The 136,710-nt window shown below is 34.2% G+C and overlaps 12 protein-coding genes and 2 pseudogenes across 17 annotated transcripts; 4 read left to right on the forward strand and 10 right to left on the reverse strand.

Moving 5' to 3' along the window:
• Nucleotides 1–2,838: 2,838 nt before the first annotated feature.
• Nucleotides 2,839–23,460, forward strand: LOC133705454 (anaphase-promoting complex subunit 1). 2 transcript variants are annotated; one of them, XM_062130667.1, is made up of 39 exons: nt 2,839–3,175; nt 3,486–3,549; nt 3,651–3,735; nt 4,262–4,545; nt 4,679–4,784; nt 4,881–5,041; nt 5,388–5,575; nt 5,684–5,753; nt 6,517–6,687; nt 7,243–7,745; nt 7,966–8,425; nt 8,676–9,014; nt 9,347–9,430; nt 9,748–9,840; nt 9,938–9,997; nt 10,298–10,396; nt 10,834–10,974; nt 11,321–11,401; nt 11,909–11,980; nt 12,426–12,497; nt 14,110–14,203; nt 14,285–14,367; nt 14,531–14,587; nt 14,679–14,756; nt 14,882–15,003; nt 15,092–15,252; nt 16,427–16,503; nt 16,583–16,696; nt 16,792–16,893; nt 17,583–17,723; nt 18,088–18,261; nt 18,544–18,607; nt 18,690–18,829; nt 18,921–19,078; nt 20,313–20,391; nt 21,120–21,218; nt 21,972–22,358; nt 22,678–22,750; nt 23,249–23,460. In XM_062130667.1, the coding sequence occupies exons 1-39, from the start codon at nt 2,949–2,951 to the stop codon at nt 23,326–23,328; spliced, it is 5,643 nt and encodes a 1,880-aa protein (XP_061986651.1). In that variant the 5' UTR covers nt 2,839–2,948; the 3' UTR covers nt 23,329–23,460. The 2 variants fall into 2 exon arrangements, with proteins under 2 accessions (XP_061986651.1, XP_061986650.1); XM_062130666.1 differs by lacking the exon at nt 23,249–23,460 and having other exon boundaries at nt 21,972–23,016.
• A 998-nt stretch (nt 23,461–24,458) lies between these two features.
• LOC133704859 (xylan O-acetyltransferase 1-like) lies at nt 24,459–29,250 on the reverse strand. Its single transcript, XM_062129876.1, has 5 exons — nt 28,776–29,250; nt 28,429–28,600; nt 28,006–28,211; nt 27,712–27,870; nt 24,459–24,995 (listed from the first exon to the last, which is right to left on the reverse strand). The coding sequence occupies exons 1-5, from the start codon at nt 29,180–29,182 to the stop codon at nt 24,659–24,661; spliced, it is 1,281 nt and encodes a 426-aa protein (XP_061985860.1). The 5' UTR covers nt 29,183–29,250; the 3' UTR covers nt 24,459–24,658.
• Nucleotides 29,251–31,797: 2,547 nt separating this feature from the next.
• LOC133704270 (protein trichome birefringence-like 30) lies at nt 31,798–34,235 on the reverse strand (annotated as a pseudogene).
• Nucleotides 34,236–34,456: 221 nt separating this feature from the next.
• On the reverse strand, nt 34,457–36,811 carry LOC133704269 (xylan O-acetyltransferase 1-like). The gene is made up of 5 exons (XM_062129051.1): nt 36,075–36,811; nt 35,798–35,972; nt 35,400–35,602; nt 35,128–35,289; nt 34,457–34,903 (listed from the first exon to the last, which is right to left on the reverse strand). The coding sequence occupies exons 1-5, from the start codon at nt 36,524–36,526 to the stop codon at nt 34,555–34,557; spliced, it is 1,341 nt and encodes a 446-aa protein (XP_061985035.1). The 5' UTR covers nt 36,527–36,811; the 3' UTR covers nt 34,457–34,554.
• A 1,115-nt stretch (nt 36,812–37,926) lies between these two features.
• Nucleotides 37,927–40,201, reverse strand: LOC133705715 (xylan O-acetyltransferase 1-like; annotated as a pseudogene).
• A 100-nt stretch (nt 40,202–40,301) lies between these two features.
• Nucleotides 40,302–44,445, reverse strand: LOC133705714 (xylan O-acetyltransferase 1-like). The gene is made up of 5 exons (XM_062131072.1): nt 43,593–44,445; nt 43,323–43,494; nt 41,709–41,908; nt 41,448–41,606; nt 40,302–41,000 (listed from the first exon to the last, which is right to left on the reverse strand). Exons 1-5 carry the CDS (start codon nt 44,183–44,185, stop codon nt 40,652–40,654), a joined length of 1,473 nt encoding a protein of 490 aa, XP_061987056.1. The 5' UTR covers nt 44,186–44,445; the 3' UTR covers nt 40,302–40,651.
• A 3,260-nt stretch (nt 44,446–47,705) lies between these two features.
• LOC133704513 (gibberellin 2-beta-dioxygenase 1) lies at nt 47,706–49,956 on the reverse strand. Its single transcript, XM_062129352.1, has 2 exons — nt 49,131–49,956; nt 47,706–48,154 (listed from the first exon to the last, which is right to left on the reverse strand). The coding sequence occupies exons 1-2, from the start codon at nt 49,920–49,922 to the stop codon at nt 47,831–47,833; spliced, it is 1,116 nt and encodes a 371-aa protein (XP_061985336.1). The 5' UTR covers nt 49,923–49,956; the 3' UTR covers nt 47,706–47,830.
• A 2,396-nt stretch (nt 49,957–52,352) lies between these two features.
• Nucleotides 52,353–64,063, forward strand: LOC133705464 (uncharacterized). Of its 5 annotated transcripts, none has more exons than XM_062130693.1 (25): nt 52,353–52,630; nt 52,820–52,950; nt 53,233–53,317; nt 53,588–53,641; nt 53,740–53,831; nt 53,944–54,047; nt 54,342–54,423; nt 54,918–55,377; nt 55,856–56,185; nt 56,432–56,635; nt 56,744–56,842; nt 57,015–57,087; nt 57,830–57,957; nt 58,059–58,347; nt 58,430–58,659; nt 58,735–58,859; nt 58,982–59,099; nt 60,845–60,900; nt 61,016–61,115; nt 61,191–61,380; nt 61,458–61,526; nt 61,600–61,700; nt 61,778–61,840; nt 62,663–62,854; nt 63,778–64,063. In XM_062130693.1, the coding sequence occupies exons 1-24, from the start codon at nt 52,529–52,531 to the stop codon at nt 62,768–62,770; spliced, it is 3,393 nt and encodes a 1,130-aa protein (XP_061986677.1). In that variant the 5' UTR covers nt 52,353–52,528; the 3' UTR covers nt 62,771–62,854; nt 63,778–64,063. The 5 variants fall into 5 exon arrangements, with proteins under 5 accessions (XP_061986677.1, XP_061986680.1, XP_061986681.1 ...); XM_062130696.1 differs by having other exon boundaries at nt 61,016–61,109; XM_062130697.1 differs by having other exon boundaries at nt 54,348–54,423.
• Nucleotides 64,064–64,952: 889 nt separating this feature from the next.
• Nucleotides 64,953–67,719, forward strand: LOC133704228 (omega-3 fatty acid desaturase, chloroplastic). Its single transcript, XM_062129005.1, has 8 exons — nt 64,953–65,724; nt 65,910–65,999; nt 66,129–66,195; nt 66,293–66,385; nt 66,495–66,680; nt 66,793–66,873; nt 67,033–67,170; nt 67,269–67,719. Exons 1-8 carry the CDS (start codon nt 65,210–65,212, stop codon nt 67,452–67,454), a joined length of 1,356 nt encoding a protein of 451 aa, XP_061984989.1. The 5' UTR covers nt 64,953–65,209; the 3' UTR covers nt 67,455–67,719.
• Nucleotides 67,720–68,968: 1,249 nt separating this feature from the next.
• On the reverse strand, nt 68,969–71,286 carry LOC133704908 (N-(5'-phosphoribosyl)anthranilate isomerase 1, chloroplastic-like). Its single transcript, XM_062129966.1, has 5 exons — nt 71,088–71,286; nt 70,652–70,714; nt 70,064–70,428; nt 69,823–69,986; nt 68,969–69,460 (listed from the first exon to the last, which is right to left on the reverse strand). The coding sequence occupies exons 1-5, from the start codon at nt 71,095–71,097 to the stop codon at nt 69,235–69,237; spliced, it is 828 nt and encodes a 275-aa protein (XP_061985950.1). The 5' UTR covers nt 71,098–71,286; the 3' UTR covers nt 68,969–69,234.
• A 5,580-nt stretch (nt 71,287–76,866) lies between these two features.
• On the reverse strand, nt 76,867–79,995 carry LOC133704819 (zinc finger CCCH domain-containing protein 29-like). Its single transcript, XM_062129830.1, has 2 exons — nt 79,722–79,995; nt 76,867–79,194 (listed from the first exon to the last, which is right to left on the reverse strand). Exon 2 carries the CDS (start codon nt 79,183–79,185, stop codon nt 77,146–77,148), a length of 2,040 nt encoding a protein of 679 aa, XP_061985814.1. The 5' UTR covers nt 79,186–79,194; nt 79,722–79,995; the 3' UTR covers nt 76,867–77,145.
• A 12,803-nt stretch (nt 79,996–92,798) lies between these two features.
• On the forward strand, nt 92,799–97,144 carry LOC133705116 (jasmonate-induced oxygenase 2-like). The gene is made up of 3 exons (XM_062130223.1): nt 92,799–94,795; nt 95,116–95,446; nt 96,685–97,144. Exons 1-3 carry the CDS (start codon nt 94,299–94,301, stop codon nt 96,928–96,930), a joined length of 1,074 nt encoding a protein of 357 aa, XP_061986207.1. The 5' UTR covers nt 92,799–94,298; the 3' UTR covers nt 96,931–97,144.
• A 17,414-nt stretch (nt 97,145–114,558) lies between these two features.
• LOC133705857 (PHD finger protein ALFIN-LIKE 2-like) lies at nt 114,559–119,047 on the reverse strand. The gene is made up of 5 exons (XM_062131262.1): nt 118,805–119,047; nt 118,650–118,682; nt 118,225–118,447; nt 115,136–115,256; nt 114,559–115,030 (listed from the first exon to the last, which is right to left on the reverse strand). Exons 1-5 carry the CDS (start codon nt 118,896–118,898, stop codon nt 114,788–114,790), a joined length of 714 nt encoding a protein of 237 aa, XP_061987246.1. The 5' UTR covers nt 118,899–119,047; the 3' UTR covers nt 114,559–114,787.
• Nucleotides 119,048–120,853: 1,806 nt separating this feature from the next.
• LOC133705577 (protein SMAX1-LIKE 8) lies at nt 120,854–126,007 on the reverse strand. Its single transcript, XM_062130862.1, has 3 exons — nt 124,345–126,007; nt 123,464–123,707; nt 120,854–122,983 (listed from the first exon to the last, which is right to left on the reverse strand). The coding sequence occupies exons 1-3, from the start codon at nt 125,610–125,612 to the stop codon at nt 121,070–121,072; spliced, it is 3,426 nt and encodes a 1,141-aa protein (XP_061986846.1). The 5' UTR covers nt 125,613–126,007; the 3' UTR covers nt 120,854–121,069.
• Nucleotides 126,008–136,710: the final 10,703 nt, after the last annotated feature.

Here is a 136,710-nt window from a genome sequence, read left to right on the forward strand (position 1 = left end):
CAGTCAAACTCACTTAAACTTGAATCATGCAAGTTTAATGTTATTATTAATATTATAAATATTACTTTTAGGTCGGGCGTTGCAGCTAGACCTAAAATTCTTGGTTATAATTTTACAAAAAAAACCCAAGATTTTTAAATCTTTGTTTTTTTTATATTTTTTATGTCAAAAAAATGACACGCGGCATCGCGCGAATCATATAATTAGTAACAATACTAGAAAAAGTAGGGGTAGTAGTAATAATAACAACAACAACGGTAGGATCAATAAATTGTTTTATATTAAATAAAAAGTGTGGATCAACACAATTATTCATTTATGCACAGAAAATGGATGAATGTTTGGTCCACAAAATATTTTGGAGTGATCTGCAAAAGTCGTTTAGATATTTAACAGGTAGATGTGAATAAATTGACTTTTAGAAAGTAGCATTTCATTGTTTTTTTTTTAGGGAATTTAGATACATTTGCAAGCTTGTTGTTATATATGTTTGAAATAATTTTTAACTTAAAAAAATATTTTTAAAATACTTTTTATTATTTTGATATTTGGATCTAATAGTTAAGCCAAATTTAATAGCTCTAAGTTTTATGGCCATGTCTGATTATTTTTTTTTTAATTTTTTTTACTTGTTATGAAAATACATTTAAATTATTTTTAAAATATCATAAACAGAAATTCAGATTGATTTTTTTATTAAAAAAACATTCAAACTCCTTAAAGTATCATAAACATAAATCTTGACTAATTTTTTTATAAAAAACATTTAAATCATCATAGAAATATCATAAATAAAAATTCTAGTTATTTTTTTTTAAATTCCATTTTTTGATAAAAAAATATTTAAACTACTCTTAAAGTATCATAAATATAAATCTTGATTAAGTTTTTTTATACATATTTTTTATTGTTTCTATAAAAAATATTTAAACTAACGTAAGTGTTCCAAATAAAAATTCTAATTAATTTTTTATTTTTTTATATAAAAAATAAATTATCATTTAAGCAATCTAAATAAAAAGCCTAATTTATTTTTATTTTTTTATAAAAAACATTTAAAATCCTAAACAAAAATTCAAATTATTTTTTTATAAAAAAACTATCATTACAGTAATCTAAACAGAAATGATATTTTTTATAAATTATTTTTAATTGTTATAAAAAAAGCATTTAAAACTACTATTGAAGTATTATAAGTAAAAATCCTAATTAATCTTGTTTTTATTTTTTATAAAAAACTTTTAAACTAGTTTTAAAATAACCTAAATATAAAATCCTAATATATATATATATATATATATATATATATATATATATATATTAAAATGAGTTTTCTGGTTTGACATTTTATTGATACAAAATTATCCCAGTGGATTTTCCACTGAGAAGATTTTGATAACTTGAAAAAATAAAAGATTAACTCAAATTGTTTATTTAGAAAGTGTTTTAGAATGTGATAGCATTTATTTTTAAAAATTATATTTTATAATAGTATATTAAAATAACATGAAAATATATAAAAAAATCATTTTTTTTTGAAGTTGAACCGCCCTACGAAACTTACCCTTGATAAAAAAAATTTTTGCGATCCACTGCGACGACTAATCAATTAAAATTTATTGAAACACTACGCCAACATTCTAGAATTACAATATTTAATCTGGCATTTAGCCCCCTTTAACCAGGAGGAGGGCAAGTTAAGGGAAGCAGCGAAAACTTTGAAGGATGATTTTCGATGTTCGTGCTTCTATTTTTTTCTTTCAATTTCAAAACTTCTCTCTCTTTCAAAGCTTGTAATTGTGTAGTTGTTATGGTTTAAAGTATTTTTTAATTAAAAATATATTAAAATAATATTTTTTTATTTTTAAAATTAGTACAAAAAAATAATTTAAATATATATATATAAATAATTTTTAGCAATATATTTTAAAACATTTAAAAGAGTTCCCAAATAATTTTTTATATTCAAGCAAATGGACCACACTATCCTATATTATTTTTATTATATTTGTTTGATTATTGATTTAGAAACTATTCGATCGTACAGTTATTTTTCTCACCTCTCCCCTGTCAAATATCATTAATACTTTATCTTCTAATAGTTTTCTTGCATCATTGTATGATATATAGTATTTTTTTAAATAATATTTTATTTAAAAATATATTAAAATAATTTTTTTAATATAAAAACATTAAAAAACACTAAAAACAATCAATTTAATATTTTTTTTAAGTAAAAAACATATTCGAAAAGCACCTAGAAGCATAAGCAAAAGCTGTGTTAAACACCCTCTTAGTGAATATATGGTATTGTAGTGTAAAATATTTTTTAAAAGTATTTTTCATCTAAAAATATATTTAAATAATATATTTTTATATTTTTGACATAAGCATAACAAAATTATTTAAAAAAATAAAAAAAATAATTCAATATTTTTTAAAGATAAACACATATTTAAAATATATTTAAATACAGTGGAAAACACACTATAAAACATATTGTTAACCTCTCAAAGCTTGTTTAATATTGTAGTAACGATCGTTTTTTAAAGTATTTTTTATTTGGAAATGTATTAAAATTATATATATATATATTTTTTTAATTTTTTTTGATATTAATACATTAAAAATAATTTAAAAATAAAAAATTAATTTGAAGTAAATTTTTTCTTCAAACATAAAACGAACATACTATTAATATTTAACCTCAATTTTTTACTCCCAGCAAACACAAAACATACTGGACCGGGTCATGCGAGTTCGGCTCGTAATTTTGGGGTCGGGTTATCATAATCTAGTTCGCTAGGGTTTAAGGCTTTAAAAGAACAATCACACCATTTGCTAAAAAGTAAAAACACGAAAAAGAGCGGGAGTGAGAAACTAAACGTTTAATGATCCAAAATTTCCATCACTCGCTCAACTAACTCAGTCACAACTCGATTTTCTAAATGGCCGTTAGGGTTTGTGAACTCACAGTTCTTGGAGAGTTCAAGCCATTTGGCCTGATTGCTGAAGCTCTGGACGGTAAACCTCCAGACACCGACCCTGATGACTACGACTATTTCCTCTTCGATCCCGAAATCGCCCGAGACCGCAACGAAATCGACGAAACCGATACATGCGGCTCCGCGCTCAGAGATCGCAGCGACCACGAGCTCTTCATTAGAGGAAACAAGTACATCATACTGATACTGCCTTTTTTTTTCCTAAAAATTTCTTTTTTGGAATGAGATTACCGTTAATTTTAGGTCAATTTGTTTAATTATACGACTCCTATTTTCTTGAGTTATCATATCTGATCGAAGTTTGATGTCTAATTCTGTTCATCCTACTTAGCCACAAATTGATTCCATTTACAGTAATGTTGTAACTAACTAAATTAAATTTAATAACTTTTTTTCCCCGAATATCATCCACTGCTTTTATTGCTAACATTTTTTTTATAGAATTCCCATTTATCTCCTCTCTCTCCGGTGGTTTAATAGGATTATATGGTCTACTGGTGCAAGAGTTTTCAAGAGATTCACGTTGCCCTCCCCGGTTATCATGGTACAAAGTGATCCTACATTTGGCTCGTTATCAGATTATGTTTGTTATAATACCCTTTTACAGTATTTGATCTCTACCACGACTTCTTTATAATTTTACAGGCGTGCTGGTGTCATCTGGGTGATCTCTCTGAAGCTCTGCTTTGCATATTGCTTACTGATTCCTTAACAATATATAACATATCAGGTAAGAAGACTGAGATGTTTTTTTTAATATGATATTTTCTTTCAACGAACATTTTATTTTTTCCTGAAATAGTCATTCCTGTTTAGCATGCTATTGCAAAACTGGGTGCATATCATCTAATTCTCAGGCGTCCCAGGGCATCAACATAATCAATAGGCAATCACTCCAGTTGTTTCAATTACAAAAAAAATGCAGCATATTGTACACAGAAGAAAATTAATGTTTGTTAGGATATACATAATCATTGTCATTTTTGTATCGCGTTGTGCTGCTTGGTGGTACACTTTTTTATTTTTGTGTTGACATGGGTATCTCAGAGCCAGTGCCCATGAATACAAAGTCGCATATCTACTAGAGAGGAGCATATTGTACTGCTCAGTTTATACGTATCTGGTTGTACTTTATCCAGGAATTTCAATTTTTTTTTAGCCTAGACATTTCATTGCATCGGTTGAGCTGATATTTGTTTTCTGAAATTAAGCTGATATTCTCAATCTCTTACTCTTTCTCTCTCTCACACACACAGGTGAAGTAGTATCCATTCCCCTCCCTTGTACTATCACATCAATATGGCCTCTCCCATTCGGTTTGCTACTCCAGTCAGCCTCTGAGAATTCCCCAATGCAAAATCAATTGTCATCCCCAAGCCCTTTATTTGGTTTGTGTGATATGTCCCGTGCTAAACGAGAGATTGTGCACAGCCCACACCATAACTTTGGTGTTTTGGGGACATTTGATCATGTGATCAAAGGAGATTCAGCTATAATGTCCTCACATCTCATTTTGAAGGACCTGTTGGAAGAGCCACATGTATTTATAGTTGCTTTTGCCGAATGAAAAGAACAATTTGCTTGCCTTGTCATTTTTGAAGTTATGTAGTTAGGTTCCTTTTATTTTTGTATTCTGTGATGATCACAAACTATACTGCTTTGATCTTTCACAGTTGATGCATGTTGAAGAAAGAGGAAAATTGACCATAATGAAGGATTTTGATGAAAGAACAATTTGGACTAGCAATCGAATTCCTCTAATGGCATCATATAATAAAGGTTTCTCGTATTGCCTTTGAGTGGATTATTCCATGTCTCTTTTACTTTTATCTCATTTCTCATGTTATCATGTATAACATTTTGCTTTATATGCAGGGAAGATGCAGCATTCACTGTGGGTTGCTGAAATCATCAATTCTAATTTTGAAGCCGAAAATGCCAGTCTAAGTGGTGCAGCTCTTGATGATGTATTAGATAAAAATTTCTCCTTTCGTAGAATATGGCAGGGGAAGGGTGCCCAGACAGCTGCTAGTAAGGTGCCTTGCATCAGTTCTTGGCACCTAATGGTTCCGGAACTTAGTCTGTACCTAAGTCTAATGAAAAGAAAATAAAACCCTTACAAAACCACGATTATTCTTTTCAACTCATTTTTCTTAACCCCTTCTTTCTTCAAAAATCAAAGTTCGGTTGAAGATATTTCGCCTACCTTGGTTGGAGTTGCTCTTCCAAATAGAGTTTGCCTCCAATTTTTTGCCATTATTCTGAACTGGTGTATCTGACCCGCATTTCATTCAATTGAGTTTGATGTCTATCATACTATTTTCCTTCTGGGAATTTATGATATATGGTGCTTACACAATTTGTTTCTTTTTCATGTTAAAGGTTTTTCTCGCGACTGACGATGATGCTGCTCCTGTTATTTGTTTTCTTCTTCAAGAACAGAAGAAGTTGTTGTCTGTAAAGCTTCAAAGTCTTGAAATTAATAATGAGATTATTTTTGATATCAAACCTGATGTGAGCTGGAGTGTTGCTGCAGTTGCAGCTGCACCCGTGAGTGTTACACACCCAAGGTAGAGTTGGCCTTTCTTTTCTGTCTTTATATGCTTCATCCTGACCAGGTCATCATCTTTTCTTATGAAATCACGCTTTTCCACTTTTGGCTTCTCTTTCTTTTGCAGAGTGAAAGTAGGACTCCTGCCTTATACAGACATTGTTGTTTTGGCTCCTGACAACTCGCTTCTCCTTATTGTAAGCTGCATGCCCTGGTGGCCTGCATTAATCTTGACATCATAATAATCTGTTTAGCTTTTATTTGTTTTTCTATACCTCTTCATGTAAAGAGCAACTTTTTGTCTGTTTGGATGCTTTCTCCCTGTAATTTTCTTGTGTCCAGCATAAGGTGATATCTTTTCCTCTGTATTTCTGGGATTTCTTGCTAACATTTACACAGATATTCAATCAATACTGCCATCATCATCATCATCATCATCATTTCTTGTTATGCCAAAAAGTCAATAAATTTTTACAGGCAGTTTTTAGTTTAAAAATAGGCAGTAGTGTTCCCAACCAGAAGTTTGACTCGCTTTCCCTTGATAATTATATAGCTTCAGAGTTTGTTTATGAAGATTGATAGCCAATTTCAACTGGTTGGGTTTGAATCTTTTCTTTATCCTAGCAGCTCTATTTGTTACGTGTCCAACTTGTGTGTGTGTTTTTCAGCACTTAAATTTTTATAGGAGAAATAATTCCTCTTCACTAACCAAGATTCCTTGCGTATGCTAAATGTTATTTAGTAATCTCATCATTCTTAGTAACAGAAAGCAAATTTAGTTTTCTTTTCTGAGACATTCCGGTACATTGCTTGCTCTATGAACTGCACTATGTGTTGTCTATCAGTCTTTCGATAATATTTTTCGTCAGAGCAGTGATGAGTGATTTGCAAAATTAATTCATGTTCTTCTCCATATGATTTGGCTATATGGGTAATATTAACTCACATGTTATGTTGCAGTCAGGGAAGCAATTATTGTGTAAGTATTTGTTGCCGTCTTTTTTTGGAAAAGGCCATCTTTCACATAATTTGGAATTCTCAGAGACTGCATCTGTTCCGCTTGACTCAAAGATTTTAGGATTGACTGATGCAGTGGAGGGGCGTGTTAATCTAATATTAAATAATGGCCAGGTTTGTTAATATGTACACAGAAAGTTCTTTTTTGAGCCAAATCTGGTACATTTATTACAATTACCATTGTTATTATCACCACTTTTTTTTTTTTGCATGCTCGTCTACTTTAATGTTTGTTGTTTAGCTGTGCTGCTCTGCAACTTTTTTTGTTTTCTTTACTTTTCTCCTACCTATATGCTGCACATTTTGTTCTGGATTATTGTTTCATAATTTACAGTATAGTTTCATACAGTCCCATGCTGGTAGAATGGAGTAAAAAGATTAATGGTCACCCCACATTAGTTTGGGATTAGTTTAATTGAGTTGGTTGTAGCTTCATATTGCTAATAGCATGTTCATGCTTTTAATAACTTGCAATAGTGATTGTATTTGTTAATGAAGTTTTACAATGAGATCTATCTATACAGTAACAGTATTTAATTATGCAGATTAGCTAATTGGCCGACCCTGTTAATTTGTTCTTGCTATCCACCAGAATTTTTAACCTTCTACAATTCTGTCAATCACAGTTACTCTGTTAATAATATTATGCCCTTGATTTTTTGTTTTCAGATGTTTCGATGCACATTACGAAGAAGCCCTTCATCTTCATTAGTTAATGATTGCATCACAGCAATGGCTGAGGGGCTCAGTTCTGGCTTCTATAACCATTTCCTTGCTCTTCTCTGGGGAGATAGTAACTCTGACTATTTGTCTAGGGCCGATTCTAGTGTTGATTCTGAATGGAACTCATTTTGTAATATCATACTTCAAATGTGTAGGAAGCCTAGTGCCACTTCTCAGAAGCATTCGGACTTAGAGAACTTAGAGCAGCATTCATCCTGGGAGTTTCTTGTTAACAGCAAATTTCACAAGAACTACCATAAACTTAATTTTATTTCAAGGGTTTCTTCATCAGAATTGTCCTTTGATCTGGAGAAAATGGATTCCTTTGGATCAAATATGGAAGGTAATCGAAGTTCAGAAAAGTCATTTTACTTTGAGCTATTACAGGAGAGCTTGGATTGTCTACATGCATTATATGAAAGTCTGAAACTGGATAAACTTCGCAAACGGTAAGTCTAGTTTATTATTTAGACTATTGTTAGCAAACATTTTGAGTCTATTTAAATGTTTTTTGAACAAAGACATTCTGGTATAGTTTTCTAAGCTAAATGACTCGCCGAAGTTTAAATTTTATAAGTAATCTAAGGCTCAAGCTTTTCATTTTATTTGTTTGATGTATATAACTCAAAAGTTTCATTAACATCTTATGCCTAAAACGTTTGCTTGTAGGGACTTGGAGCTTGTGGCAGTTCTTTTATGCAATATTGCCAAGTTTCTTGGCGAGGGAAATTATTTGGATCATTATATTCGTGATTTTCCTGGTCTGATTTCGAAAATTGGGACATGTGAGATGCCTTTCTCCCAGAAAACTCCTCCTAGTTTATTCAGATGGCTTGAAAACTGCATGCAACATGGTTGTAGTTCTGCTAACACGGATGATCTTCCACCTTTAATTTGTAAAGATGGAAACTCTGTTGTGAGCTGGGCAAGAAAGATAGTTTCCTTCTACAGTTTATTATGTGGTGGTAAACAAATAGGCAAGAAGCTGTCATCTGGTGTTTACTGTAATATTGCTATGGGTTCATGTTGCACTAGTGAGGAGCTCACGGTTTTGGCAATGGTTGGGGAAAGATTTGGACTGCAGCAGCTTGACTCACTACCTTCTGGTGTATCCCTTCCTCTGCGACATGTAAGTTGATTTTAGTACTTTGCTGGGTATGGGAAGCTCTGCAAGCAAATAGATCCATAGAACTTCGTAAATTCCGGTATTATCTTTTGAAATGGTAAGTTCATATTGTTGCGTAGTGACCTAGCAAGTCAAGTGAAGGTAGTGAAAAGTTGGGATATTATGTTTAGTGGCAGGTTTATCTATGGAATAATTGTTCGGAAAAGGTGATGGTCCTACTTTTATCTACACTAATGATTTTCTTCACCTTTAGGCCCTAGACAAGTGCCGGGAATCCCCTCCAACTGATTGGTCTGCAGCTGCATATGTTCTTCTTGGTAGAGAGGATCTGGCTTTGTCTCGTTCAGCTCTGCCATGCAAATCTGGGGAACTTGAAACTCAACCCAATGTGAATCTGATCTCCATGTCGACACCTTACATGCTACATTTGCATCCGGTGACAATTCCTTCTACAGTTTCTGATACTACTGGACTGGAAAGTGCCAAGTTTGAAGATTCAGATTCTGCCGATGGGTCTATGATGGATGGTATGGAACATATCTTCAACTCCAGCACTCAATTGCAGTATGGTCGAGATCAGCGGTTGAATGAGGTTTGCTCTTGCCCTTAAGCTCACCATCAATATTGAACTGTTCAAATTATAAGTGCAGGGAAATGATTTATGATTCAAGGTTCACCTAAGGTTTGAAATGCTTCCTGATGCAATTTTTGTATGATAAATTCTTTTATCACTTCATTGCTGATAAAAGAAGTTTTACATCAGTTCATGGATGCTATTCAATCATTTTGAATCCGGCAGAGTCTATTAGTTTGTTGCACTAGGTTTTGAATCAGTTTTCTTAAATTGCACTCATGTAATTGTTGCATTATGAAAAGTTCTGTACTCTTCTGTGTTTCCTTACTACCTATTTTCACTTCAACCAGGTTAGACGACTCTTGTGCTCCACTAGACCTGTGGCTATCCAAACATCTGTTAACCCCAGCGCCTCTGACCAGGATATACAGCAGGTATACCTCACTTGCTGTCTATTTGAAAGCTGTAAATTATTTATTTCTAAGTGTTCTAGTAGTTATTAACTTCCTTGTATAGATTGAAATGCTAAATGCTACTACAAGAAAACAATGTGTTTGGATGATTAACGTGTTGTGCTGCACATGGGAATTTTTCAAAGTTATGGTCACTACAATGCACATGGAGAATTTCAGTAATGAGGATGAAAGACCTTAAAAGTTCTGCAGTCTTTTATTATTACTTTGTTCCTGTTTTACTTATGGTTCAGATCCTTATCTTATTGTGTCTTCTTCTCTCCCTTTTGCTTGTGAAGGCTCAACTGTGGCACCTGGCACAAAGGACGACTGCTCTTCCTCTTGGCCGTGGGGCATTTACTCTAGCAACCATATCTACCCTTTTAACAGAGGTATTCTTTCTGTTTTACTGTTTAATTTCTTGGGCTTTTGTAACTAAATTGATTTTTGATGATGCAATTCTGTTTCATATTTAATCTTTTTCTGCAGGCCTTCACAGTGCCAAAGCTTGTTTTAGCAGGTCGGTTGCCGGCTCAACAAAATGCAACTGTATGTTGTTGTTGTTGTATTAAGTAATAAACTTGTAAACTTCTGTTGCCTATGTGTTTCTGTTCTCTTGATTACATGTTACCTGCTATGTTCTCGTAACTAACATTTTGTAATGGTTGGGTAGTTCCATTTCTTATGATGAATCTTGATGAACGAACTTTAACATACTAAATAATAAAAAATAAATTATTCTGTTTTCCTTGAGTTTGCAGTCGGAGCTTTGTCTCTTTATCATTTTTCTTCTGAACATCTTCTCCTTCTTTCTTGTTTTTCTGTCTCGCATGTTCTTTCTTTTGATAGGTAAATCTAGACCCAAATATAAGGAATATACAAGAACTTAAATCTTGGTCAGAGTTTCACAATGCTGTTGCTGCTGGACTAAGGCTGGCTCCCCTTCAGGTTTATATTTGTTATCCTTTTGAGATCATGTTTTTCTCCCCCTAGTTCAAGTTCATCAATTACTTTACCAATTTGTTACCAAGTTTTTCTGCATTATGAAATTCTTATTTCACTTTTTAATGACATTAAAATGTAGCTAATCATTTTGCTTAATGTGACATGCACTTGCTTTAGAAAAAAACAGGTATATATTTATTACTCTTTATTATTGATGTGACATTAAAATGCAGTTTATCATTTTGCTTAATGTGACATGCACTTGCTCTAGTAAAAATGGGCATATATTTATTACTCTTTATTATTGATTTGACTGTTCCAATTTTCTGGTTCCCTTTATTTCTCAGCTGTTTTTCATATTACTTATGTTATATACTATTTTACCTTGAAAAACTTTTTAAAAAAACTTGTTTTGAAGTATTTTTCCCTTTCACATGCAGGGAAAAGTGTCAAGGACATGGATAATATACAACAAACCTGAGGAACCAAATGCGATCCATGCTGGACTCCTCCTTGCATTAGGATTACATGGATATCTGCGTGTTTTAGTGATTAGCGACATATACACTTATTTCACACAGGTTTGACCACCTTTTGCTCTCTTTTTTTGCCTTGTAATTTGCTGTGTTCATGATTTGTAATTAGTGTGCTGATAGCAAATCAAATAATTGTACCAGTTCGAACTTTGGTGTTGAGAGGGGAGTGAGATAGCTTGTATGTTTAAAATCATATTCCCTACACCACTTTCTTCATGAAATGAAGCTGGTCATATCATTGTTCAAAGCTACCCAAGGATCTAGATATTAGTTACTTTATCTTATTATTCTATAGCTTTAACATCATCTATAATCATTTTATTCATATATTTACTGTTAATGTTTGTCCTTTTTTTGCCTAGTTTTGCTTCTTACTGCTTCATATCAACAGGAGCATGAAAGTACAACGGTAGGATTAATGCTTGGTCTGGCAGCTTCTTACAGGAAAACAATGCACCCAGCAATATCAAAGGTAAAAACCATATGTAAACCTCTTCATTTCTTTTTCTTTTATGATGAAAAACCATATGTAAACCTGATATTCTGTTAAGGTTCAATATTCTCTTCTTCATCTATTGAAGTTTTGGTTGCTAAAGTCTTCCTAGCCTTTTGTGTTTTGGATAGAAGGATGCCTTCTGCCCCAAGACAGAATTTCTTTTAATTGATAATTTTTTTATTGAATTGGTATACAATTCTGTAAGCATGAGAATCAATAAACTAGTCTGCAATGGTTTCCTGCAGTGGATGCCAATTGGCATCTTAACATTCAATCTGCATCTTTTGTGTCCTATATTTTAGTGAACTTTTCAGATACTAACTAGGGGCTCCAACTAAAACACTTTTTAGTAGATGTGACTTGTTCGTGTGGAGAATAGAACATTACTTTAAGCATTGCTTTAATATTCTTCTTCTCTATATTCCTTAGTCGCTTACTCACTAGTCTAATTCACAAAACTGACTCAATTGCTCTGTGTGGCAGTCTCTGTATTTTCATATACCTTCTCGGCATTCTTCTTCATTTCCGGATTTGGAGTTACCAACCCTTGTGCAGGTATTTATCACTTTCTCACTTGAATTACATCATAAAATAATTTGCGATTTTTTTTTTACATTTGGAAATGAATATATTTGTTTCTTCTACAAGGAAGGCAAAGTTTAATTGTTTGCTAAAACTTAAAAGGTGTGCATTGATGCATCCATAGATGTGTTCATTAGCATACAAAAATAATTCTTCAGAACACTATTTTCTTTAGAAGCACTTTCCATACTCTGTTCTAAATTGGTATAAGCTTATTTTGTGGACTTCCTTGCTGTAGTTGGTGAATTCCAGTTTCTTCATCATATTGCAGTTGACTCTCTTCTTGGTTACAGTTGTTGCTAAAATTGAGTCTTGAATGATTGATCAATTTGCTAAGGTGTAAAAAATAGTCATGAGATTTATTTGGCAGTAGTTGGAATATTGATTTGACCTCACATTCTATTCTGTTGCATTCCAGTCAGCAGCACTAGTTTCAGCTGGGCTTCTCTATGAGGGATCAGTTCACCCGCCGACAATGCAGATTCTTTTGGTAACTTTTTACTTAATGCTATGGTAGTAGATTCATTTTTTTACTATTAGTTTCATGTATTCCCTTTTCTGCTTAATGTGGTCAACCACAAAATTATTTTTCATGACATTGGAAATTGTGAGTGAAGTTTGTATGGCATGTGTAATTGGACAGCAGAAAATCATCTATTCTTCATTGTACTCTCTCAAGTCTAGTGAGGCTATTATAACTAGATCCTTTCTGTTTGCCTGTGCTTTCTAAACATATCATCACACATTAGCCTTATTGGCTCAATACTCTTACTAGGAGTGTTCACAAGTAGGATAAATTGGTTTTGACCTTATATTTTTTACCTTCTGAAACCTGTGGTAATGAATATTCGAGAAATGGTCCAAACGTTCTAAATTGGTAGGGCCAGGCTAAACAGGATCTGATTTGCTGTTGGCAGTTTGGATGAGTATCTGCATAATTGTTCCTGGCATTGCTAAACTGCATCCCGCAAATTTCTCTCTCTCCTATTTCACAATCCCAAACAAGCCCACTTTGCATTGCTTGTAATGTGGAAATCACCAGTTTTTCACCCGGGTTCCATCATCAAATGCTACTTATGTGAATCACATACAACCCCAATTCTAATCCTAAGTCAACCGCCTGTTACAAATGGATAACCATTAGCACTAATAGAATGAAGAAACAACCACCTCCAGTTTCATATTTCTCTTACCCTACTGCATTACTGAGAAAATGTTCAACCATTAAAGTATAAAACTAGCATCATCAAAACCAGCCACTGATTTCCACTCTCCAGTTCAGCTCATTTCTCCAATACAAACCACATTCATATTACAAAGAAAACAAATGTATGTTAGGGACAGATTACTGAAATGTCATAAGAAGTCGAGAGGAGAAAACCACCAAAGCCAGACAGAAAATAAGATTTTTGTGCTCTCATGACGTGAGAACCAAGATATCTTCAAAGATGAGGAGATTCTTTGAGAGAGACATAGAGATGATGAAAGAACTAAGGAGATGGCAGATGAGATCTTAGATCTGTGGAAATTAGGTTCCTATTTAAGGTGTGGGAATTGGAATTATATAGAAAAAGGAGCCTGAATTTTTTGGAATGTTTAAAAGATCCAATTTTTTGTATTGGTGTTTCAGGTTGGATTGGACAAGTGTTTCAAATTTATAATCTTCAATGACTTGATCAGTTGGGTATCACAAATCTACTGATCAACCTACCCTTTCTCTCAAATAATTGGCGAGGTTGGTTGGGCTGGGATTTGATTGAGTGGGTTGGTGCACTCCCAATTGTTTGATTTTAATAATGTTTTTAATAATATGAACTATTCAATTATGTGGTACTAACTAATTGCTTTGGATTGCAAGACAATGAATGATATAGCCATTAAACCTTCTTCTTGTGAATGAAAAGTACTCTTGTTAATGCCCCATTCAGCTACAAGTGTGGAGTGTTGTGTAGTCTTTTCTTAACTGTCCTCTGATACTCCTCTCTCTCTCTCTCTCTCTCTCTCTCTCTCTCTCTCTCTCTCTCTCTCTCTTGTGGACGCACTCTTGCACACAACACGCACTCGATGCCTTTCAGTTATGATTACATAAATTACTTCTGCAGGGAGAAATAGGCCGTAGAAGTGGAGGTGATAATGTACTTGAAAGAGAGGGTTATGCTGTTTCTGCAGGATTTTCTTTGGGTCTTGTAGCTTTGGGTATGGATAATTTAATACTTTGATCAATTAAATATTGAGAATCTGTACTTCATTTGAATAACTATGTTATGCTAACTGAAGGTCGAGGTGAAGATGCACTTGGTTTCTTGAGCAGCTTGGTTGATCGATTGTTCCAATACATTGGTGGCAAGGAGATGCATAACGTAGGGCTGTTAATTCTCTCTTGATGATTTTACTGCTGTTATGGTTTCCTATAATTGTGTTGTAAATTTGGTGTAACTAAAATGAACACCATGAGCAATTTTACTTTTGGAATGCTTAATTGAGTTTTTGATTTTCTCTCTTTCCTGTTCTATTCTTAATCAGGAAAGACCCCTTTTCTTGACACCATCAATGGATGAACAAAACCACGGTGCTGGACAGGTCATCTCCACTACCTCTGGCACAGCAATGTTTCCAGGACCTTTTTCTTTTCCCTAGTACATCGTTCTTACTGTTTCTCTAATGTGCACAGATGATGGATGGAACTGCAGTCAATGTTGATGTTACTGCACCTGGAGCTATCATTGCTCTTGCATTAATGTTTTTGAAGGTACTTTAGTTTGAAACGTGCAACAAGTGCGTTTTAGGATTAATAAGGATCATAGGATTCTAAAAAGAAATTCCTGCAAATGGCTGTATCATCTATAAAGAATTTTGGTTCTCCTTGTCTTGCAGACCGAGTCAGAGGCAGTTGTATCAAGGCTTTCTATTCCTCAGACCCATTTTGATTTGCAATATGTGAGACCTGACTTCATAATGCTTCGTGTCATAGCTCGGAATCTGATAATGTGGAGCAGGTAGTGCTAGTCATGAAAATTGCTGCATTTAAGCTTAATCTCTATGTGATTAAGACTCTGATTCAAAGCTCACATACCATTTATTCAGGGTGCATCCATCCAATGATTGGATTCAGTCCCAGATTCCTAATATTGTCAAAAGTGGTGTTAATGGCCTTGAAGATCATGTTAATGACATGGATGAAATGGATGCAGAAACCTTTGTCCAGGCATATGTCAATATTGTGGCTGGAGCGTGTATTTCTCTTGGTAAGTAATTGTTGTTTGATCAGATTTGGATGCTTATTCTTCTAAGACTTATTTCCTGAAATGATTTTCATATCAAATGTGATCCTGCATTTTGGGTCACCAAGGTATCTGCTGTATGGACTTGCCCGTGGCTTTATTTTAAGAAATTGAAGAATTTGAAATTATTGAGCATAAAATGACAATGCAGATGCACAGAATTTTGTTTAAAAAAATCAAAATTTAGCAAGTTATGTCGAAGATGAGCTTCCTGTGACAGATAAATAAAACCAACAAAGCCACCTCTTGCAAAGTGCAATTAAAATCTTTGTTTTGGCTAGCCAAGGCAACATTAATTCATTTCCTCAATTTTAAAGGAAATCATTATTTCCAGATCAAAAAATCATACATCCAGAAACTCATGCATGCAGTTTTGTGAGTCAATGCATCCATTGCTTTAGAAATGATTGCCATAATGAATGTACAGAACTTGCATAAGCAATCAATAGAGTCTTTTCAAGCATCTGAGTAGTAGCCTAGACTTATTGGAAAGCTGGGATCAGCTGAAGCTGGGACTTTCTGTGGTGACTTCTTATTTGTGAAAAATGCCTGTTCTTTACATAAAATGAAAATGAAGTTTGATTTTATGACTAGCTGGTGGCAGAACTGCTGTAAACATTCTGTGTTAAATGGTAAAACTTGAAGAATTGTTGTCACATACTGCAATAGATCTTAAGTGGTACTCAATGACTGTGGACTCTAATGCATAGTTAATCTAGCTTTAGTACTGGCCCATATTTAGTTTCATAAGGTTGTCTTGTGCTGACTACATTCAGACTAAATTGTTATTTATATTTGCTTTTGTTGATCAACTTGACGAAAGGAAAATTGTCCAGAAGACACTGGATTGGTGCATATAATCTTTTATCGTCAATAACTTGAAGTTGAGTTCTGGGCACACAAAATTATCGTAAAAGATATATAAATTGAAATTATGGGTGCACATACAATTTTTTTTTAATTATGTGCGTGGACAATGACATAATTGAATGTCTGTCATGATTACTTTCCTTATTGCATTTATCTTTTTTGGCATGTTAATTAATGCCAGTCTGAATTTTTTTTCCCATTGCTTTTCTTGTATTGTCCCCCCCCCCCCCTGTAAATCCTGACCATTATTATCATTAATTATGGGCAGGTTTGAGATTTGCTGGCACAAAGGATGGGAATGCGCAGGAATTACTCTATGAACATGCTGTTTACTTTCTAAATGAGGTCCTACATTCACCATGTGTGATAGTGCTGTACTAATATCTATTAGTTTGTTGATAGAAAAGTTAATGAAATTTTGCAGATCAAGCATGTTTGTGCTACAAGTGGAAATGCCTTTCCAAAGGGATTGTCTCGTTATGTTGACCGTGGCACTTTGGAAATATGCCTTCATCTCATTGTTCTTTCATTGTCTGTGGTATGTGGAATTTGATTATTGATGTTGTTTTCTCACCATCCTCTGTAATATAGGAAAAAGTAATTCTAAGTTTGTCGTGTGTTCTTGGAGAGTAGGTTATGGCTGGTTCTGGACATCTACAAACATTTCGATTATTGAGATTTCTCCGCAGTCGCAACTCTGCAGATGGTCATGCTAATTATGGCACTCAGATGGCTGTAAGTTTCCTGAGATTTCCTTTGGCCTCTATGGATCAATCATATTCCACTTTTCCATCATAATCTATCTGAACTTATTTGTTGGTTAAAAAACATGAGCTTCTCAAACATGCTAAAAACTTACGGTCATGTGAGCCAGCTAAACATGGTCTGGTTGTACAATGTGGGCCATTAATATGTAAATTTATCTAACTTGGTGGATAAGTGCCCTAATTCACTGGTGCTTTTAGTTTTAGCAGTGTATCTGGAATCAGCTTTTCAAACTATATGGATGGAAGTTGCAAAATTGGTTTTAGCTCCCTGCCTTTAAATTTCCTGTACAGCTTAGCATGATATGAAAGTAAATCAATTTGCAATCACTTCTCGATGAAATATTTAAATTATTTCTGTGAGCTGCATTACTATCAAAAGAGTTCCAAAATACTTTAGGCTCTTGACTTCCGGTTCACCAGTCGTGCAAGGTTAATTTGATTATTAAGATTGGTGACTTAAGATAAATTGTGCATTCAAATTCTCCATGTGTGCTTCTTGCTCGAGATAAATGATTTACCATTAAAACTACTCCTCTGTAACAAATTCAATTGAGAGATAAATAAAGCAGTTAGCTTGCTGTATTTTAATTATATATTTTTATAAAAAGTTTAGGAATATCAATGAACTTAATGTTTGCCTTTCTGAATTGCATTTAGGTAAGCTTGGCAATTGGTTTTTTGTTTCTCGGGGGAGGGATGCGGACATTTTCCACAAGCAACAGTTCGATTGCTGCTTTACTTATTACTCTGTATCCACGTTTGCCCACTGTACCAAATGATAATCGTTGCCACCTTCAGGTAACATGATTATATGCTATAAGAAACAATTATTATGGTGAACATCATGAAGGATGGAAACCTCCTAATAACCTGTTGTAAGAGTTTTACTGGCTTCAAACAGTAAATTTAGCAGGTGCCAAATGATGCTGCCTGGTCATGGTTGATCAGTGTGTTTTTGGGATTGTGGTACTAAATGTAAAGCTTTGTCTTTCAGAAAATATTTGAAGAAAAATGGCTTGTCAATTTTATTTAATTGGTAAAAAAATGGCTATTTAGTTTTAGTGTAAAACAAAGATGTTGTGTGATTGGAAGCCCTGAAGTCTGAGTCTGTTGCTCCTCTTTTGTGTCATACCATCTATTTCTCTTATGGTGTGTTTTTCAGGCATTCAGGCATTTATACGTCCTTGCAACAGAGGCTCGATTGCTTCAGACTGTTGATGTTGACAGTGGTCTGCCTGTCTATGCCCCTGTTGAAGTTACTGTCAGGGAAACTGAACATTATTCAGAAACAAGTTTTTGTGAAGTTACCCCTTGTATTTTGCCAGAACGTGCTATTGTAAGTTTTGCAGATTCACTGATGACATTATGATTCTTGCAATATCCTTTTCTATCTTTTACACTGTAGCAAATGCTCTCTCTCTCTCATGAACTGGACATGGATTTTTCTGCTGCTCTTGTGACTGCTCAAACAGATCCACACCTGGAATGGTTTAGGACAAGAACATGAAGTTTTGTTTAGTGATGCAGGGTTATCTACTCCCTGAACACAAGTGATTTTCCTTCCACGAAGCTCCAGAATGGCTTCTTTTCTTAATGTGTTGTTTAATGTTGGTTGCAGTTGAAGAGTGTACGTGTTTGTGGCCCTCGGTATTGGCCTCAAGTAATGGAGCTTGTTCCTGAAGGTTAGAGTATGCCACTGCACAATTTCTGCTATTCAATATTTACTTTAACATGCTTTATATGATCACTGTTACTAATGGACAGATAAACCTTGGTGGAGCATTGGGGAAACGAATGACCCATTTAATTCTGGTGTCATCTACATCAAACGGAAGGTTGGAGCTTGTTCATATGTTGATGATCCCATAGGGTGCCAATCACTGTTATCACGAGCAATGCACAAGGTTGTCTTAACATTGTTTTATCAGCATTCGACACTTACCTCGACTGTGCCTTACTATATGTTAGATATCAAAACAACATGTCCTTTTCCAGGTTTTTGGTTTGACGAATATAAAAGTGGGTGATCCAAGTACCAGTGACCATAGTGGACCAGGTTCTGTTACAGTTGATCAGCTAGTCAGCACCTTCTCTTCTGATCCTAGCTTAATTGCCTTTGCACAGCTCTGCTGTGACCCTTCTTGGAATTGCAAGTAAGCTTGCAGAACTTAAGATCTATGCATCAATGTTGGCTGTGGTATTTTCTTCTTGTCTATACATTAATGCTTCCTTTGATCTACACCTTAATTTTATTTTAGCCATTGTAGCACCACAATCTTGGATCTAGTTGGATACCATAAATGAAATGTCCCAGTGGTGCATCTGGTAGTCGGCATGTCCTTCAAGTTTTGAAACATTGCCCACTTTTATCCCTGTCAAATTTGACCAAGACCTCGGAGTTTGAATTTGGAATTTGAAAATTGAAACTATTGAGGTGTTCCCTGGAAATCACTTGGACTTTTTTTTATACAAATCACATTCTTATACTGGGATGGGCAAATAAGTTGTCATAGAAAAATATGGATGGCCAAGCAAGGGATATATTTTTGGTTGGTTTTTCATTTGGATGCTTTAACCACATGCAATAAGGGTAAAATTGTGTCTAGATTACTCCTCTTGGGACCTTGATTTGGGGGAACAAAAAATAGGAAATGGCCTTTGCTCTTTTAGGTAATGACTTAGAGGCTAAGATGTAGGCTATTGGGACAGCTGAAGAGGCTTTGTTTTATCATGAAAGATTCTTACAATGACTTAGGTTTAGAATTCAATTTAACATTCAGAAGACTGCAAATGTGCTGGAGTGTTTGTACTGTTGGAAATTAAATGGCGTAAGAAGTTAGTTTCTTGCTTGGTTTGGTGCCTAAACCATCCAAGGCTTCTTGTATGTCTAAGGACATGTTAGATAGGCAGGTAAAGGTGGCGAAAACTTACCCTTGTAATTTCTCACCCCATTTACTTATGTTTGGTACAAGTTTGATGGTGAGAGGAATTTTAATGGAGGTTTAAATTTAACCTCAAAAGAGGGGTTAAATGTTCACCTAGTGGGGTGAGAGGTAAAGAAATTTTGAGGGAAAAAGTTTGAGTTCTGTGCTCTTACCTCCTCCTTTTTTTTTTTAATTCAACACTTATATTCCTTTCTTTCATCTTCTACCATTTTAGACTATAGATATAAGATATTTTATTTTTTACAATTATATATATATATATATATATATATATATATATATATATATATATATTATCTTTATAAGGACCTATTATTATCCTTATTTTTTCTACTTTCTAGCAAATATCTTTAACACTTCATCCCTTAATTTCTTTTTACACCTTTATCACTTCGTCCAAAATATCTTACCCCCTTAATATTAGTCATCCATCTATTTGCAGATCTGATGTTGAATTCCAGGAATTTTGCTTGCAAGTATTATTTGAGTGCATTAGCAAAGACAGACCAGCTCTTCTACAGGTAATAATTGCAGGAGAGTGCTTACCTAAGTGTAACATACACATTCTCTCTTATCGATCTATAACTTTTTGCACAAGTTGATTTTTGTTAAACCATCATTGCAAATTCGGGATTGATGCTTCATTCATGTAAATCTTGAATATTTAAAAGTTCATTCATCCAAGTATTTTTACTGATCCATGCAGGGAAAATTTCTTTCACAGTTGTATTAAAATTTTAAGTTTTTTATTCTAGTGTAATTATCTAGATAAAGAATTGTTAGACATCAACTAAATAAAAATTTGGAATGCATGATTTATAGAAGTAGAATATAAAATAAAATGATTTTTTAATGGAAAATTCACCATGTAGAAAATTAAGAGCCAGTAAGAATGCATATTGTACTGATTTCCTCGGTGGATCTGTTCTCTTGTAAATTTCATGGCTTCTTTTTTGTTTCTAGAACTAATTTTAAATCAATTTATTGGACACAACTAGTGCCTGTTAGATACTAGAATAAATAAATAAATAAGGCGCCCCAAGAACAACGAGCGGTGGAACAAAGTCCACCATACTATGGAAAACACTTTTCTGTACCTAAACCATCTTCTACTCTATCTAGGTATGTGTTTGCAAGGTGTCGACAGACAGATTGATTTGAAGTCTTTTTGAATGGAATATTTTGCTGAAACGATCCTGCTTCGATGTATTGTCATTCTAATATGGTTATTTTCCTCAAATTCTTGCAGGTATATTTATCATTATATACTACAATTGGTTCAATGACTGACCAAGTTACAAATGGTACTTTTATTATTGGAGATTCACTCGCTTTGTCTAGTTTAAAGGTAAATTTTTTTGTTACTCCTAGCATCTCACCTACTAATTGAACTAGGTCATTTCTTCCATATAATTGATTGCATACCATTTGCTTCACAAAATAATGCCTTGATTAAACAACAAAGATCTGGCTGTGACCTAGAATATAACTGCAGAATGATGAGGCACAGTATTTAAGAAACTTGTATTTATTGTCATTTGAAAGTGAATGATATGTGAAACTAACATAAATTCCTGCAACGTTGTATAGCATACTGAGTGCGGATGCCATCTAGGTCATGGGGCCAAAGCTGAGCAATGTTTGGGGTTGGTGGGTTAGTGGGCAGATCACATAATTGGAATCACTCAAGTAGAACATGCTAAAGGTTGAATTGATTAATTAGTCATTCAGAATTGTCTCATCAGGTTTCCGAACTTCATGACAATCACCATAAGCTGGTATACATTACAATGGGTTTTTATACCTAACAAACTTATGTTTAACATGATATACTTGACGGCAACACAACAAACAGGCTTGACCTGATAAAATTGGGATGATATGTGGGGCCCCAAGAATAGTGAAATATGAGAGATAACATAGGCCATGATGCCAAACTTTTGTAAGCCAGAAGATGGAGAGATCAGAAATACATAAATGCCATTAAAAAATTATTAGGGGATTCCCTTTGAGAATAGAAAGAAAAACTAATGGAGTTTCTGGAAGCTTCTAGATGGAAGGGTTTGTGCATAACAATACTGAAATAATGTTCTGTTTGCAGCTAGCTTTAACCTATAACGAGGCCCTTCTCAGTGGAAGACTGACTACACCAAGAGGTAGCATTATTCAATCTGTCTTTCTAGGATCACTTAAAAAGCGGGTGGAAGAGCTGCTACATTGTTCAGAGGGATTGAAAATTGATTTTTGCAACTATTTGAATTTTGGGAGATGGCCCAATGATCAAACAGGGGGAGAGAAAAATTCTGTGCTTCTATCTTGGTATCTTCAATGGTTTGCAGTACCATCATCGTCCATAATCAAGACAGCGATGGAGAGAGTTAAGCCCAAGCTTGTGTCAGCATCTTCGGTTCCCTTGCTGCGATTGTTATTGCCAAGAACTCACATCAATGCAATTGGTGAGATAGATAAGTTATTGGTTTCTCCCCAAGTCAGTGGATGAGGTATGGATGCTGTGTTCTTTCAAAGGAAGGTAAGGTAGCGCGTCCACCTCCACAGTTTTGCAACTTCCGAAATCCCACTTTTAAAATTGTTCGACGTTAGGTTTCAGGAAGTGAGAAACGGGACTGTAGTTTGGTTTCTTGTTTCTTTCGCTCTTGAGCTGTTTCAAAATGCAAGGTTTTGTGAAGTTGGAAAAAGGCACGAGTTCATCAAGAAGTTGGAACTGGAAGTCTAACCAAAGTGGAACCTCTATGTCATCCAGCGAAGTGGTTATGGCAGAGAATTGATATCGGCTCATCATGCTTCAGGGAGTAAAGTGGGGAGCAACTGCACCTGCCTCGAAACGGAACCTGCTAGAGGTTCTACTTTTGGCACGCGGAGGTGTTTTTCAATGTGAAATTTGTTTGTAGATTATATTTATCTGCATTAGTCTATTGTATATTTTTTGTCGTTATTAGCAACATTAGAGCATACATGAAAACTCCAATGATGAAATCCTCCCCTCTCCCATCCTATATTTCCTTCATTACCTGGCCCCGCGTTACAAAATTCACTGCTAAATTAACGTTGATCTCCAGTGTTTTGCCTCCACAACATTATTAGCATCCAAATGAATGCATAGATTTCTTTTTATGATTTCAATCAAATAGCTGGATAAACTCGTCGCCTCTATGAAGTTTGTCTTGTTTATCCATTTTGCCAACAGATGGGTTTGAATCTCTCACATCACTAGCAAAACTCTCCAAAGTTTAAGAAGAAAATCACGTAGGATAGGATTTACAACACTTTCATCGTGGGATACTTGAACCACCAGGTATGTGTTAAAGATTAGGTGGTCTTAATCATTCCAGTTACGTCCATGTTTGGACATTGGTTCAGGTATTACAATGGCGTCTGATTTGCCAGCTCTCATGGTTGGAGGGTCTGAATTGGACTCGACTAGAAATGGTGCCCAGTAAAATTTCAGGATAGCATTTTAGTCCTGGAAATTCAAGTAAAACAATAAATTGGCCATGTGGGGCGATCTCAAGCAACTACTTCTCTACCTGTTCAATGTATAGTATTTTAATTAGTAAGTGATGTTTTTCTTTGAATTTGATCATGTTATGAAAATAATGAGTCTCATCTCAGAGATTGTTTCTACTATTATTTATCTGCATTGGACATGCTATCAAGATCATTATGGTTTAGAAAAAACATGAGACTTGTGAACAGCTGAATAGTTTTTGCAGTATGCTCACAATGTTATTCATTCAATTTTATCGTTCTTCTTCTTTCTTTCCGAGTACGCCTAGTATGAAGCAGAGAGAACCCCAATTTTGAAAGCAGTGATATAGCCTGAATAGTCCAAGCACTTCATGCCAGGAGGAATGGCAGATTGAACCATACAAATTGCGTCAGAGGCCCAAATCCAAAAAACCTCGATAAGTTCATGATGAAAGCCCAAAATAAAAAACCCATAGTATTCTCTAATGCTTGGACTCGATGTGTCCCAGACCCAAAAACGAAAAGCTCTCAACGTTCTTGTGCAGGTGAGGCGCTCAGCGCGTCGCAGGCCGAAATTGAAATTAGATAATATGATTTTGGGAGCCCGACTAAAAAATCCCCCTAATTTCAGGGCGTTGTCTTTAACTGCCGAAATTCAAATCAGGTGATAAGATGGTTGGCAGCCCGACTAGAAAATCCCCCTATTTTCAGAGGGCGTCGTCTTTTACTGCCGAAATTCAAATCAGGTGATGTGATGCTTGGCAGCCCGACTAGAAAATCCCCCATTTGCACAGGTATGGAATCTATGAAAACTTTGGCAAACGAAACTTTTCAAGAATATAAACAAAATAAGTATAAAATGAAAGGATATTGATATTAATTATGGCAATAAGTAATAACATCAAAATACTACACATTCTAGATTTTAGATATATTATTATTAAGAGAGGGCCAGAGGGGTGCTGCTAAATTCAACGACAGTTTTGTCATTATCACTGCTTATTCTTTAAAATAGCCAATATACTCTCTCCGTTAATGTTTACAGTATTCCAGATTAATGTTGATATGAAGAGGCCACGCTAGTCCATCTTGAAGAGCAAGCAGTGAAAATATTAAATTTCATAGTGAATTTAGCAATACCCTTAAGAGATACACCGTTCACATTTGCTTCAGCATATTCAAATAAAAGGCAACTTAATTCCTCATTTTAATGAGCTGCCAACTATATAATTAGGTGATGATGATGAAGAACAAGAATTCATTGAAACGCCAATACTAGTATAGAAGAAAACGGCATAGAAATCAATATTGGTTGGTGATGTATGCGTAGAGCAGCTCATTCCATGTATCAGGCAGCCCAGGGACACACCAGTGAACACAGTCGGAATACTTGGCTGGATTTGCTTTCTGCTCCGGTGAGGGCACCTTGTTATAAATGGAAGGATGTGCATCTTTTCTATACTCGGAGAGGGTGGTTATATTGAGAAACTTGATTGGAAATTTCATTGAATGGATCACCTTTTCTGCTATTGCAAAATATCGATTGTCATTGCTACCCTCCAATGGTATGGACATGTTCAGAATTGGAGTAGTCTCTTTCTCACACATAACCGCATCTGCGTTGTTCCAGTCCAAGGCCCTGTAACGCAATGCATTCACTTGTAAGTTGTAATCCGCCATCGCCAATCTTTCTAATTAATCAACTTCAAGAGTTACAGTCCCCATCAAGATATTCCATTTCCAATCCATGTTATTATTATGCTGTTGCTGAAAGGAACAGTAAACTTATCTTTTGCTTTTTCCCTTTCGTTGTGCTGTGGACCACGAAAGCCCGTGCATGTGTGTGTGTGTGTGTGTGTGTGTAAACAATGAATTATAAATCTCTATCAAGGGATATGCTTATACGTTTAGGTGATATGAATCAATTTCAGGCGATAAAAATTGATGTTGTAAGAGTGTGATTGAATTTTAGATGGAAGGGATCCATTCTTAATTAAAGGTTATTAATCAATTTCAGAGGATAATAATTTTCATTGGTGGGTTATCAGAAGAATAAAATCACTAGTGGGACGTCATCGGAAAGATAGAAATTAACGTTTAAAGGGTATGGGTCGATTACAAAGAAGGTAGCAATTCAATTAGAGGGGGTAGAAATCCATATTTAGAGGATGAGATATGATTTTGAAAAGATTGAAATCAATTTTACACCATAATTCATAAGGTAGAATTCAACTTCAATGTAAAAAATTGATATTGAAGGGACTCTAAGTTATTATCAATTAGTATAAATCAATTTTAAATGGTGCTAATACAATTTTCTGAGTCAAATCAAATTTCATAGGCTAGAAATCAATTTTAGATGGTACGTAAAAATTGATATTGAAAGGACTGATATTGGATGAAATCGAACTTCATAGGTTAAAAAGGCTGTCATTAAATTTCTACATTGTTAATCCCTGTGATGGGAATGATCAATTTCATAAGGTGGGAATTCAGATTTTGAGGATATAAGTTGATTTTCAAAGGATAGGAATTAGCAATTGGATGATAGGAGTTGATTTCAAGGTATATTTTAATTGATTTAATGCGGTTGGGATTAAATTTCAAAGGTTAAGAATTGGTTTTCAAGAACAAGACTTGATTTCAGTTTTATCAATATCAGAAATTAGAGTTTAAAACTCAATGGATAATGATACATATTTTGGAAGTACGTAAGAATCAATCTAGAGGTATGAATCGACAGTGAGAGGATTTTAATTAATTTTCAGACAACAGGAATCAAATTTAGAGGATAAGAATTTATTCTATATGACTGGAATTAATTAACACAGAGAAAGAATGCAAATATCTTTAAAATTCACGTTCCAAGAATATCATGAATTGATTATACGCTATAAAGATTATTTGATATGTGTTTCGCCCCAAGTTGAATGATATTTTTTTATAAAAAAAATTAAATATACAAGTTTTTTTTAAAATTATAATTATAAATAAAAAATCATGCATTTAATTAAATATATCAAAAATTATCTGTATCAATAAATGTAAAAAATCAAAGTGTTAATATATCAATTCACCTCACCTCGCTGCAGGTCAAATAATTTTTTTTTTCTAAAGCAAAAAAATTAATATGTAAATGTTATTAACGTGTTTTTTTAACATCGAGTAAAAAATATAACTGTAAATAAAAAAAATTAATACTTACATATAATAAAATATAAAAAAAATTATATGCGTTAATAAAAAAATATGTGAGATCTCAAAATAATTTTAACGCAACAAAAAAATATAACAATATTGCAATTGCTATATTGAAACATCATTTCCTTAGCTCTTGTATAATATTTTTTCAAAAGCAAAAAATGTTAAGAAAAAAAAATTAAAAAACATATTACAAAAGAAAAAAGATAAAAACAAAAAGAATGATATAAATATGTTAAGTGTAGAATGATAAACATTTAAAATGTAGTAATATTTTTTTCCAAAAAAAGTTGTATATTAAAAAAAGAAAATATTAAAAAAAATATTAAAAAAAAATGAAGACAAGAAAAAAAATAGTGATAAATAGACTAAGTATAAAATGATAAAAATACCAAGTATAAAAAAAAAATATAAGAAAAACTTATTTTCTAAAGAAAATTGATAATTACAATTTTTCTATGGCTACAATTAAAAATGATAGAATTTACAATCATACCATTTTTTTTAGTATATCTACAATTATTTTAATTGAAATTTTAATTCCTTCACATGTGGATTAAAAATTATTGACTTTAATGGTGTATTTTTTATTTATTTAGTTAATTGTAAAGGAAGGCTATAATTTTATATTATTCTCGCTGATAAGGTAATATTAAAACAACCGACAGGCAAATTAAAGACACTATTTTTTTAACTAGGCCAAGAGTGGATTATAATTTAATCTTTATTTTATATATTTTTGATGAATTTTTAAGTTAATACTTCTAATTTTAAAAATTTCAAGGTGGGTTATATATTAATCACGTGCGTTGCATGCATGCGTTGAAAGAATTATCATATCTTTTTTATTATTATTAAAGTAATAAAACTATTTTGTATTCATTTAAAATAAATGATATACAAAACAAAATTTCAAAATTCAAAGATAGGTTGGTGATTAAAGAGATTTAATTTCTTTGTTTACTTTTTGAATTTGAACGTAAGGTTCGAGAGAATTTATCCCTTGAATAAACTGGGCTGATATAGAAGTCTTCTTCTTCTTCTTTTTTAAAATAATTTGAGGGAAAAAATTATTAAGATTAATGTTTAAACTAATATAAAATACGTCTAGGTATTGAACCATAAAAAAAAAAAGGGAATTCCTTGTTATTTACCTGACATGTAGAGGAGCCATGCTGTTGAAGAAAACTTCGGTACGACTAGGATCAACATGCTCGTCAACCCACTTGGCCCATGTCCTTAACGATCTTTCATACGCTACATGTGCTTCGATTACATCATACTCCTTGGCCCTCTCGTCAAATGGTCCTCGTCTTTTTCATCGATTACACAGGTAAAGAGTTAGCTTGCTCTCTGTTATGATCGAGATAACTCTTATCTAAAAAATGGAGACTTCAAGAATTAATTATTCTTGAGTACACATACATATAGCATAATATAGTCCTTACATCAGTCTCACAGTGGGATGCTTGATCCACCAGGCGTACGTGTCAAAGATGAGATAGTCTGTTCTCTTCCAAGTCTTCTGTCCCTTCTCTGAAATTGAATCAGAAATTATTGAAATGTTCGATGCTCCGTTCCTCATTTTTGGACGGTCTCCGTTCGACTTTACTAGAAACGGAGCCCAGTAAGATTCAATGGTAGCATTGTACTCCTGATCAAGAAAACAAAAATCATGCTGTAATTGCCAGTAAATCCCTTACTTAATTACTGCCTCATGGAAAAACTTAACACTCCTGAATTCCTTCCCCCCTTGATTTCTATCTCTTATCCTCCTCGTCGTCGTCGTCTTCTTCTTTTTTCGTCCCAAGGCAATGAATATATAGGAAAAAGAAAAGCTTAAGTAGGTCGATAATGCACGAATGTGTTACCTCAATGATGAAACGGTTGCTATAGGTGGAAAAGGCCGTCCTCTTCTTGCCAGGTGAAATGGCGGATTGAACCAAACAAACCAGGGACATCCACTGATTTTGATGTATCGAATCTCCAACAAACATTAGCCTTTTCCCTCTAAGTTTCTCAAGGAACAATTTGGCGTTGAACCTTCATCCCCCGTAAAAAAAATATTATATATTTATTTATTAACAACAGCATTCCTCAAATAGTATCAATTACGAATAACTAATAGCATAAACTACAAACAATTAATGAATTCATGTTGATCATGATACATTGATACTTTATAAGTTATAATTAACAAAGAAATAAATATACTTACTTTGGTAAAGAACAACCTTTTGGCTGCCACCTCCAACTCTGGTACATGGAATCCGGCCTTCCATTCTTTGTGCATGAAATCCATTGTTGGATATAAGGACATTCATCCTCCCTGTACAAAGGATGTGTTTTGTTATCAAAAACCCATTTTCCTGTGAATATATCACAAGAATCCTTCGGTTCCGATCGAAGCTTTTCCACTTGTTTGGTTGACACAAACACTTCTTTGTCTTCTTGTTCAGTTCGATGATGACTCTTGTCACTCTTTAAGTGGGACGGGATTGATCCCGAATCTGTGTGCTCACTGAAAACAAAGCAAGGAAGGAGAGAGATCAAGAATATTGCTACAGTAGTTGATACGAGTTTACAGTGTTGGAGTTTCAGATTGCCAAATTTTCCCTGCTCCATCGTGACTGTTTAGAGGAACTGGGTTTGCCTTGGGGCCAATTATATACGCTACGAATTATGAAAGAGTGCTGAAAAAGAATAATAAAAAAAAGAGCAAAAAAAACTAATGTCGGTATCATTAGTTTTCCTTTTTATTCTTTTTTCAACCATTAGTCTTCCCGTTTATGATAAGTTATTAGTGCTGTGAAGATATGTAGAATTTTTTTATACATAATGGAAATATAGTTATTTGATTAGTAGCAATGCTAGCTAGCATCCACGTTCCTTCAATAATGGCAAGCCTTGCCCATAAAATTGATGCAGCTTTGTCTTTCCACAGTTCCTACAAACCAACGAGCACCATTAAAATTATAAGGGGAAGAAATCGTGTGTTGACTAATTCTAAATATATTTTTGATTGATGAGAGAAAGCAAGGCCTGCCGTGTTCCACTTGAACCTGATTTTAGCAAGTTGTTCAGGTTTTAATATATATAATTAGAAGAAGAAATTATTTCCAGTAAAAAATAATAAAAAAATCATGTGATAGCCTTTGTATTTATATGTTCATGCTTGATATGTTGCAGTTGATTTTGTTTTTTAAATTGTTTTTTATTTTAAAAATATTAAATTGATGTTTTTTTAGATGTTTTTAATGGTTTTAATGGTTTTAATGTTAAAAATAAAAAAATTATTTTTGATTCATTTTAAATTTAAAAACACTTTAAAAAAATACTCTACAATAAATCTCTTGTTTTTTTTCACAAGCTTGTTTCTATCTTTTACTTTTAATGCATGGAATTCACATGTGCCCTCCTGTTAGCTAGAATCTCTTCAGCTTTCTGTAGAACTGCTTTCTCTGACCTGTGATCATTAATTTAAATTCGAGTCCTCCCCTTTTGGCATGCCACTGTACCTAAAGAATCTTGTTAAATACTTTGTAATAGATATAAATAAGAATATCTTGAAATATTGTTAAAATGAAAAATCCTTTGGAAGTTTAAAGTGTTTGGCTACTGCATACGCTGTGATTCTACTAATGATTATATGGTCCATATAAACTCGAGTGCTCACGCGTCAATCTCAATACTTTATGTGTTATGCTCTTTGTATAATGTCAAATCGAACGTCTCCTGTCCTTACCTACCAAAGCTGTGCTCCTAGCAACTCTCGTGATTATTGACTAATGAATATAATTTGCCATGACAGCTACTCGAAGGGCACTACTGACTACTCTAGATTAAAAACCCTTTTCTTCCTTGAAATCATAGAGATGCAACTCCTTGGTGCAGACAAGCTACTTATTTCATTATGGTTTTGTTTTGATGGATATGAGATTTATTAGATTAATTAAAATATTCAGGCCCAGACAGTCTCACTGCTGCCCTTCTAATAACATCCTTTGGAACTAGCACTGGCAACCTCACAGTGAGGCAATTAGCAAATAGCAATCAATTCAAGGCAAGGCAAGCATATTTACCAGAGTGACGACGCAGCAATATCACGTGCCAACGTTATAATTTTGGGCGTAGAGGAAATATTTCCTATCCAATCTTAAAGTCTACGCATGGGAGCGTCATGATTAACTATTTAAAGTTTCGGATTTTTCTCATCCTGCAATATTAAAAGAAAAGAAAAGAAAAGAAAAGACAAACCCGACAGATTCTCCTTGAAGAAAGAATGTGCGGGACATGTGACCATCTGAGAATCTAAAGCTTAAGTAATCTGAGATCAAATCCACTCGTGTTAAGAACGAGGTAGATTAAAGGAGGGATCGATTGTCCTAGATTCGCAGTCCAATAATATATCCAATAAGCCTGCTATCAAGCTAGAAATTTAAGAAAAAACAAGAGCCTCGGACAAACTTGAGATCGAAAACATGAGGTTGGATCAGCCAATGAAGCAGCAAGTTGTCTCGGGCAGCATCTCTATGCCAGCGCTTTAAAGGTTCCAGTTTTCGGAGATTTTTAATAAGATGGTTTTTGATTAGCAGCAGCCTCCGAGAGTGTGCTCTAGTAGAACTTTCGGGAATGTCTAAAGGTTATCGATAAGATCTCTTTTTAGTAGGCCCAATGATCCAAAATGCTTTCAGGTCCATTATAGATGTACTTTGTGAGCCTGCCCATCAACAAATCTACTTTAAAGAAGCCCACATTATTATTATTATTATTATTATTATTATTAAAGATTCCTCAGAACTTTTCTGTCGGATTAAGCTTTCTAAATGGCTCGTTTTACATTTTCCCCATCCTCATAGGTTGCCTTAAGACAAAAGTGTTTTAGGAACGACCATAAAAAATGTTGGGATGATTTTAGAACACTTTTGACTTCTTCTTCTTCAAGCGTTGATTAGATATATACATTTATATCAAAATAAAATCCAATCATGAATGTGATGATGTGAAATGATAAGCCGTCGAGATTTTACTTATAACTGGGATTTTTCATTGTATTTTTTTTACCAGTCTAGAATATGATGACATAATATTACATGCTTGGTTAAATTCAATTTCATTGCGGTTCTATGCTACTTTTTCACATCAATTGCTTACCAAATTTCATGAGTTGGGCAGTTGACAAAATGCCCTCTTTCCTCCGGAAATCAATTGAAAGTTTGCCTCTTTTTAATTGTCAAACAGATCATGAATGTGCTCTTCTAAATTAAATTGTAATAACAAAGTTGATTTCGACAATTTCTAATCTACTTCGCCTAAGAGAACTGAATCCGTAACACACCTTGTACATTACACGAAGATAACAGGAAAAAAAAACTGTAGGAGGAAAAAGGAACTGATGTCGCTCAAGAGAGGAAAGCAATATATGTGTACAACAATTCATTCCATGCGTCACGCACTCCAGGGAGACACCAATGAACACAATCTGCATGCATGGCTGGGTTAGACTTTTGTTCTGGAGAGAGTAACTTGCTCCCACGAGCACCATTAAAAATTGAAGTGAGCTAGGTTTTGTTGTTGGCTACAGTGACAGTGTATCCGTAATTGTTGAAGAGCAGAAACAATTTATTCCATACTTTTTAAAGCTCAATTTTCAACTATTTTTGTAGTATAAAGAAGTTACTGTTGATTGACAGAATATGACTGCACAAGATATCAAGTTAGCTCAATACATAAATTAAATTCCCAGACATGTTGAGGAGCCACGCTGTTGAAGAAGATTTTCATTCGATCAGGATCAATATTTTCCTCAAACCATTTGGCCCATGTCCTCAAAGCTCTCTCAAATGCTATATGACGATCAATTTCATCATAAATATTGTTGGCCCCTTGCCTTTTTCATCAAATCACAAGTGTCAAATTAATTGATGAAAATTACTCTTATCTAAAAGAGAGAGATGGAGAATTAGAAACACGGTTGAACTTGGTACTTACAATACTTTCATAGTGGGATGCCTCATCCACCATATATAAGTACTAAAAATGAGATAGTCTATCTGCTTCCAATTATCACCAGTGCTCTTTGAAATTGATTCAGCCATGATTATGGGGTCCCTTTTCCTGTCCCTTGACATTGGAGGGTCTGAATTGGATTCAACCAGAAATGGAGCCCGGTAAAATTCATTGGATGCATTGTATTCCTGAAAAAAGATAATTAAAACAGCAAATTAATCAGAGTAATTTTAGTAATTCTTGACTTTCTGTCTCAACAAAAGTTATGTTCCTTTGTTTTCCCACTTGAATTGATTTTCTTGTTTTCAGGCTTCTTTGCATGCAAATGAAAAGACTTGCCAATGGAAGTAGGTATTTGCGTTTTAATCATTACCTCTATTATAAAGGCCTGGATATAGTCCGAATATCTGAATCTCTTCTTGGCTGGTGGAATGGCAGATTGGACCAAGCAAGATAGTGATACCCACTGATTTAGATTTATTGAATCTCCAACAAACATAAGCCGCTTTCCTCCAAGTTTTTCCAGCAACAACTCTGCACTGAACCTGGTCAGAGGTGCATAAAAATAATTAGCATCTTTCCCAGGAAAGCGAACATGGGTGGCAATTATGACCGGGAGACAATTCTTGTTAATACCTTTGGAGTCATGATGATGATACATGAACGAGTAACAAAACAAAACAAAAGGCCTCAAAGAATACATGAATACTAGTAAAAAACGATGAGATGATATACAGAAAGAAAAATGTTTCCTTACTTGGGAAAAGAACAATCTCTCGGTTGCCATCTCCAATTCTGGTACGTGGAATCCTGCTTCCCATTTTCATGCAGGTAACCCCCTTGTGAGAAACGCACATTCATCTTCTTCGTATGAAGGACGTGTTATGTTATCAAAAACCCATTCTCCTGTGAAAATGTCACAACTTTCTAATGGTTCTATAGTTTTTTCAGCTTTTCTGTTAGGGACTGATGAATTCACATCTTGATCACTTTCTGCTTCAACTTTATGATCATTGTTGACATTCTTCGGAGTTTCTTCAACTGCTGGCCCTTTCCGCTCGAATGAAAACAAGTTGAAGCATACATGCTCCTTGAACACATAGCAAGCAAGGAAAGAAAATAAAAAAATTACTGAAACGATTAATATGGATATTGAACGGCAATATTTCAGGTTGCCACTGACTTGCTTCATTGCGGCTGTTTCCTATTGGATTTGAAGCCTTGAGTTGTGAATGAATGATATGGAGATGAAACTAAAGAAGTGCAAAAGTAATGTGATCAATGTTTAGTATATCTACTCTAATAGCTGTAATTAACATATATATATATGACTATATGTTATGTATCATACCTTATTAATGGAGAAATGTTTTGCATTTCCAATATTATCCACGTTCATTGAAGTTTCCAAGTTTTCTTAAAAAATGTATGCAATCTGGTATTTCAACAACTGCCTTAATTAGGAAGACTCTAACAGATAATTGTGTATTTTTTAGATGAAATACGAAATTTGCAACGACCCCAAGATTTTGTAGCGTATGAGCTTGTAGATTATCCTGTATTAACATTATCAGTGAACAATTTTTTAGAAATGAATCAAGTACTGAAGCTATTTGTTTTGGAGAGAGAAGGAAATAAGAATTATTTCATACTTCACAAGATGCCTTTATCACCAGCTAAGAGTGGATGGCATGAAATCTTTATATCTCAATAAATTCCATTTAGTTGAGGTGTCACTCATTTTTATTAATCACCTTTTCGATTTCAACTGAAGTTCACGAGGAACGAGAAATGTTTTTAATCGAAGGGTTATTCACACGAGCATATATTGATTGCGCTGTTTCAATTTCATTACATCTTTACCTTTAATAGTAACTCAACATCGACAAATAATCAAACTGCAGAGGTTATATAGCAATTATATGCTTTCATTAAGAATCAATTAAATTAAATTACCAAAGAAAAAACCAGAATGAAATCTTTTGGAGTCAAGTACGAGAGATGATATATGTGTAGAGCAGCTCATTCCATGTATCAGGAAGTCCAGGCAGACACCAGTGCAAACAATCGGCATACTTGAGTGGGTCAGACTTTTCCTCCGGCGAGAGTAACTTGCCTTCAATAGCTGTGTAAACGGACGTGTGTGCATCTTTCCGATATTCAGACAGTGTGGTTACATTGAGGAAGTTGACTGGTACTTTCATTGAACGAGTCACATTCACTGCGATCGCAAAAAGTTGTCGGTTCGTTCCCACATCGAATGGCTTGGACTTGTTTAGGATCGGTTTAGTTTCATTAGAACACTTAATCCCATCAGGATTGTCCCAGTCCAGGTTCCTATTGCATTTTCCGTGCACATTGTCAGCTTAAAACTGAAATCATTCTAGCATATAAAATTTTAGTGCCTAATGCATCCATAAACGCAGTCAAAAAGAAAATTGCAATTGGCAGGGGCAAGATGCATTTTGGATGAGAAAGTAAGAAGAAAGAAAGAACATAAAACGTATGAAATGAACAACAATCTGGTGCTAAAACAAGGACTATGAGTTAGATTGCTGCACCTGGCATGGGTAGGAGACATGCTGCTGAAGAAAACAGAGGAATGCTTGGGATCAACATTTTCCTCCACCCATTTGGCCCACGTCCTCAAAACTCTCTCATATGCTATTGGCAACTCAACTTCATCATACTCTATGGGGCCTTCAACAAATGATCCTCCTCGCCTTTTCCATAACTCCACAAGAAGGGAATCAACCTCTTGGTTATGCTAAAACTATTAATTAAATATGCACAGAAGCTGGATTGAAAGGGAAAAAAAAGACTTGATACTTACAATACTTTTGTATAAATAGACGTCATCCACCAAATATAAGTGTTGAATATAAGGTAATCGACATTCTTCCAGTCATCTCCATGTTTTGAGATTGATTCGGGCATGATAACGCGGTCCGATTGGCCATTCCTATTTGATACAGCATCCGAATTGGACTCGACCAAAAAAGGAGCCCAGTAAAACTCTATGGTAGCGTTGTAGTCCTTCAAATTTACAGATGAATCAAATCATATGATGATGATAAATTCTCCACTTGATTAATAAATGGCATAATTCACCACCTTTACTGTCATTCTACACATTAACTTGAGGGATTACAAAGCAAAAACTAAATCTGTGTCGATGTGATTTATTCTAGGTATGAAAAGTGATCTTAATTTGAGGGAGTAAAGAGATACCTTAATTTTGAAGACACTGAGAAAACTTGAGCTGCTTGACAAACTCTTCTTGTCTGGAGGAATCACAGATTGGACCAGACAAATCATGGATTCCCATTGCTGACGATTCAATGAATCTCCTACAAACATAAGCCTCTTCCCTCTAAGTTTCTCCAGCAACAACGTTGCTTTGAACCTGAGTTAGACCAAAGTAGAAACCATATATATACAATGACTCATATACTAATTAGAAGAGACTAGAAACTGAGCTGATCAGGAAAGTAAAGAGAGTACTTACTTGGGCAAAGAGCAATCTCTTGGCTGCCATCTCCAATTTTGATACATTGAATCCTTCCTTCCATTTTTTATGCAAGTCACTGAATCAGTCAGGAACTCACAGTCTTCTTCTTTATATAGAGGATGAGTCAACTTATCAAGAACCCACTCTCCTAAGAAGATATCACACTCTTTCCGTGGCAACACCACTTCTTCATCTTCATGATCTCCTTCAACAGAAACCAGCTCCATATTTACATTTTCTTTAGTACCCTTTGCTGAGGGCCTGACATCATCAATATTGCTATTTTCTTGAACTGCTGGGTACTCCTCCAAGATCCCTTTGAATCTTGGAAATGGGAGTGCCACAAAATTTTCATTGAAAAGAACACACGCAACGATAGAGAAAGTAAAAAATACCAAGATTGAGGGGTAATTACAGCTCTGGCTTCTAAGGCCACCTCCATCCTTCATGGTGTCTTCTCTGAAAATGATCTCACTTCAGTTCCATAAAAAGACAATCAATGGCGGTGGCCTTAGAAATGACAGTCTTGTTTCCTTTCAAGTTGCTGTGAAGAGTGAAACAATATACTGGCACACGATTCTTTGGTTAATAAACATAAAACTCACTGATTTGTCCAATTTAAGAAGTTGATCTGAGGTTTTCTCACTAAGCTCATCAACACGTGGATTGTTTTTGCTTTTCTGATGACTTTTTCTGTGTTGACTTGAATTTGAGGATGCGATCCCGTGATTGGTGATTCCAAATTTCCAATGTATGAAGCTTAGGGATTTAATAAAATTATATTTTAGCTTACAAAATCACAGGATTTTTCCCCATTAATATAGGAAAATTTCAACAATTCTTTGAGGTCCCCACAAAAGTTACAGGGGATGGGGTCGCATTCAAGAAGTGGTCCACCGACAGGAACCTCTGTCCCCATTTGTCACTTCAGGTTGATGGAGATAAACTACACAGGTAAATCTGTCTTGGAATAATTTTTATATTTTCTATTCGAGTCTTGGCCTTTTTTTAAAAAAATGTAGCCTCGTATGAACATATTCATTATAATAAATAAAATAATATACACACGAGGCTTGTAGCTAAGTGGTCTTGGCAGGCTTTATCCTGCTTGAGTGTCCTGATTCGAGCTCTTGTGTGTACCCAACACTTGAGGGTTTAACTGCTGTGGTCAATTCGTGTGACTTGTTCCGCTCCCATTCCGGGTTCGACCCTCTATGTGTACGTCTGTCACCCCCGCGGTGCCTTACCTGCTCCTGGGCTTGCAGGATGTCCAACGGGCCGTGGGGAATAGTCGTGGTGCGTGTAAGCTGGCCCGGACACCCCACGTAAATCAAAAAAAAAAAAAACAAGATAATGTCTTGAGATGCAATATATATTTTTCTTAATCCTGGCAGTTTAAACAGATTTTTTGAAATGCTGACATAGTGTGTATTTGATAACGTCATTAGTGATATTTTTGTAGAAAAATAATTTTTATTTTAAAAAATATTAAATTGATTAATGATTTTTTTGTATGTTTTAACATTCTCCTATTAAAATTATGAAAAACCACTAAAAACAATGTTGAATTTTTAAAAAGCAATTTTAAAAAATATCTTAAATGGCTGCATCAAAGGGTACCGTATTCAATGGCGTGTGGTGGCAGAATATTTTACTGGTACGTGCTAAACTTAACAAGCGATTCATATATATATATATATATATATATATATATTTCACATGAAAAAGTCTAATTGCTTGCTCCCAAGGCAACAGATTGAATTGTTTTGTATGTGCCGCCAACTGCCAATTTGGCAAAGTGGTCATTAATTTTCTTTCCTCGGAGGTAAGAATAAAAAAAAATGAGACCTATCAAAATTTCATTTGTTTATTATCCGGTTTTTAGACTTTGGAGAAAGCAAAATGCTAAAGGGTCAAGCGTGAGAAATGATGGGTGCGTGTAGGAACTCGTTCCAAGTATCAGGTAAACCAGGGAACACCAATGGATACATCTGCGTACATCTTTGAGTTGGTTTGCTGCTCTTTTGTGAGCAGATGGCCCTGACGAGAGGCCTAGATCGAGGTATGTGCATCTTTTCTGTACTTCGAGAGGGTGCTGATGTTAAGCAAGTAAACAGGCACTTTCATCGATTGAGTCACATTTGCTTCAATCACAATTAGCCTGCGATCGGCACCTACATACAACGGAGTGGTCATGTTGAGAACTGGGATAGTCTCCTAAGAACACTTGATCCCATCAGGGTTGTTCCAATCCAAGCTCCTAATGTTCCATTTGCATGTATCCATCCATATTCAACGTCATTTCAGATCTTTCACTGTATCTAGGTGGTTTAAAAGACTAGAAGACATCAATTTCACTAATATCTACAACCAGGAAAAGAAAAGGAGTAGAAGCCTTAAGAATTTGGCTTACCTGAAATGCATAGGGGACATGCTGATGACGTAGCCTGAAGTTAAATTAGGATCTACATTTTCTTCAACCCAATTAGCCCATGTCCTCAGAACTCTTCCGAAAGCTGCTGTCCGTTCTATCTCATCATATTCTGTGGCACCTTCATTGAATGTTCCTTGCTTTCTTCCAGCATTCCATCAAATTCAAGATAGGAAACATGTCAAACTTCGTTACTTCCTTTCCGCATTTAAGAAGACTAAAAGCCTGATTTACTTACAAAACTTTCATATTATCGGAGTTCACCCACCATATTTACGTATTGAAAATCAGGTAGTCCACACCTTTCCATTTATCTCCACGCTTCTTGATTGATTCTGGCATACTAATGCGGTCTAAAACACTCTGCTTCAATGGATCATCTGAATTCGACGGTGCCCAATAAAACTCCACTGTCGTGTTATATTCCTAAATCAACAAAAGGAGGAACAAACAACCATACCTGAGGGTGTTAATTAACCACAGAAACAAGTGCATGAGACCTGTGTATATTGCATTGTATACATGCAACCTTTGACTTCAATAGACATGGAAGCTGAGGTATCTCTTAATTGATAAGCCTTCACGTGCATATGCAAATGCAACATTGAATATGGATGTGCATATTAATTAGTTGGTGGTACATTATTTAAAGATGAAATTAATTAGCTGCAGGTTCAAAATTATTCACAAAAAAGATAGGCTTAGAGTTGACTAAATTAAATAGGCGAAGTCACTGGAAAGAATGCCATAACTATATCATCCGTTCACTTCTAATCCAGTGAAAGAAAACGCAAGCTTGTTGAAAGAGACAGTTACCTCGATCCTGAAAATAGATACAGAGCCAGAATCGCTCAGGCTCTTCTTTGCCAAAGGGACACCAGATTGAACCAGGCAAAACCAGATTCTCACAATCCCACTGGTTCCTATTTAATGAATCTCCGACGACATAAGCCTCTTTCCACGTACGAAGTTTCTCAAGCAACAATTTTGCTTTGAATCTTGATCCACGAAAACATACTAACAAAAATGACCTCCTTTTGAAAACATACTACATACTAACAAGTTTCTCACATTTTTCCTCTATGTACAAATGATGAGTCACATTATCGAAAACCCATTGCCCTGTGAAAAGATCACAGTCCTTCGGTGGCAATATAACCTCCTCATCTTTCTCTCTGATTCCTTGAAGTTCACTTCTTGATAGCAAAAATGACCCTGCTAATACTGGCTTGATGTTCTCACTGCACATAAAAGATCTTGAAGAGGAGTATCAAGAAAACCACAAGAAGAAAATAGTTGTGTAAGTAACCCATTAAAGTTGGATCTGCACGCGATTAGTGTTACTGAATAGCTGAGCACAGGAACCTATAACTGGCAAGATGGAAGTAAAAAGAGAATGCGATAGGGAAGAGCTTTTATTTTACTTTGATTAGAAGTTACTATTAAACAGTAGGGAAAAACGAGGGACAAGACAAGATTAGAAAAATGACGAAGTTTTATGTGTGAATCATACGCTATACATCATATTGGGGGACCAAGCCTTCTGGCTTACTGTACGTAAAATCATAACAAAAATTTGATTTTTATAAAAAATTAACAATTTTCCTTTCTTTGTTGCTTCTTTTCCACCCGTTCTTTCTTGGAATTGTGGTTTAAACATGAAGACGACTAATTTGTTCTTTTACTGCTCTGAATCCCGTGGAGGCTAATTATTGCTGAATTTCTTATTTTTTTTCAAGAAAGATATGCGAGCAACCAGCGAGAAATCATAAGCCAGCCATAGAAACGGAAGATTAAAAATGTTGCCATGAATGCATTCGAACTTCACATACAATGATACAAGTTTGTATTTTTTCTTTATTCTCTTCCCACGACCCACATGTTCATTATACAATTCAAATGGGTTTATCAAGCTGTCCGTTTTTAAACTTAATTTGGCATGCTTTGCTCTAATTACTCGGGATTTGGCATGCCTAATCATCTCCCTCTCCCACATCTGTCAAATGAAGCAGAACAAATTTCCAGAACAATGTTGATGACGGTCCGGACCTATAATTCAAGCTATGAGAGGCTAAAAAAAAAAGGAAACCAGGAGAAATTACAGAGTAGAAAACAAAACATTGCACGTGTTAATTCCTAGGGGTCACGTGCGAGAAATTATACGTGTGTAAATGAATTCATTCCACGTGTCAGGCAACCCGGGCAGACACCAGTGGATACAGTCGGCATATGTTTCCGGGTCAGCCTGCTGCTCCGGGGTTAGCATTTTGCCCTGACGGATGGTGTGGACTGAAGTATGTGCATCTTTTCTGTACTCGGAAAGTTTAGTAATGTTGAGAAAATGGACAGGCAGTTTCATCGATCCAGTAATATTAGCTGCAACCACAAAGAGCCTACGGTCCGTGCCCACATTCAATGGCATGCTTACATTCAGAATTGGGGTCGTCTCCTTGGCACATTTTATGCCATCCGGGTTCTCCCAGTCCAAGCTCCTGTTCCATGCATTTCCATCGGTGTCGTTATCGCAGAGAGAAAATAAAATGATCAACTAGAAAAACCGAAAAGTAACCATCATGGAATATATGCAGTTTTTTAATTAATTATTAATTAGTCAAATCATGATTAGTGATCATAGGACCCATATCAACCACCGAGAATCACCGAATGCCAAATTAGAGGATTTGGTACAACAATCCACCCACTGGAACTAATCGACAACTAGAGAAAACTTGTAGAGGTTGAACTAAAACGCCTTTTTTATTATTTGCAATAAAAAAAACACAAATTATTTTTTTAATCAAAGCCACGTTGGATTTGAAGTGAAGGCTTGGGAGTTATCAGTCTTCTTGTTTTTTGTCCTCAAAATCAACAGTAATGCCAAGATAAAGGCGAGCAGCAATAAATTTAGTTTGGAACAAAAATTCAGATATGAGCATTACTTGATATGAAGAGGAGACATGCTACTGAAGAAGACGGTGGTACGATTGGGATCCACATTTTTCTCCACCCACTTCGACCACGTATTTAAAACTCTCCTGTACGCTACTGGCCGTTCGATCTCGTCATACTCGGTGGACCCTTCATCAAACGATCCACGTCTGTCCCAATATCATCGAATAACAAATCAACCCGTGCATGATTTTGAGTTGAAACACTAAATCATCAAAGCAAGATCTATAAGGACGTCGGCATAAACTTACAGAACTTTCATGCTGAAAGTGTTCATCCACCAGATGTATGTGTTAAAAATCAGGTAGTCGACGTTCTTCCAGTTGACACCATGCTTATCAATTGATTCAGGCATGATTATTCTGTTCAAGATGCTGTGCATATTTGGATCGTCGGAGTTTGACTCAACCAAAAACGGGGCCCAATAGAACTCCACTGTTGCATTATAGTCCTACGGAGAAGGAGGAATAAAAAAACATCAAAACATTACGAGTATAGTACTGTCATGAGAAGGAAGGATCGAGTTACAGACGTGATTTGTAACAATTATCCCAAAGATGAATTTGACAGACATGAACAGTATATAAAGATGTCCAACAGGCAGTTTTACTCGAAATATTGATAAAAAAAAATTAAATTGTTATATGGAGATTAAATTTTTTTATAAAAAAAATTATATGATCATTTTTTAAAAATTAATTGTTGTTAAATCTGGGAGCTTTGATACGCTATCATTTTCAACTCACCTAGAAATACAGACACGAGACTTTTAAAAGCTTTGCAAATTTACTTTCTTGATATGAAAGCAAGCTGAAAATTTCCGCTGCCAACTGGCAGTATCTTCACTTTTACACGTTCTTTGGTATCTTCGATATCTTTATAGGAAAGCATGCATGATGAGTGCTTCTAATTTTTTTAAAAAATAATTTTTTAAACAGTAAATTATTTTAAATATTTAGTAGAATATTAAAAAATAAATTTTAAAACACTTTCAGTATATTACTATAATATAAAAATTAAACTGAAAAATAATTTATTAATATTTAAAAAAAATATAAAAAGATTAGAAGTCGAATTTGATGGATAAAAAAGTTGAAAAAAGATGGAATTGAAAAGAAAATCTAATTTTATAAATTATTTTAAATAAAAAAATAGCTATACAAAAAATAAAACTAAATCTAATTGATAAAAAAGTTGAAGAAATATAAAATTTAAAAAATAATTTTATAAATTATTTCAAATAAAATAAATAGTGATAAAAAAATTAAAACAAAATCTAAAAAAAATTGAAATATGTTGAAAAAAAAATCATAAATTATTTTAAATAAAATAAATAGCAATAAAAAATAAGAGAAAAAAATTATAAATAAAAAATTTAATTAAAAAATAACAATCAAAAGAATGAAATTTAAATTGATATAGGAATCAAATTAAATCAAATTCTAATAAGGGAAGAAATTAAAAAAAATACATAGCAATCAAAAAATTAAAAATTAAATTTGATATAATTAATAAATTACAAGATATTTTTAAATTTTTTGCAACTTTAAAAAACAATTTAATCAAAAATAAAATAATATTTTTCTAAAAATCAAATCAGATTTTTTAATGAAAAATAATATTTTTTATTGATTAATTTTTTAATAGTAAACAACAAGAAAAATTTTTAAAATTATTTTTCATGAAACAAATATGAATTAATGGATTCATTGTCATGATAAATCATCATTAATAGCAGTAAAAAGGTATTTAAATATTAAATAATTTTTGTCAAAAGATTTAGTGAAGGTGAATATGGACGATGATATAACACCGTATATTTGTTTGATGTCTCTAGATAGAGAACAGGAGCAGGGGAGAGGTACCTCGATTCTGAACACAGCTAAAGATCCAGTCTTGTTCAAACTCTTTCTTCCAGGAGGGATTACGGATTGAACAAAACAAATCATTGATTCCCACTGATTCCTATTCAACGAATCCCCAACAAACATAAGCCTCTTATTCCTTAACTTGTTTAGCAGTAGCCTTGGCTTGAACCTTAAACAGACGAAGACATAAAAACCATCAAACAGATGAGCTAAAATCAAGAAAACACATGTAAAGCAAATTCAGGAATTGATGAAATATGTACTTACTTTGGCAAAGAACAATCTCTAGGTTGCCATTTCCAATTCTGGTACAAAGAATCCTTTCTTCCATTCCTCATGCAAGTCACTTGTGCTGTAAGGAACTCACATTCATCCTCTTTATACAAAGGGCGTGTCTCGTTGTCAAAAACCCATTGTCCTGTGAAAAGATCACACTCTTCTGGTGGCAATTCAACATCTACATCATCTTCTTCAATGATTGGCAATTCAATCTTTTCCTCATATTCTTTTGATCCACCAGACTTCAATTTATCAGATTCTTGATTCTCTTCAAACTCTTGATCAACTTGAGGTTCTTCCAGTGAAGTTCTTGAACCAACCGAAGCTGGGAGTTCTCGGTCCTTCTTGAGGATTTCTTGAACTGGGGTGGTTCCTTTTAATGGCTCTTCTTGGATTTCTTGAGATTTAGGCCATGAAAATGGGAACTCGGCAATTGACTTCACGTCCTCATTGTACATGAAGACTCCGAAGATAAAGATAGAGGATACCACAACAAACACAGAGAGATTGTTGTTCTTCCTGTGTTTCATGGCTATGGTTACTGAAGAGAGGAGAGGCGACTTCCTCCTTGATGTCTGCATGAGTAGAATGGTAAGAGAAGAGAAGGGAGAGACAAGGAAATATAGAGAGGCATTGACTAGATATGACAGAGAAAAACTTATGTTCTATCAGTTTCTTTAATTTGTTTGTTTAATATTGGATTTGGTGAGATGGGTTTTTCTTCAAGTAACCGGTTAGTCTTCTGGTGGATGGAGAGTTGTCTCTCTCAATTCTTTTTCCCCTTCTGAATCCATTTTTCTAACTACTTTGTCCAACTCGTTCCAAAAAATAACATATCAGAGAGAATTAAACGAAAAGGGAGTAGTAGTTTCGAAGTCTCTTAGTTGGTCTTTGTCTAACAAAAATTTTGGTGAGTATGGTCTTATATGGTTAATGACAAGGATTTAAATTATGATGCTGGTGTCGATGCTTCAAGGTAAATTAAGCTCTTCGAGGCCAACACAATTCTAAATTAAGGACCAAGCAGTGGCGTGCAATAGGGTATATCTCAATTTGCTATATGTGCATTAACTCGAGTATAATGTGGAAGTCGGTTATCGTTGGACATCCTGAAGATTAGACCATTAGGCCACAAAAAATGATCAAACTGGATTCAGAATATGATTGAAGTAATAATCGGTGTCCTATCGCCATTCAATTAGATGAGGATAGGACGGTTTAATCTAGTTTTTTTATTTTTTTTTACACCAGCCTGTTGGAACCAAAAGGAGGTTATTATAGTAAATATAAAATGCACAATCTTAATAAATCAATAAAATATGACCAGCCAATTAATTTAATTTTCACCACTAAATTATCCACAACATTACCTACTTTCAATTAATTTTAATTTTCTATCCCGTAGTTTAATAATAAGAGTTTAAAATTAAAAAAATTATTCCCATATAATCTCTCAAGTTCGAGCCGTTAAGCACACATGAATAAAAAAAAATTAATTTCAATATTCTCTTTCTTTCTACCTCCCCGAGATAGAATTGAAAGATGCACCCCAGATATGATGACATTACTAATTTATTCAATACTCGAACTCTTCCCGAAAGTTTCAACTTCATTTTCTCAGTGTAGATTCTGTAGACAACTGTGTGGTCATCCAGGCAAACGGCACCAAATTGTTATTCCAAATGTCAATGTTTAAAGTTGGTGCTGGTTAATTATCTACTATAATTATAAACATTGAGCTTCTACTCTTCACTTTACCCCCGTGATGAGCAGCAGCATGTGATATCTTTCTTTGTCACCAACCACCACCCCAAGTCAGTGGATGAATTATTAAGGCTCTTCACTAACGATGATTTTGTTGCAGGGGCAAGACCAAATCCGTTTTAGTAGTAACTTTATGTGTGAGAAAAGTAAATGCTAAGGAACCTCGCTATAGTAGTAAGTACACCAACATCATAATATTGTGTACTTTCTCACTTTTCCTCTTCTGGGTCGACTTACAACGCTTTCTTTCCAAGTTAAGGCAACAGTACTCAAGGTTTGGCACAGAGCTTCAACAATGGAGTTTCACGGCCTCCGCTGTCAGTTTCTAAGCCACGTGATGCATACTCCAAACGAATTGCTCAGAACTAGCGGGGAGCAACCCCACCGGTGTTGATAATGCTCGCATGAAGATTGAGAGTTTGGAAAAGGTCATAGGAAAACGAATATAAAAATACTAAGATGATTAATTTGTAACAACTATATCACATTTTTTTGTTGACAAACTAATAATTCAATCATTACAGGGAGCTATTATGCTGAGACACTAGCGTTAAATAACACAATTTAAAAAAAATAATGAAATAGCATAGTTTTTAAATGTTACGATTGAAAAACACAATATTCAAACTCGTTACGCATGAGAAAAAAGAAAAAACAATTAAAAATAATCTTTGAAGGTGCATTTTGATTATCATAAAAATATTTTTATGAAATGAATCTAATGACAACAATAAAGGTTATCAACATTCACTTGAGTATGCTACACTTACCTCCAAAAGACAATCAATAACTCAATTGTTTTTTTTTTTTTTTTGCAAATGTGGCCTATTTGGGTCATAATTGATACTTTTTTTGATGTAATTGTATTTATCTCATCAAAATCTTTCTAATGATATAAGTGGTGTCGTAATCGATGCTTTGGTGTCTCCAAAATGAAAAGACATCAAACATAGGTAATATGCCATAAGTTTCGTAAAAAATACACTTTGATCTTTGAACTTTAAAAATTATACAAGTTATGCAATTTCAGTATCTTAATATTTTTTCAAATCATTTTTATTATTTTTTAGTTTCTAGTTAAGAGATGAGAGAAAGAGAGGTTGTCGAATTCCAGTGGTAGAGAGAATAAAATGTTATTGTCACCTATTTAAACCACCAAAACAGACAATATTTATGTTAAATGATTTCATTTGATGAGAAAAGTTTATATTATGTGTTTTTTTACATTTAAAGTTTGTGAAAAAATATATCTGAGCTCAGGTTGATTTTTGAATTCGAGTTGATTTTGGTTTTTGGATGGTTTTTTATGTCATAAATAGGTTTATCACGATTTCTATGGTGTCCTATAGGTGCTTGAGGTAAAAAAAAAAAGTTGAAAAATAGGTTTTTGATTTAACAAAACTTAAATCCGAATATTTTAGCCACCATAGTGGCCGGAATTTGGGCAAATCAAATGATGCGTCGTGTGATATTTTTTCAAAAAACAATTAGAGTGGGCGATGCAAGCAAACAAAAATTAAAGGTCCAATCATGCACGCAAGCTAGGGTAGGCCTGCAAGAGGACCCTGACAAAATGAATCAAGTGGGTTGACTTGACTTGTCAGACTCAACAACATGTGGCCTTTAGGTTTTTTTACCTATTTTTTTCTATTTTTTTTAAATAATGATTTTGTTATGGTTTTTTCTCTAAATTTTTTTATTTTATTTTATTTGAAAAGTCTCTTTTAAATTATAATTATTTTTTTAGTTATGCATTGAAGTTTGAAGAGTTTTATTGATTCGTATATAATTTTTTTTATCTTTTGTATTGATGGGCTTTATTTTTAAAAAAAAAATTTTCAAATAATATTTCTAATATGTGTAGCCTTGCATGATTTTTTTTCCTTTTATTTTATTTGTTTCTCTATTTCTATTATTATTTTCTTAAATAAAATATTATTTTAATATACAAATATAACAAATACAACTGGGTAAATGTCATGTATTTCGAGATTAAATATCTTGATCTACACTTGTCTTTTAATGTTTTGAGTTTTAATTTTAGATATCGTTGATGACTTTTTATGTACTTATTTACACACATAATTCTTGATTTATTTGATTATATGTATGTATAAAAAATTTTATTTGAATTTGAATTTTTTATACTACAGAAATGCATTGAAAAAAATATCTATATACAATTTCTTTTATAAAAAATAAAAATATCTAACCTATAATAGAATACCAGCCACGTAAATAGGTTAAACAAACTACAAGCATGATGATAACGACTCTACAATAAATGGTGTTCAAAAAAAGAATTCATAATGGTTGAGTATCTTGACACGTTTAACATAAAGCAAGGAATTAAAAATAAATCAATATGAGAAAACAACACACAGTATGGGAATACAAAACCATCAATGTAATTCTCTGAATAAAAAGTAAGAAAGAAAAATGAGACCAAAAAAATTATGAATCTAGATGCGATATTTGTCGAGAGGGTCTTTGAAGAGGAGAGGTCCATGATACACTCTCCAAGCATAGTCATCGAAAGGAAACGAGCCAAATCTCCTTCCCGTCTTACATACACTCTGAATATTATCTTGTTCTTCATCTTCTCTGATTTCATCCTCGTTTGCATTAATTCCATCAGTAATCACTTTAGGAAGGAGGGGAGAGACTGTACTCTCCGAGGGAAGAGTAACTAGTAGTGACATCGATATGCATCTCGAGTTTTCACAATCTCCCAAGCATGCCTTTGGTCTTCCTCTTACTTTCTTCAATTTTCCATTGCTCCACACCTACCGTTCGTTCATGCCAAATGGGAAAAAAAACATATACACAACTGACTTCCTCAGATGGGCAGAAGCTGAGTCAATAAAAGATGATATTTTACTCGTAAATGTGTGTCAATTTATTAAAGTACACAGCGCAGATGGACGAGATCATGAGACATGTTCGCTGCATAAAGCGTGAACTGGTATTTTATTCATTAAGATCAGAGTGCCGAAAATAGCTTGCATCAATGGTAAACTCGTTAAGGTCATTAAAGGTCTAACTTAATTAAGCCCCCGGATAGGTTTCGCGTGGTCTGATTAGGTTCCTAGCTCCAAGCCTCCATATATACCCATACAAGCCTAATTGCTGACTTCCATTAGACATGTGTTTGGCATTATAATGGGTTTTACAGTTACAGTTTAGGAAAAAAAAATAGGTTTTAAAAAAATAGGTTTTAAAAAATATATTTAATTAATGTTGTGAAAAATATAAATAAACCATTTATATTTGAATTGAGCGGCCTCTGTAAGGAGCTCAAGCTGGTCCATTCCAACCCATCCCATGGGCCATGACATTTTGTTTTCTGGAGTCGTCGAAGCCTTTAGTAACGTGTTTTTGTCATAAAGTCCTGCCCCACAAGCCAGTCAGCATGTACGTGTAGCTCTGTGCTGCCTCCTAAAATTTATATTTTACATGCATTAAAGTAACATGGAGTAATTGGTCCAAGTAACTCCCATCATTGGCACAGAAATTCAAAATTACATGTTTAATGATGAAAGAGTTACCCAAAAGTTCGAGCCATCTGTTTGTTTTAACTTTGGAGCTTGCTTTAACTTATAAAGTATGGAGCACTTGGACCATTTACTTAGGGCATCCTCAAAGATAACCCGACCCATAATTTGGACCCAAAAACAAATGTAACCAGTAACAAATCACCTAAAATTTCTGAACCACTGCTGCTAATCTAGAATGTATATAAGGAGGTTAATTAAAGCTCACCTGAGCAATGTCGCCGACTGTAACCATAACTGAGTCCACCTGTGGCAGCACAGTAACCCAACCCGAATCCGTCAGCAGGGAATACTTCTGGCACCGAATTTGATACTGCAACCCGACTATGTAAGGATAAGACCCACCCGACAGACCAGGCCTGTCATCGTTTCCATCCAAACCACCATGTAAACATAACAATGAATAATTCCTGGTCGGATCCTCCTTTAGCGGATTCTCGAACCCCGCTCCATTTGAAAGCATTTGAATTACCTCTAACCCCACTTTCTCTAGAGCCCGAGTTAGCTCGCGCAGGGAAGCTAAAACCAACTCAGTTGAAACAGTGGAACACTCAGCGTCCAACCAAAACGACTCGCCGTTTCCATCTTCATCTCCTTCGAAACCCAGAGGCCAGTTTTTAGGAAAGTACGATTCTTTTTTATCTTTAGGGAGATCAAATAGAGAAACAGATTCCAACTCCGCTGAGGTCGCGAGTTTGGAAGGTATGTTGTGGTTTGTGAGTTGAAAGTAACCGCGTTGAGAGGATGCAGAGAATAGAAGGTCTTGAAGGTTTGGGTCAGAGAGAGAGATGAGAGGGAAAGACGTGGCAGGACTGGAACGGCGAGTGGGGAGGGAGAGAGTAGGGGGCAGGCGATGGAGGAGACGAGAGAGGATATCGGCAGATGCTGCTGAAGAGGCAAGTTGGCTGTTCGGCTGTGCTGATGGCGTTGGTGGCGGGGCTGCTGTCGTGCTGTCCATTTTTAACAGATGTTTTGTTTGCTCTTGAGCTGAGGAGGTCATGATATGGAGAACAGAAGATAAATGTTCGAATAATGTGCAGATGTGTTGTTTGCTTATATATGGATGTTGGTTGCATACCACGCCTCAGGTTTTTGTGTTATTTTTTTGAAGTTTGATGGTTGTTATTTTTTATAATATTTTTTATTTGAAAATATATTAAAATAAAATTATTTTATATTAAAACAATCTAAAAATATTAAAAATATATTAATTTAAAATAAAAAAATTAATTTTTTTTAAAAACGATTCTTAAACATAAAATTAAAAAATATCATCAAAACCAGAAAAGACAGCAGATCGATGTTGACATAACATGTTGGATATGGGGCCTATTTATGTTTTTGGTCCGATTAATTAAACAAGGTAGCGTACATATTTGGATGTGCTGCGTTTAATTCGTGATATTGGCAGATGATAATAATAATAATAATAATAATAATAATAATAAGGCTTGCATAAACGTAGCTGCATGAAACTAGTCAAAACTTAGGTTCGATCTTGTGACATACAGCCTTAGCCAACTGTTTAATTTGCCCATCGCACCTCATGTTTGAAAAATGAAACCCAGTCACAATCAAGGTGGGGTGCGAGTTAAGTCTTCAATTGGATTTTCATCGAATCGTTTCAAAGAGAGAGAAAAAATGAAAACCAATCACAGCTCATATCTCTACCCATCACACCTCGTGAAATGACAGTCATCGTTTGATCACTCCAACAAACCCGTGATCTTTTTTTATGGTGGTGGCAGGCTGTTGGCTTGTTGTGCGGAGAGCTGCGGGCCTCTGGTGGTAGCAGGTTCGGGGTACACGGGTACACTAAACTATTCTTTGCTGTTTGTTTATTGAAACGTACCATGTGTGTGTCGTAAATACCATAATATATAGTACTCGTGTGCCTACGACAGAGACATGCTCGTATGTAAAGTTTCATTATTAATAAATCAACTATATAATATCTCCCACCGAATGTCCAGATGAATCGACTGCATTGACATTGCAGAAGAGACACCGAATCATGGGCCGTGGCGTGGCCTTTTCTGCTGTCTCGGCCATGCCCATTTTGACTCCACTATCATTAGTCTGCTTGCTACCGCCATTAAGAAAGAAATTCCCCGAAAACAATGGAAAAGAAAGACCTCTCCCACGTGGAGGGTAAACATAGAACCGCCAAAGAAATTCAAAGCGCACGCGCCAAATAGAATGATCCTTGCAAGGTCCTCGGCTCCTCGCCCAATCCAATATCGATAGATCACAGTAAAAAAAAAAAATGAAATTTTTTTTGGAAGAGAGACTTGGACGTTTTATGGCTCAAGCAATGAAGGCTCGTACCCTGATGGCTTTAACATCAGCAACCATCACAAAGATCATTATCATCGCATCAATATTATTATAAAATAATATAAATTATATTTTAAAATTTTAGTTAATAGTTTAAAATTGTTAAATTAAATGATTTTTTTAATATAATATTAAAATTTTAATAATCAAGTGCTCACAAATTTAAATTTTATCACCCCCTTATTTATTTGATAAAAATCAAGTATAAAATAATATGGGAAATATATTAAACTAATATATTTTTTTAATTTTTTAAAATTATTTTTAATATTAATATATCAAAATAATTTAAAAATATAAAAAATATTTTTAAAATACAAAAATAAATATACTCTTGATGCTATCACGCCATCAAAAGATCCTTAACATCCCTCCTTCTTTTGCTTTCCCCCTTCTAAATGTTCATTTCATAAATATTGGCACTCAACTGGTCATATACATCGCTTGTTTCGTTTCTTGGAACATGCAAGGTGATGTGTCCAAGAAAAAGCTATTTAAATCTATAGATATTTTGTTTCTTGAACGATTTTTAAATATTAACATTAGTCTTAAGTTCAACCATTTATATGATGCTAGGGAGAGAGAAATAATAAATAATTAAATTATTTTTAATTTTAATATTTATTAAAATTATATCCGTTTATTTTAAAATAGTTTTATCGTTCTTCTTTACCACTTTTTGTCATAACTTGCACACAAATCAAGAGTTCAAGGATAGTTCCATCGTCGAAGAATAATTTTTTTCTTATCACATAAGAATTATCCATCGTCGAAGAATAATTCCATTCCACAATTCGTCTTCATTTAACTACTTTCATTCAATTTTACGATTACTTGGTGATGAAAAAAATAATAATTAACTAGTAAGATTATCCTTTGACATTGAATTTTGCTTTTAAAAAATCAGAGCATAATATATAAATTTTTTTAGTTCACGGAGAAATTAAGGTAATATTTAAGATTGTAAAAATTATTTTTTATTTAAAAATATATTAAAATAATATTTTTTTTTAATATTTTTTTAATATTAAAATTTAAAATAATACAAAAATAATTTTTAAACACAAGAAAAAGCACCGTGCAATTTACTACGTGGGAAAACCTCGCTTAACAAACTAGCAAACAAACCAACCAGTCATCAGCTCTGTATGACCGTTCATCTTTTAAAAAAATTCCGATGAAAACCCCCTGATCATCTCCGTCATATCCGTCGGTGCTTGATAATTTGAATTCGAAACGAAGAAAGAACAGCCCCCTCGTCGATCTACCATGTTTTCCAAACTCTTTCAAAAAAACACCGCACAACAACAGCCACCTTCACCACAGCAACAACCACCACCGCAACCGCAACCACCACCACCACGTGCAAAGGTACTGATTTCTTTTTTTACTTTTGCAATAGTTTCGGTTTCTAAACAACATTTTGTCTGATTTATCAAACCAATCCTTCGATTCATATATTAATCTCGTTAATCAAAGGAATGCTCACAAATTCAATTTTGAGCTATTCAGGATAATGGAATCAATGATTCATTTTTATGCTAATTTAATGAAATTCAGGATAATGTGTCAAAGGGAGGGTTGACACTGAAAGATATAAATCCACGGATTGCTCTACACTATGGGATCCCTTCCACTGCGTCTGTTTTAGCTTTTGATCACATTCAAAGCGTTTTAGCAATTGGAACACTGTGAGTCTACATTTTCTTTTTCTAATTCCTAACAAGCTCTGGACTATTTACCAGTTATTGCGCGACTTCCTTGCTTGATTTATTTCTATTAAATAAGTATGTTTATTGCTGTGTTATGAACTGGGAGTTTTGATTTATTGAATGGAATCGCTTGCATTTTCCGTATTTTTGATATCCAGTGATCGGCAGAGAAGCTGTAAAAGTTGAAGTGCAGGCATTAGAAAACATCAATACGAGGTTTCTTGATGATTTTTGTTTTTTTTGGTTCTTTAATTGGTGCAGGGATGGAAGAATAAAAGTGATCGGTGGTGATAACATCGAAGGACTTCTTGTTTCTCCAAAGATATTACCATTCAAATACTTAGAGGTTTGTAAGTTCAGATCTGGAGATGAGTTCGCATCTTTCTGTCCCTTTTCTCTCCTTGTCGTTTCATTTTGTTTGATGTGTTCGTAATTCTTCTTCTTCTTCTGTTTTTTTTTTTTTTTTTTTTTTTTGGGGGGGGGGGGGGTTGCATTTGCTTACTTGATTATTTAAAGCTCAAACCGAATTCCACATTCTATTTGGCATCCTTTTTTATTTTATTTATCAAATGTCAGAACACGTGTGGATTCACTTTTTTTTTTAATCTTTTGATAGTTTCTACAAAATCAAGGTATCCTAGTCAGCGTGTCAAGTGACAATGAGATTCAGGTATGGCTCCTGTAGCTATGCAAGATCTTCTTGTTAAAATCTTCTCTAGTACTAGTAATTATATAGCTTGTGTATTGAAAGGTTATCAATATTGGCAGGTTTGGGATTTAGAGCAAAGACAAATTGCTTCCACTTTACAATGGGACTCCAATATAACTGCATTCTCTGTTATTTTTGCCTCAAGTTACATGTATGAAATAGCGATACTTACTGCATTTCCATTTGGAATTTATTTATTTCCATCAAAGGCGTGTGAAATATTGTGCACTTCATTTAATTGTTGCTACCCATTAACACCGCAGGTATATTGGAGATGAGTATGGGATGGTGTATGTATTAAATTATGATGCCGAAGAAGTTAAACTTGTACCGATGCCATACCATGTTCCTGCAGACGTAGCAGAGGGTAATGATCTTATTCTGTATTGAGTTTGATAAGGTTTAGGCGAATGAATTCTTTTCAAACCTTTTTTGCATTAGTTTTTTAATTTACAGCTACTCTATCTTTTTTGAAGGATCACTTTTTGATTATTTTATTTTTGAATAGATGATTATGGTTTAACACAGCTACAAAGTGACTGGTGTTGAGTTAATTTTTGCCTGATTTTGTTGGCGTGACCTCCCTTCTTTATATCTCCATCTCTCTATACTTTGTGTGCTTTTACCTATTTATTTCTATTCTAACATGTATGCCAATTAGTGCCAGATGCATCTGGTATGTCATCACCTAAGAATCACTCTGTTGTAGGAGTTCTGCCCCAACCTTCTTCTCAAGGAAACAAGTAAGACAAGATTTGCTAGAAGTTCCCTCCCTCTTGTGTGTTTTTTTCCTTTCCTTTCTTTTAAAAATATAGGTTTTCTTCTCTTGAATCTCATTATGTTGAGATGGTCTTATTATTTATCTACCATGCACCAGCAGTTGACTCTTTTCTCGTCATAAATTATAATTATTTGCTTCTAGAGGCATGTGGACTGGACACTGGCCTCTGGACCATCTGTAAGGTTTGGTGACTTGGTAATTATGCTTGTGCTTTTATCAGCATATATGATGGAACATGTTTCTATAAATGTAGAATCAGACACTTGCACCATATGTCATGGAGATGGGTATGCTTTATTAAGATTAAATTAGTCTCCCTCTCTCCTAAGGTTCTGTGCATGTGTCTAATCACATGAGTTTTAGATCTTTATAAAATAAGGGCATAGCTGTATTATAATGCACATCTTATTCTTTGATGCTGTTCTCATGCATTTCAAATAATTTGTTTTGTTTCAGAGTGTTGATTGCATATGAGGATGGGTTGATGATTCTTTGGGATGTCTCTGAAGATAAAGTTGTTCTAGTTAAAGGGAACAAAGATATTGAATTGAAATGTGAAATAACAGCTGATGCTCACAAAGAAATAGGACACAAGCTTTCTGATGATAGATCAGACTATGAGCCATTGGAGAAAGAGATAGCTGCCCTCTGTTGGGCATCTACTGATGGGTCAGTTCTTGCTGTTGGTTATGTTGATGGAGATATATTGTTGTGGAACCTATCAAGCACTGCTTCTGCTACAGATAAGCATGCTGCAAAATCATCAAACGATGTTGTTAAGCTACAGTTATCCACAGGTGACAGAAGACTCCCTGTCATTGTTTTGCATTGGTCTTCACACAGACCGCATAATGAGTGCCGTGGCCAGCTCTTTATCTACGGCGGTGATGCAATTGGATCTGAAGAAGTTCTAACGGTTCGATTTCTAAATTAAGATTAATTTTTTTACAATTTGTTTTTTGTTCTTATATATATTTCTCATACTAATAGATGAAAAACTATCAAGGGGTCCTGTCTCACCCAACTGGGGATTTAAGAAACATTTCATGAATAATCTGAGATGGGAGCTTATTTATTTTATCCATAGAAGGAGAAAAAAATAGTTGCTTATTATATCATCAATACCTGAAGGCATATCTGAGATGAGGAATGCTATTTTTTGAATGAAAGTTAACTCATTGAATCAGAAGCTAAAAGTGGCTTAGCACTTGATACATCCTTTTTCACGAGTATGTTAGATTTTTGTCCAGTCATTATGGCATATCAGAGTTCACAAGAATTTTAGTGACTAAAAATCCAATAATCAGATCAACAATAGATCTGTCAGTCTTTCTTTTCAATGTTTAAGTCTAGATGGTGCACACTTTATAGTAACACATTTCTATGTTCTACAGATTTTGAGCCTTGATTGGTCTTCTGGAATAGAAAGTCTAAAATGCATTGGGCGTGTTGATCTTACTCTGAATGGTTCTTTTGCTGATATGGTTGTTTTACCTAGTGGTGGCTTGATGGGAACTTCAGGCACTTTGGTATTAACTAATCCAGGACAGCTGCACTTTTATAATGACGCTGGCTTGTCTTCCTCAACGTCCCTACAAGAGACAAGGAATTATGTTTCTTCAATGCAGTTCCCCATGGTTATACCTACTATCGAACCACAATTGACTGCAGCAAAATTTGGTCTGGTCTTTAGAGATGGCAAGTTCTCAAAGGCTCTCTCTGAGGTATTTTTTTTTTTAATCACAGCCCAGCAGCTATAAAATAGATTTCATTTGCTTGACAGGAAAAGGAAATGCAAAAACGAATTTAAAATCTTCTACCATTTTCCGTCACTTTTATGTGCGCAGCTGTTGAGAGTATAAATGGTTCCGACCAAAATATAACTTTTCCACAAGAAATGTTTGATTGGAATCCTTGTGCCTTGGGTAAACTAGTTTTTCTTTCTCAATTTTTTCTTCTTTTTTTATTAGGCAATTTCTGCTAGAAAACCTCAAGCAACACATTCTTCTGGAAATACAAATTGGCCTTTGACTGGTGGAGTTCCTAGCCATCTTCATGATGCTGAAAAATATCAGGTCGAGAGATTATATATAGCTGGTTACCAAGATGGAACTGTAAGAATATGGGATGCCACCTATCCAACATTTGCACTCATTTATGTTTTAGGACCGGAGGTTAGTACTTTCACAGTTTTGTGAGTTTCATTTTCAAATTCCATTGACATGCATCCCTTATTGAATTGAAATTGATAGTCAAGGACCCCAAATTTGTGTGATGCACAGGTCAAAGGTATCAATGTTGCTAATGTTAATGCATCAGTATCTGCTTTGGATTTTTGCTCCGCTACCTTATGTTTAGCTATTGGCAATGAGTGTGGTACGGTAAGAGTTGAATTTTTGTCAGTGATTCATTTATGACTACTGAAATTTAATGCTTTGGTAATTCTATTTCTCTTGGTGAGTGATGGTAAGAGTTGAATTTTTGTCAGTGATTCATTTATGACTACTGAAATTTAATGCCTTGGTAATTCTATTTCTCTTGGAGAGTGTGTAGGTTCGTCTATATAAGCTTGTATGTAGTGCTGATGAGATGATTTTGAAGTTTGTGACAGAAACTGAAAAAGAAGGTATCATCCTATATATACCTTTTATCTGCATCTTTCTCTATTTTATTTATTTATTTATTTATAAATTTGGTTTAAAAAATTTCAGAAAGGTCTAAGATGTATGGGTTTTAGAAATTGGTTGAGGTACTACTAATATTTAGATCATTATAGAGAAGCTAGTTTTAGACTCTAGATGGTTCTAAAATGTTTGACCTAATGCTAAAACTTGCAGTTTGACCTGTAAGTCTGGGATTTCCATTCTGAAATAAGCTTTTCACAGTGAAAGCAAGTGTTATTTCCCTGATAGTTGGAAGATAGACTTATTCTTCTTGCTCACTATTCTAAATGTTTATCTGCACTGTCAGCACAGCTTGGTTCATTAGAAGTTGATCCACCCCTGCTACATATTTCTATTTTAAGTCCACTTTTCTTCTTTGAAGAATTCATGGATAATTGTAGGGTTTTTTCTCTGAAGATTGAAACAGAGAATTTTATTTTATAAAGATTCCATTTTACTGACGAGTAACAGGTCTTACAACAAAATGGCACTATGCAGCTAATCCTCATAGAGAAAGATGGCGTGGTTTGAGTTTTTCATTCTCTTTTGATCAGATGCTGGTTTCAGTTTGAATGGATAGTCTAACGAGTAAAAGTGATTATTATTTTACTAATGCTGGAGAAAATGGACAGCATCTTTGTTTTTGCAATGATTGAAGTTCCTTTTTTTTTCAGTCTTTAGTTTAACATATAAGTTTCTGTGCAGTCTACACTCTGGACCAAGAGGATGGACCTCAATGTACAGCTGTATTTTCTTTCCTAAGTTCTCCTATATATGCATTGCAATTTGCAAATTCTGGAACCAGACTTGCTGTGGGATTTCATTGTGCCCGGGTGGGAATCATTTGCTTATTCTTTTCCCTCTTTGTTAATTGAAATGCCAAATTATCAACCTAATTAGTTTCGAGAGTTGATTTCTCAATTGGATGTTTCAGGTAGCAATGCTTGACACTAGTACATCATCTGTTTTATTTCTCACGGACAGTCTATCTGGCTCCAGTTTGCCTGTCAAGTCTCTGGCTGTGTTTTCAAATTGTATTGACTTAATAAATAATTCAGAAGACACTGGATCCACAATTGTGGAAGATCATGTAAGTTTGAAAGTGTTTGCTATGACCAAAGATGCCTGTATTGTTGTCATGGATGGAAACAATGGTGATATTCTCTGCTCCCAATCAATAAAATCTGCAACGGAACTTATGTCACCTTCAATATATATTATAGGCAAGTATTTTTTGCAACTGGGCAGAGAATAGTGTTTTTTGCTTCCAACAAATCGAATGAATTTCTGATTTTTTCTAAGCAGAGGGTGGCAGCTACATCTCTGAAATGTCTAGTGGAAAACATTTATCTGTTTCATCTCAGAAAAGTGACACTAAAAGTGAATCTGCCCCAGCTGCTTCTTGCAGTGAAAGTTCTCCACTTAAAGTTGACCACGAGGCCTCTGCTACAGCAGCCCACTTTAAGCAGAGAGAAGAAAATTTTCTTCTTTTGTTTTGTTGTGAGGATGCATTGCATTTGCATTCTTTGAATGAGGTGCCCTTTTCTGTAAGTCTTTGGTTTCACCATCTGTACCTCCACTTTCCATTTAGTAAAGCCCTCTTATTCTAGGTGGACAGTGATCCTATTCGAAAGGTAAATCTCATGAAACCATGCTGTTGGAGTACACCATTCAAGAAGGACGATAAAGAGTGTGGGATCATTTTACTCTATCAGACCGGAGAGATTGAAATTAGGTAAAGCACTCGTTGTACTTCTCTTGTTTAATTGATGTTGCAAATTTTCATTTGCTTTTTAAGTTTTCTATAACTCTTATTTAGTAAATCTTTCGTGTAGAAGCTAATTTTATGTTAGACAGATCTTTGCCAGATCTTGAAGTGGTTGTAGAAAGCTCTTTAATGTCAATCCTAAGGTGGAACTTCAAGACTAATATGGAGAAGACAATATGTCCATCTGAAAATGCTCAGATTATTCTGGTTAGATTTTTTATTGCATTTTTTATTCGGACGGAGAAAATATTTTCATTGTGTTATATTACCAGCAAAAATTCCTGATTTAGGAACCTTTGAATCACATAGTTTTTTCTTTTGCCATCTTCTGCTAATTTGAAGAATGAAACTCTCACAATTCACTGAGTCATAATTCAAATGTTATCTTTCATAAATCACCAATGACAAAAATACCGATCAATATTTATTCCTATTAATTTAACTTGGAAGTATGTTGGGAAAAAGACGACTCCAAGCAAAAAAAAAAATCCAATGAGGTGTGATGTAGAATCAGCAAGTTAAATGTTACAAAAATTTTACTTATGATTAAAGCAGAATTTTAAAGCAATTTTGTAGCTTTTTTATTCTTGTCAAAAAGATATTTCTAACCAAATATATCTAGGACTTTTATTTGAGTAAAAAGTAAAAAAAATAACCTAAATTCATTTGCAAAAGTTATATACCAAATGGAACCTTAGATTTGGTAGATCTGCTAGTGAAAGTTCGTTGACAACTTGCATGAAACATGCTGATATGATGCACCCTTGCCTATCTGATACATTCTGCAGGAATGAATTGCAAAGTATTCTCTCCTTCTACCTCCTTTTTTTTTGTCAGAGGAGGAGTCGTGTTTGTGAACAATTGGTCTAGAGTGAGAGATCTATACCTAATGTTGGCAACATGGACTCCATGGAAACTATAACTATGAGATAATCCTGGAAAATTAAGTTTAAAATGCAAAATATTCTTCTCTATAGAAGAATCTTAGGTGCTTTGAAATGAGATGTGTATGGTTTAAGTTAACTGAGATAGATCTTGGAATGACTGGTGAAAGGTGCAACAACCACATTAATGGGCAGGGAAGACAAGTTTAGAAGCAGGTATGGTATGGTTTTAATAATTAGCCGAGGACATATTTCATTTTTTGGTTATTTTAATATCTTGGCATGAATAGGTCTTTACCAAACTGGAACATGATTGTGCGTTTCATACTGGCCCAAGAAGAGTTGAGTGACACTTGAGATGAAGCAGAGTATTTCTTTTTAAATGGAATATCATAAACCCCAGAAATTACAGATTCTTCCAGCCTATAATAAAGACAAAATCGACCACAATTCTTTCATTTCATCTCAATATTTTCGTCTCCTTCCATTCAAGATTTCCTTCTTGAAGCCTTGTCTTTATATTGGCAATGAGCAATGCTTATTGGTGTATGGACTGGGAGATAAATTTCGATTAAGTCAATGGAGATAGTTGAGATTGATCAGACTGTTGCTGATGCTCATATAGGTTAAGGAGGAAGGAAACATAGGCTTGAATGATTTAGTGACAAATGATGCATAACATTCAAACGAATTGGAGCAGCTCCTGATAACTAAGATGATGGAAACAAAAAAAAAGCATTCAAACTAATATACTGCAGTTCCATTTCATGTTTTCAGATTTTGGGGCATTATTCGGATCTTGTTTGTTGTTTTTGTTTATTGATCTTATATGACTTGCATCTAGTCTTTACTTTTGACTACTTTGCCATGATTATTGTACTATTATAAATTCACCTATTTAGAACTTTTTAATGATGTAAGCTTAGCGATCCAAAATAAAATTTAGTTCACTTTGTGTTAGATGTCGATATTTTATGCCCCACCAATCTCTTTTCAGCTTCTACCATAGTTTTGGCATTTTATATCTAACTTGGATTGGTGGTTTTCTTCTCTTTTTTTGTTTTATAGGTGAATGGATGTGAATTTGCTGCTATATCGCTTTTGGCCTCTGAAAACCACTTCAGGTCTCTCTCTCTTTTCCACACCCTTATATGTGGATGTGTTATTTCTGTTTACCTATGACCTGGAACCTTGATTGAAAAGACAGTTTACAATTTTACAAAAATCTGGCAATTTTAGGATTCCAGAGTCATTGCCTTGCCTTCATGATAAACTACTTACAGCTGCTGCTGATGCCACAATCAGTTTATCTCCCAATCAGAAGATAACACGGGTTGGAGTTATGTTTCAGGCTTTCTGTATTTTTCCCCAAAAAAACTTTAGGGCATGATGCTAATAACTTTTGTGGCTGCAGGGTGCTTCCTCTGGTATTTTAGGTGGTTTGATTAAGGGTTTCCCAGGGAGCAAGGCAGAGCACCATGTAGATCTTCTTGAAGTTTGTAAGAATGATTTTGCTCATTTAGAGAGCATATTTTCCAGCCCTCCTTTCTTAAAGCCTTCTATCGACCATGTGGATGGCCAAAAAGTTGTGGAGCTTAGCATAGGTTTTGTATCCCCTTGCTCTAAGAATCTCTATTTCCTTACCTGGTCTTTTTCCTGACTCTGCTTCTGTTTGCTGCAGATGACATTGATATTGATGAACCTCTATTTGTCTCACCTTCATCTGAAACGAAGAAGAATGATACTAAAGGCATACCCCAAATCTTCTTATACTTTGGCAGACTTACTAATTCATGCTAACCGTTCTTCTTGTTGCGCTGCAGATAAGGGAACAGAAAGGGAAAGATTATTTGAAGGTGCAAGTACTGATTCACAGCCAAAGCTCAGAACAGCCGATGAAATTAAGGCTAAATATAGGAAGGGGGTAATTCAACATGAAAGGTTAAAATGCTGATGTCTTGTGGATTATCTATTTTTTGACATGGTAGTTTATGTTTGCAGGATGCCTCTGCTGCAGCTGCACATGCAAAGGAGAAGCTCATACAACGCCAGGAAAAACTTGAGGTAGTAATAGAACTAGTTTTGGTTCCCTTTTATGAACTCATTGGATGAATCTCCTGGAAGAATTTTTGTTGCCTTTAAGGCTCAATATTTTGAAATTATGCCCTCGTTATAAGGTTGCAATCTCGACAGCAAGTCATTATATACCAAACTGAGATTAACAATTGGGGACCCCTTGACCTGACAATTTGGGCCCCCTTTTAAGAACTATCCATGAATTGTTATGGCCCCCGTTGCACCTAAACTAATAAAACGATACCTGTAATACAGTTTATTAGTGCCACCCTTTTTGATAACCATCTGGTAGTGGCTGCAATCTTAACCTTACCAAATGGTATCTCCTATTCGAACTAAATTCTTGGAAACTTCATACATCGAGGTCAGCATTTATTTATTTTTTAGTAGTCTCTCATTGAATGTTAAGACAATTGTTATTAAATTGATTTTAGGTACGATAGTGGACTTAAATGCATGCCTTTCTTTTCTTTTTTCCTAACTAATTGTGATGTGGTATTACAGGTAAAATTTCTGGTTAAATTACTTTGTTCTGGGGATATTTAGTCTTAATTTCGAAGTTTAATCTATTGCTTTGACGACATTTAAAGAATTACATCAGGAATAGCACAAACAAGACAATTAGAAACATGCAGTTTGATAACCTAAAAGCATTTATGAACTTGCGGATTTAGTAGCTTAAGGAGGCCTATTATATCAACCACATATTGATCAACTCTCTTCAAATTGTAAGAATACACGCTGGAGAAATTCTTGTAGTGATTAGCTTTAGCCTAACTTTTCTTTTCTCGTTTATATTATTCACAACAGAGGCTCAGTGAGCGTACAGCGGAGCTGCAAAGAGGGGCCGAAAACTTTGCATCAATGGCAAATGAACTTGCCAAGCAAATGGAGAAACGCAAATGGTGGAACATATGATAATGGCTTCCCTGAAAGCGCATCGTTGACCATGCATATCCTGAATCAACTATTAACGTTTTCGGATGGCCCCATCAGTACCAGGTTTCTTCTTTGCATATTTTGATGATTGATTCTTTAATCGTTTAGATGTCCTCCATTCGTGTATATTATGATTAGTCAAAGCAACTCGTTTATATATTTTGTTTTTTTTCTTTTCACATCGTATGTTCTTTTCATCTGCTGGAATGAGCAAGTTGATGACCACGTATTATTATATCACTAACCCTACCCTTGACATTTGAACACGGTTAAAGTCTGCGCCGCGCCTCTTCGACCATTAGGGATCCACGTTTACTCCGAGTATTAAAAGAAGAAATAATGAAGTTGAGAACGTTTCGTTCCATTGGAGTTCCCATATTATATTTGATTAATTACTCGAGTGGTTTTTGGTACTCTTTGGGACCCCTTGCATGTTTTGCCAAAATGGGATTCTGGAGGCAAGCTCATGGGTGGGAAAGGAATGGTAAATTACTTTTGTAGGGTGGTCTGAACCCGTTTAATATTATACTTTACCCTTTAAATTATTGAGGTTGAGGTAAAATAAAGTTCACTGTCAAGTATCCAAAAACAACAAATTAACAAAATTAGAAAGAGACAAGAGAAATATATTGCTTCAAAGTTTGACGTTTAGACATGGGCGGTATTGGGTTTGCGTATCTAATTTGTTTATATATAAACCTGTTTTGGTTAAAATAGAAAGAATGTTATTATATAGGATTTTAATTATAGTCGTTTTTAGAAATGGTGCAGGAGTAACCATTGATATGAAGAAGATAAAATCTATCACCCATTAAAAATTATAAAAATATCTCTATCTAGAATTTATATTTTTTTTAATTGTATTTATTTCTAGTTACTAGACGAGTTTCATTTATGATGGGGTAAGGTATACGTACAACAACGCAACTAGTTCCGAACTTTGAGTTGCTTGAAAAATTAACGATCTTCTCATTTCTTCTTATCAGCTTTCCCTACCTGAGGCATATGCAGCGTGAAAAGTTTACTTGACCCAAGTGGTCGGAGAAGCAAGAACAAACTGAAAAGTGTAATGAACACACACAAGTTATTAGCAAACTCTTTATAATCGAGTAGTGGCCTGCGGGTTCTTTCCCTACACGGGCCGGAGAATAGCCATGGCGTGAAGCAGATGACAGAACGAATCATGGAAAGGACTTCATTAACATTGAAAAGTATCCTAAAACAATTCTCAATTTAATAAATTAAGTTATTTGTTGAGATTTTAAAATATAATTTATATTATTTTTTGATATAATTTTTTCAAATAAAAACTTTTTCAATTTAAAATTTATATAGATTCATATTATCTTGTGCATAATTTTTATCATATAAATAAAAATAACTTGTGATTATTTCATTATTAAAATTATAATATCATATAACAAAAAATAAAAAAACTATGTTAATCTAACAACAAGAAAGGTCTGAAAATGAGAATAGATGAATTGACTTGTAAGATGATGATTGACACAACTAGCTATGTATAATCAACATTTCAGATTTGACCACGTCAGTCTGGTTTCTCCTTTCACGCTAGTGATGTTCCACTCTCCACGGGAAGAAAAGAAAACCACACGGTGGGTCAATGTCCATGTTTCGTTTTCACACACCACTACACATTTCCCAAATACCCAATTAGAGGCAGCTTAGGTAATAGGATATCTCGATTCAAATCTTGCGGGGATGACTCAGAATTCGAAGATGGGGAGGAATGTGTTCCTCGTATAGTCCAAAATCTATTATGGAAAAAAAAAAACAACAACTAAAACCTAACTAGAACGTGCGGTGATTTCTGTTCATATATTTTATATTTTTTATGATTTAAATATATTTATATAAAAAAATTATTGTAAAATATTTTCAATAAAAGATATCTTACACCCATCTTGTATGGTCTATTCTGTATAAAAATATATTTAGAAATATTTTTCAAAATATTTTTTGTTTTAAAATATATTAAAAAATTATTTTTATATTAAAAAATTAAAATAATCTGAAAATATAAAAAAATTAATTTTAAATAAAAAATATAAAAAAATAATTTTAAAAACAAAATACAAAAACATACCGCCCTAAAGCTTTTACCAGAGAAGCACAGGACAGCAACACGGTTACATTCACAAGTGTGTGTGTGTGTGTGTGTGTACACATACATGGACACACCAAAAAAAGAGAGAGGACAAGCAACAAGAAGCACAAGTTGAGAATTTTATTGCTGGCAGTGGAGGAGAGAAGCCCTTGTGTTATCCCTTCATCTACTTTGCAAATTTTGTACCTTTTCTTTTCACTTTTTATATAGGCTTCAATTCTTCTGTTTTCTTACATGAACTGAGATAGCAAGAACTGAATACACTTGCATTCTCTGCTTCTTGGTCTTCAATGGCTAGCTGGGTTTTATCAGAATGTGGCCTAAGACCCCTTCCTAGAATCTATCCTCAAAGCAGAACCGGCTTAACATCAAAAAGTACAAACCTTTTAAAGATTAGACAGTCACCAGATTCCAAAAGTTGCAATCTTGGTTCTCCTTTCAAGGTCTCAAGTTGTTCAAGACAAAGAAACTGGGCGTTAAATGTTGCTGTTCCGGTTAGTGTTCCAGTATGTGAAGAGGAAGACAAAGAAAGAGAAAGCGTTAATGGTGCTAATGAACAGGAAGGTGGATTTTTTGACCCTGGTGCACCACCACCTTTCAAATTATCTGATATAAGAGCTGCTATACCAAAGCATTGTTGGGTTAAAAATCCATGGATATCAATGAGCTATGTTGTGAGAGATGTTGCTGTGGTTTTTGGATTGGCTGCTATTGCTGCTTACTTCAACAATTGGGTTGTTTGGCCACTTTACTGGTTTGCTCAGGGGACCATGTTCTGGGCCCTCTTTGTTCTTGGCCATGATTGGTAAATTCATATGTTTTTTCGTTTATTGAGCTTGAATTTTTATTTCTTTCTATAGGAAATGTTATGGCCATTTTATTTTATTTTTCTAACACTGGATTTGCAGCTTTCCTTGTGTTCTGGTGCTGCATTTGAGGTGCCTATTTATTTGTTTCTAACATTGACTGCGTTTCTCTATAATTATGCAGTGGTCATGGGAGCTTCTCAAATAATCCAAAGCTTAATAGTGTAGTGGGTCATCTCCTTCATTCTTCAATCCTTGTCCCTTATCATGGATGGTATGTTGCTGCGATACCTGCTAAATTTCAAGTATTTTATTTTCCTGTTTAGTTTTTAGCAATTTAGTATTTACCTATTCAATACAATCTGGTATACTCATATACTTGCAATTTTGATAATTATTTCAGGAGAATTAGCCACAGAACCCACCATCAAAACCATGGACATGTTGAGAATGATGAATCTTGGCATCCGGTGAGTTTTTGTGAATATTGACCTCTTAGTTTCAAGTAATATTGTTTCAATTCTTTCAAACTCGGAACTCATTGATGTATACTATTTGTTATTGTAGTTGCCTGAGAAAATTTACAGGAGTTTGGATAATGTCACAAGAAAATTGAGATTCACTTTGCCTTTCCCTATGCTTGCCTACCCTGTCTATCTGGTGAGCCTTTTGCGTCTTGGTTAGCCAAATCCAGTAATTAACTTTAGGAGATAATTTTTTTTAATAGATTGATGACTGTTATGTGATGCGGGTTTCAATGACCATACAGTGGAGTAGAAGTCCAGGAAAGAAGGGCTCTCATTTCCATCCAGACAGTGATTTGTTTGTCCCAAATGAGAGGAAAGATGTCATTACCTCAACCGCCTGTTGGACTGCAATGGCAGCATTGCTTGTTTGTTTATCCTTTGTAATGGGTCCTTTCCAAGTGCTTAAACTCTATGGCATTCCCTACTGGGTAGGTTTAGCTCTTGGGTTTCATGTATCTCGTTGCCATTTGTTAGAATTGCTACAAGTCAATTATTCTTTAGTGCTTATGTTCATACTTTTGAATTTGCCTATAAATGCAGACTTTTGTTATGTGGTTGGACCTGGTCACTTATTTGCATCACCATGGTCATGATGAGAAACTTCCTTGGTATCGTGGAAAGGTAGGAAGACGAGTCTCCTTAGCCTTTGGTCTTACATTTCTTATCAACATCTGGTCATTTTTCTTCTCCTACCAAGTTGTCTATTTTTCCTCGAGATATACAAGTTCAGTGGGGTTAAATTATCTGAGCTAACCTCTAATACTTTCTGGCTGTCAATAGGAATGGAGCTATCTGAGGGGAGGCCTTACAACACTTGACCGTGACTATGGATGGATCAACAACATCCACCATGATATTGGGACCCATGTGATTCACCACCTCTTCCCTCAAATCCCACACTACCACTTAGTTGAAGCAGTAAGTGGCGTTATGGTTTGCACCTTAATTGTTGTTGTGTTTCTTTAGGGGTCCACTTTCTTCTGCTTGTAATGATTGTTCATTTTGATCTTTTACAGACAGAAGCAGCTAAGCCTGTACTCGGGAAGTATTACCGCGAACCAAGGAAATCTGAACCTCTTCCATTTCACTTGTTGGGAACACTTGTAAGAAGCATGAAACAAGATCACTATGTTAGTAATACTGGAGATGTTTTATATTATCGAACAGACCCCGAGCTCCGTGGACCAGAGAAAACAGAGTGAAGAAACCAAAGCTTCTGGGCATCGCAAGGGAAGCCTACCAAGCCAGGATTCTATAATATCAAGTCCTTTAACTTCTGACAATTAGGCAGCATTGTCCTCAGCCATTGGGACATCCATTCATTCTGCCACGCGTTTTTTTTCTTTTCTTCTTTCTTATTTGATAAGAGGTGTCGCAGATGGTAAATCTCAGCCACTGCAACATGGACACAAGAAGTTTACTATATTTGTGACGTCATTGTAATAGAAAATCGACATCTTTGGCTTCTCTCCTCTTATTTTTTATGTTGATAGGTCTATGCGGTTGTGTATGTACTATGTAGTATGCGGGCGTTGTTTTTATATATATTATCAATTTATAATAAAATCTTATAAAAATAAAGGAAAAACACAAAAAAATATAAAATAATAAACATAAATTCAATATATATATATATATATATATATATAAAGTTTGTGTGTTGAATAGATAAAAATATCATTAAATAAAATCGCATGAAAACAAAAAACAATAAATTTATTTTCAACAAATCAATATGTATATTAATTGTCGGAAAATTATGTGTGTTTTTTAGAATGTATGTGAACTACAATATATATGATCATTGTAAAAAAAATCTTATTAAAATGGATGAAAATACCATTAAAAACTATACAAAAACACAGATAATAAATTTAAATTAAAAAGAACTAAAAAAATAATCATAATAATTACCAAAAGATTGTGTTTTTTTATGATAAATATAATAAAATATCACCAAATTTTCAGAAAATATTATTACCTCAAATATCATGACATTTAGGAAAAAAATATATTGTTTGTTATATTTGAAAAAAAAGAACAATTTTCTAAAATAAAATAAAAAATAGGAATCACCCTTGCAACGGGGAAGCATTAGCTATTAAATAAGAAAAGGAGAAGAAAGGAAAAAAAGGCAAAACTCAAGGTCGTAATGACAACCATGAAGAGGTGGGGGCGGCGGCGCTTGTCAAGTGGAAATCAAAGTTTGTGGTATTGAGATTGATGACTCCGTGACAAAAACCACAACGAAACTCTTGGAGGAAACCCTGATGTGCGGCTCAACTTGAGGTTGAGAATGTGGTTACGTTCGGTCGAGAATTTGTAAGGAGTTTAGTGCTATGATTAATTATCTAGTTAATTCCTTTCTGTTTGAAAAGAAAATTTCCATTTTTTTCTCCGTTTTTCTTAGATTTAGTTCGAGTTGTTAATGGGCATGGATGGAAGGACCCTGGATGATCAATAAATGAAAATATAGGGTCTTGTGTGATCAATATTGGGTTTGTGACTGATTTTCAAAACTCGTGGGTCTATGAATGTATTACAAAAAAACCTACATAGTTAAAGTGATGACAACCATTTCCACCGTAATTAAAGAGTTTTAAATTTGATTTTTTTTATTAAAATTTGATTTTTTAAAAAATATATATATTTTTAGTATTTTTAAATTTTAAAAAATAAAAAACATATTATTTTAATTTTTTTAAAATAAAAAATATTTTAAAAAAACAATTTCCCACACTATCTTTATTACCTTGGTAGCATCTTATAGATATTCTGAAATGTTTGGATAATACATTAAAATACACTTCCGAGGAGCTGCCTCGTGGTTTAAAAGCTTGGATTTCCATCTCAGACCCGACCCGTGCTCCATCCATATTCAACTAGATAACTCCATAGAATGAGATGATGGTAATACCGGCATATTGCAGATCAGGTTCCTAGTGACGCGGTCAGGAGTGGTTTCTTTTTCCTTGTGGCCAATCAATAGCGTACAGAATGTACGGCATTCATAAAGGACACTATTCGTGATCGATCCTTATTAATGCCATCCGAGCCGCAGATACCACTACTAACATCAACACCGTGAGGTTTGAGGAGAGAGAGAGCTTCACTAACGTTTTCAGGCTTAATCCCTCCCGCCAAGAGCCATCCGTTCTTGCTTTTGATAGGTGGTAATTCAAACCCCGTCCAGTTAAATCCTTTGCCACTACAAACAGGATCATAAGTTTATTCGAGGAAGAAATCTTAAACAAGATTGGCAATGCCAAAGAAAACGATAGTGGGAGTGTGAGTCACGTATATGCAGGATCTGTAAATAAAAATTTTAGGCAAATTGAGAGGTCTAGATGCAAATTGAGGTTTTATAGATCATCCTGCACACAATCTACTGGGTTTTGCTCATGGTGGACCATGGAAAACTATTCAGTTCCTGAGCGTGGAGTTCATTGAATATAATGCATCAAATGAATTAGTACCAGAATTCTATATTTTTAAACCTCAATATTGATGGGCAACGGAGTATATGGAGATGATGGATGTGCTATACATGAAGGTAAATCATTTTCTTACCTGCCACCTGTTGCGCTATCCACAAGAATCCAATCAACCAAAGAACATTCTTCATCTGAAATTTGATTTAGAAGGTTTCCATTCTCATTTGCATGGAGAACATACACGATTCGATTTTTTCCCATTAAATCATGAAAAGCTGCCCGTGAACCTTTCCCGTGAAGCTGAATAATAGAATATCAAAGTCAGAAACCAAAATGATATACTACACACGAAGTAGTCAAAAGTCCAAAACAAATACCTGCACGAACTCAAGGTCTGCTGCATCCGCGGCTCTCAATATTGTGTCCGCATCATCATCCACAAACACCCCTACCGGTGCTGCTTCATATTCTCTTGCAACTTTCGAAATTTCCTTTGCAACTGAAAGTGAAATGGAGCGTTTTGAGTTGGGCGAAAGAATCATCCCAATAAAATTAGCACCAACTTCAGCTGCCATCGAAGCATCTCGAACTGAGGTAATCCCGCACATTTTAACTAAAGGACACTTATTTTCATGTTCTTCATGAGTAAAGGCCCCTTTCTTTGGTGGGGTGGAAATGCAATTAACCTTACTCCTTGAATGGGATGTAATTATCGAGAAGTTCAGTTCACTCCCAACCAGACCTGCAAATACTCAGCATTCTCGACTCTTTAAATATACAATATCAAAATCTCATCTAGACATTCAAAAAGAACATGCATAAGAGTTATTTATCTTGCATATATAATGCACCGGAGACATGGATTGGGGTTTAATCTTTTGTCTGTTGAGGTAAATGGGGTTCTAATTGGAACGGGCGGAAACAAAGGAATGTTATATTCTAAAATAACAGAGGACGGAAACTACCATGAACATGGCTTCTCTGCAAGTTGACAAATTTTAGCTGCAAGTGACCTCCGGTAGTCAACCCTGTCAATAAAGACCAAAGATCATTGAAAAACCGGAAGACTTCATAATCTTTATTCCAAAAAAAATTGCATTTACAATGCTCAGTTCATTAAAAACCAAACAGAATGTTGTGCTTTAAACTAGTATGATGGATGGATAGTTCAGACTTGCATCATTGTGAAGCACAATGCACAGTGAAATTTTAAATTATGCCTCCAGCCTAACTTCCTTTCCATTTATCAACGAAGTTTAACAACCTAGTTGATGTCATGAAATAGAAAAAGAACTTTCACTTCGTAATGAAACATATCATCTCTCAGAGGAGATTCAGCGAACAGTTAATGTGCATTGTAAGTTAATCACGTGAAAACAAAGACGTATGAGAGACAGAGACCTGCGAGCATGTTTTTGTCAACAATTTCGATTTGTGTTGCGGCGGTGCTAAAAGCTTTTCTGTAATGGAGAGAAAAATCCAAGGCCAGGACGAACAGGTTTTTCCGAATTCAATTGTATTAGGAGCGTGTGTTTGTGACTTTGGGCTAGGTGAGCTTGAAATAGGCCCCCGCTTGAATTTCGGAGATATTTTGATTTTTTTATGGATTAGAAAAGCGAGTTGAATGCCTCTCTTTTTTTTCATGATATTATTGTGTTTTTTATTTAATGTATTTTTTATTTAATTTAATGAATACAATTTTTTTAAATGAAATTATAGTTTTTATAAAAAAAATATGTTATGATTATTAAAATAATTTAAAAAATATTAAAATAATGTATTTATATTTTATATGTGATTGAAAGCTATTACAAATATAAAAAAAAAATCATTTGTAATTGTATTGTTTATATTACCATCTTTATATACTTACCAATTAAATGATTTTTCTTTTCTTTTAATTTTGAAAAAACATACATGTATACTACTGTTTTTCAATGTTTGAGTGTAAAAATTAAAATAGTTTATAATCTATTTTTTTTATTAGATTATCACAATTTTTTCACATGTAAAATAGTTTATAATAATTGTAATCTATTTTTTTCCTTAGATTACTATTATTATAAATCATGATTATATTCAGAATTCAGACTTTCGGTTTCTGTTTTCTCACTTTGTCACGAATGACATCTTTTCCTTTTCCTTTTCCTTTTCCTTTTCCTTTTCCTTTTTCTTTTTTTTTTCTTTTTTGCGCCCCACAATTCTCCAATCCAGTGACGTGGCAATTCTTGAGTGCACTGAAGAGAGAGAGAGAGAGAGAGAGGCACCAACCTTATTTTTCGCAATCTTGATTGTGCATAGCATAAAACTTCCATTTCAGATCGATGGATTAGAAATTAGAGATCCCTTTCCTTTTACGTAAATATTACGTGTTTTGGTTCTTAACTGCAACAGCTGTTCTTTTGGGGCAAATGTGGGCCAGGCGGCGGCCCGCGCACTTGTACCTTCTTTATTTATTTTTTGGTTTATTAAAATTAGAGATCTCCGTCCTTGCACGCGTATCTCAACCACTTGAGTCACCACAAGTAATTATTATAAAATAACAAAACAAAATATACATTAACAAACACCTAAAACACGAGGAGCATTCACTACTCTCGCTTTTTATTATTCACCCATGTATTATAATGACCATTTTGCTCGATCCATAGAAATATACGAGTATTTGAAATAGGGTTGTTTTGGTATTTTTATAGTGTATTGGTTATTGCTGATTTGTCTTTTGGTATTTGAATTATGGAGGCAGGATAATTCATTATAGTCAACGATATTCAGGTATTTCAACCTCGATTCTTTTATTAATTATAATTTAGTTGAGGGTAATAATATAACTTAATATTAAATTAATAATTTTATATTTGAAAAGCTATACGAAAGTGTTGTATGGGTGCAGCATGTGATGGTTAAAAACTTAAAATGTGCTTTTGTCATCTCAGTTTATTCCTCGTTAACTTTTATTTTATTATAAATAGCATGTTCTTCAAATATGACCGATGTGTTATTAATTACTATTTTTTTTTATTTCTCTCACCTATCTCGATAAATGCACGATAATTCTCATTGTTACAATTATTTAATATTTATATCTTTTAGTTTTGATTACTGTTTTTTATTCATTTTACCTTAAGTTGAAGTTTTGTTTATTTTCAATTTAATTCTTGATATTTAATTTGTATATATATATATATATATATATATATGACCTCTCAATTTGGTTCTTATATTTTTTTTATTTCTTATTTTATTTCTTTGTTCTTTTGTTAAAGTATTTCATGGCTTTCAATTTTATTCTTCAAATTAAATTTATGATTTTTGTTTTTTCGATGATAAAAATAATTTTAATATGGTCTTTTTTCTTTTTATTCTTTATTGTTCTTCTCGACCCTTTCATCAAAAATAGTAGTTTCCAATTCTATCATTCAAATTGAATTCATGATTTTTATTTTTTCAATAATAATAGTAGTAGTAACAACAAGAACAATGATTGTAATAGTGCTCGTGGTAATGTTAATAATGATGATGATGCTTAAAAACAACAATAATTATAATTATAATGATAGTTATGGTGATGGTAATAACGGTGATGCTGATATTATAGATGATAATAGTAATAATAATGATATAATGACAATAATTATAAAAATAGTAACAAAATAATAATATCATTAATAACAACAATAATTAAATTAATAATGATAACAGTGATGACGACGACGATGATAATAATATAATTAATGACAGTATTAATTCAAATAATATAATAAAAAAATAAGTGATGATAATAATAATAATTGTAGCGGTGGTAACAATATTATCGCTGTTAACACTACAAATAATAATAATAAAAAAAAAGACGAAGAAGAAGAAGAATAATGATGATAATAAAAATACTAATAATAGTTGTTGTGATAATAGTGATAATAAATTATAACAGTAACAATAATAATGATTATGATAATGACTGTTAAAATAATAATAATATTAATAGGAATTTATTACAACAACAACAACAACAGTGTCGGCAATAGTCATGGTGACGATAATATATAATAATAACAATAAAAATTATAATAATCAATAGAAACAACAACAACAACAATTTTGATGATGATAGTGGTCATGATAATATTAGCAATATCGATGGCATTACTTATTAATAACAGTTGTGATAGTGATTTTGATTTTCATTTCATGAATTGTTATTTTTAAAAATTCTCTTTTATAATTAGAGTTTTTTTTATAATTTCATCATTTAATATTTAATCTTTTTGAGAATTGAACTTATTGATTTTTATAGTTTGGGTGCTTTAAATTTAATAACCAGGATCAACTTTAAAAAGTTAATATATTTTTTTAAAAAAATTATAATTATTTTTTTATTTTTAATTGGGTTATCATGTACTGACTTAATCCTAATTAGTGTTTTTACTTATATATATATATATATATATATATTCATTTTCAGTATCTGAACTTTTTTTTTTCAAAAACTATACTATATCTTTTTCATTGAGGCTTATATATCACAAATCAGTAAAAAAATTAAAACAAGTTGAAAAAATAAAATATCCCGTCACAAAACATGACTCTTTTTTTAAAAAAATTATCTACCACGTGTAGGCCATATGCAAGGCATGACAATAAACTCTGATATGAAAAGTCACTCCATGCCTAACCCAACACCTCCAAAGCTAATTCCTATAAACAAACACCTCCAAAGCTATAAGATTTTATGCGTGGATAACAGGATGATCATCTAGAATTAAATGCTTGAAAGAACAAATTGAGAAGTGCTGGACTAAAAAGGGATTCTTAAACTTTGTCTAGCCTCGATTCGGGAACAAAAAATAAATATATGTAACATTTTATCTTGTTATCTGTCTTCTGACCAACGGTTTCTTTTAAGGAAAAATTCCACCTGGCAACGGACCTCTTTGAGAATGGGAAACAGCCATGCAGATTTTCTCTACATAACTTGGCAGGCTGGCAATAGATTCACACCCAACTTATCAGCCCATACAAGGCCGATGGATGCAAGGGGCTAGAGGGCCCTCGACTCTCGAGCGTGGGCCTTTGTAGTGGTGGGCCCTCTCGATAAACAATATCCATTAGTGGAAGCATCAATGACGTCGCTGGTCGGTCCAATTATTATCACGCCAACGAAGGACGGTCGGAAGCAACTTCAATTTCAGGATCATGGAAAATAATGCTTGGCTGAGAATTAAGTTCGTGGGCGGCTCTGGCTACACAACCCTCGCATAGATTTTTCCATTGCTGGGAGACCAAGAAAGACAGCGGTGAAAGACGTGGGACTCACACGTCATCTCATAGCTTGAATCGAAATTCGAAGCCAGACTTTCATGTACATCCCAGCTCACAAGGATACATTTCCTCAGCACATTTAAGTCCAAAAATTAAAACCAATCACTCCTTCATCTGTATAATTGGTGTCCAAATCAAGCTGTTGAGAGGTTCAGCTCTCTTAATAATTAATTATAAAGATTAATAGAGTTTTTTAATGTTAAAATGGAAATAGAGTGCTGGCCAGTACCAACTACAGATTAAGTTGCATTATCCTCCGCCTTGATGATGATATATAAAATATAAATATAAATATAAATTGTTTGATTGATATGGTGGACGGTGATGATATATAAATATCCATGGCATGGATAGCAAATGACTTACTAGATAACTTAATTACGTCTCGTTACATATGAAATAGTTGATATATCTTATTCTAATTTAAAAAATAAAATAAGCTAGAATAGATTTTATTTCGCCGTCCGATAAATTTCATCCAAAATCCAGTCAAAATGTTCAAGTTTGTTTTGGTCAAATAATATTTTTTTTTTTAAAAATTATTATCTAATTTTACAGTATCAATTGTATCTTTTAATCCTATAATTATATTAGACTGATATTTTATGAGGAGTTTTCTGATATATTTTTATATCTCAAGTTAAAATTTTAGAGTAACTGAAGCTTAGAAAGATTTTGTGAGACTATCAAAAGCATTTTCATAATTTTATCCAAATTTATAATTTTATTTCAAAAGATCATTTTTTTGTGTTCTTTTTTATATTATTTTTTTTAAAATTTTATTATTCAACAATAAATTTATTGATAATTGAGTTTTATAATTTATTTTATTTAAAGTTATTATATTCTCATAACTCAGGTCATAGATTTGTAAAATTAATCCAAGTTGATCCAATATATTATCTTCAATCGGAATAGAATTGATAACCTTAATTTATCTCCCTTGCCATTTTTTTTATTTATTTATTTATTAATAGTTAAAGAAATTATCTTGCCTTGTAAAGGTAATGAGGTTTAACTTGCTTGTTTTAGCTCGTTACCTTATCACAAGACATTTGTTTAACCTATGAGCTCGCCATGTATATCTTTCTCGAGCGAAAATGGGGTATCAACACAAGGATAGCTTGAATAAACCAATTATTTAAGAGAATCATATGCTGTTCAATCACATGGAGGTTTAGGCGGTTCCAGGCATTGTATGGGAGGGACTTCCACGAGAAAAAAGGGGGGAAAACACTATTGAAGCTCTTTGCTCTGCCATGAGAAACAAATAATTAATGATATGGATAGCCTCCAATTCCTTTTTAGCAATCTAAGCCTCTATTTTCCAGCAATCTCCTTGCTACGCGGGAGTCCCAGCAAATCTTGGCATTCAGAACAAGTAATCAGACACTACAGATTGGCCTGCAACAATATTGTTTAGAGCACCTCAGGAGTCAGGAGAGGAATATAATAACACCCATGACATCTTTTTAATGCAAAACTTGCTTGAAATACATGGAAGGGCTCCACATTTGGAAGATTACAAGGATCGTGTAGCAATGGTGCACTGCAATACAAAAAACATTTATTCAAGTTGCTCGCGAGACTGTAACATCAGCAATTACCCGAGTAAAAAACACCGACGGGAAAAATCTCCAAACACAGAATACAAAACAAGAATGAAGGAAACAGATGCAATATCATCATCGTTCACAGGACTGGAAAAGGAAATAAGCATCACTATACCACAAGTCCACAACAATACATGAGAACAATCTTGATTTTTATTGAAAAGATTTTTATTATTCAATAAAGTTTATAATGAAGTCATTCATGAAGGAAAATTGACTCACAGTTTTCCTTCTGAGATCAAGTGTACGAGAAAATAATACGTTAACTGTCTTCATAGTACTGAAATATAAAGTACACTCTCCCAGAGGGGGAGAAAAAGAAATAATGAGGATATCAAATAATTAAAAAAATTTCTCCTTGTTCCACCTAATATTTATCCTAATTCTCACTTGGTCAGTCAATGATGAGCATACTTGCAGCTCGTAATTTTTGCTTTCGATTTGCAGCTTGCTTTAGCATCAACTTTGCTTCTCCTAAACTTAAATACACTTGTGTCAGCATAATAAGCTAAGAGCATTGAGGTCTATGCCACCATCTGCTCCTGTTCTATGTAAATCTGCTCCATCCATGGTGGCAGCGATTCACGAACTCCTTTACCAAGACTGTATTGCTTCTCAGCACCAAAAAATGTGCTTCCAGCAGGGGGGGCATCTTTAACCAACGAATTAACCCAAGAAACATCTGGCTCACCAACATGTGAAGCTGTCACGTTAGCAGCTGTTGTCGCAGCAGGATTATTGTTGCTTCGAAATCCAAAGGAAGCAGACTTCTTGAGCTTGTTCAGTTCATCTCCTTGAATGCCCCAATCCAGTTTCCCATTAGGGGAGCTCCAGTCAGGAAGGTTGGAGGGCATCATGGATATAGTGTTAGCAGCTGCAGTGAAGCCAAGACGGTTGGGTACTGCACCACGGTCAATGAAACTCTGGCTCCTCTTTGCAAATGCAGAGGACCTTGAATTCATTACAGCAGCTGCCACTGCGGCAGATGTATCGAACCCATATGAAATAGGGTTCCTAGCTGGAGAAGATGAGAGACTGGCGGCTGGGTAGCTTGAACGAAGTTGGTTCATGTTCTGGCGGATCTGCATCCCATTAGGAGACTGTAACTGAGTTTGTGCGCTAGCATTTAATGAAACTCCCTGCAGCGGCGACATTAGAGAAGAATCGAGAGATCCAAAAACATCATCACGGTTGGTAGGTTTCAAATCCGCAATCCTATTGCTCCAGTGAGATGGTGAGGAGAGACAAGACATCTCATCCCTTAGTTGCTGTTGCTGTTGCTGGAGTTGGCTTGAGTAACTTTCCAGCCCAAGCAATTCCATCTCCAAATTCAAATCTCTAGCACAGAAAGCAGTCTTTAGCCTACTTCCTGGGAGCTGCAAAGCTGGTGGGGTTTGGCTAACTTTGTTCTGCCACAAGCCTCCGCTCTTGGGAGATGAAGAGGCTACAGCCAAGGGAGACATTGGTGGAGTTGATGTCGCAGGCAACGGCAAAGGTGATGATCCAAGGGCCAACGGGCTCAAAGTTGTCATGTCCACTGCACTAGAATTCGACCTCGGTGAAGGCATTGCTGAACCTGTAGAAGCATACACAGGGCGCAGTTCCTCAGGTTTGTGTGCAAAGAAACAAACTTTTCGTGCGCAACCAGTTTCATCCTTGCAAAGCCGGGTTCGATACTGGGCAGGATGAAGCCATGACTCAAAAACACCATGTGCATATTCACAAGAATCACCCTTCTGGCATGTTCCCTTACGAAATTCAGGGCAAGGGACACAGCTGTAAGGGTACTTCATTGGGTCTCTCCTCCTGGCATTCTCTCCTGGATGGACAAACGGGCACTCAGTCCAATCATGAGAGTATGCCCTGGAGCAAGGCTTGACCTTGAAGGAGTACATTCTAAACTCATCGGTGCCATATATTCCATTGTTTATGTCAGGCAATGTCACATCAAGAGGATACTCTTTCTTTTCAGTTCCTTCTTTTGCCAACTGAGGCATTATGATCAGTTTCTCTTCTTCATCTTCACTTAAGTTTTGGCCTTTTAGCAACAACTCAATCAACTTCTTCCTTGAATTGCACATACACTTGGATGAAGTGGAAAATAGATCACCAGGTTTATTTCCGTTAGCATCAGCACTGTTAGGATCAGCAGACGCGTCAAGCAAGAGCTTGACAATCCCAACTGATGAAGCAGCACAGCCAGCAACAGCGCAGTGAAGGGCAGTGACCTTATCCGAGCCACACCCCCTGTTGACGTTGACCTTGCCAGTATCAATAATATACTTCAAAACATGAGTGCTTCCAAACATGGCAGCAATCATAAGGGGTGTCCTCTCTTCGAAACCCATCTTTTTCGACCCAATTCTTTTACCATACCAATAGTTTGCCCCATCTATATCCAAACCCTTCTGTTCAACCTCAGTTTTGAACCCAGCAAGATCATCAGAGGCAGACAATTCGAGCAAAATTGAGCATTCATGCAAGAAATTGTCTTTCTGGCTGTAAGATTTGTCTTCCATGATCGGATTTGAAGAGAAAGAATCACCCTTTGAACCTTTGCACATACCCAAGTCCTGCATCGTTAAAACAAACATGTTAAGTATATCATAATCAAGAATTTAGACTATTGATTAATCAGACCAGGAAAAAAAAAAAGTAAAAAAAAAGACTAAAAATACCAAGTCTTGGAAAACTATTTGCTAGTTCAGATCAGAGAAGCAAGACTAATTATTGATGACAAAGTAGACAACAATTAAACAGTTTCAAACTTTTCTGCTCAACTTCTAATGCTTTTATCCGCGAATTTCCTCTCCAAAAAAACCAGAAGAAAACACAGGCAGAACAAAATCCACCAAAGAACAAAAAAATGACTTACTCTTCTAAGATCACTGTTACTTGCAACAAAACAAAAACATGGAAAAAAAATCATTAAAGAACAGGTCAGATTAAGCAACGCCGGAAACAAAATTTCAAACTTTAACCAAACCCAGGAAACAAAAACACCCTACAGTTCATCAAGAACCAACATAGCTACATCATCATCAAAAATGAAACTAGAAAGTTATTTTTTTTCTGTCTTTCAGAATAACAAGAAACATACCTATGAGCGGTAGTACTTGTGATGGAAAGAGTAAGGGACAGCTAATGAGTTGAAGTCTTGTTAGTTTCTATCGTTTGGTGAAGAGATGAATATAGAGAAGAGTTTTGTTTAGCTCAAATGAGGAGGAGGTGAGCTGCAAAATAAGACCCAGTTGTGGGTTCTATATATGTGGGTTTTCTTCAGGAGGAAGGAGAGAGGAAAGTCGGACTTTTCTTCCGCTCACCTTCTCTCTCTCTCTCTCTCTCTCTCTCTCTCTCTCTCGGGATTATGGTCAAAGTCAAATCTTCAAAGCAGGGCTACTATTTCTCTCACTATCAGGGTTAACAGTTGCTTAATTCTGCTGTTCGGGTTTTGAAATGAAATTCAAATGAAATGTAGATGAGTATTAAATTTTTCGAGTTGATGTGGGACCCGCGTTTCTCTCCTGTGTCTTACCGACTCAACGGGTAGTCCGTCACGTGTGCGCGTGCATTCCAGTACTTAGCTCACGCACGGGACAGTGAGTGTCTTTTTGTAACAGCACCGAAGAAAAACAAGACACTCATCCTAGAGGTTGACCCGTCGTGTATATTCCTCCAATTTCTTTCAAAAATCAATTGGGTGTGTTTTGTTTTACTAGTTGATTCCCCGTCTTTCGCTGGAAGTTAAATAAATTTTTTAAAATAAAAAAAATATTAAAACCATGAAGAATTTTTTTAATTGTATTATTAAATTTAATTTAATAAATCAATTTTAAAATTTTACAATCTAACTTTTATTTATCTTGAGTTTCAAATTAAATTCAGCAAGAGCTAACCCAAATTAAATTGATTAATTTTATAAATTAAAAACTGATAAAAACATTACTTAACTTTTAACAAAACTTTATAATGATAATTTTTTTCACGAAAACTATTGAGACAATGACAAGTTAAATCAATTTTAGTCCTCAAGAAATCGTGTTGTGGATTCTATTGAGTTTAATTTTTTTATATATATAATTTTTTACTATTATATGATAAAAATATATAGTCATAAAATTGAGCACCAACCTAAAATAAAATTTTTTTTTGAGACAATGATAACCTTGAAGAAAGCAAAAAATAAAAAAATAAATTATGTAGTTTATTTCTCAACCAATCTAGTATTGAATGATAAAATTATGAAAAAAAATATTAAAAAATACTGGATTAAATCTCAGTTTCTAGGTAAACCATATCATGGACTCCATTAAGTTTAATAATTTATTTTTTATAAAAATATTTTTTTTAATTATATGATAAAAATATATGATCACAAAATTAAGCACCAACCTAATAAAATAAAAACTTATTTGAAATAGTGATAGCCCTGAGGAAAGCAAAAAAAAAAAATCATGCATTTTATTTATCAACCAATCAAATATTAAAAAATAAAATCATGAAAAAAATATTAAAAATAATTAATGGACCAAAAGCCAAAAAGCATATCCAATCGGTGGGTGAATTTATCAAATCTATAAACCGGGTAATCTGGACTAACACGTCAAATCTTTGAACCAGGTTATGGACTACAATGGTATTGTAATTGTTTTTTCCAAAAATATTTGTTTCTTAACTACATGGTAAATAAATATATGATCACAAAATAAATAACCAACCTAATATTGAGATGCTGTAAACAATTAAGCTACAAATTAAGATCAAAATATTTAACATTACAACATGGATAATTTATCTTGTTGTGTTTAATGGATTTATCTATTAAAATAAATTTGTAATAGAAAAACACAAAAAAAATTATAATAGAAACTGACACATATATAAAATTTATTGAATAGAACAAAATACAAGATTGCATATATGAAAAGTTTTAAAAAATCATAGATGAATTATATCTGCCTCTTTAAAATTAAACACACTCAATATCATTAAAAAAATCATTAGAAACTAATTAAAACAAACCCATAATTTATTTGAAAAAAAATATCTACTAATAAACTATTTAAAAAAAATCAAAAAAGAATCAGGTCAAGTATTGCTGGGCTTGGTAAGCCAGATTGAGTGCCTGACCAAATCAAGCAACGCCCCGTGCGCGAGCCTATATATTGTTTTGTCTGCCCATGCATTAGAAAAAAAAATTAACACGTCGCCTACATTAACAAACAACGTGTTGTCTATTCATCCCTATAATCTGGCTTTTGTGGTGGCTGAAAAAATAAAATCCCTTGTTTTTTACCCCTAAACCCATTTCCAATCCATTGTAGGCTTAAAAACACTCATAAAATATCTTAGAGGCCTTGTTAAACCAATCAATGACCTTGAAAAATGCAAGAGACAGTCCTAAAACCTGAAATCTATCCAAAATAAAAATAAAACTTTCCAAGCTCATATATGATTTTTAGGTGTTTCCAATGTAAAAAAAAAAAACTAATCTTAGCTTCATTCATCATGTGTAACCATTTGAAACAAAAATATAACTGTTTTGATAGCTAGATTCCTTACCAACAAACATTTTCTTTTTTTAAGTTGAAATTCGATGACCTTCTCAAATCAAAAAATGATTGAAAAATAAGAAATAAAGCTTGGTATCAAAATTAAATTTTGTAAAATTTAAGAGATTGTTCACCTAATAGCTAAAAAAGATAGGAGACTCAAATAAATTGTTGATAGAAATTTTCAATCCGCCACCTATATTACTTGCTCGTTCCGCTTTAATCTCTTTTCTTTTAGTTCAATCCTCCCTTAATATATATATATATATATATATATATATATATATATATATATATATATATATATATATATATATCAATTGAGCTCTAATTTGGCCTCAAAATAACTGAATTAGTTTTTTTTAGCTGAAAGAATATTAAATTAATGATTCTAAAAAACATAAAAACAATTTTCACCTTTTAATTTAAAATTTCACATATCATCGTATCTGAGTCCCATCAAACAGAAGAAGACAGAGAAGATTTAATAGGATTACACACAGAAAAACCATTAATAAGACTTCATTGAAGTCAGTAAAAAATCAAACATAATTTTTTAAAAATATCTATATTATCCGAAAATAAGATTTAAAATTCCCACCGCATGTAAAGTAGAGATTTTTCAATCATCTGTACAGAGACTACGAGGAGCCTTTTAGCTGACTATTGTCATATTAATTTCAACATGAAGTTACAGCAAACCTTAATCAACACAATTGCAAATTTCATGGGCAAAATAACATTACTTGTGTAAATATAAAAATAAAAGCTTAATTGATTAAATCTCGAATTTGTTTTTCAATGATTATGGATTTACATCTTTTTAAAATCACTAAAAATTTATATAATTATTAATTTTAAAACACCTAAAATTAATAAAAATAAGCAAGCTGAGACGAATATCAATATTAATAATAATAAAAAAGATGTGATTTTCTCTGCATTCCACCTCGGCTGGCTGGCAGGCAGGCAGGAAGAGGAAAGGAGAGACGAGGCGAGCACGTTGAAGCAAACAATATTGGATGCGAGTGGGTTTGAGTGATGGAGTCGGGAATCAAAAAAAGTGGACCAAGGGTGACCGGTTGAAGGAAGATTCCAACTTTGGCTAAGGGCGGTCTAGTCCACTACGCATCACGCGTTTCCCTTCCACTTAGGTGGGTGACAGGATATACCTGACTCAGCCTTCCACTACGCCCATGCCCCGTGTCTCCCTCTCTCTCTCCCCCTCTCTCTTGTTTATAATAATAATACTAAAAAATCACAGCACTCCGCGTCTCTCCTTCTCCATTTTAATTTCATAATATTGATTTTCTTGTCTGAGCCCAGCGCATAAGAAATGGCGATGATGCTGGTTGCCCAATCCAAACGGGCTTGACTTCCAAAGTGTTGTTTCTGTACATTCGTCAATAACTTGTGCTAATAACAAACAAACATTATGTTGTGATATAACCTAAGCTCCTGCTCTGAAGGTCGAATCGGTGGGTTATTGTTTACAGCAGAATTGGATTCGGCCTGGCAGAAAATTTCTAGCAGCTCCATAAGTATGCGATGCAACAAAAATCAATTTCGTCTTAATTATTATGGTAGCTGACTAATCTGCCCTTGAATTGAAATTAAAGCATCCAATTTCTTCTTAATTATTATGGTAGCTGGCTAGTCTGCCCTTGAATTAAAATTAAAGCATCTGACCATCCCTTGTGATATTTGTACCTGGATTCGTATTTGACCATTTTGTATGCAATCCGGCTATTACAAGCTTAGTAAGCTACAGAAAACATAAAGCCTGGCTAATTGACGTTGAAGATATCTTTTGAGGGGTTGATATAGACTTGTTTTCGGGGGCATGATGCCGTAAAATGACAGATATTTGGATTTCCTAACCAGGGCGTTTTTGTATTTTTATTTTATATGATAACGTTGATACAGTAGCAATTTAGTACTTCTATAAATATAAATATTATTTTTAAAAAATAATTGACACACATTTTAGCATGTGAGCTGTTCCATGCAATCTGGGTAACGTGTAAAGGAGTGTTAGGCGGTTAATTATTATTTTAATTGTTGTTTTTTTATTATAATTTTTTTTAAATTGATGTATTTTTATTCTTTATCATTAAATTAATTAAAAATTAAAAATTTTAAATGAATTTAGATCTAAAACTTCACGTGTTATGAGTTCAGAAGATTAATCTAAATTTAAAATATTCACTTAAAATTGCTTTATTTTTTTTCAAGTTAATATTTTTTAATTTTATCTTTTAATATTTATTTAAATAAAAACTTTTCTTGTTTTTTTTTAAATTACTAGCATCTTTTTTTTCATTAAAAAAAAACCCAACTTGTCGCATAGCATTGACCAAAACTATCTGGTTTAAATTTTCTTGTTTTTTTTTGAAATACTAGCATCTTTTTTTTCATTAAAAAAAACCCAACTTGTCGCATAGCATTGACCAAAACTATCTGGTTTAAATTAGAACTAAAGCTTAAATTATGACGAGGAAAAAAATGTAAGATTGTAACATGCTCGTTTCTTTTGATTTTTTTTTTAAAATTCGATGAAAATAAAAGTCCAAAGGCCAAAGACCCATGGAGAAGCAATATGATCCAGGCCTTTTTAAGAATTAATTTATATTGGATTTCAATTTGCAAGTTGGGCTATTTTTACTCTTAAATCAATAATTCGATATTTCTGGATCTTCGGATACTTCCGAGGGGAAAAAGGGCACTAGCCAAGACAAAAAAACACGAGCTGCGAAGGGCATTGGTGCTACAAGTTGCATCCCTTTCAGCAAGTTTATTCTTTTTTTATAAATAAAATCACTGCATTTTACTTAACGACTCTCCCTAAGTGAATTAAATCACGAATCAATCCATTAAATTACTCAAGTTTACTTTAGTCAAAGTCAAAACTAGTTCAAAATTTTAAATTAAAACTCAGTCTAGACTATGCTACTAGTTCCAGGTTTACTGGGTCAGGTTAAATGTAGAAATCATACTAAGCATCCACATAAGTAACATGTTTTGTTTATATTGTATCGTGTTACAAGATTAAATGTATTAAACTATGTTTTATTTATGTTCTCGAATTTGATGTGTTGTTTAAATTAAAATTAATATTAAACACATAAATTAAATAAAATATTTTGTATAAGAAATATTTGAACGTGTATGCATTAAGATAAATTATTCTATCCTTAATTGTGTCTAAAAAACATTACCTTTCATGCTTTTGAAGTGAAAATTAGTATATCTTTAACCTGTTTTTTTTTTTACTAGAAAAATTAATCTCACACTTAAAAGTTAAATAATTAACTTTTAAAATCTTTACCAATCAATTTTTTTGTGCTTTTAGTTAGTTTATTTTAAAGTAAAGCAATAAAAAACAGAGAAGCAGTGGAAATAAGCTCAGATACTTTCACCTTTGACCTATCACTTATGAATATAAAACTAAAAAGAGAGAGAAATGGCATGAAGATCTATAGTTTGCACAACAAATGAAGTTCCTTGGTACAGTTGTTAACACAAAACTCTCTATCAGATGTTCAAATTTAACTCAACGAGTTGCCTTGGAGCGATCATTAAGTGTTCCTAAACCAGATGATTTCAAGCAGAAAACAGGTTCTGTGCGTGACCAAGCAGATGCTAAGCTCTATAGACCAAGATCCATGGAATTGGTGGTTATGATCTTTCTTCTTGTTGGCAGTCAGATGGGATAAATATTGCTTAGCCCTAATGTTCTGTGTAGTTTCTGGATCCGCGTCTTAGAACATGCATGTCAAAGGAAAGGGGAGATGCTCCAGGTTTTGTTTCACGGTGTGCTCAGCTAACTTAATGTTTTTTTTTTAATTAACACATATGTCCAGGCTAATTTGTCCAGATCTTAACTATTTTTATAAATTTTAAAGTTAATAATCATATAAATTTTTAATAATTCTAAAAAAATTCAAATTCCTAATTATTAAAATACAAATTCAAAACACGAATAATTAAACTATCTTTTATTAACTAAGCCATATTTAATTCATAAAGCCGGGCGAGGCTTTTCTACGCAAGAAGACGGTCCAATTTGGCTTTGATCAAGCTAGATGTTGGTGTGTTCGTTAAAAATGGGACATGGCAATCTAGGCTCTGGGCTGACCTTTTAAATCGTTAATTTTGTGTTTTATACCACTGAGCAGTGGTAGGCAACTGCTAAAAACGAGGCCCATTTCCTTTTGAAATCATCAATCATCATAATTTTCTCGGTCCTCGTTAAAAGTTTTAACGGTAAACTATTGATAGTTATAACAAAGAAAAGAAATAGAAAAAAATATTATATTTGAATAAAAAATAATAAAAATATTTCAAAAACTTTAATATGTTATTGGTAGTTATAAATTGAACATCTTTTCGGAAAACAAGAAATTTCTTAAATTTAGGGGGTATTTAATTATTATTTTCTTCCTCCACAGAATAGCGCTTTAGTACCGCAAAATCCAATTTCTTGATCCATCCTTTGCGCACGCGTATAAAAACTTTTTTTTATCCAGGAATACTTGTCAGCCTTTCTCCACCACCAAAAGTTTTCTAGCTCCGTCACTTGAGCATCCACCATTTCTCCTTTCGTGTGCTTTGTATTTAACAAAACCCACTTGTAGCGTGACCCCATCAGTTATATTTTGAAGACAGTCCGTTGTCTTTTCATTTCTCAGGCCTGCCCTTCACTGCTTTTGAATCTTTAACACGAAAAGTTTCTAAAAAATATTGAATTCCAAGACCACCGAATCCCTGTTTTATTTTCTTCTTCAAGCTGCCACGGTTGTTAACACCAATACTGTTTCTTGGTTGGTGATCATGGAGGGCGAGAGTAGGATCGAAGTCCGGGTGTGATCCATCCCTCTCTCCGTGGATTATCGGAAAATCACCAGTTTAAGGAAACATTCATGTGATCTGAAAAGCTCACTCCCACCGCACTAATTGAATAATTAAATCAAGTATCTGGTATCCAATATCCAATATTTCTAGTGTTTAACAGTAAACTTTGAAAATATATGCTACCTATAGTACGATGGATGGTTCTTGATTTTATTTGATTTGTCATGCGAAAGCAACTTGCCTAGTCCTCCTGCGTTTTTGGGGGTTGCGGGGGTACTCTAGCTTCGTGTTAAGAACAAGTGGGCAGATGATGAGAACACGAGCTGTAGACCTGACCTATGTTAATTACGCACGGCTGCACTGCTAGTTCCATGTCCCTATCATGGAAGCCTGCGAGAGCTGCAAGATATTATGGCAGACACTATATGTCCTAAGTCAATCAGATTAAGGAACAGAGAAGATGAGAGTGGAAACTACTGGCATATGTTTATCTGGATATATGAAACAACTGCTGCTGAAATCGACAGTGTTGAAACTTCTACCTTGAATTTTATCTGGATTCTTGAATGACAGATTATTACCTACAGGCTACAAGGTTCTTAATTTATAATATCACTTAATGCTTGTAGAATTGTGATTTATATGATTTAGCAATAACGATACTCGATCGTCGATTTCATCCCTCGTACATGAGCAAGAATACTATTGAATTATAAAAAATCATCGGCACAACTATCTTAAATAATTCGATCAAATTCTAATTAAAAGTAAGGTATAAATTACATTTAAGTGTATTATTAAACGAAGCAGATTGTGTGTGCATGTCAAAACTAGCAAGCTACGGAATAATAATAATAATAATAGTGTACTAAAAAAATTTAAATTTTTAATAAATATATCTATATAATACAAATATATATTTTGAGTTAATTACATTCAACCGAATTTTTAAATTTAATTTGCTTTCATTTATGGATGTAATCAACAAGTGAAGGTTGTTGGAAATGAAATGGATTGCATTAAGGAGGAATAAAATTAGCAGCAACTAACACTGAGTGAGTTGCTAATGCCTCATCAAGCACATTCTTTCTACCACGCGCAATGTTTACAACTGGCGTTCCGAAGACCGCACGCTGAAGTTTACAACTTATCAAATGAAAGCTGAAGCAATTCCCCTGTTTTTAGATAATGACCCTGGAAATTATAAATTAAAGCACATGACTTACGTTGGAAATTTATGATTTTAAAACAAAGGGTATTTTGGGGAAAAAAGATACAATTTTCTTTTTAATCAGGAAAGGAAAATAAATATCCGTATAGCTTTTCCTTTTCCTACGATAAAGTAAGATGTTTTTTTTTTGGAGGTGACATAAAGATGGTTTGCTGGGTGTGAACTGTCTGACTAGAGAGGTTGGTGGCTTGATAAGTCGACGTCTTATTTCTGCAAGCACGTGCTCTATATAAGTAAGTGTAATGGCTTTTTGCACATAGAGGATAAGTACGAGTCCACCACGGATTCATAGTGATTGTTTTTAAATTTTATTTTTAATATTAGTATATTAAAATAATTTAAAAATAAAAATTAATTTAAAACAATTATTTTAATTTTTTTTGAAAAGCACCGTGAGTAAACAAATATATCAATGTGACAACCGATTAATTGTACTTGATGCGAAGCCTCTCTTCCACACGTCGTCCGCTAAATAATAGCCATTCCAGAATTATCATTACTTTTTTTAAATGTTCCCTATTTATATAATTACTTTTTTTTTTCTTATATAGCTAAAGAGATTAAATGTTAAATACTGGATTTTACTGTTTAAAAATGAAAGATAAGCACGGGCCGCTCCACGTATGTCCGACTTTAACGTGGCAACTGACTAATGGTCCTTGAAGCAAAGAATGCTCTCTTCCATATGTCTTCTGGTGAGTGGTTGTGCAAGAAAATAATATTTTTATTTTATTTTACACGTTGCATTTGTTTGTCTCGTGATTACATGTGTACGTACGTAGTTACTAATCAAAGAAAATATAGAGTGACACGAAGTCTTGAACTTTAATTCTTAACCTACTTTTATAAAATATTTAGATTTTACTATTTATTTTATATAATTAAGAAAGTTATGTGTTGGGCATTGGGTTTTACGTTTAAAAATGAAAAATTAAATGTTATTATTATATTGTTATATCATAATTAATTTATGTGAAAGAAGGAATATATGAGGATAAAGATGAGTTTTCCAACTTAGATGATTAAAACAAAAGGTTGACCGTGTTATTTTTGTATTTTGATTTTTTTAATATTTTGATTTGATTAATTATTAAAATTATATATGTAAAATTTAGTGTGTTGGGAGTCAGAATAACTCGATTATGATAAAATAATTAATGCATGACTGTTTTTTTTATATTAATATGGTGTTTGAGCCAATTTGCGCGCACCTCGATTAATCTCACGAGCACTGAAGTTAACGATTATATAAGTCTCCAATAGCATTGAGGCTTGTAAAACTCAAACTGATAATTTTTAAAAAATAAATCTAGAACCTGATCAGTTAAGTTACATCCCTTGAAATTATAACTTATTTTTTATATAAGGAGTCTCAAGCTTGATGGTTGAAGTCATGGGTATACGCACTGTTTTTTAGCCACGTGATTGAACATAACGTAACAAGGAATTATAAAATTCTCATTAATAATCCAATGTAGTTTCTCTTAATTTGATTGCATTGAAAAAACAGATTAATTTAATCTTTTATACATGAAAGCTATACTGAAAATGTTAAATCCCACTAGAAAACGACATAAATAACTTATCTAATAGCACGGGTTGTTTTGTTGACGAACTTTAATATTAAGCGACCTCGACATTAATTCCGATAATATCCAATTTCGACCTTCATGAGGACATCTATAGTCATCGTTAAATCAGAACTTTCAGGAGTAAACAAATAAAAATTAGCGAATCAATTAAATTTGTTTTGATTGATAGAAAAACCATCCCGTAATTAATTGAAATATTTATTAAGACCTGGTGAACTTTGTAATAGATAGAAAAACATTGTTACAAACCATAATGCATCTATAATATTTTAGAAATTATATTTTAGTTACTTAAAAAATAATTTATAATACAATGTATATATGACGTACACAAGAAAGTATGATTTTCCATCATATATTTTTTATTTTTTTCATTTTCCTCGTATATATTCATGAATATATTCTAACTTATTAATGATGCACAGGTTTTATACTATCATATCTGTATTGATTTCATTTACAAGGAAAGTCCGCCTGTTAATCTCCCTCTCCCCCTCTCTCTCTCATAAGCCAAGTCCTTGATAAGCATAGTGTGATGGTACAGGATTTAAGATCTGCACAATAGATCTTAAGTTTGAGTCAGAGCGTGGATCTCTTGTAAAAACCTAAAATAATCGAGATTTTACTCACTTATCTAGACCCATAAAATACACTTTTCAAAAAATAGAGTTCTCTCGAATAAAAAAAAGAAAGCTTTGACCCTTTTATACTGTGTTCGTTCTCCAAGCTTCTTCTAGACCTTTTTCTTTATTTTTATTATGTTTGAATAGTGGATTAAGAAGCTACAGAGGTAAGTTCAAGGTATCGCAAACAATCTCCGGTCTTTTATTATGGTAATTGATAAAATGAAGGTAGAAGCTACCTCCCCACCTCCTTAGATAGCTTACAAGTTCAAAAAATGACTATCCATACATTTTTAGCCGACTAAGTTAATCTTGGTCCCTTTCACACACACACACACACACACACACACACACCATTTATTCACGAAGTTCATAAAGGGTCTTTTAAGCTAGTCAAGACTCTAGAATCTCTTATGATGGTATTAATTATTTAATGGTATCCGGTTAATTTCATCTATAATTAATCTTAGAAGTTGCACAAGTCAAGCATCCAGTGCATGTCATAACCTAATTTTTGATTTTTTTTTTTAAAAAAAAATAAAAAAATATATTTGAGAAAGAGGTTAAAACAACACAAATTGAAAGTCTGAGGAAAAAATTATTAAATTTGGAAGTCAATTTAGTCATAAATTTTAAGAATTGATAAATTTAAGGACTTAATTAAACTTTAAATTAGTTTCAGGAGCTTAATTGAATAATTGATAAATTTAGAGACTTAATTAAACTCTGATTTAACTAATTAATAAAATCATGTTCTTAATTAAAAAAATACCAAAGTTTGGGGCTAATTCAAAGCAAAATTACAAGAAATTAAATTTCAGAGACCGAAGTGAAATGGTAGGATTACTTTAGGGAGTTTAATTGATGTTTTCAAGGGTAATTGTGAAAGAATTACAAGATAAAGAGTCAATTAAGGATTAAATTAAATAATCTAGAAACCAAGGACAACTTTGTAAATGACGTTATAATCCAGCGGTCCGATTGGAATTCATCCAGGGGCAAAATTAAAAATTGATTTTCATTAATTAGGGACCCAATTGTTAAATGGCATAAGTGCAGGGGCCAAGTTGAAAACAGTCATTTCCAGGGATACAAACTGCACCGTTTTAAACCACTGTTCATCGTCCTTTTCATCTCCAGACCAGGGACCGATTCAACAGGAAACCAAAACCGTTTGGGGCCACGTCTCCCATGAACGTCTCCTCAGCTGCCCCCTGTTTTTTCTCAAAGAAACAGAGGCGTTCGGGCCTCACGATCGTGGGGCACGAACACATGAACAGGGGCCATCCTTTGGCTTTATAAAAAGTCAGAGAAGGCCACAAACAAAAAAAAACGGACAGAGGAGAGCGAGCAGGAGGACAGACTGAACGAAAACGCAAAGAAAAAAAGAATAGACAAAGAGAGTGTAGAGAGAGTCGAGAAGAGAGAGGAGAAAAAGAAGAAGAACATAGAGACAGAGAGAAAACTGGTGACCAGAACAAGTGAACATAAGAAGAAACAGAAGCAGAGGGGAACATTGGTTAACCAACCCTCCCTCATCAACATCTTCGTCTTCAAGCAGCGGCTCCTGAAGAGAAACACAGAGAAGACCAGGGGATAACATAGATGAAGAGGAAGAAGAGTGCAGACAAGAATTGAACGAAAAGAAGAATCAGAAATGAAAACAGTAGCAGAAGTAGAGAAAGAAACGTTGCCCAACCAGAGCACCAATCGCCCTCAACTTTGTCTTCATCTACAGCCTACAGGAGTAGCAGCCCAGGTAAGTCTCTCTTCTTCTCTTCCCTAGCTTTACAGTTTAATTTATCCTTTGCATTATAATTCACGCTACTGTAGCTGTGAATTATAATTCACGCTACTGTAGCCGTTTCTTCTCTCTTCTTTAAACTTCAAATTGACAGGGCAACAAGGAAGAAGCTTCCTTGAAAAAAGAAACATCCTCTTCCATTATATATATATATATATATATGAAATTCATCGATGTACATGCATGAATTTCATTTTGCTAATTTATTCATCGACGTATATGCATGAATTTTATTTTGCTAGATTAAAAATATTAATTTTTTTTTATGTAACTAGTCCCGTATCATAGAATCTATATTAACCGGTTAGAGTTTCTAGTGACTATAATATTAAATAATAATTTTTTAAACAAGATAATTTTATCATCTAGAAATAAGATTCCAAATCTATTCTTTTCATTAAATTTTTAAGGCAATCGTGGTGATGTATAGTGCAAATTGAAAAAAAGGTAATTGTCGCACAGCTTATTACACTATATAGATATATAATCTTGAATAAAGAGAGTATAATTACATTAATTCTGATAGAAACAAAAAAAAACAAAAATAATACTAGACGACCACTTGGTAATTGTAACGGAATTGGTATTGATTTACACACTACGTCTAGTACCATTGAAAGCCAAGTCATGCTGTAATTAAAAACAAAAAAGGCCATTAATTCATTCTCAGTGAAAACATAATCATATGTAAATTCATAAACAGGAGGGTGATAGAAGTTTGCGTCAACTTGGGAATGGAGTGTTGTCTACTTGACCGATTGAAAAGCCATGGTTATCCACACGATTAATTGTCTAGTTATCTTTCGTTCCTGGAATAGTTTTTGTTTGACGTGCAAGCATCTGATTCAGCGCCTCCTCTGGTCTATAAGAATTTTTTTTATTGATTACATTTAAACTAAATCTATTTTAACAGAACATTTAAATTATATCGACAGATATTTTGTTCACATATATTATAAATAAATAAATAACGTCATATATAACATGTTTTGGTAATCATGTATTATAAATTTAGCTCGCATATTTCGTTCACAGGTTCACACCATTTAATTCATATCACTGTTCTCGTGTTTCTAGCTAAAACAATCGCATTTACATATTTATCAAATATTAAGCTAACCGAGTAACTGACAAGATCTTCTTCTTCTTCTTCTTCTTCTCCTTCTGGTAAAACTTGAATGCCAAATAGAGAGAGAGAGAGAGAGAGTGTGTGTGAGCTTTCAACACTTATCATTATTAATTATTGCTGCCACCCATTCGAGAACACTGCTTTCTCTTGAAGTGGTTCTGTATTGGAGTATGTGGATTACATCTAATGAAAGGGAGAGCAAACAAAAGTGAGCACGGCGCCGAAATTTAGAGTCCCCTTCATACATGTGTGCTCATGACAAGAGTTATGAGAATGGTTTTATTCAATATTGAAAAGAAAATAAAAAATAAATCGCTAAATTTATTTTTCTTTTCTGGTTTCTTTAGAGTCGCTGAAATATTGGAATGGGTCTTTTCGGTTTATAAAATAGATTGGTAATTGGAGTACTATAGTAGAAGATGGGATGATATATGAACTCCTACTTGCCCATCTCTATTTTGGCTCGTCCACAATCACCCAAATAGAAAAATTGAGTGAAGAAGACTGTTGTTTGTCTTGCTCTACATCTCAAACCCAAATTCACACAATATGCATATAATATCTGGATATATATTATCATGCCTCCATTCTTATATTTTAAAACATAATAATTTGCACGTTCTCTTCCACGTCAATTTCATCACTTCCCGAACGCTTGCCACTATCCCCCCCCACCCCTCCATAATCACCGCTCTTTACATTCTTCTCTCATGCCCCTCTCCCTCCCAGCTCCCTCTTTAGTTTTTGGGAACTAAGACCGCTTTCTTTCATCGTCTTACTCTTTCGCTCTCAAAACTGATTGCTAATAAAAGACCATGTCTACTGTTTCACGGTACCTCTTATCATTTATATAGAATCAACCTCGGAGACAAAAAACCTAGCTACAAACGTTATGAATAAGCTCTTAGATTGGCCCGAACCAATAGTTCGTGTACAATCCTTGTCCGACAGCGGCACACCCCTGATTCCTGAGCGATATGTCAAGCCCCCGCTAGAGAGGCCATCCATAAATTCCACTACTTCAATGGATGTGAACATCCCTGTTATTGATCTTGTCGGACTATACGGTGATGATCATGCCCTCCGTGCCGCTATACTTGACCAAATTTCTATAGCATGCCGGGAGTGGGGATTTTTTCAAGTGATTAACCATGGTGTTAGCCCTCAATTGATGGACCGTGCCCGAGAAGCATGGAGGCAGTTCTTTCATTCGCCCATGGAGGTTAAGCAAGCTTATGCAAACACACCCAAGACTTATGAAGGTTATGGTAGCCGGTTAGGGGTTGAAAAAGGTGCCATACTTGATTGGAGTGATTACTACTTCCTCCACTATCTTCCTTCAACATTGAAGGACTGTAACAAATGGCCTACCATTCCAGCTGATTGCAGGTATATATATATTTCAATCCATTTTCATAATATATATATGCGCATATCTTTTTGGTTCTTCATACTTTTTAGCACACTAAAATTACACGAAGGCGTCTCAAGTTGCAAATTCGACGTGTCATATTGATTTCCTATATATGATACATCGTACCTAGTAATTGACCGCACTTTTGCCGGCCACTTATAATTATCATTACATCTAAATGTTGGATATCAACCATATATTTGGATTTTACCTAACTACCATTTGGTTTATTAGTTATCTTTAAAGCCGCAATTTCAATTTAATTAGTTTTAAGTAACCCTTTACTAATTTGTAGGGAAGTGCTTGATGAATATGGCAAGCAATTGGTGAAGCTATGTGGGAGGTTAATGAAGGTTTTATCAATAAACCTTGGATTAGGAGAGGAACGACTTCAAAATGCATTTGGCGGCGAAAATATTGGGGCATGCCTCAGAGTTAATTTTTACCCCAGGTGTCCACAGCCTGACCTGGCCCTTGGTTTATCATCGCATTCGGATCCCGGTGGCATAACCCTTCTCTTGCCAGACAATCATGTCCCTGGTCTTCAGGTTCGTAAAGACGAGAATTGGATTACTGTAAAACCAGCTCCACATGCTTTTATTGTTAATATTGGTGATCAAATTCAGGTAACCTACACTCTCTATTTCTCTCACTAGATTATCTACATACGAAATATCTATCTCTCTATATATATATGCGCGCTTGGTTGAGAATTGAAATTTATTACATGTATAGGGCACATATGTTTTTGATGGATAAGTGGTGAGTATTTATGCAACGGGTGGTCCAAAGGTTTTTTAGTAACTTGTCATTTGGTCCCGTTTTAGAACAGTGACGAATGAGGGAGAGTGGTCTCATCAGTGATGAATAAAAGCTTGAAGTGATTTGAGTGAACAGATCCAACATATAACATGTACCTTAGATAGATCAAGTCCTAGCCAATTTTAATAACTTAATTGGCATGAATACATAGCTTCTTCTCTTAGTTTGAAATTGTGGATTAATCAATGAAGTTTCTCAGATTCCTAGAGAGGGGGGGAAGCATATATATACAGCTTCTCGTTTAGACCTACATAACCAGTATTGTTCTTCCCGCTCTCAGAATTAATTAAGAAGATCATACATAGACCTCCCGCTTTTCTTCTGATTTTCACAAACACAGATGACCTATCCAGTGCCACGTTTGAAACATGTGGAATAGGATACAGAAAACATATATTTAAACAATTGTAACAAAAAAGAAAGCAAATATATAGGTGTAGTGAGTTCTTACAAGGATGCATATAATAATTAATTACAATTTAACTTATCCTAGGATAATAACTACCATCATGGCTTATCCCTTGTTAACTACCATTCCATCAAATTAATTATATGTACCATTTTTCTGCCTAAAACAATATGGAAGCCACCCACCTAATATATTCTCCATTGTAAATGTCTTCGAATATTAATTTCTGGCAATTGTCGTTATTTAACTTACGATGAAGTGGCCGATGAAGTTAATGGAAAGCGTTGATAATAAATAAATAAATTATTACATGAGGAACCTTAATTGAATTATTAAATTATGGAATCTAAATCAAATGATCCCTAGTTGGGGTCGTACTTTTAGACGATTTGTTTAGTTCCCGTAGATTTCATTAGGATTGCAAAGTTCACAAGCAGTCTAGCATCTCGTTCCTTTCATTTGAGCAATTTATTCCTTACATTTCCTGTTTTTTATTTAGTTTTTTGAACGATGCCATGTGATTTAAATAATAAATAACATAATTAATTGACCGTCGCAAACTCAATCTCATTTTGAAGTGATGCACGTAGTAAACGATTTTGTTCTTTGTTTTCTGATATTTCGTTTAAGTAGGTGCTAAGCAATGCAACTTACAAGAGTGTGGAGCATAGAGTGATAGTAAATTCATCGAAAGAGCGTGTCTCTCTTGCTTTCTTCTACAATCCAAAGAGTGATATACCCATAGAGCCATTGAAGGAGCTTGTGGCGCCTGACAGACCTCCACTCTATCCAGCGATGACATTTGATGAATACAGACTCTTCATAAGAATGAGAGGTCCCCGTGGCAAATCCCAAGTGGAGTCTCTAAAATCTCCGTGATGATGGTGACGATAATATTTAGGAAATTTTTTTTCTAGATAGTTTATTACATTATTGTAAATCACAAGCAAACACCCCCTTCATTGGTTAGAATTTGAGCAACTATACATCTTGTAATCATAGAGGAGAATGCCTTGAAAAAAAAATCGTGAATTTATGATATAACTAAGCGGCAAGATAAATAAAAAATGAGAAAAAATATTCTATACTTCCATTTCTTGTTTGAGAAAAATTTGGGCCCAAAAAGATTCCAATTACATCTGTCCCGTCTAGGTACCGTTGATTAAGGCAACAAATCGCTGTTTAAAAAACATGTGTGTTTAACATTTAATTGATTAACGAGGCACGCACGAGGCAACACTAAAATAGCAAAATATTTCATAAATAATTATTGAGTCAATTATAATCTAGTCTTTATGTTTTATCAAAATAAATTAATTAAATTTTGTACTAAACCATACTTAGTTTAATAATTCTTTTTTTTTTTCAAAAAATGCTTTCTTTTCTCCTCAAACTTGTTATCATTTAATTACTTTTTTTTAATCATTTGTATTTTTTAAAAACGAAAAAAATCAAATAAATTGAAGATTAAAGAAACATGAAATAGACAGAAGAGGTGATTTATAAATAAATGCTAAAACATAAGGATTAAATAACAATTATTAAGACCACGAGGATTAATTAATTATTTTTGCTAAACTACTAAGTTATAATTACCCATGATTATTTGTCCTTGTAATTGACAACTAAATTTTTTAACTTCTGCTTCAAGACTTTTCAAAAAGATGAAGCGAGAATAAACATGTGTCACTCTACACAATGGTAGGTGGAGCCATTTATTTTATTTATATCCCGTAGACTGAAGCACTCATACATCACTGATTTATTTCTGATTGAATGAAGTCAAAGATCAAAGAATGCCATTGTTTATGACAACTTATATTCGCATTATCCAATTTTAAATCATTTAAATTTTCAAACTCGCAAAAGACGTGTCTTTTGCACATATGTAAGGTTTTTTAATCTTTTTTTGGTCCCTTTTTAGCTTTATCTCTGTCTAAATGGACAAAAACATAATATATTAGCAAATTAATACATATACATACATAATTAATATTGAAAATTAATTTTCTATGCATCAATCATGTTTTAAAAGTCTATTTTGTCAACTATATATGTGGGTTAAGTTTCTTGTTGAATTATTATATAATAACCAAAAAGATCACGTTTTATTGTCATGTAGCTTTAAGATCAAAATCATTGCGTTGTAATGGAAAGGACTTCACTAAGGATTTTTTTCTTACTGCTGGCAGATTGCATGATTTAACAAAATCTTTATTTATATAATGAAGTTAACTTATCGACAGGTTTTTTTAAAAAGAATCTTTGAAAATGGCTGTTGAAAAATAGTGTCAGTATTGTTATCATCATGAAGGCAATTTTGGGCGGCCTTTGGCTTCTGATCACTGTGTGGTGCTATCTACGAAGCGCAAATCCAAGTCTTAAATTAAGGATTTACAAGTTGGGTCTAATCTTTGATCGATGTTGATGTTTCTTTAGTTTGGTGTCCCACTTTGGTGCAAACTGTATCTCGAAACAGCAAAAGCAAGAATTTGTGCTGTGATATAACCCTGACGTGATAAGACATACAGCGAAAATATCAGACCACCCACAACAAGGTTTGGATCCTTTGAATGAAACCTACACTCAATCATCTAGTTCAATATCCAAATACCCAATAAATATTCTGAGCTTTTACTCGTCATATCCTAAAAAATGTGATGCAACCATATTATTCAATAGTTTCACCCACATTTAACTAGTGTTTTGCCTATGTTTTATATATAAAATGCCTTGATATTCTTTGTTTTATGTTTTGAAGGCACTTTTGGATGAAAGATGCAAAAAGGAGTAAATTGGAGATAATTGGCATATTTGACCTTCAGTCGATGTTTTGTGCAGAGCGTGAGCTCTAGAGGTTGAAATGAAGTGATTCCAGTGGAATTAAAAAGGTAACATCCATACCTTTCTGGACATCTAAGGCAAGAAAATAAAATAAGGAAGAGCATGGAAATCGCAGCCTTCAAAGTCAAATCTCGCAATCTGCCAGTGTTGACCTTTGGCCATTCCAACTTGAATATCTGGAGCTACAGAAGTCCAATTGATGCAAACTCAATTTTGTTGGATTCATGACTCAAAGTTATATAAACGCTCAAAATTTCAGCTAAAAAAGATTTCATATGAGGGAGATATGATTTTTCAAAGATGACATCTGAATTCTGCCAGCAAACAGGTTTCGTGAAGAAACGAGTCCAAATGACATTCCGAAGCATTTAAACCGATATCCAAGTTTTTATTTCAGCAATTTAGCTCCTCTAAATCAAAGCTTGAAGATTTCATGCAAGGCTATTTCTCCTTTTTAGGAAAATAGTTATTGAAGTACTTAAATGTAAACAGTCTACTTAATGGAGGACTATTTTGTAAAATAGAGACCTAGGGTTTCCTAGGATATAAAAAGAATGAGAGAAGAGAAGGGGAGCAGCCAGCCAAGGAGAGAAAAACGCCCCCTTCCTCTAAGAAACCCTAAATTATGCATTCTTTCTTCTTTTTGATTAGTTGTTCAACAAACATGCAAGGCTAAACACTTTTTCTTGGTTGCAAGGACACGGAAACCTTCGGATTTCAAGAACTGTGAGATTTATTTTACCTTTTCTTTTCAGTTTATATGATGAATATGTTTGTTCTCCTATGCTTATTTTTCCTATGATTGTTTATTTTAATTGCTAGAGCGGACTCTAAGTTATTATTGTAGACAATCTATTGTTAAGTTTGATATCAAAACCGGAGTTGTGGTATATGAACTTGTGAAGCAACTGAGTTTAATAATTGTGGCGGATCTACGTTATTAATCTTAGGGAGAACATTCAATCAAATCAAACATAGACTGCGGACAGTTATGTTTTCTTGATTAATCAACTTATCTAGTTCTTAAGGCTGCCATTGAATTAAATTACTAGTGCGGACACTGTGGTTGTTTGATGGTTAGGGCTAGTTATACGGCGGATCCGTTAACTAACCAATGTTAAGAAGAGATAAATATTCAGAATATAAATTGATGTTTCGTTTCCATGATCAGTTCTGATTTCTGTAGGTGGATGTGTGCTTGTGACCAAGGTTTGTTCTCTTGATAATTTTCTGATTTTATTAAATTTAGTTTGATAGTTTTCTGTTTTCTTTTGCTTTAGCCTAGATAACGTCCAACCCCCCCCAAATTGCATATCATCTAGCATAAAAATCTGACTTGAATCTTTCTCGTGGGATCGACCCCTTGCTTGCTCTATACTATCTTGTGTGTTGTGTTTGAAGCTAGGGTAATTAATTTGTGCGACCGCGACATCGCAACAAATTTTGGCGCCGCTGCCGGGGAAGTAATTTTAGTTGATTCTTGTGCTATTATTTTTATTTTCTGTGATTGTTATTTCTTTTTCTGAAAAAAAAAAAACAGAATTTTTGTTTGCTGCGGTACTGTTCATTACGGCAGCGGTACTGTTCAAAACAGATTTTTTGGTGGAATTAGGTATCGGCCATTTGTTTCCTGAAGGGAAACGACGTTCTAAATAGGACTAGTGGTAAACCACTAGCCCCACCCTATCGAGGCCAAATTCCGCTGTTTTCTAGGGTTTTTAGGCAGTTTTTGTTTTCTACCGTAGGATTTTCGTACAATTTGCATTGTTTTCGATCTCTTGTGTGGTTGGTTTATTTTGAATTTTCTTGATGATTTATGCCAGTAACCCGTTCTACTAATCAAAATCAAGTGCATTTGGATCTCGAAATAGAAAAAAACTTTACGCAGGTTACGAAAGGAAGCTCGCCTTAACACCATGGCTGTTGGACGACAACAAACACTCAAGGAGCTTGCTGCTCCTAACGTGGAAAATCAGCCATTGTGCATAAACATCGACAATAATGTAAACTTTGAGCTCAAATCTGGTTTTATACATTTGCTACCAACTTTCAATGGTCTTGCAGGAGAAGATCCTCATACTCATCTCAAGGAATTCCATATGGTTTGCGTTGGCATGAAACCGAATGGAGTTGATGAAGAACAGGTTAAGTTGAAAGCTTTCCCTTTCTCTTTAAAAGGGGCAGCAAAGGTATGGCTTTTCTCCATTCTCCCAGGTTCAATTGGAACGTGGAATGGCATGAAGAAGATCTTCCTTGAGAAGTATTTCCCAGCATCTCGAGTTGCCAACATAAGGAAAGAAATATGTGGGATTCGACAATCTCATGGAGAGACACTTTCCGAGTATTGGGAAAGATTTGAGCAACTGTGCATTCAATGCCCTCATCATCAAATACCCGATCAGCTGCTCATTCAATATTTCTATGAAGGATTAATGCCTACTGACCGTAGTATCATTGATGCTGCAAGTGGAGGGGCATTGGTAGATAAGACACCCGAGGCTGCACGCCAATTGATCTCAAACATGACAGCCAACTCGAAACAATTTGGCACTCGTGGAGACTTTGCAAATAAACGAGTAAATGAGATAAGTATTTCTAACCTTGAGAATAAAGTTAATGATCTTACTTCTCTTGTGCGTTCTTTGGCTTGTGGCAATGTACAACAGGTGAAAGTTTGTAGCATATGCTCCTTACAAGGACATGCTTCAGATATGTGCCCAACAATGCAAGAAGATTACATTGAACAAGCTAATGCAGTTGATGGAGCATTCAATGGACAACCTCAGCGTAAGTATGATCCTTTTTCCCACACGTACAATCCTGGATGGAGAGATCATCCCAACCTACGGTATGGGAACCAGCCTCAACAAGGCAATCAAGGCCGACAATTCCATCCCCATGGATTTCAACCCCAACAGAATTATCAAGCAAGACAACCCCCTTCATTCACGAACTCCAATGTTATGGGGTCGTCATCCAGTGATGATCTTCGTGAGATGATGAAAACTTTGGCTTCTAACACTGTGACCTTGCAACAAAATGTCATGTCTTTTCAACAGGAAACAAGGTCAAGTATTCACAACTTGGAGAAGCAAATGGGGCAAGTAGCTTCAAGTGTGGGGAAATTGGAAGCACAAATGAATGGAAAATTGCCCTCCCAAGCATTGAATCCAAAAGAGAATGTTAGTGCGATCATGCTGCGAAGTGGGAAAGAACTTGAAGAGAAAAGGTCGAAACAAATTGAGATGGAGGAAGAAGAAGAGATAGAAACTGAATTGAGTACAAAAAAGAAACATCCTTCTCCTTCACAAATTGAAACCACGACCAACACTCTAAAGGTAAGTCCTCAATCAATGACTTCCAGTTTTAAAACAATTCCACCCTTTCCTGTGAGTTCTTCTAGGTCAAAGAAAGAGGACAAAGAAAAAGAGATTTTAGAGGTTTTCAAGAAAGTAGAACTCAACATTCCTTTGCTTGATGCTATCAAGCAAATTCCCAAGTATGCAAAATTCTTGAAGGAGTTGTGTACTACTAAGAGAGCTTTCAAACTGAAAGGTCATGAAACGGTAAGTATGGGTGAAGTTGTATCTGCCGTTGTTCAAAAGAATCTGCCTTTGAAACAAAAAGACCCAGGTGCGTTTACTATCCCATGTGTTATTGGTAATGCTAGTTTTAAAAGAGCTTTATGCGATTTAGGTGCTTCCATTAGTGTTATGCCCAAACATGTTTATGATTCTCTTAGTCTTGAGCCTTTGAATAAAACTAGCATTGTAATACAACTTGCGGATCGTAGTTTTGTTTACCCACTTGGTGTGATAGAAGATGTCCTAGTTAAGATTGATAGTTTGGTCATTCCATGCGACTTTTATATTCTTGATATGGAACATGATTCTTGTGATTCATCAAACAGCACTCCTATATTGTTTGGGAGACCATTCTTGAAAACTGCCAATACAAGGATAGATTGTGGTAAGGATACTTTGTCTATGGAAGTAGGAGATGAAAAGATTGAATTTAATTTTCATGATGCAATGAAATATCCTTATAGCAATGTTTATTCTATCACATGCTATGACCAAGTTGATAAGTGTGTGCAGCAAGTTTTTGATTTTGATTGTGAGGATGGATTAAGCGTAGCTTTGAGCTATGGCTATGATTTTACCGAGATAGAAGAGATGGAGAGGCACATATGTGTTCCCCAAAATGTGCACGAATCAGCATTGGCTTTGCAATCATTGCAAACTGTTCCCCATGGTAATGTCTTTGTTGATTTAGTACTCTCACATAAAAAGCTTTTGCCATCTATTTTACAGGCACCCGAGTTAGAATTGAAACCTTTGCCCGATAATTTGAAGTATGTATTCATTGGCGACAACAATACACTTCCCGTTATTATAGCATCAGGTTTGACAAATACGCAAGAGGAAAAACTTGTGAAATTGTTATGTGATCACAAGACGGCCATTGGATGGACTTTAGCTGACATCAAGGGCATTAGTCCCTCAATGTGTATGCATCACATACTATTGGAGGACAATGTGAAACTAACAAGGGAAATGCAAAGGAGGTTGAACCCGCCTATGATGGAGGTAGTGAAAGCTGAAATTTTAAAACTGTTAGATGCAGGAGTCATTTATCCCATCACGGACAGTAAATGGGTTGCGCCAATCCATGTGGTGCCTAAAAAGACCGGAATCACGTTGGTGAAAAACAAAAATGATGAGCTCATTCCTACTCGCATCTCGAGTGGATGGAGAATGTGTGTTGATTACAGAAAGCTAAATCTTGCTACACGCAAAGATCATTTTCCATTACCATTCATGGATCAAATGCTTGAACGCCTAGCAGGTAAGTCTTTTTATTGCTTTCTTGATGGATATAGTGGATACAATCAGATTGTTATTAATCCTGAGGATCAAGAAAAGATTACATTTACATGTCCATTTGGTACATATGCATATAGGAGAATGCCCTTTGGTCTCTGTAATGCACCTGCAACTTTTCAAAGATGCATGATGAGTATTTTTTCTGACTATGTTGAAAGAATAATTGAGGTTTTCATGGATGATTTCACGGTGTATGGTGATTCTTTTGATAAATGTCTAGAAAATTTATCTTTGATCTTGAAAAGGTGCATTGAAACTAACCTTGTCTTAAACTATGAGAAGTGTTATTTTATGGTAGAACAAGGAATAGTTCTTGGGCATGTTGTGTCTTCACGTGGATTAGAGGTTGATAAAGCTAAAATAGATGTTATTTCATCATTGCCTTACCCCTCCTGCGTGAGGGAAATTCGTTCTTTTCTTGGCCATGCAGGTTTCTATCGACGCTTTATTAAAGATTTCTCAAAGATTACAGCACCCTTGTGCAAACTATTAGCCAAAGAAGTGGATTTTGTGTTTGATCAAGCATGTAAAGATGCCCATGATGAGCTTAAGAGGTGTGTCACATCTGCCCCTATCATCCAACCACCAAATTGGGATGAGCCTTTTGAGATAATGTGTGATGCAAGTGACTATGCGGTAGGGGCTGTCCTTGGGCAAAGAATTGGGAAGAATTTGCATGTTATCGCCTATGCTTCCCGCATGTTGGACGGTGCACAATGCAATTACCATACAACTGAGAAGGAACTTTTTGCAGTGGTGTTTGCTCTTGAAAAATTTAGGTCATATCTACTTGGTACAAAAGTCATTGTTTTTACTGATCATGCAGCTTTAAGGTATCTTTTGAAGAAAAAGGAGTCCAAACCAAGATTGATTAGGTGGATCTTGCTTTTACAAGAATTTGATCTTGAGATCAAAGACAAAAAAGGTGCCGAAAATCATGTGGCTGATCACTTGAGCCGACTAAGGATTGAGGATATACAAACCGAAACAATAAGAGAGACATTCCCCGATGAGCAGTTGTATGTGTTACATTCCTCTACAAGACCATGGTATGCTGATTTGGTGAACTATTTAGTCACCAAAGAATTCCCTCCAGGTTTGTCTACATCCCAAAAAGACAAGTTACGAGCTGATGCTAAATATTATTTTTGGGATACTCCTTATCTGTGGAAATTTTGTGTGGATCAAGTAGTTAGGAGATGTGTACCACAAGATGAATTTCATTCCATTCTTACCTTTTGTCATTCTCATTCTTGTGGTGGGCATTTTGGAGCAAAAAGAATGGCCCACAAGGTACTTGAAAGTGGTTTTTATTGGCCTTCTATTTTTAAGGATGCATATCATTTTTACAAATCATGTGAAAAATGCCAAAAAACAGGTAATATCACTCACAAGAATCAAATGCCTTTAACAAATATTCTTGTGAGTGAAATTTTTGATGTTTGGGGTATTGATTTTATGGGTCCATTTCCTTCTTCTTTTGGCAATCTTTATATCCTTCTTGCTGTTGATTATGTGTCCAAATGGATTGAGGCGAAAGCCACACGAACTAACGATGCTAAGGTTGTTTTAGATTTTGTCAGGACTCACATAGTTGACAGGTTTGGAATCCCTAAAGCTATCATTAGTGATCGTGGCACTCATTTTTGCAATCGTTCAATGGAAGCATTGTTACACAAATATCATGTGACTCATCGAACTTCCACAGCATACCATCCTCAAACGAATGGCCAAGCTGAAATTTCAAATCGAGAAATCAAGTCCATTTTGAAGAAGACAGTGCAACCTAACCGGCGAGATTGGAGTCTACGACTTGGTGATGCACTTTGGGCTTATCGGACTGCTTACAAATCACCTATAGGAATGTCACCTTATAGGATGATTTATGGAAAAGCATGTCATCTACCGGTGGAGCTTGAACACAAAGCTTTTTGGGCCATTAAAAAATGTAACATGGATTATGATGCTGCTGGGATTGCAAGAAAGTTGCAATTGCAAGAGTTGGAAGAGATTCGAAATGATGCTTACGAGAATGCAAGGATTTATAAAGAAAAGACTAAGAGTCTCCATGACCGAATGATTACAAGAAAAGAGTTTAATGTTGGAGACAAAGTCCTTCTTTATCATTCGCGTTTGAAACTTTTTCCTGGAAAGTTACGCTCTCGTTGGATTGGACCATTTGTTGTTTCTAATGTTTTTTCTTATGGTGCAGTTGAAATTACAAGTTTAGAAACCAACAAAGTACTCAAGGTCAATGGGCATCGCTTGAAACCTTTATATGAAGGTTGGACGACAGAACTCACCGCTTCTGCGGAGTTAGCTGAACCAATCTATGAAGAATAAGCATGCAACATGTCGAGCCAATGACATAAAACAAAAGCGCTTACTGGGAGGCAACCCAGCACAAAAAAAAAACAGATTTGCTTTCTTTTTCCCTTGTCTTTTATTTTTCGCATTTTACTTTATTTTTGTCATTCTCCAATATTCCTTTTCTTTTATTTTAACATTGAGGACAATGTTATGTTTTAAGTGTGGGGGTATTGGGAGAATGTTGGTTTTCTAATTTTGGTTTTCTTTGTTATTTTTCAAAATAAAAAAAAATTATGTTTGATCTTTTGAACTCCCATTGGTTTTTGAGAATATGAGTATTATGTATGAGAATTAGTTGAGATAGATGAAGATATAAATCGAATGAAGGAGTGTGCATGCAAGTTTTAAGGTTTAATTGGTTTAGGGATTGACTTTGAGAATATGCCATGTTGACTTTATAGTGTTATACCAATGCAAGCTTTTGAGCCTTCAACATTATATTCATTGATTGAATTTGAGAGATTTAAACACATAAGCCCTAAACACGTGAGTGTTGGAGTGTATATCAATGAGAGGACCTATCACTTTGGCATGGCATAGATTTCATTTAAATCCCGACGATTAATTAAGTTTTGAAGTTTGCATGTAAATAAATTCATGAAAATTTATACTCTTTATCCTTCTTAATTGTGTTCTTGTTTATAATGCATATATTCTTGGATATTGATGGGAGATTAGAAGATTAGTCATAGTGATTTCATTTAATTTAACTTCAATTTGGTTTTACCTATCCTTTCTCGAGGACGAGCAAGAGGTAAGTGTGGGGGTATTTGATGCAACCATATTATTCAATAGTTTCACCCACATTTAACTAGTGTTTTGCCTATGTTTTATATATAAAATGCCTTGATATTCTTTGTTTTATGTTTTGAAGGCACTTTTGGATGAAAGATGCAAAAAGGAGTAAATTGGAGATAATTGGCATATTTGACCTTCAGTCGATGTTTTGTGCAGAGCGTGAGCTCTAGAGGTTGAAATGAAGTGATTCCAGTGGAATTAAAAAGGTAACATCCATACCTTTCTGGACATCTAAGGCAAGAAAATAAAATAAGGAAGAGCATGGAAATCGCAGCCTTCAAAGTCAAATCTCGCAATCTGCCAGTGTTGACCTTTGGCCATTCCAACTTGAATATCTGGAGCTATAGAAGTCCAATTGATGCAAACTCAATTTTGTTGGATTCATGACTCAAAGTTATATAAACGCTCAAAATTTCAGCCAAAAACGATGTCATATGAGGGAGATATGATTTTTCAAAGATGACATCTGAATTCTGCCAGCAAACAGGTTTCGTGAAGAAACGAGTCCAAATGACATTCCGAAGCATTTAAACCGATATCCAAGTTTTTATTTCAGCAATTTAGCTCCTCTAAATCAAAGCTTGAAGATTTCATGCAAGGCTATTTCTCCTTTTTAGGAAAATAGTTATTGAAGTACTTAAATGTAAACAGTCTACTTAATGGAGGACTATTTTGTAAAATAGAGACCTAGGGTTTCCTAGGATATAAAAAGAATGAGAGAAGAGAAGGGGAGCAGCCAGCCAAGGAGAGAAAAACGCCCCCTTCCTCTAAGAAACCCTAAATTATGCATTCTTTCTTCTTTTTGATTAGTTGTTCAACAAACATGAAAGGCTAAACACTTTTTCTTGGTTGCAAGGACACGGAAACCTTCGGATTTCAAGAACTGTGAGATTTATTTTACCTTTTCTTTTCAGTTTATATGATGAATATGTTTGTTCTCCTATGCTTATTTTTCCTATGATTGTTTATTTTAATTGCTAGAGCGGACTCTAAGTTATTATTGTAGACAATCTATTGTTAAGTTTGATATCAAAACCGGAGTTGTGGTATATGAACTTGTGAAGCAACTGAGTTTAATAATTGTGGCGGATCTACGTTATTAATCTTAGGGAGAACATTCAATCAAATCAAACATAGACTGCGGACAGTTATGTTTTCTTGATTAATCAACTTATCTAGTTCTTAAGGCTGCCATTGAATTAAATTACTAGTGCGGACACTGTGGTTGTTTGATGGTTAGGGCTAGTTATACGGCGGATCCGTTAACTAACCAATGTTAAGAAGAGATAAATATTCAGAATATAAATTGATGTTTCGTTTCCATGATCAGTTCTGATTTCTGTAGGTGGATGTGTGCTTGTGACCAAGGTTTGTTCTCTTGATAATTTTCTGATTTTATTAAATTTAGTTTGATAGTTTTCTGTTTTCTTTTGCTTTAGCCTAGATAACGTCCAACCCCCCCCCCAAATTGCATATCATCTAGCATAAAAATCTGACTTGAATCTTTCTCGTGGGATCGACCCCTTGCTTGCTCTATACTATCTTGTGTGTTGTGTTTGAAGCTAGGGTAATTAATTTGTGCGACCGCGACATTGCAACAAAATGGGATGCAAGTGATCAGAGGGGGTGTTAAAGCACGTCTCACATCTTGATAAGACTTGGACTTCTGGATAAAACCTAGACTCAAATCATTGAAATTGTAAACCCTTTTTTTGTCCAGATTCTAACAACAAAACATGACAGTGTTAGATGGAAGAATCACTACCACGTACAATACCATAAGGCTGCAATTGTGATGGTTTAAACCACCACGTTCAATGTTCCTAAATCGCCTTTGTTGAAGGACGAAAATCGCTGCTAAACCTTTTCTTTTCCCAAACGAACCATTCTAGGGAGGGAGGGAGAGTTTCCTTGGAGTTTTGAGAATACGGGGCTAAAGAGTAAAATTAAAAAAGGTTAATGTCGGGTGTTTTTAGTTTTTCGATGTCATCTTGAAATCTTATATAAAAAACATCAAATTAGAAAATAATTGATTCCCAGTTGCAGGCATTATTGAATCTTGCTGTGTAGAAATGTGTTGCAACTTGATTGTCAATCTGTGACAATAAATGAGGCAGTCAAGCAAGAGACAAAGTTCTCCTATATATCATTATCTTCTAAAATATGACTTCTACGAGCTATATCCACTAGGATTCCAACATGTCTGTATCAGTTGGAATTAGGCAAAAAATAATCAGGATTAGGTATTTGGAAGTCTGTTCCTCATGTAGATGTGGACTTCCATACTGATTTTTTTGCGAATATAAGAGATAAGAAGGTCGTAGACAACATTTGAAATGAAATAATATTATTGATTGACTATTTCAAATGACTTTCCTCACCTTTAAAAGAAAAGAAGAAAAATAAAATCATATTGAATGTTGTAAGCAGAAGAAACGACAAATTTCATCTACCAGGTGCTGGATCCAATCCCCTCTCTCAAAATTATGGATTAATTAGAATAAGCATCACTAGTAAACTATTTAGTTCACATTATAGCAGCTAAAACAAACGTCATTGCTAACTGTTCTTCCGAGCCTTTCAACTCTAGTAATATCAATGGGGTTCTACATCGAACTAATCACCCCACACCCACAGCTACTGCAATGCTCCTTCCAAGTATCAAGCACTTGATTGTTTGGTGGAAGGAAATGTGGATACTATCCTGGCTTCCTTTTGCGCTGAAAAGACACTTTGCATTCACGTTTGTCCCCTTTTGATTCATTCTTTGGCGCCGAAGAGTCCGTCAAGCACAGCAAACAATTAATCATTGGAGCAATGATTTGCAATCAGAATAGTGCCACGTTTCAACCTGTACCCATAAATTGTACTTTATTGTCTCAATAACTAATGTTTCGTTTACTGTACAAATTGCATTCTTTTGCTGGGTTCATACAATTTTGTCTTGCTCGTACTGCTTACTAGGAAATTCATTTTTACATATATTTATTGATGCATCTTGCTGGGTTTGGAAGGGGTTTCATATTATTGTACATCCCAAAAAATATATGGATGAACACATGATGTTTGAATGTTTCACACGATGGTTATAGTCCAGTGCGAGGAATCAGAGTCGGTAGATTCATTGTTAAATTACCACGCACACCGGCGTTTATGTTCTGTTTATTTCGCATGTGTAAAATGAGTAAAATAATCACCCATGACATATTAGAGTAAACACAGACAGAATTTTTTGTTGGAAAAACTGATAAATGTCATAATGTTTTTGTGATTTTTTTAGAAAAGTGAAAAATTAGAAAACATTCGTTTTCAAGAAAAAAAAATCATTTTCCATTAGTAAATGTGTTTTCTTAGTTTTCTATTTCCTAAACAAAATTAAATAAAAAATTAAAATTTGTGATAATTTCCTAAACAAAATTAACAAGAATCCTGAAAGGGTCTAGTAGGATCATAGTACTATAATCCAAATTTTTTTAAAAAGAGATTATATAACTAGAAAGAAAGAGAAAAAGCACAACAGGTATTGGAGAACTTATGAATGATAATTTTATCCAATATCAGGTAATGAATATTACCCAAGTAAATTGAGTTTTTATTGAATTTGATCAGGGTTAAAATGGGTTGGATATAAATGCAGGTCAAAGGTTTATTTGACCCATCATCCAACATAGTATTTTTAATTTTTTTTATTAGTATACATGGTTATTATAAACCTTATAAAATAAATTTAACTATCCAATCTTCGCTTATAAACTAAATCTTATTTAATAAATTAATTTTTTTAATTATCATTATATTAGATAGCAAACCCTATAAAAATAAATCTAAGTTTATAATTGAAGCTTAATTTATAATTATGAATGCGTGATAATAATAATAATAATAATAATAATAATAATAATAATAATAATAATAATAGTAATAGTAATCAATTAAAAATATATAAACCTAATATTTAAGGTCTCTAAGTTCTTATATATCAAGTACGTACCAAGCAATGTGTGATGAAATTAGGTGGTGATGTATTCTTTTCTTACTACATGACTTGCAAAGTCACTTAATAATTAATAACCACACAGTTCAACACTATATACATGATATTTAATATAAATTTGATATTGAATCCTTTATATATACATTAATCGCATTAATCACCCATAAACTCTTGCTTCAATTAGTATCGGTCTTAAATGATATAATTTTCTATCTTTAAATCACATCTAATATTAATTCCTGGGAAAATAAAATTATTGACAAATACATGAGATCCTTCACAGCAATCACATCTAAAAAAAGCTTTCGTTTGATCTGACCTGATTGAAAGCGGGTTGGATGTGAATAATATTAAATATTAATTGGGCGGATGTATAAGAACCTGCCGGATCCAAGATATTTGCTTAATTTCCCTAGGAGACTAGGAGTTCTTATGTTTCTCTTGTTTTTTGCATTTTTCTCAAGATCCCAAGTGCTGCTGATATTACAAATGTTGACAGTTGACAGTCCATGTGCGGTTCTCTTTCAGATACAACTTTAATAATTTTAACGAGAAAAGGAAAAGAAAAAAGCACACGACGGTCAATAATGCATAAATTATATCAATCAACATTCAATTAATTTGATTTGCTTGCCTCTTTGCTGCGTTGGATACGGATAGCAGCCTTTCAACAAACTTTGGCACCTACTAAGCTGATACTCCAGTGATTAGAATTCCGAAAACAAATCCCATTTAAATCATATATAACATGGTAGTTGTGGGTTTAATTCAGCAAAAATCACAAAAAATAGTAAATATATATTTTTCTAAGTCAAATTAATATACATTCAAAAGATTATATCCTCACCTACACCTAGCTAGAAAAACACGTACTTCCACAAAAATAATAAATATTCTTTTTTCTCTCTCTCTAAAATCAAATACTCAAAGGATTATCCTCACCTGCACCAAGAAAAATACGTTCACAGAAAGAGAAAATCTTGTTTTTCCTAACCTGAACACAGGACAGACAAGACATGAAAGACAAACAGCTCAAGGAAACCATCGGCATGGATTTATCAGGATAATAATTAAGTACATTGCAACTTGTAATTGCATGTATGGCACCGGAGTATTCAGTGCCACAGTGTTCCACTGGTTGGATTCAGTGAACCTTAAATTTCGATAAGAAAGATGTGAAATTCCGATGCTCAAATGGGGGCAAAGTTACAAAAATCTCGTCAATAGTTTACTACTGTGTGTGATTATTACTATCAAAGGAGGGCAAATGTTACTGTGTTTGCGTGATCATGCACATGAGAGAGGTAGACTCAGATTCCACGTGCTAAAAAGACATGACACGTTTATTTTCTGTAGGCGGTGCGGTGGTTAGAAGGGCACGATCAGAGAAGAGTAGACGGTCAAGAAACTATTAGAATTGGCCTTGATCATAGCCAACAAGCACGGTGCCAATTATTTATTTTTCCGTGTATGTGATCCCTTTCCTGTGTAAAACGTCACCTGAAACACTATCGTATAATCTCATGAGAGTTATTGAAAATGTGGTTTAAATTGTGTTTTTTTTAAAAAATTATTTTTTAATTAAATTTTTTATATATTTTTTCAGATTGTTTTAATGAACTAATATTAAAAATATATTTTTTAAAAAAATAAAAATTTATTTTAATACATTTCTAAGTAAAAAAAACACTTTAAACTACCACAATTTCAACAGTATTATGATTTTATATCTAAAAAAGGGTTTTAGTAATCACCAATATTTTTTAAAGAACATGCTAAAAACAAAAAATAACCCTTCAATCTCCTTCAACTTTTATTTTCTTGTTTGCTCTAGGACATTTTACAAAGTTTTAAAAGTATTTTTCCAGGTTTCCTTATCTTCAGAGAATCCTCGATTAGTCCCCAACCCATTCACCAGCTCTAAATTGGATCTCCAAGCTAAATGTTTTCTCTGTTGTGTCCCTAAAACATCAAAGATTTCCATGTCCATTAACGTGTTTCATTAAATACCCCTTTTCAGGATAATTTGACGTTTTTCGTTACGAAACCGTGTAGAAAGAAAGAACCCAATTGAGAAACGTTGATAAAAGCAATTACTTTCGGATGAGATTGACAATCAGGTAAAACGTTAGGGGCTAAAACAAGGCTCCACTCCCTCCCCCGGCGTAGAAACATGATATTGGAGGAATAAGGAGAAAAGTTTCGTGACATGAGGGGTTTCCGTTAGAAAATAAATTTCAAAAACCTCAAATTGCTGGCTCATTTATCTGTTCCAGTTCCATCCCACCAAAACACACCTTCAAACAAAACTGAAGGGGAAAAGAGATGCAGTTCCAACCGAGTCCTTGAGAATTGGACTTTATAACGGATCATCATTTGACGAGATCAATCATCTGCTGTATATTTATAACTAAGGCCATCATCTTCATTTTTTTTAATTCAGCATATTACCTCTACCTGGTTTATCTGTTGAAAAGCACTGCTTTAATAATTAATAAATAGCAACATGTCTAGATGAAACAGCAGATTTTTGTTTGACGGAAGTCCAAGTTATGGAGGAAGGCGCCGCATCATAGATGCTTCCATGAACGTGCTTGACTTGCAACATAGGAGGCCTTCTCTGCGAGCAAGCAAACAAAAGCAGAGATCACTTGTTCTTTGATTAGCCATTTTTTCAAAAGAAATACGAACTTGAAATGTAACATCAACAAGTAAGTTGGGATCAAGAATTTGCCTGGTATAAACAGAGCTTACAGAAGAAAACTTAGATTTTGGAAACTGGAATCCTGATGAATCTCTTGGTGTGCATGCATCATTTTTTCATGGATGGAAGAAATGCTAGACTGTATATTAATCATTGATCTTCTCCGAACTGCATAGCTCAATCTACTGTGTTTCTGTTCGAAAATAGAATAAGATTTTAAGGTTTCCCTTTCGTAAAGTTGATGTTAGACAACCTATTCTGTTTGCTGTTTGAGATTTGCTTAATGATTGAGGTTGACATATTTTTCTGTTCCCCTTGATAAAAAGAGACGGTATCAGACTGCCTTTTATTAACTGTGGTCTGTTTGAATCCTTCATTTCAGCAGGGATTAACTCCGTTGTCCTCTTCTTTCTTTCCTTCTTTCTTTTTTCCATCGATAATGAAATTAACTCGTTCATCAGAAAGAAAAGGCTAATATTAATCAGCTACTGTCAAGAGAACTCGAGGGCGGCGCATGGCATACAGGATTAGAGAGGACCATTTTGCACAGACGGGCTTACCTTACGCACCCAAAATACAAATATCCAACTCGACTGACTCGTGTTAGAAGCAGCTGACTCGTCACGGAAAAAATGCTCTACCAACCACAGAGAATGAGATGATATCTCCAGGTTTGAACCTTTATACTCCAAGATCCATCAGCCGAAGTTCATTAATGGACCGTGCCAAACATAGCCACGATTGCATGCAGTCCCAAATCCTAGTTATACATGCAAATCACACGCAATGGGCTCCACAATTCACTTGCAGACGTGACTCACAGCATAGCTAGGATCTACAACTGTATCGAACCGTGGCTGCCCTTGGGAAATCCTTCGGGGATAGCCTCCTGCAATTCGATATTCGCACCATTAATATTAATCACATACTCCATAAACTATCGTTAACCAAAATCTAAGACAAGAATTTCTCGGTGTGAAGACCCCAAAGTTATAACAACATTCACTTAGATAAGCACTGTGATCCCCAGATGGAACCTTAACACCTTTTTTTTTAAGCAATAAAAGAAAAAACTATCGTGCTTTGGAACAACATCAGTGAGCAATAATGAGGTCGATCCCTCAAAAGCGTTGCTGTCTGTTAGTGCCTGGACTTCTTTGTGCTGCAAGAGGGGCATTTGTACTGCTTGATACTTTCTGCTTTTGCAGGTGTTATCTTCACACATTTTCCATGGTACCATCGTTCACAGATGTCACAACCAATCCAAAACTCATCGGCATTGTAGTTCCCTGCACAGCTCCCACAAATGGTGTCTCCATGCTCGTCTTCATCCTCCACATAACTTAACTTGGAATTACTTCTCGCCTGTCCATCTATTGATCTCTGCAATATAATAGGTAGGTTAAAGATCCAAAACTAGTGAAACAAAACAAATGCATTTATGAGTTTAAATTTGATAATTAGAGACAAAACATTAAACATTTTCACCTTTGTGTTATTCCTGGACTTGCTGCCGCTTTCCGCACTAGGTTTGTCTTCTGCTGGTTTCCTCCCAGTTACAATTTCAAAGAGGGTGGGCAGATCATTTATCATGCTAAACAATCGCTTCCTGAGGGGGGAAAAGCACATAACCACTAAATAATGCTACTGTGAAATGTGAACATTGAAATCAAAGGTTCAATACATAAGCACACAACAAGGAAAAGGAAATCATATCAGAAACATAAAGTATTTAGTGTTGGACAACTTGTGCAAAACAAATTGAGACAGGTGCATGAAGAGAACGGGAACGCAAGATTATCAATCGATAATAGTTAACACAAGTCCATGTAGAAAACATCTAAAAGCTCTATCACAAGGTCCTCATTATACAGTATTCGGCTAATAAGATTATTCAAAACTACTAGCCATATGCTATTCTAGTAGTGGATGGAAATTCCAGCAAGCAGAACCCAAGATCTGGGTTATCATCAACGTCTGGGGGATCATAAAACAATTGCATTGCGGATACATGTGCACTCCCAAGGAGATCCAAATTGTCCAGTTTTAAGTTCACTTTATTGCAAATATTTCTATGATGGTATTTACATCCTATGCAGGTCAAGAACCCAAGATATCACTATTCTAACAAAGAGGTAAACTTGAACATGGAAAAGATAAGACAGGTGCAACCTGATTTAAATCTGCTGTTCACTTTGTGCCATGTATGCCTGCGATCATATTCATATCTAAATCCCAGGCAGGTCCCAAAGACCAGAGTAGCATTCTAATTCATTTGGGCCATAGTACAGTCAGGCACAATCCAACAAACTTCTGACCATTCCCAAGCACAAATATTAAAAAGAAGATACACTTAATTAACAAACTAACAAGCAATGCTGTTGAAGACATTAGAAGCCCAGCTCATTCCCTCTGATGTTTCATTAAAAAAAAAATCAAGGATAAAAAGAAGGAAACATTACACCTAAGTGCTTACAAGCACTGCTAGAGTGCTTCTCCATAATGGCAAAACTGCTAACTTTGAGACCAAAATATGAAAACAAGAAGCAGCAAACTCAAAAGGTCAAAATCCCCTCGCAAGCAATTAAGATTAATTCCATACCGAATGATGTGGAACATGTTGCGGATGAGTTTATAGACCAGATAAATAAGGCAAAGCCTACGAAGAACATCAAACACAATATCTGACAAAAAAAACCATAACTTTAGATATGATCATTGGACCAAGCTCAAATTTGATCAAGAGATTCAAGAGCACGGTTCTATAGGGGTCAGCTAGCCGAGGTCGGGATTGCCCTCAAATTAGGCGATGAAGTTATTGTTTTTGTTGTTTTAATTATTTTCCTAGTTGATTTCAGATTCTTATTGTTTTTCCAACTTAGCTTTAGATTCTTTTGGTTAGACCAGTTTTTACCTCTATATAAACAATTGGTGTGATGTTTTTTTTTTAGATGATTGAATTAAAAACTTTTCAGAATATATTAGAGTTTTTCTCTATTAATTTCTCTATAGTATAGGGCTATAACCTTGGACGTTTACTTGTTGAGAAACTTGGTTTCTATCTATGTTATACATATACTTTTCTCAAAACTACAAGTTAGTGGCATGGTGTGCCACATCACCATTCTACCATTCTTAATTGACCAATGCAACTAAAACAACAAACAGAGTGGTGAGAGAAAGCAATATCTAACAGAGATCAAGTATCATAATGTAAGGGATGAATATACTGGGAAAGTTGATACAGGACCTACATCCTTCCTCAAATTCACTTCACATCAATATTCCACAAGGCAACTATTCTACCACAACACATATAACTACAGGAGGTTTCACAATGCGACAAACCTTCAGTGAAGACAAGAAAACAAATTAAGTAGTTGAACAACAGGACTGTCTTTAGAAAAAGGAGTTAATTCTCAAGATTCAAATAATTCAAATATCATTTTGCTTCATTTAGTTAGTTTTTTTGACATCGCTGTAGGGGCCAGTTTTATTTCAACAAGCACAATGTATTGTTACCCTAACTAACCAAATGTCTTTTTTCTTCTACATCAACATAGAAAAATCCTCAACCATATGCCTATTCAAAAAGAAAAAATGCAGAAAACTTGAGAAGATACAGTCTTGGGGTACGTGAACAAGCTCACACACAAAAGAAAAACAGCATAGACCAATTCAATAGTAATCTTGTTTGTTGAAGATTAATGAGGGAAAACAAGTGAAATGAGAAATATTCGTCTCTTTACATTTACAAACACGTTTACTTTATCCTATCAAGTCACCTTTTCATCTATTACATTCCTCTTAACAACATAAACACGGGAAGCATGCCTTTTAGATAAGGTGATTTTAGTTAACCACATGAATATTACTTTTTCCTGCTGTGTCTAAAACTGCAATTTCTATTTTAAATATGATAACAATGTTCATGAACTTAAGAAAGCTACCATTCAAACTACTCTATGTGATCAAAATGCATTTACAGGTTCAAAATGTTGTCTTTTCACCTAACTGTAAAAAGTTGTTGAATTCTGATAAAAAGCAACATTACACAGCAATGCTACTGAGCTAGCTGAGATGTCTGTGAAGTCCAGAATGATTGCGCATTTTATTTATTTAGAAATATAACTTTCAGCAAAAGAAAATTTCTTGCCATCCTCTCAAAAGCACCAATCATGTAGCGTAACAGAACATTTCCTTTAACTGAGTTTTCTTAAAACTCTCTCACAAGCACCATTTAAGTGTTCATGGAGTGCAACACAATATTTCTTCACACCATTTCATGTCTTAAAAAATATTAGCTTCCCATAATTTTGTTTCTTTTATACCCTTGCCCAAAAAATTCTTGGCAACTATGAATAGTTGACTTTTTCACATAAATTATACAAAACATAATTCATGAATCAGAATACCAAGTTAAGTTAACAAATAAAGCAATTGGCATCACATGAAAATCAGTGCAAGTACAAATGGAACCTCTGAAATGCAGCGCATTAAGAACCTAAGATTCCACCACCTATTTGTGAACAAATGTAAGCAGGAATCAAGAAACAAAATTAGAATGAACATCGTACCTGTCGTTGCGATTAAGTCGTGCACCAAAGTAGAATGCCATGGAAAGCAACCAACAGTCACTATGGACAGCCACAAGAGAGAGCCAATCTTTACGACTCATCCCATCCCTGGCAAAATTAATGCCCAAAGCAGGCTCAGGGAGCTCCGGGGGAACTTCCTCAGCTGGCAGAGTCACCTCCCAGGACTCAGTTGGATGTCCATACAAGCACAAATTTTCTTTTTCTAAAATCCATTGTACAAGGTCAATTTCCTTTGGTTAAAACAAACATAAATGAAAAATCCAAGAAAAAATCACAAATAATGAAAATATTAATAACAACAACAGTAGAATCCTAAAAGGAAAGGAAACTAAAAAATTCTTGAATTTATTTTGTTTTGTTTGTTAGGTCAACGTTGAGCTTAAAAGAGAAAGCGAGAAACAAACCTGGATCGCATTGAATGTAAACTTCATCGGCTTCTGACAAAGACAACAGCAGCAGCAACATCAGCACAGGTAAAAAGAAACCCACAATATAAACATGCATGCTAAGAACATTAATTTAATGAATTAAGAAATTTAGGGATTTGAAATCGGGATACCGATAGTGAGAGCACGAACGAGGGCAGAGCGACGAGCGCCGTAATCTTTGAAGATCTCTTCTACAGTGCGAGGGCTTGTGAGTATGGAAGCCATACATAAGTTAATTAATGATGTTAATTTGGTTATTGTTGATGGATAGGGTAATTTGGTAGGTTAGTGTCTGTACAGGAGAGTACCGATGGTAAAGGTTGTTGTTGTAGTCGTCTTTTGCATCGAGACCGAGGGTGAGAGAAGAATGAGAAAGAGGAGGTTTTTATGTCTTTTGGGTTTGTGTGAGTTTTGGCAGGCCAGGATTTCTTTTTTCACTTCGGGCTGGTTTTGGTGAAAATGGACTATCTAGACGTTTTGTTCTATTGGGCCGTATTATTAGAACCTGGACTCCCGACTTTCAAACCCATGGGTTTAATTTGGTGTTCCTTTTTATTGGATCGGTTAACAGGTATTCTTGCGAGTATTTGAATGTCAATCTCTGAAAGTGGCTCTAAACTGCAGGCAAGCAAGCAGTGGTTGATGCTAGCATGCGATCTAGGATGTCGATAAAATAAGATTTTATTGGTATATTTTTATAAAAAAAATACTTGATTAAGAAAAAATATATATAGATATAATGTTTTTGAAATTTTTGGTGTATTGAGCTTGTATGCGTCCGCATATTATGCTTGCTTCTGACATAATAAATCTAATTAAATCCAAACCCAACCATGATTGGCTTGACGATGTGCCAAGCCTTGACGCTATGGATCCAGTGCTAACCAAACCCAGCTACGATTAGATTGGACAATGTATCAAGCCTTGAGAATATTTTTATGTAAAATCATAAATAAATTATTTCTCAAAAAATAAGCTTAATTTATCAAGTTTATACTCCACCAAAATCATTAGGTATATTAAAGTCTTTCATGATTAGTCATGTTATCATTTTTTAGTTGGATAAAATGAATGAAATAAAACTCACAATACAATTCAAAATATTACAAAGATGAAATTCACTTTAGTTTTTCATCTACACAAAAGAACAAAACTCATAGACTATAATTACACTACGAAATTTTCAAAACAAAGATTCACAATTTTTATTCTTGACTGCATATATATATTGACAGCATCTCTCTCCTGACGGGGTTCCTTGAAGGCCATTCAGGAGTTATGCATGTTAATTATTTTTTTAAAATAATAGATTTTTTTTCATTTAATAATTATACGTGTTAATTATTTAAAAATTTCTTAATAATAATATTCTTTTCAATTCACATTATGCTAAAAATAAATTCTTAATTATATAATTACTTAAGTTTTTATTTAAATTTTGAAAAGCATTCTTCATTTCATAATTTATTTATTTATTATTTTTCAATGTAACTTTATAAAAAAATATTTTATCTAATAAATTGTAATTTACTTTGGTTAATTCATTTTTTTATTGATATATATTAGGAAAAATTCATAATATACTTTAGTTAGTTAATTTTATTAAATTTTCTGGACCAGCGGATAAATAAAGTTTTATAATAAAAAAATATAAGGGAAATTTTAAAAATATACACGTGTAAAAGAAATTGGAATAGATAGAGAAAAAAAGAAGCAGATCCGGGCTTGGAACCACTCCTAGGTGTGCTCGGATTGGGACGCACCTTGGGCAAGAAAGATTAGCGGAGACAATGCGTGTTCGGCGCTCATCTCCTCTCACGAGTGTATCCCACCGAAAAAATTGCTTTTTTGGCTAGTTTTGAAAAAAAAATATTATTTATATCTCCAGAACATGTCCTTCTTATACTCTTTTTTGGAGATACCTAAATTGGCTCAATTTCTGACTCGAACACAGGTGAAATTTAGTTTTCGTTCTCGTCCCTCCCTCCCTCCCTCCCTCTGCTATTAAACAGATTTTTATCCCAATATTCTGTCCTTTTTGTCTTGAAACAGCAAGCCAACACATTTACACAATTGAAGTTGCATTCAAGAATCTTGAACAAAAAGTTCCTATGTAGGTTAGTATCTGCTAAGATACCACAAACCTAGTCGGAAATCAAAAATATTGTACAACAGCTGTAGGAATCAAAGCAATGAAGACATGTAACTATGTATTTAACAAGCAGGTGACACATCACCAAAGCACTACATGCAGATTATAATTAATACACAATTACACGTACCTAGCCTGCAAAACCCGCTAGAATTGATGGGATTAAGAGGATAAACATGAGCTACTTGATCCTAAATGCTAAATTACACATTAAAAAACACAGGAATTGCCCTTTTTGAAGGCATCAGCTGATTATAATTTTTGTTGGAAGGTGATCTCCTGACACGCGCTCTTCTACAAACAAGCCCTCGCAGGCAACAAGTTTCACAATGGAATTTGCTTTCAGTTTGTACCTTCTCAAAACTTCAACAAATCCCCAACCAAGAACTTGCTCCACCCAATCCTCAACCACTCCCTTCCGATCAGATAAATAGGCAGCTGCGAGTAACTGCTCCGTGACTTTTGGATCAATATCTAGCAAGCATTCCGAACCTACAATCTTGTGGAAGCACCCATTAAGTTCATTCAATATTCTTTCAGCAAGAGCATCAAAATCAAAAGGCTTGAAAAACACTCTTGCGTCAATTTTTTCAAGAAAATCTTGCAACCAAGCCTTGGAGTTGTCAGATGCATGATCAATATCAGAGCTTCCATCGTCAGTGTCTAGCACATCATTCTCTTCTGCAGGAAGGTTCAGATCTAGATTCCTAGCTGACGTCTTATGAACTCGTTTCACCATCTCTTTGATTTCTTGTCTGTCTAGATTTTGATTTGCCCCAACCAGCTTTCTTTTATTCAAAAAGATAGAACCAGAGACGCCTTTTCTCAGTGTGAATGGAGCAACCATTTTGCCTACTTCGTCATCAAGAGCTTGTTCAATTAATATCTTCACCGGCCAGTCCCTGACTCTTGATATTCTCTCCTCGGAATAGGTGGAGAACTCATTACTAGAAGAGCAAACTTTATCCTCCGTCAATGTTGAAGTTGTCACGAATATTGCATTGCTGATTCCAATTTCTCTCCCATGAGAATCTGCAAATTTACCAGTTTGAATAGCATGTGACAAGCTCTTTTGAGCCTGCACATCAGCCTTGTCTATATTTTCAAGAAACACAATAGACAAAGGTTTCTTGCACAGCTCCCCGGCAACAAAATCAACCACAGTCTTCCCCCTTAACTTTACAGTGTAGCCATTCACCTCTGGGTGGTCAAAGACCATGTGGGTATGGATCATCCCATCTTGAGCACTTAAATCTGCAGAAATAAAGTTCTCCCTGCTTCCATATATGATTTCTGCAAGGGCAGAAGCAATTTTCTTTTTCCCGCGCCTATCAGGTCCACAGAAACTGAACCATATATCCCCTCTGAGACTTGCCCCCTGTCGTTTCTCATTTCTTGCCTTGCAGCGAGCTATTGTTTGGCTAATAACGCGTATAGCTTCATCTTGCCAGCCAACTCTTTCAACGACAGCTCTAAAGAGCATCTTGGCATTGCTGAGATCAAACTGCCTGCCGTAGTCAGGAGAAGAAGATGATGATGATGATGGAGCCCAATGGTCAGACATACTCCCATGCACAACATCAACATTTGCTGAAAAGGAACCTGATCGGTCCCGTGGAAGCTCCATGTGGTTTTGATTTACAGTTTTCTTCAGTTCATTACTAGTAGGGACGGAACTTATTCTCAAGCCCAAATCTGTGGTCACAGAAGTCATGGATGTTGGAGATGCTTGACTGCCATCAACCGTGCTCGAATTGGAGAAATTATGTGGAGAACTGCGGCCACCAGACTCAAGATCTTCTTCTTTTGAAGGTTTTTCCCGTTGCTTGGATAGAATACAATCACTCTTAGCCTCAGAAACAATAGGAAGAGGAAAACCTAATTGCTTTCTCGGTGTCTTTTGTATGTCAGAGGGAATGCATGAATTTACATTCACACATCTGCTTCCATTTGGCAGTGCACTTGTATTTTTGCTTCTAGGATTTTCAGTATTTTCCTTTTTGTCTTCAACCAGCTGAAAGCCCGCAACAGTTGGAAACTGAGGGAGATGAGTGTTTAACCCAGGTGGCTGGGTGTGATGAAGACGCTGACATATATTGTCCCATTTCCTTTGCAGACCTGCGACTTTGGCGCTCAATACCGTTCCATCATCTCTGGTCTGCACTGAAAGGGTACAAACTGGTGTTTACATGGACATGGAAAAAATTCATCATAATTTAATGCAGTGTGTTAAATCAAATGTGCTATGACAATATCCCTTCCATTTGTCCTGCAAGAAAGAATTGCTAGCCAGTTCTTGTCCAAAACACAAAGTACCGTATGAAGCATACCATAAGCTTGCACCGAAAGCATAGAATTAGTTAAGTTTATGGTTCCTAACAAGGAAGTTGGGCTTACAATTATTAGGCCCCCTGAGATCAGATCATACCTGTTGAAATTATAGACATTATGTTGATGCATAAATTCTATTTCCAATAAGGCCAGACGAGAGTAAGGTTAACTAAATATGATGTGCCTTGTAGCTATTCAGAGGTGTACAGCCACAATATATTACATTTAAACACTTGAACCACATTATAGTCAACTCCAGTTCAAGTAAGGAAGCGTATCATATTTGGAAGATAAAAACGATACACACCTTCGCATCCAGTCCCTTGTTAGTGCCGATTTCAGCCATCTGCAGCCAAGAAGGCAAGCTAGATTGGTAATGGTCTGCTACTGAGCCGACAAATCCTCCCTTTGAAACAGAAAGTATTTCTTGTTTGCACTTCTCATTGCATAGATGACAAAGGGGTATACATTGGTATGGGGTATTTAAAGGGCCATTCAAGTCAGAAGGTGTGGAGAAGAACCCGCCAAATGGAACAAATGACTCCATCAAGCTGCAATTACAGCAGGAAAAACATGAAAATGTGAGAATAGTAGGCAAGAAATGATTGAAGGTTAGAATGAAACATATACACATGCATACAGCCTACATAAGGAAGGTCCACATGCTCTCACACAAAGGACTTAAAAATGATGGGTTTTTTTTAGGTTTTTTAAAATACAAGACCTTCGGGATGAACTATTATTAGAGATTTCACCCAAACGAGAGACTGAATTAAATAAATCGCTATGTACATACTTCAAATTATATAAATCTAATATAAAGACTTTATATTTTGAGTTAACAATATAACTTTTTTGTGATGGTTTTAAATTTGAATAAAATAAAATTAACATTCTACGGTTAAGTTATCTTAAATACAAAATATTAAGATTTTTTATTTTTTTATAAAAAATAGTTGTAATCATGATGTATTGTTTATTTTTCCGGTGGAAAAATTCTTCTTCTTTTAAATAAATAAACACGTTTTATTTTTTTCATTAGAAAAGAAAAACTGTCTATAAAAACTAATTCTAAATTCAAAAACCATTTTTTTTTTTTAAAAAAAAAAGACTTGCAAGCATGCATGCATGTCTATAAAAACTTTAAAAAAACACCAGAGTACCAAAATGCAAGAAACATCACTTTACCTTGACCTGGGGTAAGATTCAGCCATGGAAGAAGTCGGGAGAGAAGTGATAGGCAAGAGCTGCAAATCCCAATCCTTTTCAGTGGAAGGAAATCTTCCAACAAACTTGGAATAGTTCTCATAACTCGCCGCACCGATAAGCCACACCCTCCCTCCATATAACTGCAACAGCTTGGTCAGTTTCTCAATAACATAACTAGCTGCATCACCCAAACCATTATTATCACTGTCGTCACTAACAAATGCCTTCAAGTCACCAAAATTCACCAGCAACCCAGGTCCCAAATGCCTCTCCGCAAACCGACCCAACTCCTCAAACCTCAAATCCACTCTCTTTTTATCAAAATCCTCACTTGTAATAAACTTGTTAACATAGCTTTCAATGCAAATAACACTTAACCCACGTAACTCCACAGGCAAGATATTCTCTTTTCTTTTCTCTACTATCTCACTAAAAATTGCAAGTGTATCGTAAGCACTTGAACCTACAAGCAGAGGATTCCTCCCTCTGCTGCTCGCTAAAACTTCACCAATCCTCCGACAATTAACATCCCTATTAGTAGTACTATGACTGCTGCTGTTGTTATTATTAAGGAACGACCCGCCCGAAAATGGAAAACTAAAAACACCGCTCCGACCCGGACACGAGTATAACGAATCCGGATCTTCACTCGATAATATATTGCATAAAAACAAGGGCGGGCCTCTGAAACGTGAGGATGGGAATTTAAAAACCTGAGGCAACGGTCTAACAATAGCCAACTTGATTTCCGAGCTCCGAAATCCCGCTTCACCGAAAACCCGGCTCACAACCGGATCATCCAAAATCGATAGAATCAGGTTCTGAAGCTCCACTTTAATACACGAAATCGAAGAAGACGATTGCTGCTGCTGTTGAATTTGATGATACAAATTGAAATTTTCCGGCTGTCTCCTCTGGTTCGCTTGCGAACGCTTAATAGCAGCCATGAGCGAGTTCGAAACAGGAGGTGAGTCATCACCGAGTTGACTCGTCGGCACTCGGTCGAGTGACACCCCGAGGCAGAGCTCGAGCGCTTTGAATTGGAGTCGCGGTGAGTACGCAGAGTTCCTCGCACGCGCACACGCTTCACGTAGAGGTGACGAAGGGAGTGATAACAGAGCCGAGACGGCATGAAGCGACGTGGTCTGGCCATGTCCTCTTCGGCGGGCGACGTTCACTGCCTCGTCGAGAGCGTGAGCTGCTTCTTCAGTTAAGCATTGCCTTGCTGTGGTTACCGGCGTCGGCATGGCCGGTGAAATCTGTAAGAAATAGTTACAAGGTGAACAAAAATTTGTGACGTCTATTTTATATATATATTGTGTTGTTTTGTATATTTTCTATAGATTAGAAGAGAAAGATAAAGAAAGTAGGCTTATAAAGAAAGAAACGAGAATGAATAAGTTCGGTGTTTTGGTAAAGGGTGTTAAAAACTTAAATATGATGGTATGATGATGATGACGACGACGATGATGTTGGTGGTGGAGGAGGAACCGAGGTGGTGGAGGTGGAGGGGAGAAGTGGAGCCCAGTAAGAGAAAGAGAGGGGTGGGGAGCATAGATTCTATATATCTAAATATCTTTCTGTTTCTGTGTTTATCGGAGGAGGGAGAGAGTTTGTGTGTTTGTTTGATAACATCAAGCTAGCTAGCTACGCGGAGATAGAAAGAGATGCTGTGTCCACTTAAGTTTGAGTGGACCAACAGTGACAGTCAACGTCACTGTCTGCTTACGTGTAATTGTTTGGTGCCATGGTGGGGTTTTTTTTCCCCGTAAAGAGTGAGAAGGGAGTCATTGAGTTTTCAAAAAAGTGCTGATAGTAAGTTGACTCGGTGATGAGTTAGATCACCAGCTTGACTCGAGTCGAATGTTTGGGTTATAATATACGATTAGACTAGGTAATAAAACCCGCCAGCTGCTTCGGTCGAGTTCCTTAACAGAGATAAAATCTTGGCGGTGTGAAAAATGTTTTTGAAAGAAATTAATTTTTTTATTTTTTATTTTAAATTAATATATTTTTAAATTATTTTCATGTGCTAATATTAAAATTAATTTTTTAAAAATAAAAATATATCTTTTTAAATAAGAAATATTTAAAAAAATACCTCCAACCACATTTTCATCACAGAGGTATCTAGTGATCCGAAGGAGAATAGAATGGTACTTGTGGGTTATACGTACTGTGTTTTATTTATGGTTTACAGTGAGCGTCTTTCAATTATGTAGGCTTTTTTTTATTTTTATGGATATAATAAATATATAGATTTGTTTACCATCTCTCAAGCCGTGCAGTGCACCTGTCCTAAGAAAAGGGAGGGTCAACTCTCTATTTCCATCAACAACTACCATAGCTTTTCATAAAGTGAAGATTATTGTGTCCCAAAAGTGATTAAACAAAGATAAGTTGACCTAATAATTAAATATGAGTGAGAGTAATAAACTTTTGCAAATGATGCAAATGGGTTCGCTTGATCAGTTCCGAAATCATGAAGAAAATCAATTTTCACACCTCGAGATCGAGCAGGCTAATCATTGGTTCATTTGTGAAAAAAATAATCTTGTTTTTCTTAAATACATTAAATAATTTTTAATATCACACTTTAAAATTATTTAAAAAAACCCAATTTAATTAAATATTATTAAAAAATAATATAAATCATATTTAAGATATCATCTAATAACTTAAATTTTTAGATTAATATGATTATTTAACGTGTTATCAAATCCTTATCAAATAAATAATTATTAATTTTAATCTCATCATTTTATTTTATTTGATAAAAATTAAATATAAGATAACATAAACTTATACAAGTTTCAAGTTCAAAATATTTTTACTTGAGGAGATATATTAAAAAATTATATAAATTATATTTTAAAATAATATGTTAGAAAATTATATATATTATATTTTAATATCTCATGTAATTGTTTAATTTTTTTAATATATTAAACAATTAAATTAATTATATCTTCGAATCTAATTTCGGCTTAAATTTCGAGGATGAGAAGGTTGCGTGACAAATTCGATTTTCAACTACAGTTTCGAGCAGTCTCCATATGCATCTACGTGTCAATGTATGAAAAGGGGAGAGTGGGGTCGCTTCAAAATTGAAAAGGTTGAAAGTGACGGAGAGAATTAGCCTTGCACCCACTACCGCACACTCACCTTTCATCATCTGAGTGGAATATCAAAGCAAACGATCTCTGATCAAAACCATGGAACACGCTCGAGCGTGTCTGTGTGGGGGGAGAGGTGAAAAAAGGTAATCGAATTGACATGGTGTTTTGTTGGTGCCTTCTTTGTTCATTTTTGCAACCCTTTTCAGCAGCCTCTTTTTCCCTAGATACCAACACATCCGACCTTTCTCCTCGCTGGTCTCGTCCTGGCTAGCTAGCGGTCATTATTCGAACCCCTCCTCCTCCGATTCCCCCGTCTTCTACAGCCGACTCCACGAGTCAAAATCTTTCTTTTTTTAATGTGTGACGATTACAATTTGAAGTTTCCATTTATTAATTTTCTTGATGGGCGAATCCAACTTCACTGGAAGGCAAACCCCTTGATTGTTTGAGCAATTAAATCAAATCTTTAAAGTTTAGCGTGGGTTTAGTTTTGCGCCCAACGTTTATAGTAATCTGTCCCTTGTTAAGATATTTTTTATTTTAATTTCTCGTAATATAAAAACTAAATATTGGCTTCAGTACTTATGTAAAAAGAGGAAGAGATGTTCACAGAGCAGGGTGTTCACTGGTTAATACCATGTAAAATATCATCCTTCTTACGTAAGCTAGTGTACATGTACTCGTTATAAAAATAAATAAATAAATAAATATTGATCTTAACTTTACATGGGGAGCCGGCATAAATCCCGATGTACGGAATGATCACTTAGAGGATGATTGTAATTTGTACCGACTAACTTTATTTATATGAAGGTAAATACGGGGAGACTTTTTATTATTATTATTTTTATTAATCATGGATGTTTGGTTCAATTGATATGTACATCGATTAATTTTACAAGTTTTAAAATTAATAATTATATAAATCTCCAATAATTTTAAAATTTGTAAGACTTGAATTAATAATTTTTAAAAAACAAACTCAAAATATTATTAGTTGAACTATATCTTTTAAAGAGTCAATATTAGTACAAGTAGATTTTTATTTTTAGAGATAAAGGTAATGCAGGTAAAAATACTGAACTTATTTTGATATTTTTTAACATGATGGGCTTTTACATCTATATTTCTATATATTGTATCTAAAATTTTCAGATATATATCTAAAATAATGTGTATTTCTTTTCTAATATTATTTCCATTGATTTTGTTCGATAAATAAAAGTTATTTTTGATGGTTTATATGTTTTATTCAATAAAGATTGACCTCGAGCACTAATAGAGGCCAGTACTGTGATAAAAGTTATTTGTGGTATACATGAAGATGAATACAGAGGTCAGGAAATATCTATAAAGATGATGCATCTTCCACTTCTATTGACATCCCTGGTTACTACCATTATATCCTACAGATGACTTACGGCTACAAAATCATAATTACCACAGTTATGAAAAAACGAACATTGCAACTCTGATTCTTGTAAAGGTTTTTCTACTATTCCAACACAGTTCTCTGAAAGTTCTGTAAAGATATAACAATGAAAATATTATAACAATAACATAATTTAAATATAATTAAAAATAAAATAGAATAGTGGTTTTTAAAAAATCATATTTTATTCATAATAAATACGTAAATTAATCTAAAATTTTATGAAAATCAAATAGTTAAAAGATGAGATTCAATATCCAAAAAGAATAGAGAGTAGATAAGTTAACATGGCAAAACAGAGAAATGAAGAAGAAAAAAAAAAGGAAAAAAGAATTACCAGGAACACACAGGTGATTTGTTATTTACATGTTCAATACTATTAGAAAAATTATGATGAAGATTTCAATTACATCTTAAAGATTATCAAACGAGGTTGTAACTAACCAAGAGTTTTGTTCGGGGTTAATTTAATGTTAATTACAATTTCGTTTGGTGGTATTAAAAGGTGTTGTTAGAATTATCTAATCGAATATTTTTTTAACGATATCGAGTGTGTCAAAAATAGTATCTTGGTGTATTCCCGATGACCCATTTTTTCTTTTCTTTTTCTTTTTTATTTATTTATTTATTTATCTTATCACATCAACTTATTTTTCTCTCTTTTTTGACCATTAGATCTTAAATCTTATATATTGGCTATTAGATCTTTGTAAATTTTTAGGTTGATATTTATCTAGATTAATTAATTAAGAGATGCATTTTTTTTTACTAAACAATTATTTTTTTTTCTTGACTATTAGATCTTAAATTTCTTGGCTATTAAAATTTTAAATTATTTTTTATTCAAATTAATAAATTTGGGTATAACATGTATTTTGTCTTTCACTAAACAACCACTATTTAAAATAAATAATTATATATAGAAGTGATATCAAAAAATACACGGCTGTGTTTAGAATATTATTTTTCAAATTCTTTTCAACCCTATATTATTCTTCTAAGATTTTTTTACCTAACCGTGTAATTTTTCAAAAAGAAATTCTTCCAAGAAAACATTTCTACTCTTTTTCTCGTATCTTGGGAAGGCTAGCTATTATATATTACTGGGAACTTTCTAACTATATAAAGACAAAACAACAGAATAATAAGGGAAAAGGTTAAAAGCAGGCGGCAGAATTGGAGAGGAACATAGCAAGAATACTATGAGAAAAGAAAAAAAGAAGTATTGGATCTGGTGAGAAACTCGTAAGCAATTCAAACTTGACTCTGTTTTTATGAAAATAGTCAAAATTAACTTATCTCACAAAAAAAAAAACTGGATCGCTCCATCCAGTTATAACAATATTTGCACACATATATATATATATATATATATATATATATATATATATATATATATATATATGCTAGTTATTATATCCGATAGTAATAATATTTGCATATATACAAATAAAATATTGATATAACGGTTAAAACATTACTATATTTATATAAGGATGAAAAAACAAGTTTGATTATCAGAAAATATCCTTATTAAAAAGGACAATTACGAATCTCGAACATGACTAGTTTCATTCTTTAAAATGATGTGAGGATGTGAGGATACTCGGACAAGAAGAATATATATATATATATATATATATATATATATATATATATATATATATGATGGTTTTTTTCTATTTCTTTCGTTGTGCTTTTTTTAGCCTTTATCAATTTTCTTCTCGGCTTCGTCTCTATTCTGTAATATAATTATGAATTATAGATAAATACTGATTAGATGTAAAGGCTAAGGTTTGATCCATAAAAAAGTGGATCCCCTAGACTTTCTTTTTCTCTAGGAAAGTTCACTGGTGCCTTTAGATTATTGGTAAAGAGGTTAGTTGGATAGTTACAGATGACAGTTACATACAGTTGACGACTGTATTAATCAAGCAATTTTATCCAGTCACGCCATAAATTCAGCAAATATACATAGTATCAAAATATAGTTAAATAATCCATCAACTAACTCTGACTTTACACTATTAACTATATTTACAATTAATTAACTCTGATTTATATTATTTTTTAACACACTTTTTAAAATAAAAATTCTTTAAATTTAAAATTTTCACGGGTTCATACTATCATCTCAACCCAATAGCTTAAACTGTTAGATAAAATCTTAAGATATTGTTTATATTATTCTTTAACACATCTCCTCAAGTGAAAGCTTTTTGGGCTTGAAACTTGAACGGGCTCACACTACTTTGTACTTTATTTTTATTAAATAAATTAGAATAGTGAGATTCAAACTCATGATCTCTTAAAATGCGTTTGTTTATGCAGTCGAAGCTGCGTTTTTACACAAAACACTTGCATGTTTGGTAAAAAAAGAAACGGGTTTTACTGTTCATGAGTCCCACATTTTATTGCGTTTCAAACACAATTCTCACGAAGCATCTTTCCGCTGCTTTTCATTCAACAGTAAACAATGGCCAACTGCACGCTGTTCATGTAGTGTATTGCTACATTGTATGCTAAAATCAGAATGTAGCATTGCTACACTGTTAACCGAACAGTGTCCAGTAAAATAAAAAATAAAAAATATTTCTTTTAATTTATTTTATTAAAAAAACTAGTGTTTAACTTTATTTAATGACACTACATAAATTAGACAGAGATCGCTTGATAACATAGCATTTGCAGAATTTGATCGCAATCCCAATTTTGTTCTTGATTATATTTTACATAATGTTATTACGCGCTTAAAAAACCAAAAAAACTATAGTCCTTGTCGGATGTATTTTATATGTGATGGAATTGTAGATAGTTTAATGGAACAATAAAAAATATTTTATATAAAATATTATTTATTTCATGATGTAATAACAATAGTTAAATGTACAATATTTAAATTAAAAACCATCAATATTAATATCTATTTTTTAAAATTATTTCATAAACTCAATTTCAAAAGCATTATTAACCAAACACATTAAACTACTTTTTGCTCAACCTCAATTTTAACCACAGTTTTAACCAAACATATAATTTTTCAAACCAACCTCAACTAAAAGTACTTTTTATAAAACAACTTTTTTCAAACCACAATCACAACAGCAACCGCAATACCAAACGCACTCTTAGTCATCAAGGTTTTAATATAATGTTAAAGAATCATCTCAACTCAATAATTTAAACTGTTAGGTGATATTTTAAGATATGATTTATATTCTTAACATTAAATAATGTAAAGTCAATGTTAGTTGATGGATTATTTAATTATATTTTGACACTGTAGAGACTAATCAATTAATTGTTATAAACCAGAGGGACTAGGTTATAATTAACACAAAAAATATATAGCCTGGAAGCAGAATCCGACAGGGAAAAAGGTTTAGTTAGCTAGGCAGGTATGAGCGGAAGAGTCTCTGTCCACGTAGTGCTTGCTGTGACTTGCGAGATATATAGAGTCCGGGTTTCACGGCTCATTTTCAAGCACATACATTTAATTGCTGTCCTCTCAGCAGCCAAAGAGACAGACATTCTTGTCCCACCACAAACAATAATCAAATATTTTGGAAAAATGCATAGAAAGGAAATTTGTGATGCAGAAAGGGAGAGGAGAAGAATTAGAATCTGGGCGAGGGAGATCTCTTGGATTTGGAATCTTTCGTCAGTGTATTTACTTTTGCTTGGTCAGGAATAGTTTACTCCATTGCTCCTAGTGGACTTGGCTTCACTTCTACTCATGTTCTACTTGAAAATGGCTCTGGTTACATGTGTAAAAGCAACCAAGGTGCAAGTTCAGCAGTTTTATTGATAAAACTGTGTATTCTATCAGGAACTTTTATGGTACAGAAGAGATCGATCCTTTGTATAAAAAGTAATCCACTATCATCTATGGCCACCAAAGCAAAGCTAAAGTCTAATGCTTTTCGAACTCTCCTTTAAGTGCCTGGTGGTTGGTGGATAAAAGCATTGATTGGAGTCACCTGGAGAGTAGCTTACGAGCTAAAGTTAATTATAATTAATGTATAAACTCTCTACCAGTAAACGTTTGCACTTCGAACTTCCATTTTAGAAGGACAACTGCTCCATAGATTTATTCTGAGGAGGGTCATTCATCTGCGTGGCGCAAAGTTTGTTGATTTCTTGATAAAAAGCAGATGGGAAAGTAAATTTGTTGAGTAGGCTTTTGCTAATGCTGAGTACATTAAAGGAATCTGCACTCGGGTACGATGAAGACTAGGGCAGGGAAGAAGGAAAAGATTATGAAAACGCTAATTTAGTTCTTGAGTAATTATTCATAGTTAATACAGCAACAAAAAGGTTACTGCATATCATCAGTGGGGGACATGCATGCATGTGGATGCTTTGTTGGTGGCCCTCTCCTAGCCAGTTAGCTAGCTAGTTTTATACCTGGAGTTCACTCTCTCGATACTGCTAGCACAGCAAATCTTTAATGGGATCTTTAGATGAGAAGCTGAATTACAAGGGAATAATTTTGTATGGGGAAATATGGAGGAACAGAACTTACCTTTTCGGTTCATTTGTCATGGGGCCAACAACAGAATACCAATTTCCAATGGTCGATGATGTTCATCGCTTTTCAGAAAAAACATTTAGCGCATGGATATTTTGCTATATATAAAGATATATTCAACTTTCCTCTCACTTCTTGGTTGAAAACTGTATTAGCACCACTGCTGATGATCCGTGGATGTGCTTTATATATATATAAAGAGCGATGGGATTTGACTTCCATTTTTTAGAAACTTTATTATTACCCATCTTCTAATGCGCGTCAATTGTATCTTGTTACTTTAAGAGATACTTCATCACTCACACGTGTTGTGTCGTCAGTTGAATAATTTTTTTTAATGTATAAAAAATATTTAAGTATTGTTAACATATTTTCTAATAGAATATATATTGAATGATATATTTTTAAATATTAATAAAATAATATATTGAATAATATTTTTAAAAATATCAAGACGACAATATATTAGATTGATTTAGATTAACATGTTAAATCTGTAATATGGATCATAAAATTATGATAACCATGTAAAAAATAAATAAAAATAAATTATGAAGGTCAATATTCAGGCAACACTAGTATTTTTAAACAAGTAAGGAAAAAAAAAAAGGAAAATAAGTTGTCTACGCATGAAGTAAACATCCCCTGCTTATAACCAAATAAAACATCATGAAGTAAGCATCCCTTGCTTATAATGAAAGGGTTGTTTCGAAGATCTAGAGGTCTATACATGAAAATCAAGAAAAAAAAAAGAAAAAATAAGTTATCTATGCAAGGTCAATAAACTACATGTGTTGCCCGAGGAAAGATGAGCCACCAAGATAATCTCAACTACATCGAGAAAGGTCATCTTTGGCCGATATATTTTGTTGCACATCCAATGTGAACAAGACAAAGCAGTGGATGCGTTGCCGCGTGCAATGTACATGCCAACTAATTTTGTTTTGTAAATAATATTTTATATTTATTAAAATACTAAATTATTTTTTAATCAACTTGATTATAACAAAAATAATCATGATGAAAATATAGAAAAGCTCTTAGACACTAATTAAATCAATTGTGCCTTTAAGATTAATTTAATCATTTTAATGTGCATGCTCGAAAAAATAAAAAAACCCAAAAAATTATTTAAATAAATCTTAATTTTAAAAATAATTTAATTATTTTACCTGCTCTACAAATATAAAATAACCAAGTTCTCCTCAATTCTCTATCAATATTGATAATATTTAATAGTTATTCCTCTGATTTTTTTAGAAAAGTAAAACTGTCATTACATCATTATAATCCATACTGTAATTAGTTTGTGTATACAATAAAACAGTGATTCCTTTTAGATTTATTTATTTATTTAACATCTCTCATGCTTATTGTCCTTTCCCCCCCTCCCCCCCTTCTTTCCAGCTAGTTTTCTCTTTTGAGTTCTGAGTGATGATTCGATGGGGGCCGTTCCACCGCCATCATTCTCGCACTGGTCGAGCTAAAACGTGGAGATGCATCTTGGACGAACAAATTTGGTGGCATGAATAAGCAGGTGGAATGTGCCTCGTTCTCACCTGTCGTGGCATATTTTTTTTTCCATATTAATGCATCACCCTGGCCTCTCTCTCTCTCTCTCTCTCTCTCTCTCTCTCTCTCTCTCTCTCTCTCTCTCTCTCTCTTTCTCTCTAGAGAGAGAGAGAGAGAGATGCTATAACTTTCACTGTATCAAGTCCAATTGGATTTAATGGCATTTATGATTTTCAACGTATTGATTCCAAATATGACAATCACATAAACACGCCTTAATTACACAGATTTTCCTGAGCTGCCGCGCGCGGTCCTCGGTGAAAGCCGCGCGCGGTCCTCGGTGAAAGGTCGTGTTTCGCGGGATTGAAATCTTGTGGCAGTCATGTTGCTTTGCTTTTTTGTGCAGGTACATCTAGCCACTTTCTTATTAAGATTACATTTGTTTTTTTTTTAAATACTTTACCAATTAAAGATATTTATATATATGAAATCTTTATTATTAAATATTTAACATAAAAAATTACAATATTTGATGTTAAAAATATACAAATTAATATAATAATGATAACATGTTGTAGTAATAAGACAACAAAGATGGTAGTTGTGATAATAGTTTTGATGAGAATAGAGATGGAAGTTAAAGATAGAGATGGTAGTGTTAGTGGTAGGGTGATGGGTGATGTGGTAAAAACAGTGTAATTGGTGGGGGTGATGTAAATTATTGTATAATATTATTTATAGAATATTTATAGAATTTGATGAATTATAGAATTTGATGAATTGAAAATATTTTTTATAAAGGTTTACTGGAAAACGGAAAATATTTTAGTTAAACATTTTTCATATAAAATATTTTATAATGAACAAATACAATAAAATCATAAAAAATATTTTATTAATTATTTTATGTAAAAAAAACATCATTAAATCAATGAAGTACGTTTTCAGCTTATTATTAATATTATATTAATAATGCCCCACCAAGAAAAAATGATTTCAGTGACAATTATTTTTATTAAACATGTCACTATGAGCACATTTGACATTTCACGCAATTGTCAAGTGCATTAGCACCATTTATTCCACCATAGCGACGATTAATTACACCAACCAATGGGATATAATGCAAAAATCTACCATCACTAGCAGTGTATGCATTATTATTTCTCAACCATATGCTATATTATTTTTCTTAACCACTGATCACAAAATATACAAGATCGGATTCTTATATTTTTTTTGACCTGTTCATTACTCGATCCGTTATCATCGACACCATTCATATTTTTTTTTAAATTTAGAAACCGAGGGACGCCCAAAGAAATGATCTTCTTTTCCACGAAAATAATTAAAAGCAGTATCTTCAATGTCATTATTTTTAAATTCAAAATTCACAAAATCAATTTATTTCCCAAAAAATGATCCTTTCTTCCATCCTTTTCAAAAAATAAAACTAATCAGTTCAATTTCGTTATTTTTAGATTCAACATTCACAGGCTCAGTTTCTTTTATCTTCTCCGATAAAAATACGGTGCTCGATCGTTTTCCCTTGTCATTAAACTTCATTAACTAAGAATCTGGTACGTATAACACCAAACAAACTTTGATTAGCTAGTTTAAATCTTCGCGAGAAAATATTCACCAAGACTTTACGAATAACCAGCAAATTCTTCTCTGTATTCTTGTGACGGGGTTGATCATAAGCTTACAGTTAAACATTAGAAGGAAATGCTCATAAAGGCAAAGGGGGG

The sequence above is a fragment of the Populus nigra genome, chromosome 10 (genome assembly GCF_951802175.1).
Source record: "Populus nigra chromosome 10, ddPopNigr1.1, whole genome shotgun sequence".
NCBI lineage: Eukaryota > Viridiplantae > Streptophyta > Magnoliopsida > Malpighiales > Salicaceae > Populus > Populus nigra.

What these genes read in the sequence shown, in the direction of transcription:
- LOC133704228 (XM_062129005.1), top strand. Translation starts at nt 65,210, where the DNA reads ATGGCTAGCTGGGTTTTATCAGAATGTGGCCTAAGACCCCTTCCTAGA. An exon ending in ATGATGAATCTTGGCATCCG is followed by an intron (nt 66,196 to 66,292) that starts GTGAGTTTTTGT and finishes TTGTTATTGTAG; the next exon opens with TTGCCTGAGAAAATTTACAG. An exon ending in TCTATGGCATTCCCTACTGG is followed by an intron (nt 66,681 to 66,792) that starts GTAGGTTTAGCT and finishes CTATAAATGCAG; the next exon opens with ACTTTTGTTATGTGGTTGGA.
- LOC133705454 (XM_062130667.1), top strand. Translation starts at nt 2,949, where the DNA reads ATGGCCGTTAGGGTTTGTGAACTCACAGTTCTTGGAGAGTTCAAGCCA. An exon ending in CGACAATGCAGATTCTTTTG is followed by an intron (nt 12,498 to 14,109) that starts GTAACTTTTTAC and finishes TTACTTCTGCAG; the next exon opens with GGAGAAATAGGCCGTAGAAG. An exon ending in TGGAGCGTGTATTTCTCTTG is followed by an intron (nt 15,253 to 16,426) that starts GTAAGTAATTGT and finishes AATTATGGGCAG; the next exon opens with GTTTGAGATTTGCTGGCACA.
- LOC133704269 (XM_062129051.1), bottom strand. Translation starts at nt 36,526, where the DNA reads ATGAAGGATGGAGGTGGCCTTAGAAGCCAGAGCTGTAATTACCCCTCA. An exon ending in AGAGATTGCTCTTTGCCCAA is followed by an intron (nt 35,973 to 36,074) that starts GTAAGTACTCTC and finishes GGTCTAACTCAG; the next exon opens with GTTCAAAGCAACGTTGTTGC. An exon ending in ATGTCTCCTACCCATGCCAG is followed by an intron (nt 34,904 to 35,127) that starts GTGCAGCAATCT and finishes AAAATGCAATAG; the next exon opens with GAACCTGGACTGGGACAATC.
- LOC133704819 (XM_062129830.1), bottom strand. Translation starts at nt 79,185, where the DNA reads ATGTGCAAAGGTTCAAAGGGTGATTCTTTCTCTTCAAATCCGATCATG.
- LOC133705464 (XM_062130693.1), top strand. Translation starts at nt 52,529, where the DNA reads ATGTTTTCCAAACTCTTTCAAAAAAACACCGCACAACAACAGCCACCT. An exon ending in CACCACCACCACGTGCAAAG is followed by an intron (nt 52,631 to 52,819) that starts GTACTGATTTCT and finishes AATGAAATTCAG; the next exon opens with GATAATGTGTCAAAGGGAGG. An exon ending in ATTTGCATTCTTTGAATGAG is followed by an intron (nt 58,660 to 58,734) that starts GTGCCCTTTTCT and finishes CTCTTATTCTAG; the next exon opens with GTGGACAGTGATCCTATTCG.
- LOC133705116 (XM_062130223.1), top strand. Translation starts at nt 94,299, where the DNA reads ATGAATAAGCTCTTAGATTGGCCCGAACCAATAGTTCGTGTACAATCC. An exon ending in ACCATTCCAGCTGATTGCAG is followed by an intron (nt 94,796 to 95,115) that starts GTATATATATAT and finishes ACTAATTTGTAG; the next exon opens with GGAAGTGCTTGATGAATATG. An exon ending in ATATTGGTGATCAAATTCAG is followed by an intron (nt 95,447 to 96,684) that starts GTAACCTACACT and finishes TCGTTTAAGTAG; the next exon opens with GTGCTAAGCAATGCAACTTA.
- LOC133705857 (XM_062131262.1), bottom strand. Translation starts at nt 118,898, where the DNA reads ATGGCTTCCATACTCACAAGCCCTCGCACTGTAGAAGAGATCTTCAAA. An exon ending in CGTTCGTGCTCTCACTATCG is followed by an intron (nt 118,683 to 118,804) that starts GTATCCCGATTT and finishes TGTCTTTGTCAG; the next exon opens with AAGCCGATGAAGTTTACATT. An exon ending in CGACTTAATCGCAACGACAG is followed by an intron (nt 115,257 to 118,224) that starts GTACGATGTTCA and finishes TTCCCCCCTCAG; the next exon opens with GAAGCGATTGTTTAGCATGA.
- LOC133704859 (XM_062129876.1), bottom strand. Translation starts at nt 29,182, where the DNA reads ATGGAGCAGGGAAAATTTGGCAATCTGAAACTCCAACACTGTAAACTC. An exon ending in CATCCCACTGTGAGACTGAT is followed by an intron (nt 27,871 to 28,005) that starts GTAAGGACTATA and finishes TCGATGAAAAAG; the next exon opens with ACGAGGACCATTTGACGAGA. An exon ending in ATGGCTCCTCTACATGTCAG is followed by an intron (nt 24,996 to 27,711) that starts GTAAATAACAAG and finishes ATTGCGTTACAG; the next exon opens with GGCCTTGGACTGGAACAACG.
- LOC133704908 (XM_062129966.1), bottom strand. An exon ending in GCAGAGAAGCCATGTTCATG is followed by an intron (nt 70,429 to 70,651) that starts GTAGTTTCCGTC and finishes GAGTATTTGCAG; the next exon opens with GTCTGGTTGGGAGTGAACTG. An exon ending in GATAGCGCAACAGGTGGCAG is followed by an intron (nt 69,461 to 69,822) that starts GTAAGAAAATGA and finishes TCCTGTTTGTAG; the next exon opens with TGGCAAAGGATTTAACTGGA.
- LOC133704513 (XM_062129352.1), bottom strand. Translation starts at nt 49,922, where the DNA reads ATGACCTCCTCAGCTCAAGAGCAAACAAAACATCTGTTAAAAATGGAC. An exon ending in CAGTCGGCGACATTGCTCAG is followed by an intron (nt 48,155 to 49,130) that starts GTGAGCTTTAAT and finishes AACGAACGGTAG; the next exon opens with GTGTGGAGCAATGGAAAATT.
- LOC133705714 (XM_062131072.1), bottom strand. Translation starts at nt 44,185, where the DNA reads ATGCAGACATCAAGGAGGAAGTCGCCTCTCCTCTCTTCAGTAACCATA. An exon ending in AGAGATTGTTCTTTGCCAAA is followed by an intron (nt 43,495 to 43,592) that starts GTAAGTACATAT and finishes CGTCTGTTTAAG; the next exon opens with GTTCAAGCCAAGGCTACTGC. An exon ending in ATGTCTCCTCTTCATATCAA is followed by an intron (nt 41,001 to 41,447) that starts GTAATGCTCATA and finishes TGCATGGAACAG; the next exon opens with GAGCTTGGACTGGGAGAACC.
- LOC133705577 (XM_062130862.1), bottom strand. Translation starts at nt 125,612, where the DNA reads ATGCCGACGCCGGTAACCACAGCAAGGCAATGCTTAACTGAAGAAGCA. An exon ending in GAATCTTACCCCAGGTCAAG is followed by an intron (nt 123,708 to 124,344) that starts GTAAAGTGATGT and finishes CTGTAATTGCAG; the next exon opens with CTTGATGGAGTCATTTGTTC. An exon ending in ACAAGGGACTGGATGCGAAG is followed by an intron (nt 122,984 to 123,463) that starts GTGTGTATCGTT and finishes CTTTCAGTGCAG; the next exon opens with ACCAGAGATGATGGAACGGT.